The sequence below is a fragment of the Populus alba genome, chromosome 11 (assembly GCF_005239225.2).
Source record: "Populus alba chromosome 11, ASM523922v2, whole genome shotgun sequence".
Taxonomy (NCBI): Eukaryota; Viridiplantae; Streptophyta; class Magnoliopsida; order Malpighiales; family Salicaceae; genus Populus; species Populus alba.
The window spans coordinates 16,244,163-16,385,785 of NC_133294.1; the positions used below are offsets into that span (position 1 = coordinate 16,244,163).

The following is a 141,623-nucleotide window of genomic DNA, read 5'->3' on the forward strand; positions in this document are numbered from 1 at the left end:
TTGAAGGGCTGGTATGAATTTTTACATGGTCATCACACAATTCTATGAAGAAAGAGAAGAAAAAGAAAGAAAGAAAAGAAAAGCAATTTCGAATCAAACAACACCGAATCACCATGCATATGCCATTCTGAGAGAAAGAGGATATCCAGACGAATCAAATGTTGTTGTGGAATCACTGTTATAACTACCAAAACCAGCCGCACACACTGCTAGAAGATTGCAAAGTGACTGACGTGTGCAAGGGATGCGTAATAGCTTTTTCATTATTTTTTTTGGAAAAAAATAAAAAAAACCCTTAGGAGTAAACAATATTTTAAGAAAACAAATCATGTTGAAATTACAACCAAGCCAGTCAATACTAAAAAATTCAAATTGTAAAGGTAATTTAGTAATTCAATTGTTCTATAAAATATAAAAAATTAATACAAAAATATCCTTATGCAAAGATCACCTTACCCTCGAAGCAAAGGCTAAAGATAAAATAACAAAAAGGTAAAATAGTAATTATACTATTATAATAAATAGTAATACTGTCTGGGGCACAATAATATTACTAAGGGGATTATTTTTTGGATAATATTAACATCTCTGGATTAATTATTATTTTTTATCATAACTAGAGAGTTTTAATTTAATATCTTTTCTTTTACATTTTATCTATCTTTCTGTCAAATAATATGTGAGTTGTACATGCTTTTCTTTAAAACATCAAAATATTATTAATGGTAAAAATTAAAAATAAATTAGTAAACTTCATCAATATCATGATAAAAACATTATTTACAATGTGATAGAATTATCATCAATATATTAGCCCTCCCTCAACAGTTTGCTGACTTTTATTTAACGACTAATTAAATTAATATACAGGATGTATCATAATAGAAAAAGGGTATCAATTACAACACCTTATACTTCGAGGATTGTAATAATGACGATGAGTGTCAATGGAACCTATAAATCAGTGAACGTTTAAGCACTTTAGAGCATTTTTGTTCCTCTCTTTTTCTTCTTGAAATTTTCTTTAAGATCTTTAATTTTCTCTGAGGAAAAAAATCGATTCGAAGCATGAAATCTTGTGTGTAACAGTTGCCTGGCTAAGATTATATATCCTTAATTCTTCAAGTGTACTCTTGAGAAATTTTAATTAGATTGCTGGAGGCCCATGCATGAAATCTGATCTTATTTTGGGCGTAAATTCTACCATTAACGTCGATGGAAATTACGATATTGTTCTCTTAAACCTTTTCTCATGTGATTTATAAAAATTTGAAGTATTTTTGACGAAAATAAAACTCGAACTTGGACAGTACAAGTAAAAGAAAGGCACAAGCTCTTTTTTAACACAAAAAGAAACTCCTTGCATTACATTACATTACACCTGGGCTTACATCATACTCGCATACAAAACCTTTGCCTTACATGACAGTGCTCGCATGCTTCAAAGGAGAAAAACACCACACAGTGATGTGCTTTATTAGTACTACTTATTCATCTCAATCTCAAGCCAAAATAGCAGAGATCAGTGAACTCCATTTATTGTTCCGTACATTGTAACAAGTCCACCTTCAACATTTATCACATTCTGTAGGGCGAACCAAATTCACAACTGTCTTGTTCCACACCACAATCGCCGGGAAGGCTGCTGGCCACACTCGCAGCCTCGTCAAAATCCATTCGTCCGACACCCCTCTGCTTTGGCAAACTCTTAATTACAGCCTTCCTGAGGCCATAGCAGCGGCACGTGGATCTCACCTGTCTCAGCTGATCACAACACCTTTCAAGACGTTCCTCTTCTCTTCGGTTAATGTCAAGGCCGTCCCGTGAGCTCGCTTCTCGCATGATATATTCCTGGCAATGCTTGAGATCATGTGCCCTAATCAACTCGTCGCGGCAGCCTTCTTCTGATCGCCTGGGGTTTTCCTCATCGATGATCACTGTAGTACTGCGAATGGAGGCGTCAACTAGGAGGAGAAAGGCTGTCAAAGTGGCTGCGAAGATGATGAGCTTTGCCATTGTACGTAGATAGGGGCTAGCTAGAAAGGATATGATTTGTTGGGTGAGAGTTGATGTGGAGGTTGGGGGTTATTTATAGGCATTTACGGCAGGCCTGGCTTGTGAATGAAGCAGATGGGTTAAGGTACGATCGATAAGGAAACTTGAGGCTACACGTATATATTAGATAATATGCATGAGCTACACGTGCTGAGATTTATCTACAAGTGTTAACATGCATGAACTGATTTTGTTGGGTTTCCAAATGGGTTGCAATTTGATTTGGAAGATGGTGGGCTAAAGGCTACACGTACATGCTATGGTTCCAGGTAGAATACTACATTATATTGCATATTACATTATATATATAAAAAAACTAATCTCCTTGTGTCTCGAAACACATATTACTATTTATTATTATAATAGTGTAATTACTATTTTATTCCTTAGTTATTTTTTTTTTTATCTTTGCTTTGATGGCAAGGTGATTTTTTCACTATAATATAAATGTTTTTAGGATTGTGCAGGGTTATTTTGGTAATTATATTTTTTAACACACAATAAAATTACTAATGTAACCCTTTAATAAAATAATTCAATATCTTCTACAAGGATATTTTTATTTTTCATGTTTTATAGAATAGTTGAATTACTACATTACCCTTATAATTCAAAATTTTTAACATGGGTTTTAGAGGCTTGCATGGTTGTAATTACATCAAGGTTTGTTTATTAATATGTTTTAGTTTTGAGGGTATTTTTTATTTTTGCACAGATAAACAAAAAAGCTGCTGACAAGTGCCTAGCACATGTTAGTCACTCTGTTGCTTTCTGGTAGAGCTAGCGTGCAGCTATCTCTGGTGGTTGTAGTCATGATTGCACCACATCATTTGATTCGTCTCGACATCCTTTTCCTCTTTAGGTGGAGCATGTATGGTGATTCAATATGGTTTGGCCTGAAATTACTTTTCTGTTTTATCTTTCTTTTCCTTCTCTTTGTTCATTAGATTGCCTACTAGCCATATAAAAATTCACATTGGGCCTTTAATTTATCTTTTTTTATTCAATTCATCTCCTCTTATATATAATTCTTTTATTTATATTGATATTTGTTTCTAATTGTATTTTATTTCGTATTTTATAACTTTCAAAAGGTGACTATAATTTATGAATTGGATTGATTTATAGGAAAGGCAGGGCCATGCATGTTAAGTACGTGTTAGATGTATGGACTATACGTACACAAATGTTGCTATGGACTGTGTTTTTTCTATGGTAGGGTAAATGGCTTGTTTTGGAACATGGTGGGCTTAAGCTGCTTACACGTAGATTCTTACATGCAGCTGTTGTCAAGGTTTTGTCTGCTTTTCCAAATCACCTTGATATTTGTTAAGCTTGAATTAAGATTCCCTTGTGTTGTGGAGCAACGTTCGTTTGCTGCTGTTTGCAAGCTTATAGGTGAAACCCAGTTAAATTCCATTCACTGACCAATTAGAAAACTTCATCTAGTCGACTCGTAAGGAATTCTTTGTCAAAAGCTTTACCTTAAAAAATGAAAAACATTATCTAAACATTTGAAGCCATCGTCAGAGAAGTTTTCTCTGCCCAACTAAGACATTGATCTTTCCAACCCACTTTCGAAGGATTGGGCCTAGGGCTCTCATACTTAAGGCCAATCACTAAGACTTTCATGACTAAATGTAATGTTCCCAAATGATTAACCCTAATCTAGGGCAAGGGCTCCATTCCTTTTTTGCCTCCCTCTCCATGACAAAAAAAAAAAAAAGTAATATGAATACTATAAAAGAATCACCCTGAATCAAAAGTTTAAAATATTTAGGTAAGATTCTAAGATATAATTATATATTTTTTTAATATATTCTCTTAAATAAAATTTTTTAAACTTTAAACTTGCATAGACCCTATACTACATTGTGCTTAATTTTTATCAAAAAAATAAAGATGTTGAGATTCGAAATTATAAGTGTTTGGTCATCAAGGTTTTGATACCATGTTAAAGAACTATCTCAATCCAAAAACTTAAATTGTTTAGATAAGATTCCAAGATATGATTTATATTATTTTCTAACAACTACCATGTAACCACATGATCAGTCCAACATCCACGATAGGAAGGAAAAATGATTTTTCTTCTTTTCTGAAGTGATCGAATACCTTACTACACCTTTTAGTATAAAAGTGTGATAATAGTTATTTTTCAAAGTGTTTTTCTTATAAATATATTAAAATATTTTTTTATTATTTTTTAAAAAATTATTTTTGATATCAGTATATCAAAATGATCTGAAAACACTAAAAAATATTAATTTAAAATAAAAAAATAAAATAAAAATCAATTTTTTTTTTCAAAAACAAATAAGTTTTAAGGTTTCCGGATATTCTTGGATGTACATTCAATATATTCCTCCCTCGTAAATAGTTATTTACATAAACAGAGGAGGGTTTCATGTCCATGACTAAAAACTTGTTTTGTAGGTAAACGACAAGGATCATGTCTCGCCAGAGACCTCCTTTGGATTATTCAACTTTTTCTTTAACAATGACCAGCTTGATCCTTATATCTCCATGCCTTCCTTAAACTCAAACCCGATAACCTGTCAAGAATGAGCTCATCAATCTCTAAAAAAACGTGAGAGCATCATCAATTAGAAAGTCACTCATATTTGTGATTTCTGGTTTACATAATTAGGCTACAAGCTGCAAAGGTTTGGATAATTTGATAGAGCATTATGAATTGACTAAGAACAAGCTGATATATAAATATCCCCAAAGGCCAGTTCCTCATTAACTGAAATAATTGAATATATTTCATTGTGAATTGAATTACTGTAAATGACCCATGGGATTTAGTTTATTACTTAATTAGAGATGATAGCCGTTAAATTTGGTATTTATAAAATCGATTCAAAACAGTAATAATGAATTTGTTTCTTTCTCTAGGCAACTTTCAATAGATCAATTTAGGTTTGTTTTAGGATTTTTTTTCATCTAGCCATCAACGAATATATATTGAGACAATAGAAAAATAAAATTGTGTTGTTTGTGTTATATTATATATGAAAATAGCTTTATTTTTTATTAAAAATGAATTATATTGATCCTAGATATAAATTGTAATTTTTAAAAGAATAAAAATAAAATGAAAAAATGACTAACGTATAAATTCGAAATAGTAATTTTCCCTCTACTTTTTTATATACATTGTTTCAATTTTTTTTTTCTGTTGTTAATACTAATGCTTAAAGCAAAGTGATAGAAAATATATCAAAATCATCGTACCTAGGAGCATAAATTTCTATCTTTTTAAATTAATTTTAATATAATTAATAAATTAGTATAAGCATATAAAATAAAGGGTAAGTGGACTCAAGTTTTTCTCGATAAGATGGTGACATTATATGCACCCACAAAAAAGCCACAATAATAGATTTATAGTGTCACGAAACATCCAAAGAGTAGGAATCCAATAAACATATCTAATAATTTCTCTTTCTGTTTGTAGAAAATTATTTTTTTTTCTATTCATAACTTAATACAATTTTTTTTTTCTAAATATATTCATATTAATTAAAACAACTATTTTTATATTTTTATTTTTTTTTAATCTCGATAAAAAAAAAAGCCAAAAACCATTAATTTAATGTTGTTAGTGTGTGTTTGGTAATTATAATTACTTTTATGGTTGCAATGTTTTTTTAAAAAATAAGTTTTGAAAAAATATTTTTTAATTGTGATCTTTAAAATTAAAATTTTAAAATATATATGTTTGATTAAAATTATTAAGAATAGATTTTTACATTTAAAAAATAAAAAAATAACTCTTTATAAGTAAAAAAAAAAAACCAGGTTATTTTAAATTATAAAAAACTAAGATTTAAAACACAATTATGTATTAAGTATTATTTAAGATAATCAAATAAATTTTTATGAGCAAAAAAAACAAAAACTAGCAATTAATCTCTTAATATCAACAACATCTTTTTTAAAAAATCATCAATTTAGATTTTTTTTTTATGTATATTAAAATAATACTTTCAAGTTTGACTATATTATATTCAAAATTTAGGAACACAATATCGTTGGTAAAAATTAAGAGCATTTTTAATGGCAAAAACTATTTCGAGTAGATAAATTATTGATATAGTTTTTATGTATATTGAATACTATAAATATAATTTTTTATGTGCATTTCAATAAAAAATTATTTTAACAATGTATTTTTATTTAAATATTTTTAATATTAATACTTTATATATATATATTATGTTTTTACAGTAAAAACAAATTGCACTTTATTTGATTTTTTAAGAGGATGTTTGGCACTATGTTTTAAAAGTATTTTAAAAAAAAAATTAATTTTTTTTTAAATTAAAATATTTTTGATGTTTTTAAATTATTTTAATGTGTTGATCTTAAAAATAATTTTTAAAAATTTAAAATAATATTATTAATATATTTTTTGAGTAAAAAACAAGAAAAATAATTATATTTCCAAACACATTGTTGTTTAAATTAAAAAAGGCACTAGAAAGTTAAGTTTTTTTTTGTTTTAGGCCTTTCCTGAAAAATAGTTTCCGGAAAATCATTTTCCAAACTTTCCTATATTTGTTTGTCATTAGAAAAGTTGTTCGGAAAACATTTTCCGGTCAACAAAAAAACACTTTTCAGTCAAAGAAAAATTTGGCTTGATTTTCAAAAAGTATTTTCCATTTAGCTGTGTTTGTTTTCCGGAAAGTGGTTTCCGGGAAAAGCACTTTTCCAAACTATTTTGTGTTTGTTTGCCATTAGAAAAGTTAGCAATGGAAAATACTTTCTAGTAAAAGAAAAAATTTGGCTTGGTTTTTAAGAAAGTGTTTTCCTAAAAAATTTGGGGGGCAAACACTTTCTGGAAGTTGTGAAAAATTTAAAAATGTCATTATTTGCTGATTATATCAAATTTGATCTTCAAATTTTTGATTGCTATATATATTTTGTTTTGAATATTTATTTTTCAATTCTCATAACTTAAAAATTTATTTTTATATTAATTTTTATTCTTATTTTTATAATTGCTATTTGCTTTTTCCTTATCATTTTTTTATTGAAATTTTTTATTTATCAAATTTGATCCTCATTCTTTTGATTGTTACTTATTTTATTTGAAATAATTTATGAAATGTTGATTATTATTATTTTAATTTCTTCATCTTTCATTTTTTTAATTTTTTAGATTTGATCTCCATTATTTTGATTATTATTTATTTTATTTGAGATAATTTATGAAATTATATATTTTTTTTTAATTTCATTCTCATTCAACTTTTTAATTTGTAAGATTTGTTCCTCATTATTTTTAATAAACTTGAAAAATATAAAATATTAATAAATTATTTTCCAATTTATTTTTATGATATAACTAAACACTAAAAAATAGTTTTTAATTTATTTTTTATTACACTACCAAATATTAAAAAATATTTTTTAAAATTTAATTTTAAAAAAATTTATTTTTTCAGGAAACAAAACAGGAAGTTCTGCGTGCGATTCTCCCATAAAGTACAACGTTTTTCTCGATGTTCTCAAACACATTTTATATAGACAGCTTCGCCCTTCTATCAAATGACTTCTCCTGCTCTCCCTCTACTACGAATCTTCTCTAATCGCATTCTCCACCTGCCACGTGTTCGATCTAATCAAATCACAGCCAGGACAACGCTCATCGCAGCGCGTAGTTACACACTCGAACTCTTGAGAGTAGCATTCACTCTTAACCGCCCCAACCCCAAAATGTAATTTCAATCCAACACCCGCTGGCTTGTTCTCCTTATCTAGTTTCTAGAGATCTCTTCAACTTTCTCCGACAGCAAACAGACTCTCATCAGAAAAGCTTGGACTCATCCGATTTAGGGTTTCGCTTCATATCAATCAAATAATCTCACGCGTCGAAACCCTAATCACCGGATAAGGTAATTTATTTTCTTCCAGTTAGTCGATTTGATCATCTTCTTATACAAATTATTAGCTTAATTGTTAATTTCGTACGTTAATTATGTGGATCTTGTTTAAAAAGAGCATATCCTTGTGAGTTAATTGCAAGTTTTAATCTTTCTCTTGAAAGGTTGCTTTTCTGATGTTTTGTTTGTGTTTTTTTTTCATCTACTGTGGGTGTTCTTGTGTCTGTGATCTGACTAGCTTTTGGGCTTATGGGTGTAATTATTTCTCTTTGATTAATCAGATAGTTGAGATATTTGATCTTTATTTAGTGGGATTTTGATGAATAAAGCAAGGTTACTTGTTATGGATTACATGGATATCCGTGTTTCCTTATTCGTATTAGTTTGCGATTTGATATATTGTGAATTTATTAGCTTGTATTTGCACTGATTTATGACACGTGAGCAACATATATTAATCTAGGATGTTGATTTGATGTTTTGGTTTTTAACTTTGTCATGTGAATTTTTTGTGGCATGTTCTATTGTAGAAATAGAGCAACTTGGTCTTGCTTCCTAAGAAATATGTTGTTGTGTCAGAAAGGATGAAGTGATGATACCTTTGATTAAGTTAGTTATCCGTAGTTTTCATTTGTGTTCTAGTCCCTGTGAAATATAGGATGAAGGGACATCAACTGTCCTAACTTTGACAAAGTTAGTTATCCTTAGTTTTCAATTGTGTTTTAGTCCCTGTTAATGTGAGTTATTGCTGTTTAGGTCTGAGCTTTCAGGTTGTTGGACTTGAACAGTTAAGTTTTCATGTCTGATTTCGACGCCCAAACTCCTGCAGCTTATGGTAAGCTTGCTTTTTTATACTTATATTAGATTTCCTTGCTAGTGTTGTACTGACACTAGAATTTTTCTGAGAAGTGACAAAACCTTCTACTCCATATGTCTTAACAATTATGTAGTTTTTTTATGGTAGATCCTTTTGCTGATGCAAATGCCGAGGACTCTGGTGCTGGGACAAAAGATTATGTGCACATTCGTATACAGCAACGCAATGGTAGGAAAAGCTTGACAACTGTGCAAGGTTTGAAAAAAGAATTCAGCTATAACAAGATACTAAAGGACCTCAAGAAAGAGTTCTGCTGTAATGGTACAGTGGTGCAGGACCCTGAACTAGGCCAGGTGTGTGTTTCACCGTAGCATGTAAACTAGCATCGAATATTTCTCTCCTCATTGCAAATCCGTTTTTTGTGTATAGGTTATTCAACTTCAAGGTGACCAGCGCAAGAATGTCTCTACCTTCCTTGTTCAGGTAATCTTCACTCCTTGTGCCAGTCGATGAGTCTTTGAAAATCAATTCTTTCTCCTTTGGGTCATCACCTGATGTTCATAGTTAAGTGAATTCCAAATTTGTATTTTGCTTTGTTTGGTCAGGCTGGCATTGTGAAGAAGGAAAGCATTAAAATTCATGGTTTCTAAGCTACTGCTGCAAATTAAAACTCAGCACAGTGCTCTTCCTGCATGTGTCAAGAAATTAAGTAATATCGAAACTGTTACCTATCTTCCCTATGTTTGGTTTGATATGACATGCATCTTATGTTTCTGATGTTATCTGGTTTCTGTATTGTGAGATGATAATGGAATGTTCGACCGTTTTCTCTCCTGTTTCAAGTGATTATGCCTATCTGGGGTCAAACGTTGAATTGTTGAGAATCTATTGGTTTTCTCGGTTAGGGTTCAGTTGATTGGCAGGAAATTTAGTGGTGGTTCATTGCCTTTCCCCACACAACTGCTGTCAATTTAACTGTCAGGAAGCTCAGTAGATGGTTGAAGCTTCTGAGTCCTTACGGACGGGTTTAGGACTTCTCATGTTGGTGAGCGACTGGCAAGTTATACTAAAATTAATATGCAAAGAAAAAGGATCAAACTCCGGATTATATGCTCTGCATTTTTTTCGTTATTTACTTGAGAGCAGCTTCGGGAAATATCCACCTGAATTTGTTTCAATGATTATCAAATTTGGTGGATTAGTTAAATCAACAAAAGAAACGAAATTCTTGAGATGGTTTCTTGGATGTAATTCGCAAGTGTCTTGTAGGCCTGAGTAAATTGGAAAGGATGGTAATTTGAAAAGGAACGCAAAAAAAAAGAAGAACCCTGACCTTCCTAAGGTCGTAATAAGAGCTCTTTAGGTATCTGCTAATTAAACCAAGCCCAGCCCGTTGAAATATCAGATTGTAATTAATACAAAGTATATTCCATTAGAATAATTATTAAAAAAAAATTATGTTGGACGGTAAAATGTATTTCTTTGTAAACATGATTCAAATTATACATTATACAATTAAAAACAAGCAAAAAAGAGAAGTATATTCACTTTTTTTTTCACTCAAATTCCAAATGAAATCTTCTGAATTTACTTTCTATTCTTCTCCGAATAAAAAAAATATACTATCACGGATAAAGATCCACTCACTCATTTTTTTTCTTCCACAATTTATTTATCCCCATTAAGCCCTTTATTTACTATCACAGTCACTGTCAAGCCCGTGTACAGAAGTTTCACTTTTTATCTCCATGGAAATCAAACTTTTGATCACAAAACAGAGAAGCCGACAAAAAAAAATAGATATATGGCTTCTGATTCACGGGTTTCTCGCTTCTCAACTTCTTCAAGAAGATATCAGACTCGATCTGGTTTGTTTAAAATCTTTCCATTCTTTTATAATGTTTTTTTTTTAAAAAATAATTTATATGGATCTTCGAGCTATCTCATGTATATCTTCATTATTTTAGCAGGTTCTGAAATTAATGACTGTAAAAACCTTTAATAATCTTGAGATTTGTAGAATTTAAACCAATAATTTTTTCAAAAACAAATCTAGAATATAATCAATTGAGTTATATCTTTTAGAGTTAATATTCTTTGTTTTATAAGAAATGGTGTGTGAAAGTATTTTTATTTGAATACTAATCATATGCTGGAACATTTTCTTAGAATCACAAAATTTTTATAAAAAAATTAAATAAATTATAAACATCAATTTAAATTTTTTTAAAAAATTAAGAAATAAAATTCAAAGTGAAAAAAGAAAGAGAGAGAGAGAGATGCTTCGTCATTTGAATAGAAAAACACCATTAGCAAGGGTCAGTTCTTTTGTTTTTTAGGTAGTTTTGGAGCTACCACGTGTATTTAACGAAATGAATTGATGGGTACAATTGATGAAGGGTAAAATTGATGACAATCCTATGGATAAGGGGTATATTTGCAATTAACTCGGGTTTCCTTAATTAATGTAACCCCACCAATAAAGCAAACACTATATCCCTTTTCTCTTCAAAACTCATATGTATAATAAAACTGCCTCCTATAGTGTAGTCATTTTTCTATTCTTTAAATGAAAATTTATTTGTCTTTGAATCAAGGTATTTTTATCTTTTCACATAATTTATTAGGTATTATGAATTTATTTAAAGGTATTTTGATAAATTTAATATGTTTATCAGCAATAAAATAACCAAAATACCCCTAGTTGTAAAAAAAATAAAGGGTTGTGGGTGGGTATTTTTATATTTTTTTTATAAACAATAGAATTACACATGTACAATTGGATCCAAGAAATTTTAGGATCAGGAGTATTATGATCTTTTAGCCATGATGTGTTTTTGCTGATTGTTAGTTTGGTCTATAATAGTTACGTAATTGACTATTAAAATTATATTTTTAATTTGAAAAAGTTGTTGGCGCATGTACAATTCACGTGTCAGCGTTGGAGCTGCCTGCAAACATTTTGGGCGTGCACGTACAATTACTTACAGGTACTCAAAATGAGTTTTTTTCATCTAATATTATTACTCATTGTCTCTTTTCCCATATGGAGTGATACATGGTGTCCAGAAGTTATCAGTCTATCACCAGTTATCTTTTCAATTTAATTATTGCTTTTTAATTTATATATATAATATTTTTTTATTCGGCCCTTTTACTTTTACTTTTTTTATTTTTGTCATTTTCCCTATTTCAATTTTTTTTCCTTTATAGTTTTTGTTTTTACAATGATAATAATGATTTTAATTTGATTATTTTTCTTTTGATTTTTTATTTTTTTTTGGTTATTTTGTCAAAGTTTTTATAGTTTTCAATTCTATCATTCATATCAAGTACATGACTTTTATTTTTTCAATAATAATAATAATAATCAAATTAAAAATTATAATATTAATGATGATAGTGATAATGATATTATTAATAATAGTAGCAAATATAATAACAACAACAACAACAACAATAATAATAAAAATAACGATGATAATAAGAATAATAGTAGTTGTAGCTAGTGATAATGATAATGATACTAATAGTGATAGTGATAGTCATAATAACAATAATAGTGATAATAATAATTATGATATTAATAGTTGTGATAATAATAATTGTGGTAATAATAATAACAATAGTGATAATACTATTACTAGTGATAGTAACAATAATAATAATGATGATGATATTAATAGTTGTTATAGTAATATCGATGATGATAATAATGATAATAATGGTCATAATAATAGTTTGTTTATGAATAAGTTGTGGTGGTAATGATAATAATAATAATAATAATGATATTAATAGTTATAATAATAGTATCAATAATGATGATGGTGATAATAATAATAATGATAATAATAATAGTATTAACAGTAGCATATTATTTATTATTATTATGTGAGGAGGAAGAAGAATAAAAATAGCGATGATAAAAAAAAAACATTAATAATAGTCATGATGATAACAATAATAATGATTATAGTAATAACAATAACAACAATAATAATGATAATAATATTAATTGTTGTTAAAAAAAAATACAAATAAAACTCCTATTATTATTAATAATAATGATAATGTTAGCACAAGTAACAATAACAACAACAAACACAATTATTATTAATAGTAGTGATGGTAGTAATAGTAATAACAATAGTGGTGATTTTAATAATGATAGAAATAATAATAGTGTTGATAATGATATTGATGATGATATAAATTGTTAATATTAGCAGTAATAGTGATTTTAATTATCATTATTTGAATTGTTATTTTTAAAAAAATTCTTTTGCATGATTGATTTTTTTAATTTCTTTTAATATTTAATTTATTTTATCGGATTATTTAGTTCATATAATTTGAATTACAAGTTTGACATAATATCTTGTATTGGCTTAGCATTAATTAAGCATTGTTTATATAATTTGTCGTGACTGATTTGTAATGTTTTTTTTTTTTTTTTTTTTATTTTAACTCTATTTCAATGTTTAAAGTTTAAACATCTTGTACAAAAAAAATAGTTTGCTATGTGGCGAAGCGAGAGCACCCAGTCTAGTTCTTATCTATTTTGGTAAGTTTAAATTTTATTGATCATATACATTGTGTCCTTTCTCACCAAGTAGTCGATATGAATTTTAAAACAAACACAAAAATTTTAGACAATTAATATGCTTCTCTTTCTTTTCTTTTTAGATTTGTTAAATTTAAACTTATTCTTTTATATTTTTATATGCTCTTATTTTATGATAATTTCATCCGTTTAACACATATTTTTTTTTATAACTAATATATTTATCTCTTTATTTGCAGTTTTAAAATTTAAAATTTTTTATTTTATTTTTTATGTGCTTTTTGTTTGTGATTTTTTTAACACACACGAACATATCACAATTAGTAAAATGAGAATTCCTTAGAAGGGTTGTGATGCAATCCATATTTCATGATTTTTTTGAATTTTTTTTAAAAGTTATTTTATGTTTTTAAATTATTTTAATAGGCTAATGTATAAAAAAAATAAAAAAATATTATTTTAAAGTATTTTTAAATATATTTTTTTTAATAACTATTATCATACTAGTAAATACCCTCTTCATCGTTAATCTGCATCCTACTTTAATATTTTAATTGAAAGGTTAATCGATTTCAATTGAAAATTACTTTTGCTTTATCTACATTATATAGGTACACTCTCCCTATATATATATATTAATTTTTATTTTATGTCAGATAATAAACCGTGAGAGAGAGAGAGAGAGAGAGAGTCCTGGAGTTCACGTTATGGACTGTAGCATGAAAGCCACCTGGCAAAAAGACACTTAAAGGGCAGAGGCACACCTGCCCCTGCAAATAGTCAAATCACAGTGTAATCGTTCTAGACCCTTCAAATTCTATCCAATCTCCACTTGTCCTTTGATGTTCTTACCTCTGCTATATCGTATCCTCATCTTGCATTCTAATGGCTCTCTAGCCGTTGGATACAAAGCCATCTCTTCAGATCCGTCCAAACTTCTAACGTCCGTTAGGTCCATGGTTCATGATATTATGATGTAAAAAAAATATTTTTTGTTAAAAAAAAAATCAAATATGAAGAAAGACTAAAATAATTCAAGACAGGTTGAATTGATTTTCAATGTATATTCATTCATTTATTGATATTGTTACTGCAAATCATTCTGTTTATAATTATTGTACTTATTATAATTTAATTAATTATTTCATCATTTAATTTTGTCATATAATAACTTTCTATATCTGGATTTTACAACTAAATTATTAAAAAAAACTAAAATAATTCTAAAAATAGTATGTTTCTGAAAAGAATTGGCGTGAACTTTTCTAGATGCATTGTAGAAAATGCTTCTAATTAGTTTCCAAAATAGTCATAAAACAGTACTAACATTTTCTTGGAAAATAAAAAACGAGCACAAAATGTGGAATATATATATAAAACTAACACTGCCTTGGGAACTAACGCCGTGAGTTAAAAGAAATCAAATGTATCAAACGGCTAATATTCATCTCCACACCCGAACACTGCCTTTCTTCACCTCTCTATCCCAATAAATTCTCGCCATCTTCTTCACTCCGCTGCGCTCCGTAGCTCTAAACCTCAACACACAACCAAACGCGCTGTCGTTCATCATGGCAACCATGGCTACATCTCTCACTTCTCTCTCAACAAAATCCCAAAAAGTCTCTCCTTTTGACACCTCCTCTTCCTTCCATGGCACTCCCATCTCAAAACCAACACTTCGTATGCAGCCGACAAAATCATCATCGTCACCAAACGTTTCCATCTCCATGTCATCTCCACCGTATGATTTGAATGCTTTCAAGTTTGAACCGATCAAAGAGTCTATAGTGTCAAGAGAAATGACAAGAAGGTACATGATGGACATGATAACTCATGCAGACACTGATGTTGTTATTGTTGGTGCTGGCTCTGCTGGATTATCTTGTGCTTATGAGCTTAGCAAGAACCCTTCTGTCAAAATTGCCATTGTTGAACAATCTGTTAGCCCTGGTGGTGGTGCTTGGCTTGGTGGTCAGCTCTTCTCCGCCATGGTATGATCAAAACTAGTTCTTTCCTTTTCCTTCATGTTTTTAAGCAGGCAATGCTAATTAAACCGGCCGGCCTGGTGGGTATGTGACTCGGTCACCACCTGGCCCTGGCCTCTGCATGCTTTAAAGAAAAGTAAAATCTGAGTTCACCAGATCGATCTAGTGAGTCAATCCTAGATAACCTGTTATAGTCTAGTCTAATTGATTTAAATTTTATTTTTTCCCTAAATATATATATATATATATATATTTTTTTTTTTTGTTTTTTTTTTGTTTTTTAAATATCAAAATAATCATCACTTGATTAACCTGTTGAATCCGTATAACTGGGATTCTAGGTGATCATGTTTAATAAAAATTTTCAACACGATTTGTTTTGCTCGTTTTTGTTCTTATTCAGAATTATTTTTTGGCCATAGTTGTATCTTAAATGATAAGGATTGATTTATTTTTTATTTTTAATTTATTGAAGATGACAATAATTGATAAAATCATAAAAAATTCACTCTTTTTTTTTTTTAATAGAGAAAGGTACACTTAAAGTTTTAAACTTTATGATAAAGTTGAGAACTGTGACATGAAGTTATGTCCCCTTGTTCTTTTGGACCTTATGTCTTGCGCTCATAAAGAAAAAAAAATAATATCAAAGTACTGCTTAGTGAATGTAAATTTCAGTCCTGATTATATTATATATTAAGTTTGATTTTTTAAAATGTTTTTATTCAGAAATATATTAAAATAATATTTTATTTTATTTTTTTAAAATTTATTTTATACATACTTTTATTGAAGCTTGTTTTCTTTTGTTAAATTAATCTGTAAGCCATATATTATTGTCCATGGCGTGGATCCCTTGAGATGTTTTCAATTCATCTAGAAACCTGGCCGTTAGTATTGGCCTTGCTGTTGCCTAGACTTATGAGTTTTGTGGGCACGTGATCATTTTCCTTGTAATTTAAGTAGAAAATTAAGATGTTTTCCATGCTTCATTTGTAGAAGTGCTAGTAAAAAAGAAGGGACCGGCTGTTATAAGGTTCTTGATTTGCTAGTTATAATTAATGAATAAGATATATCCTTGCAATACACGTTTTATGAATTAAGATTTGAAATTGATTTCAAATATTCTGTGTCTTGACCAGGTTGTACGCAAACCAGCTCATCTCTTCCTTGATGAGCTCGGTATTGAGTATGATGAGCAAGAAGACTATGTAGTAATCAAGCATGCAGCCCTTTTCACCTCCACAATCATGAGCAAACTCCTTGCCCGTCCAAATGTTAAGCTTTTCAATGCTGTGGCTGCAGAGGACTTGATAGTGAAAGAAGGAAGAGTGGGTGGAGTGGTCACTAACTGGGCTCTTGTGTCAATGAACCATGACACACAATCTTGTATGGACCCTAATGTCATGGAGGCCAAGGTGGTTGTGAGTTCTTGTGGCCATGATGGACCATTTGGTGCCACCGGGGTCAAGAGGCTTAAGAGCATTGGCATGATTGATAGCGTTCCAGGAATGAAGGCTCTTGACATGAACGCTGCTGAAGATGCCATTGTGAAGCTTACTAGGGAAGTTGTGCCTGGAATGATTGTTACTGGCATGGAAGTTGCTGAGATTGATGGCTCTCCGAGGATGGTAACTTTTCAATTTCCCTTTTCTTTAAATATCGTGGTTGGGATTTTTTGCCTCGAGATTGCTCCCACTTTCCTCTCATCTTTTGCGCTACATATTCAATTTCTGCAACAAAAAATGTTGATAGTCTTGGATTATGCTATATAAACTTGGTGCTGTCAATTAATACAAGGTCTAATCTAACTATTTATTAGTGGATAGATTGGACCCGTCATAGTATGGTCCCGGCAATGGGTCCTGAAATATCATGTCTTCAAGGACCACTGTGTCTTCTTCCTGATATGATTCAGGGACCGGGAAATGCTAAAGTGAAATGGTCACGGCCGGTCCTCCATCAAGTTTTGTCCTGTAACGTTAGCAAACAAAGAGGGAATTGAGATTGACAAAAACATCTAGTTTATGATTAGCACTTAGTGCTCAAAATCGAAAGCATATGCTTACGATACCGACGTATGTGGTTCTTGGTGATGCAGGGACCAACATTTGGGGCAATGATGATATCAGGGCAGAAGGCAGCTCACCTCGCCTTGAAGTCACTTGGGATGCCCAATGCGGTGGATGGAACATTTGTGGGAGGCCTTCATCCAGAGCTGATCCTGGCTGCTGTTGAATCTGCAGATATTGCAGAGACTTGAGTGGTAGCAGTAGACTCAAACATGTCAGATAAATAAAAAGGCAGTAGAAATGAGCTCGACGGGTTTCCCAGTTGATGTGGTCATGGTAGGTTTTAGTTAATGATCTTGGTGTCTTTTCCTCTTGTTTAAGACTCTGTTGGCACATGGCAGTTGAAAGAATCTAGTTGCTGCTCTGCTTTAGGACCTTGTTGGCACGCATATCTGTCAATCCTCTTGTCTGAATATAGAGGGTTTGATTTGCATATGATTCAGAAAACATTTTCTTGATTTTCTCTACGGGGGCAAGCCATTTTAGTGGAAGAGTCAGGACTTTTTTCACCACACCTCCATTTGTGCTGAGATGGCGTCGCCGTCTTTCTCATAAAATATTCAAATGACATCACTGAACCATCGAACCAAGGATCTTTTTTGAAAACCACCGAGGGTGGCCTCATTTTCCGAAGCAACCACATAGCAAAATATTGTTTTTTGGGCTTTTATTCAACGAAAGAAAGCAGGAAATTTCATTGATTCTTAAAGGCCTGGATCCCCCAATATCCTAATGTGAAGATAACAAGTAGTCCATGCCAGGGACTAAAATAGACCAGCTTGAATATTGATCGACTAGCCCGCTCCATCCTGGTGGTCATCTGAGAGTTGCTTCACCATGGCCTCGCGCTCAGAAAGAGAGCGACAATTATGAGAGTAACTTTATATTTGTTTTTTTATTAGTTATGAGTTTGAGTGTTTTTAGAGTCTTCTAATATATGATTATTAATTTTAAAATTTATAAAATTAATTAAAAAATATATAAACTGTTTTGAACATTCAGGCTAATAATAATAAAGAGTGAGCGGCTAGACTACTTAATCACAGTTCACAAGGCTTCTTACAGGGGCAATAACAATTTGTCCACGCATCAGGATAGTTGCCTCTTTCAAGAAATCTTCGGAAGCCGTATAGCATTCTTATAACATATCGAGTGAGAATTGCATGATTAGGCATATGTAACTCATCATTCTCATTCTGCTATGGTTTGTTATGGTCTTTGCCATAATCTAAGTTACCTGTTTGGAACACGGTGTAAATCGTGTATTTAAAAAAATTTAAATTTTGTTTTTTTATTAAAATTTAATATAATTTGTATGTTTTGGATCATTTTGATGTGCTGATATTAAAAATAATTTTTTTTTTAAAAAAAATTATTAGCATCCATTTCGATACAAAAAAATTATTTAAAAAGCAACCGTTGTTCATATTACCAAACATACTCTTAACACTTTAAAAGTAAGTATACTTCTCTAATTTGATTTAGAATAGACTACAAAGAATACAAATAACATATCATGAAATCTTAGTTACAAGTAACTTAAAGTATAAAATCTGAAGGTAACTCAAGAATGTTTGGGAACATGGTTTAAATCATATTCTTTAAAAATTTAATTTAAATTTTTCTAAAAGTTAAATTTTTTTTTTATGTATTTTGAATCGTTTTGATACACTGATCTTAAAAATAACTTTTAAAAAATAAAAAAAATATATCATTTTAATGCATTTTAACACAAAAAATATTTTAAAAAACAATCATAATCACACTTCCATAAAGTTTAAATTATTATTCCATAGTCATCATCAGTGTGTTTGGTATTGCGGTAGCTGTTGTAGTTTGTAGTTTGAAAAAAGTTGTTCTTATAAAATGTGCTTTTAATTGAGGTTGTTTGAAAAAATAGTGTTTGGTTAAAACTGTGGTTGAAATTGAGGTTGAATAAAAAAGTTTAATGTGTTTGGTTAAGAATGCTTTTGAAATTGAGGTTATAAAATAATTTTAAAAATATATATATTAATATTGATGATTTTTAATTTAAATATTGTGGATTTAACTATTGCTATTACATCATGAAATAAATCATACTTAATATAAAATATTTTTTATTATTCTATAAAACCATCTACAATTCCATTACGTACAAAATATATCCAACAAGAACTATAGTTTTCATAATTTTTTTAACGTATAATAAAATTAGATAAAATATTATTCAAGTATAAAATTAACTCTAAATTAATTTTTTTTTTAAAAAACACCGCAGTGCAAGAGAATTGCACTGTTCAGAACAATGCAATTCTCTTGCACTGTTCACATGAACAATGTGCTGATGCACACTGTTTATTTTTGTGCAATTACATGAACAGTGCAAGAAAAGCAGCTTTTAGCTGCTTCATTCAACCCTGCGTTCCAAACACAGAAATTAATAAAGCTCATAAATAGTAATTAGTGGTTTTTTCTTTACCAAACACTTGCCTCCTGCCTTTTACATTAAACATGATTTTTAACGCGTAAACAAACGGACTCTAAATCATCTTCAACCGCATGATTAAATGTTCGAAGGTTTTATGCTTTTCATCAAAGTATGGCCCTACCACAACATCTGGTTTTCAACAACTTCATGATGCTGCACTAAATCTTTCAAACAATGTGTTGTCCCACGGTAATGATCTCGCAACCAGGCTGGTATCTAAAACGTTCCTTCTTGAACTGTGGGGCTTCCAACGCTTCTCAAGAAACAAAATAGTGCGCTTTGCGTCTAAAAAGACGCAATATTCCTTCCATTCATGGCTACACCAGTTTGGATTAGTTCTGGCTCTTAGAAGAGGTTGCTGGTGTGGTTGGCGATGTTAAATGTTGCTGTTGTGGTTTTAACTTTGATTATAACGATGTTTCGTAATGCTTTCTTACAATGTTTTTGTATAAAAAATTAGTTTAAAACCCAATTTTAGTTTAGTTTTTTTTTTTTTTTTTAAGGGATGGCTATGACGAACGTTTTAACCATTGATTGTATTGAGAAGTTCCACTGCCTTAGAGAATTATGTGTACTTTTGACTTCAAAATGCTAATCCATTTATTTAAAGCTTATTTGCGTAAAAAATTAAAATCTTATAAAATATTTATTCTATTTATCTTATAGAAAAAGTGGCTAAAGTTCTTAAAAAAAAAAAATCCAAAAACCATCTAAATTCAAATTAACAATAACAACAAACTCACTGAAAGCTGGATATATAGCTACTATATCATGAGTTTGTCATTTTCCATATAACTAAGTTTAAAGGTTTTTTTTTAATTAAATTTTGTTTTCAATTTCATCTTTTAATATTAAATTGATTGAAAATTAAATTTTAAATTTTTTTTTTATTTGCTTTTTTTGGAGTTATTTTAGTCTCGACACCTGTTTGACAAGTTAACTAAAATTGACTTGAGTTATTGTTTTAATAATTTTTTTATTTAATTTTACCCTTAATATTGGATTGATTGAAAATTATATTAAATAAATTTTTTGATTTGTTTTCATAGAAAGTTATTAGGATCTTATAACATGCATAACAAATTTGTTAAATTAACTTCAAGTTGATTCAAGTCGATCTAATATGTTATCGTTTCAAGTATTTTAAAATATCTTAATTTTTTTAGTTAAATTATATTTTTTTCGGTAATTCATGTTACCTTTGAACCTATCAATTCCAATATAATTTTAATTTTTTTTTATTAAAAAATATATATTAACAACACTTGATTATTTTTTTATATCTAGGAAAAACTTTAATCCGACCCCGTCACGAGGCAATTATCTGGTGCTGTAGCTACACGTTCTGTTCTTTTTCCTCTTTTTTTTTTTTCTTAATAAGGAAAACAACAAAGCATGTCGGTGCAATACAATTTCCAAGTACGTTGAACTGGAATACATGGCGTTGTAAAAAAAAATTATAATAATAAAGGAAAGAAAATGAAAATTAGCCCATTGGATGTGACATGATTGGCATTATATACGGCGAATGTTAACCTTGAAGGGTCCTCCACCATTATAAAGCACATGAGATCAACACAAGCAGAGAACCAAACGCACATACCTCATCATGGCTTCTTCTACCCATCAGCCACTTCTAAACTCTACCAATAACACTAAATCCCACGTCAAGATCCTTATCTTTGCCATTTCTCTGTTTGCAGTCATATTCTCTGGTGTTTTTCTTGCATCCCGTTTAATCAAAGTTAGTCAATCTACTCCATCAACTCCACAAATATGTAACCAAGCCCATGATCCCCAAGAATGTTTATCAATGCTATCTGAAGCTGTCTCCATTGATGGAGTTCAAGAATCTAATGGCGTTGGTCTCCTAAAAACTTTCTTGGTAAAATCTCTCTCGCAAATGAGAATGGCAAAGGCAGCTGCCAAAGCTGTAAATAGCAAGATCAATGGCCATAAACATCAAGCAGCTCTAGCTGATTGTGTGGAGCTTATGGATATGTCCGTTGACCGTGTTACTGATACATTATCAGCTCTGGCCAGCTGGGGCAGCCAGTCCGATGCCAGTGATGTAAATACTTGGCTAAGTGGTGTTCTCACTAACCATGTTACATGCTTGGATGGCATCGACACAATAGACCAACCATCAATGAAAAAATTACTCCAAGATTTGATCTCAAGGATGAGAACCTCTCTGGTTGCTGTTTCTAGTCTTTCAGCCTCTGATACTGACCTCGTTCAGCCATTAAACGGTGGTTTTCCGTCATGGATCTTGGGAAGGGACCGCAAACTATTGGAAAGTTCAGTAAGCAATGTTGAGGCCAATGTGATCGTAGCTCAAGATGGGAGCGGGGACTATACCACAATTCAAGAAGCTGTGAACTCAGTCCCGGATAAAAGTAAAAGCCGGCATGTGATATATGTGAAGAGTGGGATTTATAAAGAGAATGTTGAAGTTGGGAAGAAGAAGAAAAATGTTATGATTGTTGGTGATGGTATGGATTCCACCATCTTAACTGGTAACCTCAATGTTGTGGATGGATCTACAACCTTCAGATCTGCCACACTTGGTAACAATTCTCTACTTTTTTTTGCTTTTCTTTTTGTTTTTTAAGCTTTTGATTAAGAACCACTATAGTTAAGCATTAAGCATTACCAAGATTCCAAAAAACATTTCTTTAATTAAGCAACTATACTGCACATGGTCCAGGTAGAAGCTACCTCTCCTTTTTATGCTTTCAGCTGAGAAAATGTTGATAATCGCTGCAATTTCTTCTTCTTTTTTTTGGTATAAGCTAGACATTATTTGAAATTGTTTTTCCACATTTCAGCTGTTGCAGGTGATGGATTCATATTGCAGGACATCTGGATCCAAAACACAGCAGGACCAGAGAAGCACCAAGCTGTGGCTCTCCGAGTCAGTGCTGATCAATCTGTCATCAACCGTTGCCGCATCGATGCATACCAAGACACCCTCTATACACATAACTACAGACAGTTCTACAGAGATTGCTCCATAATTGGAACCATTGATTTCATCTTCGGTAATGGAGCTGTTGTACTCCAGAATTGCCAAATTATCTCAAGGAAGCCTATGGCAAACCAAAAGAACATGGTCACAGCACAAGGAAGGATTGACCCCAATCAAAATACTGGGATTTCAATCCAGAACTGTGACATTGTTGCAAGCTCTGATCTTGAATCGGAGCAGAATAAATTCCCTACATATCTTGGAAGGCCATGGAAAGAGTACTCAAGGACTGTCGTTATGCAATCTAATATTGGTGGACATATTGATCCTACTGGCTGGGCAAAATGGGATAAGGAATTTGCATTAACAACATTGTATTATGGCGAGTACGCAAATAGAGGGCTAGGTGCAGGTGTTAGCATGAGAGTGAATTGGCCTGGATATCATGTCATTACAGATCCAAATGAGGCCAAGCAATTTACTGTGGCGGAGCTGATACAAGGAGGAGCATGGCTTGGATCCACCGGAGTTTCTTTTACTGAAGGGCTGTAATCTAGGACGACAAGCATGCATTCCCTTCATGGATTTACTTCTATATAATTGACGCAGCCTGTCGTGTTATTTCATGCTCTGCTTTCTGAAGTTTATAATTTGGGATGCAGCTACAACACCAACCTCTTTAATTGATAGCTGTCTGCTGTACTATTTTCTTCAGTTCTATGGTGACCTTTTCTAGTCTCTTCCAACTCAACCAAGTGACCAACTCAATCCCAAACAAATAACGGGTAATCACATTAATATCATTTCTTCCTGTCCAGCTCTGATTTGGACTCCTGGGCATGGTGTTTGAGTATACGATGGAAGAATTGAAGGAAACTAAACTGAGATAGCCAAATGTAGCAAAAAAATTCAATTTACTCAAACATCTTGCAATCAATCAAGATTCAAAAATGGAGCTCAGCTGTTTAAGACATCATTTGCATGAGTTCTAACCTTTCCATAATATACAAGTTGAATAAATAAAACCGGTGGATCAACCAACCTACACTTGGACCATCTGGTGTTAGTAGTTCTGGTTTGCTCCTAAGAATTTACCTCCAGCATCTCCTTCAACAGCCTTTTGAAATTATCATCCATGCTGCCTCTATAAGGAGTGATTTGCAATTCTGAGCAGAGAGTGCCATAACTTTACGAGGACTCATGCCTGAGAATCTCAGGGTCTCGATAGTAATCCTGATAATTCAATGGAGAATTTGACAACGTAAACTTCATAGCTCTAAACTCACTAACATTTCTTCTTTAATTATTTACCTATCTAGGGATGGAGGAGGTTAAGCTAACCACAACTTAGCAAATAAAACTCTACACACACTACTAGCCAAGCTCATGTTTCATATATAATTTACATTGCCAATTATAATAAAATAACAACTTAAAATATTCAAAACAAATATTGATATTTAATAGTTCATAAAACAGGTCATCAATATATGCTTTTACTTAGCATCTAATTATATAAACATGACTTTACTCTCAGATTATATTGCTAAGACTACGTTATACTTATGACCAAGTTATTAGTTAACTATTCCTGGCCAACTATTGTAATCTCATGGCAAGAGCGATGCTAATTATTAATAACCTAGTTTTAATGTCAACAACCTCATTTATTATATATATATATATATATATATATATATATATATATATATATATATATCACATTAGGCTTGGAAGATGATGCTCGAGCCAATTTCAATATTTTTCTTTTTATTTTTAGTATTTTAGTTTAATTTTGAATTTTATGTTGACTTTTGTATTTGACTTAGGTTTTTTATTTTTCTACCTTATAAAAGGTCATTTTCTTAGCCTTTTTAAAGAATTATAAATCTTATAGATCATGTTACAGAAAAAAATTTACTAACAAAGTGTGTAATGGAGCCAATTCTGTTTTTCTTAAGGCTTATTTATTTCTGTATTTTAAAAATGCTATTGAAAAAATTTGAAATTTTTTTTATTAACTTTAAATTAATATATTTTTAGTATTTTTAAATTATTTTGATGTACTGATGTCAAAAATAATTTTTAAAAATTAAAAAAATATCATTAGCATAATTTGGTAAAAAACATTATTTGAAAAGTAACCATTATCACACTACCAAATAAGCTCTTGTTTGTTGTATTGTTTTTTTTATGCGTCAGTATATAAGAATCTAAATCAGACAGAAAGAAAGCAATTCTAAATTTGGTGGTTCTTGAACAATGATAGAACTGAGCTTTCTTAGCTGACAATCTTCATGCACTGGTTGTTGCATGTGCTGTGTGCTGTTCATGTAATTAGGAATTTAATCGTGTAAAACTTGTTGTATCGCTGCCTAACTTTGCACTCCACCGTTAGTTAATGCCGGAATGTATCAACCGGCCGGATCGCCTCCCTGGAACGTACGGGTATGTGTTTTTGCATCTCTCTAATTCATTGCACACATCTTTTGAGCAGTTCTTAGTGCCCTCTGCAACTTTTAAATGTGCTTCAATTTCTTCTGTGCTCGTGTACTTTTCTTCTTTTGAGCAGTTCTTGGTGCCCTAATCTAGGCCGGGTCCCTAATTTTAGCTCATATAGTCTCAACGGCACTAGTGAAAATCTTCTCTTCTCTTAGGATTATAAATGTACTATGCAAAAGTTATTTGAGAGTAATTTATATTTAATTAGTTTTTAAAAATATGTTAATATTTGATGTTAAAATACACATATTAAATTACAAAACCTAACATAACCCTTTTAAAAAAAAAAAAATGGATGTAGTATTGAAGTTCATGTGTCATTAAGTACTAAATGGCAACGTAAAAAGGGTATGTATTACAGAGTTAGATTCAGTTATTACCCTCTAAAAATAGTAATAACTGAGTAGCAAACCAAAAATATATTTGTTATATATTAGTACAAATTACTTTCTGTCTCCACCTAAGAACTGCTGACATCCTCCTCCACCTCCGAATGGTTCGTGGAAACTAGAGGAAGAGAATTGATACAAGACTCAGTCTTGTCCTTCTCTCTTCCAATTTATAAGCTTCTCATCTCACTCTAACATGGGTTTCCCTTCTCAGTGTCCCCATTTCTCACTCATAGCCGCGTTCTGAATTGAACGCGGCAAAATCATCATCAGCTCAGCCGCAACCGCATAGGTTTTTTCTTCTTCTCTTGTTGAAAAGAAAAAATATTTCTTGCTCTGCAAGAAATTAGGAAATGAAAGCAAGATTAAGGTTAGGGGTTCCATGGCATCTGGTAACGCTAATGCTCCTTTCACTACCATCTATCAATTTTAATGTTTGCCATGGCCAAACGGATGACTATGAGAGTCCTGCAGCCCCACCACCTGGACTGGATGAATGTAACGGCATCTTTCTTACCTATTCTTTCACATCTCGTGAGAAAGAATATCCAAAGGTCAAGAATGCATCCGCGCAGGCATGGGCGTTCAAATCTTTGGCAACGATAACTAATACAGGCGAGCATGAACTGAAGGGTTGGCAGATGTTTGTAGGTTTTCAGCACAAGGAAGTTTTAGTGTCTGCTTCCGGGGCAATCGTCGTCGACGGCGATGACTTCCCTGTGGCAGTTGGCAATGGGACAATCTTCGCAGGAAATCCACAGGTTGACCTCAAGACTGCAATTGAAACAGCTGGAGATTTCACCCAGATTGCAGCACAGATTGAGATTGCAGGTTCGGTGTTTGGAATTAAGCCACCAGGAGTGCCTATGCCAAAGAATATCAAGCTTGTGAATGATGGATACAAATGCCCTAAATCGACTCTGCGAGGTAACAATCCTCATGTTTTGATGGTATAAGTTTTCTCTTAAATCTTTCGTTTTTTTAGTAATTATATATGCTTAAACATTACACATCTAAGCTAATTTTCTTATCTAGTGCTTATTGCCACATTCTTTTTTTTTTTTTTTTTGTTAATAGTCGAAATTATTGCCACATTCTTCTTCATAGTTGTTTAGCCATATCTATTTTTCTTCTTTTTTAAGAAGACCTCTCTCTCCGATTCTTCATTGGGCAACTCTTACTGTACCACACCATCTCTTATGAAAAAAAATATTAATTGTAAGCTTGCACATAGCCTTTCTCCGCTTCTTTCTATCATTCTCAAACGCCCCATTAAATCAAACTATTTCTGATATTATGAGAGAAGATAGGAAGGGACGCCTGGTAGAAACATATCTCTTTCATATCATATTACTAGCTCTTCTAGAAGAGAAAGTTGGATTTTGACTTGATCAATTACAATGATCTTTAACACACACACACACACACATATATAAAGAGACTCAAAGAATAACGATATTTATCATTAATAACCTATGACCTAGAATAAATAGATAAAAAACACTTGAATGTAATTTCAAAATTAACTCCAGCAAGGTTTTCTTGCTCGAATCTGTGAAATGTTCCCGACCAGCCCAAAAGGCAGGGACTTAAGCATTTTGCCCTCATTTTGCTGCTTGCCCACGATCACACTGAAGCAACATTGTCTCAGATAAAATTTATATGTTTCTCCATGTAAATGTTAATGAAAAGTTTCGATCAACATCGTTACAATTTTCAGCTGTCTACAACTTTTTAGTCTTTTCTATTTAAAAAAAAAAAAAACCATCATTGATATCTTGCCACAAATTGCAACAGAAGTTTCCATAAATTCAATATTCATTTTTGTTCCTTGTAGGGAAAAGCTATATGCGTGTTTGCTGTAAGAAGGATCCCAAAGCCAAGGAAGAAAAGAAAAGGCTCAAGTTCTTGCCTCGTAGATATGGGGATCTTTCTCTCACTTATGATGTGCTTCAAGCCTACGGTAACAACTACCAGGCCCAAGTTACTATGGATAACATCCATCCATTAGGCCGGCTTGATCACTGGAACTTAACCTGGGAATGGATGAATGGAGAGTTCATTTCCACAATGAGAGGAGCCTACACTCACAAAAGGGACTTTTCCGAGTGTATTTACGGTACTGCAGGAAAATATTACAAAGATTTCGACTTCTCCACTATTATTAACTGTGAAAAAAAGCCGGTCATCTCAGATCTTCCTCCAGATAGAAAAAATGATTCACAAGTTGGGAAGTTGCCATACTGTTGTAGAAATGGTACCCTTTTGCCATCTATAATGGATGAGAGCAAGGCAAGGTCCATATTCCAGTTGCAAGTCTACAAGATGCCTCCTTTCTTGAACAGGACTGCCCTTGTACCACCCGAGAAATGGAAGATTGATGGGGTTGTCAATCCTCAATACAAGTGTGGCCCTCCAATCAGAGTAGATCCAACAGAATTTCCTGACCCGAGTGGACTTGATTCAAAAACTTACGCTGTTGCAAGTTGGCAAGTAACTTGCAACATAACACGTCCGAAGGAGAAGCTGTCGCGATGCTGTGTTTCTTTCTCTGCTTATTACAATAGATCTGCCATTCCCTGCAATACGTGTGCCTGTGGCTGTGATAACAATAAAGGTTGCAGCCAGAATGCAAAAGCAATGCTTCTCCCGCCAGAGAGTCTTCTCGTACCTTCTGATAACAGGACAGAAAAGGCATTAGCATGGGCTGCACTAAACAAATTCAAAGTTCCAAATCCCAGACCTTGTCCTGATAACTGTCCAGTTAGCATCAATTGGCATATTGACTCTGATTTCAAGACTGGATGGACTGCTAGTGTCACTCTTTTCAACTGGGATGATTCTCCTTTCGAGGATTGGTTTGCTGCAATCAAATTAGACAAAGCCTACAAGGGCCTTGAAGGTGTGTATTCCTTAAATGGAACAAAGTTTGACAACCTCAACAACACTATATTACTCCAAGGCCTACCAGGTTTGAATTTCTTGATGGGAGAGGTAAATGGCACCAGACCAGGAGACCCGAGGGTTCCTGGAAAGCAACAAACTAAGATATCATTTATCAAAAAACGTACTCCAGGCATCAATATACCACGGGGAGATGGGTTTCCTACAAGAATACTTTTCAACGGAGAAGAGTGTGCACTGCCTACGCAAATTCCCCGGTCGAGTGCACAGCAAAAATCCCATTTTAAGTTCCTCATAGTCATAATCATGGCAATCGTGACTTTCATTTTGATGTCAGATCACCTCCATTGATCGTCGTTCGAGGTTAATATTCTGGTTTTTCTGGTTTGGAATTATCTTGGGGGAGTATTTGCTTTGCCTTTATTAATTTCACCGAAAGGCTTGTAGCACTTCATAAAGACCTGGACTGGACAGTAGCCATTTTCTTTCTCATGACAACTTTTCTGCCTCAGCAGCGGAGCCGGAAGAAATGAATGCGCATTTCAGTGGACTAGATATGAACAATGAGTTCAGGGCCTGCATCTGCTAAAGTTGATTGTCAAGGGGAGATGGGAGGGGTTGTAACAAAGTTCAAAACTGAAAAATGTCAACACTTATTACAAAACTCTAACCACCAGTAATTTGCAAAACAGTGATGAATTTTCTTTTATGACCGAACGCAAACACAAATAAAACACAATAAGCAGATTTATATAATTTTCTAAAATTGGGTATGTCCACGAAAGCAATAAATTATATATTATTGTGGAATGATACAAACACTCAACTCAACCTAGTATAATCCCTTAAAACCCAGTGTTTCACTCATACACTATGTGTTTCTATCAAATATGCTCTTTTACACTCTCATAGTTGCACTTACACTCAATGTACACTTCCTCTACACACTTTTCACTTGCACTCTCTTTGCCTCCATTTAGAGGAGAAATGAAAGCCTAGGTAACAACTCATGTGCAATCTAATAAATGCCAACCACCTACTAACTACTACAACAAAAAAGTCATGGTGGTTGGAAAAAAGTTGACAAATTTGCTACAAATCTCCACCTTGGCAAGATTTTTTTATCCAATCCTCGTGATCAATCAATGCTGCCTATAATACGTCATATGACGATGCGCCCTGAAGGTGTTCAATACCGAGAGATGTTGATCAAGTCCAAACAATGTTGTAACTTAATCCTTGAGATATATTTTGTTAGCATGTTAGCTGGATTATCCGCAATATCAATTTTTTATAACAGAATATCCCTTTCATCTATAATTTCTCGAACAAAATAAAGTTTAATATTGATATGCTTGGTGCGGGAATGATGAACTTAATTTGAACTTAATTTGCAAAACAGTGATGAATTTTCCAAATGTATGCTGATTACTTAGCTGTCTTTTCGTTCATGTAGTATGCCCGATGAGGTTTTGATGGAATATAGAATAACTTTCAGTTCATTTGATCTAGGATTCTTGACTTTAGCACCAAATTAAACCATAGTAAATATATAATTAATTTTGCGATTCTATCCTGAAATAAGATTTTGGTTCCTCATGCATGCCAGCAAGGTTTGTCTTAGCTTTATGAATCTCGACAAATAATGTTTCTTAAACAAAGAAATATTTCAGCGCAGTCCATACTCTTACAATGAATTCTTACAAGCAACTGATTTATGAAGCACTGAGCTTCTGACATTAACTGTTCTGAAATAATGTAACCACATTTTTATTGGTCAGCAACACATGAATTCTGAAGTTCAACTTGTTGGAAAAGAAAGGATGTAAAAAGGGAAGAATGATGGAAGACTATTGTTGAATCACTCTTTTAGAAGAGAAAGTCCCATGAAGTTGGATTTAAATTACAATACTTTCATAATTCTTAGTCGATATTGATTTTTTAAACAAATATTACAATTAATCTTTTATTAGTAAAGGGTTTAATTGAAATATAACAAGGGTGTAAATGTCATATAATTTAGCTTTTGTACTCTCATCAATTTTTAAATAATTAAAGGAACCTTTGATAAGAGTTGATAATTAGAAAACTTTTTTATTTTCTTAGGTGTTAAAAAAATATATACAGTATTAAATTAAAGCTTATGATTTAAACTTTTCATGGGCTGAAGTAAAAAAATAGTTTTTATTTTATTTTGTTTGGCATAAAACTTTTTTGAGTTTTTTCCTAGAGTACAAGAAATATTTTTCAAACTATCACAACTAAAAAAGCGATTTTTAAATTAGCATAATAACCAATATATGCGGGTGTTACCTGCACAGCTAGCAAATTTCATAATTTCGTTTTTCTTCTTGCACATCCATGCTTTTTCCAAGAAATTTATATATACAAAGTCAATAATCATGTTTTATAAGGATTTAATTGTCAGTAAAGAAACAAAAATGATTTAATGACTAGAAAAAAGAAAGATGATATGGCATAAAAAGACAAGAAAGGAAAGAAGGGAAAAAAAATGAATGAATGAATGGAACGTGAAAGATATGTTGGAGTTCTAATGATGACATTTTTAATACTATAAAGATTTGAACAAAATAAAAAAAAGTTTATAAATACCATGAAATTTATAAACAAATTTATAGTTTTAAAGTTGATATTATATGGTGTTTATAAATTTGTTTCATCGAATTTTTTTAGTATTAATATTATCATCGGATCTCTTGTGTCTCCAACATCTCTTTTTTACTATTATTATCTTTTCTCTCTCCTATATTATCTTTTTGTTTAATGGCCATTGAATCTATATTAAACACGTGTGTTGACTTTTATAAATGAATTCCTGGGAAAGAATAAATCTGCAAGAAAAAGTTAATGACTATTTTGTGCAAGAATAGTTGTGCATATTAATGACTATCTTGTGGCATGTTAAAGTTAATTAGCTCTTCTGTATCTTGTAAACATGGCTAGTCCACATGTCAATACCATATAAATCATTGGAAAATGCCTTTTTCATATAAATAGAATATTGAAGATAGATGGAAAAGGAAAAGGAAAAAAATTATAGAGAACTTGAGCTCGAATCCTATGCACGCAGATGATTTTCTTTGTATTTCATTGATGATTAAATCTGAACGTATATTACACAACATGGATGGATACATGCATGGTTCTGTTTATACATAGATTTTCTTGAGGAAGGGGATGGTTTACATACAACAATTTGCTTTCTGTGTGACCATTTTGCAGGTTGGAGCAATCTTTACAGTTTTGTGATCTCCAAGCAAAAAATTTGTGTGCAAGTATACTGTCATCACTTGAAAAATTAAAATACAAAACGAAAGCTTCCCAATACTTGTTGACTGGGGAAAAAAAACTCGTGTGTTTCATTGTAGGCTATGCCTTCTTCGCCTGCAGGAGGAATTAATGAACAGTAAGTTAAAAGGAATAACCAAACAGTAAACAAGCAGCTGAGAGGATCCCCAGGAAAAACTTTTGACAACAAGGACTCATAAACAAGCAATTGGAATTAAGATCATGTGCTGTTATAACCCCTTTGGATGTAGCTAGGTTTCAAATTTTTTTCTCAATTTCCTTCAGGAAGAGAAAACTGTAAACACAAGTATAATGGAAACAGTATTTCTCCCAGCCCTTTTAATAATTTGATTTAGAAACAAATGCTAAGGGGAACTAAAAACAACAAATGCTTCAAACAAGGTTTTGGCTCTAATTTTATTTTTTTTAACTGCTCGCTTTCTTTAATTCTTTTCAACTAATTGAACATTTCAAATGCATCATCGGGATTTATCCAAGGCAAGAAAAGCACCTTTTTTAAATACTTTCTGTGAAGTTTCATTGCACCGCTGCATGCTTTTTTGGCATCTAAATTTCCAGTCATGTCATTCAATATCTGAAAAGCATTGCAAAAGAAGAAAATTAATAAGAAAATAAACACGAAAAAAATCATATTCATATACACAGAGATTCACAGCACATAAGGAATAGGGAGCTCGAGGAATATTATCTAGGTAGCTATTCACCAACCAAACATTTCACAAGTTTTATGTCATCTTTCTCGCTACAGTTCTACAATAGATGCAGGCATAAGCAAATGTTAGAACCTACAAGCATAGCACATGACAGGTGTAGGACACATTCAACTATTCCACACCACCAGACAAACTCTGGCCATGTTTTCAGTTTCAGACTCCAAATAACAATGTCATGAGTGGGGTTTGAGACTGCTCCTCAACAAGCAACGCACAACCATGGCAACTAGAGAGGGAAATGGAGGCTGCTTGGAATTTAAGTTTGAATCTTTCTCGTGACACATGCACACAGAAAGGGTGATGCTCAAGCTGCAGCAACTCACCAGTCATCCCCTGCATGCAAACAAATGGGGTTTGTGGGTAGTCTTCACTAATCCACGCTTCCACTCTTATTTAATTTCTCCTACATGCTTCTGTTTGGTGGTACATTGCCCTCTCTAAACTATATGGCATTTTACAGGTGTCTAAAGCAGAAGCACAATTCTAATTATCAAGCTTACCTTGACAACATCATCCAGGCCCCGAGCTTCGTGCAAAAGCATTGAGCTCTTATCTTTCAATACACTTGCAACAAGAAAAACAGACATGGGGAGGGGGCCTTCAGAATTTGCTGCCCCATTTTTCATATTTTCCCTTTCGAACTTCCCATAGTGCCGTATTGACTTTGCTCTTCCCTTAGATCCTTCACGTTTCTCACCATTCAGTTCCAGCTCTTCATATACAGAGAACAAATCAGGGTCGTATTCAAGGGCCCACATCATCTGTGGAGCATAATGAAAAGAAATCACATATAAGAAGTTCAGATTTTATGTCCAGCAAACAAAAAAGTGAGTAACAGTAACTAAGACACATAGTTTACGAAGAGACAGAAACTTTGCACTTTTTTCTATTCAAAGATGCACATACATGACAGAAAAAACAAGATAAAAGAAAAGAAAAGGACAAAATTTAGGTACCAAAGACTTGTCAGAAAACATAGCACCAGATAAGTGGAGACTCATCTGATTACAGTTTATCCAGAATCCTTTTCTACCCACCCAAGAAAATAAATGTATGTCTAACCCCATAAGAGAAAGGCTTTTGGTTTTGGCAATTGAGTAGCAATTGTTCTCACATGTGTGAATGGGAGATCTAGAATCAAGCAGGAGGAGATTGGGTTGGGTTTGCCTATTAATAGGCCTTGAGTCCATTGAGATGGCTCAGCAGATTTTTTTGAAGGATCTAAGATTCGTCCTTAACTGTCTTGCTTACAGAAACTATGAATAAATTCCACAGCTTGGTGATGAACTGCAGGATAGGGTGAGGAAATGGGCACTATGCATGCACATTATCAGTTTTAGAACAAGTTTTCTGAACTTCTGACAAGACCAATTCCATAGAAAAACAATTCTAACATTTTTAAAAAATTAAAAGGAAAAAAATGAGGAGAGAAGGGATTTTAGTAATTAGAATTTCATATTTGCCTTCATTACAGGCAATCCACATAATACTCGAAACATGCATATTTTCAATAAACCAAACTAAAATAATAAGCAAACTTGAACCATACCTCCCAAAGGTAGAGTGAATCACAAAATGAAAATTCTCGGCGGAACAAAACCATGAGCATGCGGAAAGCAAATAAATAGTCACCTCCGCCAAGTGCATCTGTGTTTAAATATCAAAACACATCTTTACTTTCTTTTTTCAGCACAAATCAAGAAAGTTGAGAAAACGAGTACGGGACTATCACAAGACAGAAACTCAAAGACTTTAATTGCAGGATAACACAGTTATTATTGCTAAAGAGTCACAGCTGAAAACTGCAATCTGAAAGGCAGGTCATGGACATAAGTTGTTTTCCACATCATGGCTGATACTTCACTAAGGCAAACACTCACATATAATCAAGCTTTCATACTCCTATAACCTTGTTCCTGAAGCATCTATACATTCAAAATAGGGTATTTAAAGGGGTTAAGAAGAAATTTTATTTCTTTTAATGAGCTTCTTCCACTTTTTTAAAAATTTTGACAGAGGTGAAACTCACTCTCAGACCTCACCCCTCTCACTTATGCAAGAGTAACATTGAGCTACAAGCTCATTGGTAAGAGATTATAAGATAATAAATACTGCAGTTTCAAATTGGAGGCCAAAACTACCATCTTACAGAATTGCATCATCATTTCTTTCTTAAACCTAGAATATTTTCATCAAATATATGACAATACCCAAACAAGCAGAGCAGAACTAGGAAATTAACTTCAAGGGGACCAAAACTATTATGAAATGAACAGCATGATTGGATGTTAACTAAAATATTAAAGATAGAGTTGGATGTAATTGTTTTTTTTCTTTTTTGGTTGGGATAAAGGCATTAATCATGATATTTAAGCCTTATATCTTTGGGGGTTCCACAGCCATTTAAAGGTATGCATAAGTCCACTCCTTTCAAAAGCACAGAGGAGCAAAAGCACAGAGAAATGTTTCCATCACAGACAAGTCAATTAAGGAATTATCCAGGTGTTGTCTCTTTTCTCCGTGCAAAAAGCCAACAAAAAGTGAAATTAAGGCTTTTGTCCCTTTCTTATGCTCAAAATTTCAAAGCAAACAATATTATTTTCTTTTCCTTTCTCACTAACCTATATCTTCTTTTAGTAAGTATAATAGAAAGAATAAAAAAGGAAAGGATAATAAACTAGTTAGTATAGCTGAGTGACTCAAACTGACTGGGTTTAAGAATTAACAATCAGTATATTGCATAACATACACAATGACTTAAAACACATAAGAGAAAGCATAAATTTAAGAAAATACCTAAATGCTGATGAAGTTTTGGATCAATGACTTGAGTAATTTCAGCCAAATTACTAAGTTGTGTCTCCACCCCAACAGTTCTCCCAGTGCATCTGAAATTTCCTCGCTTTAAAATTTCAAAAAACAACAATTCATGAGAATGTGGAAATCAAAAGGAAAAAAATAAAATAATGAAGCTAAGAGCCATGTAAACTCCCAAAAAGCATTAATCAAAGAAAAACTCCTGAAAAGCATTAACCATAGAAAAAAAATATTAAATAATTGACAACGTCTGAGAAGCAGTCATTAGTGCAACAGAGGCAAGGAACCAATTTATGAAAATAAGCAATATCATTAATCCCCATGAGGACATTAAAAAGATAATTAACTCACAAGATACAAGTAAATAATGTTTCAATCAAGGTAAGAAAATTGAAACCATCACGAGATCCATTTAAAACAAGAGTAGTGAAAATTCAAATAATCTAAAGAAAATTAACCTTACCATCCACTTCATTGCAATCAAAATGTACTACAAGAATATTAAGCAATAGCTATATACTTTATCCAAGAGCAACATCACACAGTAAAGTATCGTGTGCAAAAAATTGAGAGAAACAAAGAAAAATAAGAGAATGTACCAATCTGCGCATCAATCGTTCAAAACACCAAAATGCATCCGCTTCATCCTCAAGAAGCATTATCATGGGTGAGCAAAGATCACTCATTCCTGTCAGCATTTCATGCATTTGGGACTTTAGAATTTTCACTTCATTACACCAATGTAGACATAACTAGAAGCATCGTAAAGGAAAGTATAATCATTATGACCTTCAGCAACTCAGAGAAGGTCATATTTATGGAGCCACTTCTAGATAGCTCATTCTATTAGAAACCAGTAAGTATCCAGATCTTTTCAAATCTCATGTGTAATATCAGGGTTATATTTAGGATATGACCATGTACATGCATACCAAAATTAATTTTCTGATCAATTGAATTTCAAATGGAAAAGAAAAAAAAAAATAGTTGTGCAACTATCATTGCTTATTCTACTAGAAATTAAGTGCTAGAATTAATGGTTAATCATTGAAGGAATAGAGTATCTCTGGCTCTCAAGGTTACTGGGGAATGGGGATAATGCAAGATACTTGATTTCTAAGAGTACATAACTTTCATTACAAAGAACTTATAACTCTATAAATTAGCAGCGAAAATGCATAATAAGAAGAGCCCAGAAATGGAGGGGGGAAAGGAAATGAGTAATGAACTAAGAGTTTTTAAGCAACCATCTAGTATGTACTTGGAATTGCTGAGCAGCACATGGTCAACATGGAATAGCAAAAAATCTGGTAGTGGAACTACTTTACTCAACCTCAGTGATTTATCTCAGAAAATGAGGGGGGAAAGGAAATGAATAATGAACTAAGAGTTTTTAAGCAACCATCTAGTATGTACTTGGAATTGCTGAGCAGCACATGGTCGACATGGAATAGCAAAAAATCTGGTAGCGGAACTACTTTACTCAACCTCAGTGATTTATCTCACAAAAGCAACAGTTTGAAAAGGCAGAGAACAGCTACTTATTCTCAATGGACCTTTCACCAACTTCAGAGCAACCGACAACAATCCCAACAGATTCCCTTGTACAATTTATCATAAATAAGGAGAATGGTCTTTTATTCTATCTGTCTACAGACTGATCTCCAAATGTCAAGCACTTATATTTCAAGCATTAGCACTTCTCTATAAATGCCAGGTATTAGTTTTTGAAACTTTGTTGAATTCACAAGTGTCTGTTATATAGATCAAGTCAACACAAAGCACAATAATGTACATGCTCGGGTCCTATACCAACCACATCAGAAGCTGAGTGGCAATGATTTAACATATCAATATAATACTTTCACGAATAAGACAATCATTTATTCATCTACCTTGACAATAGCCGACATCTGTATCGATCCAGGCATAAACAGCTAAAATATCCCAAAGTTTTGACAAGTTCTCCTGCTTCTCATAAAACACCAATGTCCTGTCAGTGCGATGCACATCAAGACCTAGCACCCATATTAGTCCAATCAGAAAGAGATTCAATAAAAAAAACACAAAAAATCCTTGATTACAATAATTAAATTATGACTATTGAGTTCTTGAGGTTCAAATTAACAGCATGCACATGCATGACAGTATGCATTGACAGGAGAACAGGAACTAACTTTGCACCAGGGAAGAGAGAAATGTGCATTTATGTATGAACATCACCAACCTATTTGATGTAAGGTAAGCATCCACTGGATCACTTTCTGGTCCAAAGGGCCATGGCTCGTAAGCTCTCTCACCATTTCTGAACAGGAAGCATTTGTTCTTGATTGATTTGTGGCATAGGCATGTGAACTGCCAATTTCAGCAGAATTACCATCTTGAGAGGGGCCTCTGTCTTGATTTGTTTCTAAAATTACTAATGGTTCCTGAATGGGCTGACCATCTTCAGTGATTACAGGCGCTGTAATAAATTTGCCACTTCCGACAATAGGAAATATTTGGCGGCACTCTTCTTTCCACCTAACATATTGTACCCTGAAGGTGCAACATAAGAACGAATCTTAGTCTTCTTAAGTGGGGAATAAGGCACAGCCTAACTTCAAACTTTTATGCACAAAAAACAAGGCAATTACAGTATTTAGCTTCAAAATAGTTTACCTACATTTCTATGGGGGAAATCAAGGTCAGCAGTTTCTGATTTGACTAGATTGTATTTATATACACGCAAGAGGATGAAGTCCCCAATATAATCTAGTGTAGGAGATCTCCAGAGTCAGATTAAAAAGACTAAAGACCATAGTCTTATGCTTAGTATATTCACCTACATGATCCATAGGTTATCAAATTTTCTGAGTCCAAAGAAAGAGTCCAGCATTTTGATGGTGAAGAATGCCAATTATTGGAATTGTCAAGTTTTGTCACATTATTGTAATGCCCATTGTCATGATAAAGACAATTAATAAGATGATGTTGCTGTCAGTAACTTTGATTGGACTAAGACCCTAAATAAGTATGACCTTATCCTTTTCTATGGTTTCTTGACCATGAGTTACACGAGTAAAAACAGACTACCTTCTACGCTGTCGAATCTGATCTCGTTCATCAAATGTACTCTTAGGATCATAACAACCGAGTAGAAATTCCCAAACTTCTCCTCTAATTGATGGATGGATCCCCTAAAAGTAGAGAAAAGAGTGATCGTGAAAATAAAATCTCACAGATTGATTATAAGATCTCTTAAAAGAATAGTTACCCCACGGTAGATTCGACCAAGGGTCTTGCTTATATCCAGGTATCCTTCTGGAGTAAATGCAGCCTGCCATTTCCTTGAACTTAAAGTTTTACCTGCCTGCAAAAGTGGATCCAAAGGAAGCTTCAGTTACTTCCATGACAAGTAATGTGTTTTATGTTCTATTGGCAACACCAATTAATATGAACTGTTGGAGCTGATCAGTACAACCTTATTGCTTATTTATTTTTTGTTTTATGTATACACATAGAATTGTTGTTAGAATGCAAGAAATTGTTAAAATTAGCAGTTTGACAGCCAGCTCGTAAGATCATTATAGTTGCATAGTCTGGTGATCGCTTCTGAAATTGTTTGCTTTTTCATTGAAACTTCAAAACTTGATTAAACAAATCTAAAGAACCTAATTCCATAAATTATTTAATCCAGCTTTAAACTGTAATGAAAAATTAAGCCCTTTTTAGTACATTAATCACACAACCATTTCCTATCTGACTCAGGAATTACATCTTTGCTCAAACTCTTAATCATATCCAATGATAATAAAAACGTTACTGCAATATGGTACACCACATATATATGACATTGATCCACATCAACTTAACAAATATCATAGAAATCCAAATTAAAAAAATGATCTGTGCACAAGAAATATCAAGATAGAGCCACAGTGAAGCAAATTAATCTAATTAAAACCCCAAAAATATAGAAAAGAACCAAATTTACAAACTTAATTCAAAATCAACCAAATGGGCACATCATAAACATCAGAACAAAGCCATAAAGGACCAAAATTACGAAATTTTGATCTAAACAAACAACTCGAAATGCCTCGACCTTTTTAGAGAAGGTCCGAGTCAAATAGCAATGATTCGAAGCACTTTTTTTTACATTGGGTTCAATCGTATGGATATGAAAAATACAGGATTTCCAATCCTAGCAGGAAAAGGAGGGAAACGGATACGTGAGTAAACAGAATTCCATACTCAATCTCTGAATCAATGGGCACTTCACAAATATATATAAAAAATAAAAACAAAGGAAGGCCAGAAATAACAAAAAAAAAAAAAAAAACTTGATCAAAATACACAAATGGGTATTCGAAAAACCTAACAAAATAAAAAATTTCACACAAACCTTGATTTTGAATTTAGATTTTGGAACATCAGTGCATTCAGGCCGGACCTGATAGTACGAATCAGCAGGTTGTCCAGGATCTCTCCACATTTAACAATAGCAAAAGAAAAGAACTCACAAAGCAGAAACCAGGAGCTTGACCCCCTTAAAATGGAGAGATTTACAAGAAGATGAAGGGTTCAAAGAGAGGAACCCAGCTCCCTCCCAATAACAACAACTACTACAACGACCAGTTCAAAACAGGAAAAAATACGGGAAGATTCAAAGAAAGCGTTCGTTTTATTCTTTTTCTTTTTTTAACGTTTTATTGGCCACCTTTTTGTGTTTTTAATAATAAATTAAGGAGTGATGATGATAATTAATTAGAGGTTGTGTTTTGTATAGTTGTTAGTTATTAATGATGTTGGCATACAGGGTGTTCGGTGTATGAAGTGTAAGATTGATTTTGTGTTTTTTTTAATATATTAAAATAAAAAAATTTTATTTTTGAATTTTTTTTCCTAATATTAGAATATTAAAAAAATTCAAAAACATTAAAAATATTAATTTAAAATCAAAAAATTCAAACTTTAATAAAATAAACATACTTATTTATATTTATAGTGTGTTTAGGAATATGACTGAACCTATTTTTTAAAAAAATTAATATTTTTTATTTTAAATTAATAATTTTAAATCATTTTAATATATCATTTAAAAATAAATTTTAAGCAATGTATATAGAAGCCCTTAATTATCTTCAAGCTTCTGCTCTTCCTATTTTACTCTGTCAAAGCTCTCTCCTCAACTCACACCATCAAAAAAAAAAATCATGTTTTCCTTTACTATTTTTTCCTCTCTTTTTTTTACCCTTTTAGAGATTTCCCCTATTTTCAATTTATCTAATTATTAAAAATAGATCAAAATTACTTCTTAATGATAAAAATGGAACCGCCTAAAGTTTAAAATTTATCTAAAATAATACTAATTTTACCAAAAGAATTCTTCTTGAAATCTTTTTTTTTTTTTGGAAAATCACATACATTGAATAATGAATAAATGGATTCTAAAAATCCAATAATTGTGGTTTTCAAATAATTAATTTGCTGTTAATTTTTTTTATAAAGTTGGTATTACTCAATTATCTAATATGAAAATTTTAGGATTTAAAGATTAGAAATTCTATTACTTATTATCTAGTAATTTATTTTTCATTTGACTAGAATTTTTAATGTTTACTTGGTTTTGACTGGTTGTCCTAATTCCCTTGCACTTCTCTTCCCCTTGTTTTGGGTTATTGGTTTCGATTGGGTGATCAAAGAAAATAAGAGTGGGGAATAGCGCGTCAAACCAATTTCCTCTCGCCACTGGTCCTGATTAGAGGGATTAGCAAAAATTCTGAAATTATATATATAAAAAGAAATAATTAAAATTTTAAAAAAATTAATTGGTTTGATTTTTATTTCATAAACTTGAAATCGAAAAAATTGAACCGAATCCAAATCGAAAAAAAACCCAAGCCAGACTGGTTTGAATCGGTTTTTATCCTAAAACTCAAATCAAAATCAATCAGTTTGAACCAATTTTGATTTTTTTTTTAAAATTTAATTTAATTATTTTTTTTATATAAAAACTGAACCAAATAAAATGATCAATAAAGTATCGCATTTTACATTATTTGTCTTAAGACTTGGATTGGTTTAATTTGACCGATTTAACAAAACTAAAGTTGATGTTAATAAAAAAAAATAATCTAAATCTAGTTTTTAATTTGTTAATTTAAAAACTAAAAAAACAAAATTTGGTAAAAATAACATTATTTTTTTTTTTAAGATTCACTAACCAAAGTTAGCCCTCCTAGCTGCCCTGGATCATGGTTGTAGAATTAGGAGTTGTCCCACACGAGCCTGTGGAGAGTGAAGAAAACGCGCCGTGCGTTTTGGAAGAGTGGTGGAGCCCATGTTGATTGAAGTATGGGCTGGAATTTGGTCACTCCAGTGTTATAACTTACAAGTGGGCCTAAGAGGGAAGAGAAAAACAGGGGGGGGGGGAGTAAAAAACGAGTAATGGTTGACTTTGACCTGATGAGGAAGCATGGTATTTGGATTATTAGTACCAAAGTTGAATGGGTGTGTGCCCAATGTTGGATCCATTCAATCCTAATCTTAAAGTGACACTATGGGTTAATAAAAAATATTTTTTTCATTCAATTCTAATCTTAAAATGACATTATAGGTTAAAAAATATATATTTTTTGTTCAATCTTAATCTTAAAGTAAACAATATTATATACTAAGAGAAAATATTTTTTTCATTCAATCCTAATCTTAAAGCAAGTGACACTATATGCTAAGAGAAAATATTTTTTCATTCAATCCTAATCTTAAAGTAAGTGACACTATATGCTAAGAGAAAATATTTTTTCATTCATTTTTAATCTTAAAACGATACTATGGATTAAGAGAAAATATATTTTTAGAAAAAAAAAATAATTCAAAAGATGTCTATACATAGTTATTTATTTTTTAAAAATAATGTGGTGGATTTCAACCAAAAGTTTGAGACTTAAAGAGTCATAGTACCGAGAAGTTATTTTATGGTTTCATTTTTTTTATGAAAAAATAAATAAATTCATGAAGATAAAAAATAATAAGAATAAGAATATTTCTATATGGGTTGAGAGATATTCTTTTATTTCTCTTTTTTTTTTTTGTTATTTATCTATTTTAAAAATAAATATAAATAGTAATAAAAATTAAGTTATTTTCCTCGAGAGGCCTTGTCCAGAATTACATACCATCAATGCTTGGATAGGTTTGCCAGCTCAAGTTGAAAGACAAGGCACCAACCACTGGACCCAAGTTAACGTGCTGCTTGGATAATGTTCGAAGTTGAAGAAAATTCAATACGTTGGAATCATAATGGGATGCCATTAATACTTCACCAACCCTTCTATTCTTACATCCTTCTTTGGGATAATCCAATTGCAAGCAATTACAGGATTAAGAGGGTGTCTTGATCATTATCCCGTTATATACTATGGATCGAATCAAGTATTTTTAAATGCAAAAAATATATATATATATATATATATATATATAAAGTTGCTAACTCTTTCCTAATTGAAATTATTATTTTTTAATCATGAGGGAATTAATCTGATATAACTCCATTAACTTTAAAACAATCTAAACACTAGAACAAAAAATAAGTTTGATTCAAAAAGAAATTCAATATAATGTTTTTTTAATAAATATTGAAACGACAACATATATGATCAATTTAGATTTAACATATCAAATCCACAATCTCAGTCATGAGATCATGATAACTTCATATAAAACAAATTATGAAATTTAATTCTTAATCAATTCAATATTAAATAAAAAAAAATAAAAAAAAATCTAAAATATGATCTTAGATCAACTCGGGTTAAACAATTAAGCCCACAACCTGGATCATAAGATCATGATAACCTTATAAAAAGCAAATCAAAATAAATTATGAAATTCAATTTTCATTCTAACCAATGTTGAAAGATAAAATTAAAAAAAAATTAAAAAATAACACAAAAAATAACCCAATTCAACTTGAGTAACCTGTCAAACTTGTGACATGAGTCATAAGACCGAAATAACCTCCTAAAAAGCAAACAAAAAAATAACATGAGTTAACCTAGGTTAACTTACTAAACCCACGACTCAGGTCATAAAACTGAAATAACTCTATAAAAAAATACAAATTGAGACAAATTATGAGACATAATTCTCAAGTACTCCAATATTAAATAATAAAATTGAAAAAAATCAATTTAATAAAATGATTAAAACATAGTTTGACTCAAAGACAATCCAAATGACCAGTAAAAATACAGTTTGACTAAAAAAACTCAAGACAACATCATATTTTTTAAATAAAACGACAATATATTGGATTGACTTAGGTTTGACCTATCAAATCTATAATCCTGATCATGAGACCATAATAACCCCACAGAAAGCAAACTAAAAAAAATTATGAAGTCTAATCTTTAATCAATCTAATATTGAAAAAAAATTGAAAAAAAAATCAATTAAAAAAAATATAAAAAATGGCATAGGTCTACCCGAGTTAATCAGCCAAACCCTAGACTGCATTGGAAAGATGAGAGATTTAAGATCAATCATTGGTGAATTGGTGAGAGGCCCTTTAGCATCACCTAGAAAATGTGTTGGTCTAAGACTACATTGGAGAATGAGGGTTTCGAGATTAACCCTTAGAAAATTGATGAGAAGCTTTAAGGCATCAATTGAAAAATATATCATTCCAAGACTGCACTGGAGAATGGAGGATCCAAAATCAGCCCTAGCAAGTTAGTGAGATGCTTGTAAGACATCACCTAGAGAATGTGTCAGTCCGAGACTATAATGGAGAATGGGGGATCTAAGGCCATGTTTGTTTCCCAGAAAGTAGTTTTCGGGAAATTATTTTCCAAACTTTCCTGTGTTTGTTTGCCATTATAAAAATTGGTCAACGGAAAACACTTTCCAGTCAATGAAAAACACTTTTTAGTCAAAAAAAAAAAAATTTGACTTGGTTTTCAGGAAAATATTTTCCTTTTTAGTTGTGTTTGTTTTCCAGAAAGTGGTTTCCGGAAAATCATTTTCCAAACTTTCTTGTGTTTGTTTGCCATTAGGAAAGTTGGTCAACGGAAAACACTTTTCAGTAAAAGAAAAATTTAGCTTGGTTTTCAGGAAAGTGTTTTCTAGAAAAATTTGGGCGAAAAACACTTTCCAGAAGTTATGAAAAATTTAGAAATGTCATTATTTACTGATTATATCAAATTTGATCCTCAAACTTTTGATTACTATATATATTTTGTTTTGAATATTTATTTTTCAATTTTATCTCTTAAAATTTTATTTTTATATTAACCTTGGTTCGTATTTTTATAATTGCTATTTGCTTTTTCCTTATCATTTTTTTATTGAAATTTTTTATTTATTAAATTTGATCCTCATTCTTTTGATTGTTACTTATTTTATTTGAGATAATTTATGAAATGTTGATTATTATTATTTTAATTTCTTCATCTTTTTTTTTAATTTTTTAGATTTGATCTCTATTATTTTTATTATTATTTATTGTATTTGAGATAATTTATGAAATTATATTTTTTTTCAATTTTATTCTCATTCAACTTTTTAATTTGTAAGATTCGTTCCTCATTATTTTAATAAACTTGAGAAAAATAAAATATTAATAAGTTATTTTTCAGCTCATTTTCCATGACATAACCAAACACTGGAAAGTGTTTTCCAATTTATTTTTCATTACATTACCAAACATCGAAAAATACTTTCTCAAAATTCACTTTCCCCATAATTCACTTTCTAAAAGCAAACTACTTTCCAGCAAATAAACGGACCCTAAGATCAACCCTTATTAAATTTGAGAAAGGCTTTTAGGCAACACTTTGAGAATGTGTTTGTATAAGACTAAATTAGAGAATGAGAAATCTGAGATCAACCTCTGGTAAATTGGTGAGAGGTCCTAAGGCATCATGTAGAGAATATGTCAGTATGAGATTACATTGGAGAATAAAGGATCTGAGATCAACCCTTAGCGAATTAGTAAGATACCTTTTAAGCATCACTTGAAGAATGTGTCATTCCAAGACTACATTAGAGAATAAGGGATTTAAAATCAACCCCTAGTGAATTGGTGAAAGACCTTGAGGTATTACTTAGAGAATATGCTAGTTTGAAACTACATTGGAGAATAGGGGATTTGAAATCAACCCCTGATGAATTGGTGAAAGACTCTTAAGCATCACTTGAAAAATATATCAGTTCTAGACTACACTAGAGAATGAAGGATCCAAAATCAACCCCTGATTAATTGGTGAGAGGTCTTTAGGCATCATCTATAAATTATGTCAATCAGGGACTACATTGGAGAATAGGGGATTTGAGATCAGCCTTGGCAAATTGATGAGATACCCTTTAGGCATCACCTAGAGAATGTGTTAATTTGAAACTACAGTGGAGAATCGGATATCCAAGATCAACCCCTATCAAATTGGAGAAAGGTTTTTAGGCAACACCTAGAGAATGTGTGTTGTCTGAGACTGTATTGGAAAATAAAGGATCTGAGATCAACTCCTAATAAATTGGTGAGAGGTCCTGAGGCATTGCCTAAAGAATATGTCAATCTGGGACTGCACTAGAGAATAGAGAATCCAAAATTAACCTTTAACGAATTGGTAAGATACCATTTCGGCATCACTTGGAAAATATGTCATTCCAAGATTGCACTAGAGAATAAGGATCTAAAATCAACCCCTTGTGAATTGGTGAGAGACCATTCGGCATCACTTGAAGAATATGTCAGTCTAAGATTGCAATAGAGAATAAGGGATCTGAGATCAACACCTTGTAAATTGGTGATAAGCCTTTAGGCATCACCTGGAAAATATGTTAATCTAAGACTACATTAGAGAATGAGAGATAATGGAGGATCTAAGATCATTCTTTGACGAATTGGTGAGAGGCCTTTTAACATCACCTGGAGAATGTGTTAGTCCAATACTAAATTAGAGATATTTAAATATGAAATGTATGTCAGAAATACACTAATTTTTATTTCATGAATAACCTTGCATTCCTATTAAATATTGTACATCCTGAGGTGACTTGAGTGGTAGGTGTAAGAGAGGTTCTAATGAGGAATATGTCTTGGAGGTGATAGGTGTTTACCTTGATTGCCTTGATAAATTTGAATAGGTGATTCCATTTTGATTCAAGGGAGTAATAAATATTTAGGATATAGTAAGCGCTTATAGTTTTTCCTCGAGCTTTCATTTTTGCTAGGAGAATGATTTTACTTGAAAAATCTTTTATACTGGTTATCTTTATATAAATGAAAAGGCCCGTGTCATAGCATATTGGTCTCTTCCACCAGTATATAATTTATCATGACTTGTTTCATCTTGAGCAAGTTTCTATCTGGTAAGGCATAAAATTTTCTCTAAAAATTTTATTCATCATTTGAAAAACACACAACTTAATAATAACGTCATCTACTATGTTAAAGGTAATTAATTTTCTATTTCTGTAATGCCGAACAATATTTCCTTGCATTATTTAGGTTCTGTGTCCTTTTAACGAAGGAATTATGCAGAAACTTATAAAGCAGCTCAAAGAAAAACTGCATGATATTTAAATCTCCAAGTGAAATGAAGCCATCAAAGGCTCGTTTGTGTTTAAGAAGAAGAAAGTAATCGGCATGTTAGAACTGCTTAAGAAAGCAACTTAATGGCTGAAAATGGACCCAATGAAAGTGTCTTCTTCTGGTGTTAACAGACTTGTGTGATTAGTGTGTCAGATGTCATTGGTTTAGCTAGCCCAAACCAGAAGACATGAATATTCTTGATCATGGTCAAAGAAAAGCATTAACCTACAGGCCAAGTTACCTGATATACTAAAAAATGCCAAGCAATTAATCCAGTTCTTAGGCTTGAACATATGCTTTGCACTGGTAGCCAAGAAACCAAAAGAAATGAGAATATGAAAAAGCCAAAAAAGAAAGAAGCAAAGCTTCACTTCCACAGCTTGTAAAGCTCGTGCAAATTGGCCTACAAAAACCCCTGACCATAACACCATCCTTGTCACATCTAAAACTGGGATTTCAGATTCTGGGTGAAAGACACATCACTTGCTCTAAATCTCTTTCATCATTTTTCAATGGCTTACACCACTTGCAAAGGCAATTTCTTCCATACTCTGGGGCTCTTGTGTTTCCTGCTCTTGATACAGAAGAACAATGCATATCCATTCCCGGTTGGAGGTCCGAAAGGTTGGACCGTGCCTGATAATACCAGCTCAACGAGCTACTTCAACGACTGGGCTGAACGTCACCGATTTCAGAGAGGAGACTCCATCTGTAAGTTGATTCTTCTTTTGTCCCAATCATTCATCCTGGATGATGACTGAATTGATTTCTTATCGGTTATTGCAGTGTTTGTTTATGATCCTAGCCAAGACTCGGTTGTTCAAGTAACCGAGGAGGGTTACAAGAATTGCACTGCAGAGAACCCTCTGGCAACATTCAAAGACGGCCACACTGTCTTCAAATTCAACCAGTCTGGAGCTCACTACTTCATCAGTGGAAACAGAGATCACTGTCAAAAGAATGAGAAGTTGGTGGTCGTTGTTTTAGCAGACAGATCAACAAACGCCACAGCTTCTCCTCCATCTCCAGGTTCCTCTGACATGGTCCCAGCTCCTACACCTAGCAGCGAGGAGTCTCCCCCTGCAGGAACAGTGGACATCAACCCAACTCCACCTCCTACCGGCACGCCCCCAAACTCAGCTTCTTCCATGTTCGTGAGTTTCTTTGGTTCCATGGGAGCGTTCTTTGCTTCATCACTTATTTTAGCAATCTAGGTGGAGAATTACTCGAATGATTGTTTGATTTCCTTTTTTTCTTTTTGGCTGCTTTCCATTTTTTTTTTCCCTGGCTTTCTCAATGATTTTCCTGCCTTCGAGCTCAGTGATTTCAACTGGGAGTTTCGAAGGTGTATTGGTATTCGGATATTCGTTTGTCCTGGATGGTAAATAAGCTGGCAATTTATGGTGTGCTTATTGCTTCATGTATAAGGTTATTGTATAGAAGGAAATGAATAAATAAAATAAAATAAAATAAATTTGTTACTTCTGTTTACTTCTTTTCTCCCATCATACATCGGTGGTGAATCGAGCACTTCCAAGTCTAGAGCAACAGCAAATAGCAAACGCAATATCACAGTTCTCACACTGGAAAAAGAGTCCTTCCCTCTACAACAAAGTCACACGATTCCCCTTCTTTTCCTCGATACAGCAAGGAGGAGAAAAGGGGGGAGGAGGGCATTGAAACGCTGTAGTTTCAAGGGGGCAAGAAAAAGGAATGCACAGGCAGTCAAACATTCTAGGTTGGAGTTGCATAGGGCCATGGAAAATTTCTTGTGTTAGCGATTTGAGTAGCTAATAAAAATTTCATTACCAGGTAAGAATTGTAATTGCTAAATGGAAGTTTGTCCAGGACGGAATTTTTACGTCATATTTCATCTTCCAATCAAAAATTCTTGCCAAGTTCTACTTTTTTCATCATTCTAACTGTGTTGTGCAAAATTGAATCCAATATCCCAGCCACCTGAAACCCAAAGTGAAAAGCTGTCAGCAACTGCATCTGCTTCAGTCTGCAGATAAAAGACCAAAAATAGCACAATTTAAATATACGAACCGTGAAGACACCTCCAATTATGGCACAGACATTGGTGATAAAATGCGAAAAAGACTTGGGATTTTCAGTGATCAGAACCTGATATCAGAAGTAGAAATAAAATGTAACGGGAACAGATGGAAGATCAAAATCAGACAAACAGTACGAATAATCCTCCAGCCCAATAATAATAAAACAAGAGGAAGAATCGTTTTTGTAAAAAAAGTTATTACTGAACCTGCATAGGAGAGAGCTCAAAATGGAATTTAGCAGTCGGCATGTAAACAGTCTGTGACAAACTGCTATGGGCTGTATATTCATACTCCTCGATTAATTTACGTTCACTTGAAGATCTTCTTGTAACCACCTCAGTTTTAACTACCTGGAGATAATGCTCTATCTGCAATTACCAATTTATCATATTATTGGTAACTGAATGTTACAATATTCTTAAATTGCAAAGATTATACGTTGTCTAGAATCATATCCATTCACATCTTGTTCCCATGCATGTAAAATTGTCGGTGTTGTTGGGGAATCAACTTACATCACATTGAAAAATGCTGATGGGTTGACCAAAGATGCAGTAAGCAGTACAGAATTCCACAAAACAATGAATTTAGAGGACCACTTGCAAGTGACAACTTACAGTGACATTAGCCCCTACATCACGGTGATTGATAAATGATCGTCCATTCAACTTGTCATGACTTCGACCAATGTAAGGTAACAAGCGCTTCACATCACTCATTACCCTGGGCAAAACCTTCATACCAAATGAGAAATGGGATATGACATGTGACAGGTTCATTTGTTTAGAATCGAAGGAATGGGCTCCTGAAAGAGCTGAGATCATGAGGTTTCCTGGAACCTGCAGAGTACAGGACAGCTCAAATTTAAAACCCAAGAACTAACCAAAAGTAATGCAGAATCCTATTAGGAACAATTTACAGATCCACAAAACAACCACAATATCTTGAGAATACAACGATGGCTGAATGATTATATTGATCTGTCTTTTTTATACTACTTTTGATCTTTCCCATCATGAATTACAATGCAACATAACTACAGCAACCATAGAGTTTATCCCATTGATTTCCATGTGGCATGGGAGGTTTACCTTCTTTACACGCACATATCCTTCAATTCTGCATCCTCCTGCTGAAGGCGCTGGTCTTTTAACATGCTGTGTTGCATTTTCAGGTTTATGCTCCAAAGCTTGCCTTTGAGATTCCATTGCAATAGGTGCAACCAAAGCTTCCATTGTCTGAAAGGAACAATAAAAAGCAGGCAAAGACCGCATCAATTATCATGAATAAGCCCAAGTTTTCATCCATGAGTAATGTAGCCATGGCACAAGTTAAATAGGAAAGAGAAGTGTTCATACCTTAACTAAGCTTTCTGTATCTCGATCTCCATAATAAGATTCATGGTCATGGCGTCCATGGTCTTCCCTGAGACAGTTGAAGATGCCAGATGACTAAGTTGGCCAACAAAGCAGTAATAAAAAGCCAAATACACAAGAAACTATGTGATCGCAAAAGACATTAAAGAAAGAAAAAGTATAGGACACAAAAGTGTTGTATTCAGTTAAAACTGAAGTTGACATCTGTTGTTGTGAGCAGTCTTTTTCTTAGGTGTTTAAATATGGTATAAACATTGAAATTGTTAGGGAGATCTGAAACTACAGAAAAAGAGCACATTCCTTCAACCCTCCATTTTTGTACTAATTGTCCATCTCTTTGTTTATTCATGATAATCTTTATGTATTTAGATGGCATGTGCTTCAATTTTTAGTTTCTACATGGTGTTCCATTTTGAAAAAGCAGAATCTTGATCGTGAAATTTCAACCTGACTGAATTCAAAGAGGAAGTTTACATTTTACAAGGAATTGGTGTTGCCTAACAATTTGAAATTGAGGGAAGGCTTCGAAACAGGAAACCAGAAACTTAATCAAGGCCTTTAAACTGACATGTACCAATGTTGTGCCCAAAAACCCAAAAAAAAATAAAAAAGTTAATTCAAATGTAAGACACGTCACGTCAAGGCACAGTCTACCTAGTATATTATTTCCAACTTACATTCACTTTGATACTGAAGACCAAACAAATTAAACAATCTCTTAATGAATATAAGTCAAGCTCATACCTACAACTGTATTAAAGCATCTCAAGATATGTATATGGTCACTAATGACATAGGTCATCGTCATTTCTTGTCTTGTGTACGTTTTGGTTTTCAATTCTTATTTCTTTCCTTGGTTTTATCAATGTTAATGGGTTTTAATTTGGATCTTAATTTTAGGAGCTTCTTGCATATACTAGGAAGAAGCCCTGCCTTCCTTCTTTCAGCATTTTTTATCCATTTTTTTAATGAAAAAAGAAAGTATCCTGATTAAACAGAAGATAACAGAATAAGGGAGTTTACAAAAATAGATTCACCTCAAATGGTAAATTTAAAGAGCAAATATGCATTGCAATTGACTTAAGTAAAAGCACGCCAAGAAAGTATACAACATAAAGGAAAGAGAATCTCATAGCCAACTGTCAACAGCATATGAATGGTATAGATGAAAATATATTACCGAAGATTACTTCCTTTACGGAAAATACGAATGGATGGATACCCTTGTATGTGATTCCTGAAAAATTCATGAAAAAAATACTTACAATTAAGAAACAATGAATGCTAGGGGAACTAACCAGCAAGGATAAATGCAAAGGGGGAAATAATTAATAAACTACAATGAAGCTTAAAGAAAGTAATCAATAATGAATTGGAAGAAGTATTTGAACACATTATCAGCAATTGTGTTACTCACATGCACCAGACCAGAGGTGCTTGATGAATTTCAAAATCTATTAGCTACACTATCAGAATAGTGATGCAATCCGACCACGTTGGACTACCACCAGAAATCTACTAACAAGTGATGAAACATTAATCTAGAAAATACCTCCTGCACAGATCACCTTCTTCAGTGCAGTCGACCTTAGCCAAGAGAATCCGCCCATCCATTTCTGGATCATACCTGATAAAATGTATGGACATGTGGGAGTTGAATATCATGATGTCAAATTAAATGAAATTAAATTTACTTCAAATGAAGGTTCCATTTGCATGTTTGGGGAAAAAATAGCATAAGAAGCTGGAAAGAAAAATACCTCTCTCTTATTATTTTAGCTGCCTTTTCCCATGAAGGTTTCTGAAACAAGAGAAACAGTCAGGCAAGAAGGGAGTGAAACAGCGAGTTCATCCATTATTGTATTTGGAAAGGGTGGATTTAAAATGAATTTATCCAGTGTAATCAGTAGTTACTCAACAACAAAACACAACAAAACAAAAGACCAGAAAATCAAAACCTTTAAATGACTTAATCAAGACATTTGCAGTCACAAAACTGTGCAGAGTATTATGAGCTTATTATTATCATGATTCTGTCAGTTCTGTTTCTCAGTAATATCAAAGAGAAGTGTCCTGATACAAAAATCACATGACATTGTTCATTGGCCAGTTTCCAATAGACCTAAACATAAATATGCAGCGCATTGCTTGTAAAAATTAGGCCCAGCAGCTATACCTTTTCAAACATCATAAAATATGAGCAATCTATTAATCTGAAGAGCCAAATAGTCTTTTATCCCAACATTCAAGCTAACTTTTAAGCAATAAATGGACATGGTAAAATTACCAGGCGATTACTCCAGTAGCACCAAGGAGCAAAAAAATTAACAACTAAAATGGGATACCTGAGAAAAAAAGTAGTACAAGTAAGTCAAACAAAGGTATCTCAGCAACCAATACAAGATAATCTTCCAAATTCAAAACCCCGCAAATCTCTACACATAGGAATTCAGCAACTTACTGATGTGAGTATTGATCAAAATTATGAGCTTTGAGTGATACGGATCCTTCACCGCCTTCTTCGTCAACTTCATCTCCATGCTTGATTTGATGCAAAACTGGTCCAGAGTGAAATTCAGATCCAGTCGGCTTCAAATCATGATCTATTGAGAATTTGCGGATTGTTTTCGTTATATTCAACCTGTTCTGGAAAAGAGAATGTAAAAGATTTAGGCCAGTTCAGATCAATGTGTTGAGAAAATAAATCAGTAGGAAGGATCATAAACCACAAGAATGCATATCAAGCTGGATAATTTCAACGAGAGGGCACGCCAGATTATACAACACACCTAGGAGTATCAGCAACACATGCAATGAAGATCAAACTTCATAAGAAATATGGAAAAAAAATATTGAGAAAATCGCACCCTGCATAGAAGAAAAGGAGCAAAGGCAATATAACAAAAGCATTCTAATTCATCTTGGAGCACCAGAGCAATTACAATTATTATCTCTAGAAATTCCCATGATTCCACTAACATGTAAAGATAGCTTTGTGGACATCCTAGTCCATTTAGTTTACATTTTTATTGAGTTCCTCCTAAACCAAAAGGCACCAACTTTTGCTTTATTCTGTTTTTCTTTTTCCAGCTTATCGCTATCTAAAATCTAAGAGAACCATAATCTGTCAGGTTTCAGGCAGCTATCGCCTATCTACACCCAAGTAATGGAAAATAGTTTACAAAGAAGCCTCAAAAATTTATCCAATCATTTCATAAAACTAAATAGATAAAACACAGAAATAGAAAGAAAAAACTTACAGTTCCTAACACATCACTCACGTCAACCGATGCAAATTCACATGAGAGTGAAGGAAAGCTACAATTAAAAAGAAAATCTGTCAGTCAAGTTCAACTAGATTAATACAAGCTTAACAAATGTTTATGTAAAATCAAGAAAAAACATCGGGAAAGCATTACAGCATCATTAGAGGCAACGTAGAAAAAATAAGCCACAAACCTAGAAACTTTGAAGAGGGGGGAAACTAGATTTGACAATTGAAACTAGATTTAAACCTTTTGGTCATCATGTTCAAAGTTAAACACATGAGGAGCAATACAAAACCGGACCTCTTTGATGAAACAAAAACAAAAGAAGCTGAAAAGAAAAAAATTGCTAATTGAACAGCAAATGCAGCCTAACATCATAAATCCTGAGAAAACAAGAAACCTAAGCCTAGGCATCTCCTTGTTAATACTTTTACTCCTGACACTGTAATCACTAATAAAACAAAAAAAAAAACATTATCAACATAGGTCAAGGGAATTGATACTAGAGATCTCAAGTTCAACTGGCATGACTATTCCCCTGCCCAAAAAGGTCCAGAGTTCGAACCTTTCCTTTCCAAAAAAATGAAATTGAAACTATTCCCTGCATAACCACAACAACAAACCTCATCCTGCTGACTATCCTCTGCACCTGAATTGACACAAATTCCGCAATGCAACCACTTGTATGCATATAAACAAAAGAGAAAATAATACTCTTCTTGATAAAGCAAGATTTTATATTCTTTTTTTTCCTACCTGATATTGAAATCGATACGTAAGAACTCCCCGTCAGAACTATTGTCAACAATTACAGTTGTAGAGGTGTTGACAGTTAAATAATTATTAAGTTCCTGCACATCAAAATCATCATTTAAACGCAGCAATCTGCGTATTTACTCCTTGAAAAGTAGAGGAGAAGCTACCTACCATTCCAAACAAAAACATCATAACTAGAGCAGCTACTATCGATAGTCCTGCACCTGATAACGATGCCTCAGTCAAATCTCTAGGAATTTTCCTGAAAAAATCAACACATACATATGCTAAAAAAATTAACAAGTCTCCTTAGGTAATTAATGAAGACTAAAATGGATATAACAGGTGTCTAACGCTTCGAGAATCATGTTATAATGCGAAGTCTTTAAGAGTATCTGAAGAAATATCGATCGATCGAACCTGTAAAAATCGACGGATTTGAGCTTGTTCGTCGAAACCATGGCCGCTGATTTCAATCACTGGCAGACAAATAGAGAAGACCAGGGGGGCAATTAGCACTCAAATCACGCTTAACAGATAGATCTGTTTTTTTCTTGTATTTATTGGCAACCGAATTGCGAATGGACTCGCATTTGCTTATATATGGAAAGAAACACTGTCAGGACTCCTGTTTCCCATAAAAATTTCCCCAGTACCTTGCCTCTGACTTTTTTTTTTTTTCAAAGTGGGGGTGGCTGGGTGCGGTTACAGTGGGAGCGTGATTAGACATATTAAAATGATATTTTTTTTAATTTTTTAAAATTGATATTTAATATTAATAAATCAAAATAATAAAATAATTAATTTTATTTTTTTTTAATTTTTTCACAAATAATATTTCAAAATACAATGCCAAACATGCTGTAATAAAACACTGTGCACCTAAACCCTACTTCAGGTGAGGATTGAGGAGGATATCGTTCTATTATGATATATAATATTATAATTAACTTGTGGGGAATATATTTAAATAATGAAATTTTTATCATTTTATTTTTGGTTTTAAATTTAAAACCTTATGGGGAAAATAATCTTTTTATCACCTTCCTTTTCTTCTCACTTCCAAACTATGTGAAATAAAAGTTAGTGAGGTCTAGGATGCGAAATGTTTTAGCATGATTTGCTTTTGAAACTCGAAGGACCATGTATATGATGGGTAGGGGAGGGTGGAATGGTGACGTGTAGACTAAAATTGAAAGAAACTGTCCTCCTTTTTCTTTATTTATTTTGGTCATGTGGTCACGTACATTTGACGCTGATGTTGATCACGGAGGCTACAAAGCAGCCATTCTGCACCCGGATTGGGAATGTAAGAGCAGACCCAGGAATTGAGACCTTGACTGGTCTATCGTGAAAATTTGAGTTTGATTAAGATATATATGAAATTATTATTGTGGTTGTATTTTAAGGTATTTTTTTTATTTTAAAAAAATATTTTTTAATATTTGTATATAAAATGATTTAAAATATTAAAAAATATTAATTTAAAATAAAATAAAATAATTTTTTTTTCAAAAACACTTTTAAAACGCAAAAATAAACAAGGGTTAAAGGGTGTTTAGTGTTGTGTTGTGCCATGTTTTTTTAAAAAATTTTAAAATTAATTTTTTAAAAAAATAATTATTTTTTATAAAAATAATTTTAAAAAAAATAAATTTTTTTTTTTATTTTTAAATAAAAAATACTTTAAAAAACAACAATTATCATTGTTTCAAACACTTCTATAAATGTTGTTTAGGCACCATTTGTTATTGTGGTCCAACTATGTTTTTGAATTTTTTTTATTCAAATTAAGTTTTTTATTTTTATTTTTGAATTGTTGTGATGTGCCGATGTTAAAAAATAAATTTTTTTTAAAAAAAATATTATTTTGATATATTTCAAAGCGAAAAATATTTTAAAAAGTAACTTAAACCACACTCCCAAATAGTTATATAGTATTGTGATGAAAAAAAAAACAAGTTGGATTAAAAATAGATATTTGATAACATTCTTAAAATTATAATTTAAAAAATTGAGATTTAATGTCTTTTTCAAAACCATAATTTTAGATATAAACCATGGTTTTGAAAACATAATCTCAAAAAAAGATTTTCACATTTACTTTATTTTCTAGTTTAATTAAATAAGAGGGACCTGAGTTTTCAAGTTGGATGGATAATGAGAGATGCAAAATTCAGAATACGATGCACATGAAATCTTTCTAGTTGGGCAATTTGATGATCTGTGTTTTAGGCATATGCTTATTTTGGTAATCAAGATAGTTTAGGCAGGATTCCTGAAACCCATTAACATATTACCATTTTGATTGCACAACAATCATTTGACTACCATGAATGTATATATATATATATATATATACATTGCATCATATCTAAAATTCAAATTAGGAGGGAGTAAAAAAACTAAAACATTGATTAAACTGAGAAAATTAAAAAAAAATTATTAAAAAAATCAAACCATGAAAAAAATTAACCGATTCGGTTTCGGTTTTATAAACCTGAAACTAAAAAAACTGAACCTAAACCGAAAAAAAAAAAAAAAACTCAGTCAAATCAGAAAAGCCAAATTAAACCGGAAAAAATCCAAGCCAAAACCGAAAAAACTAAGTTAAACCGGAAAAAACCGAACTAAATCAGTTCGAATAAGTTTTGGTTCGATTTTGATTTTTTTAAAAAGTAATTTTGACTTGATTGTTTTTTTTATAAAATCTAAATCGAATAAAAAAATAATTAACTCTTATTCGAAAGTACAAACAATTTTTTAATAACCGCATGAAACTTTATCTTTATCTTTATCTCTTTAAATTAATTTTTAATAACTCTCAATTTTTTTAAAAAAATAGCATAGCTTGATGGATTGCAACGTTGGTAAGAATGCTATCTCTATGTTATTATTATTATTTTTTTTTAATATATAGATTAAACTGTTCCCAACAACAGAACTTTTATAATTTCTTGAATAAAATAATCTTCACATGACAAAATGTCTAAATTTATTTCAACGTATCGCAGACAATTGTACCGAGAGAGTTTCTTTCTCGTCAATGAGATGGATAATATAGACAAGTGACATGGAACATGTAGAAATTTATTTTAAAAACGAAATATTAAAAAAATTATTAACAAGAAATAATCTTAAAATTTCCATTTCTTATTTATTTTGAAAAAAATCGCTCATGAAAAGCTATCATACCATGTTTACTGGAAACAATTTTATTTCTTCTTTTTTAAAATAGAAAACAGGTAACTTGTTCGGATACTAAGCCGACGTCGTCTCCCCGCTTGGCCAACCTTGAGCCAGAGCCGTGCTTCCTACGACTAGTCTTCTATTTTTCTTCTCCATTTCACAATCCAGAGATAGACACTAACCAGAGAAAATGCTTAGAGCAATCAAAACCACACCTCTCCATCGATTTTCCTCCCTAACCTCCATCTCCAGATCTGTAAGCTCAAGTTATTTTCCTCTTTAATCATTTTTGTTTGTTATGAATTAAACACGATATAATCAGTTATTTTACTTAATTTTCTTAATCTATTTGACAAGCAGATCAGTACCTTAATCCTAGCCGAACACGATGGAGGCGCAATAAAATCACAATCAATAAGTGCAGTAGAAGCTGCCAAATCTTTAGACAAACAAACTTCAATTTCTTTACTATTAGCTGGCTCCGGTCCTTCTCTTCAACAAGCTGCTGCTCATGCCGCCTCCTGCCACCCATCGATTTCTCAGGTCTTTTTTTTTAATTGGTTTTTTGTTACTTGTAAAATATTTATTTATCAATTAGGTACTGATAAAATATTTATTTATCAATTAGGTTCTTGTAGCTGATTCGGATAAATTTACATATCCTTTAGCAGAAACATGGTCTAGGTTAGTCCAATTGGTTCAGAAAAAAGGCGAATACTCGCATATAATTACTGCTTCGAATTCGTTTGGGAAAAATATTTTGCCGCGTGCTGCTGCATTGCTAGATGTTTCTCCAATCACAGATGTTATTGCTATTTCTGCTTCCAATCAATTTATCAGGTAATTAATTCTTAATCACTGTTTCAATTATGCTTACTTGGCTTTTGGTAATTGTGATTAAGTGATGATAGTTTCCATGACGATAAGGTGTTGTTTTTTATGTGCCAGGCCAATATATGCTGGAAATGCACTTTGTACTGTAAGATATAGTGGCAGCAATCCTTGTATGTTGAGTGTAAGATCGACATCATTTGCTGTCTCCGTGGATTCGTCAAAATGTAACGAAGCTCCTATTTCTCAGGTTGATCTCTCAACCTTTGATGAAGGTTTGTTAAGCTTTTCCTGTTCATCTAAGTTTTTGTTGGCTAGTCTTGGCTATTTCTGGTTTTGCTTGTGACCTTGTTTCATGTTCTTGTTGGATATCTTTGTGATGTGGAATTAATGTTTTAAGTAGGTGATTTTTTTTATTGGAATGAGAAAGCATGTGTCTCATGATTGCTAACTATTTCAACGCAGATTCTGTTGGTAAGTCTAGATACGTAAATCATACAGCTCAGGATACAGAGCGTCCCGATCTTGGAAATGCACAAGTTGTGATCACCGGAGGCCGGGCATTGAAAAGTGCAGAGAACTTCAAAATGATTGAAAAGCTTGCAGAAAAACTTGGTGCAGCTGGTAGGTCCCTAAAAATACTATTCAAACTTAAAACAATATCAAGTTGATCGGCATGTTTGTTACGGGTTGGAATTATTTTATCAACTGAATCATGATGGTGGTGGTAAACAATTTTTTTTTAAGCTTCCTGAGTCTTTCTGTTTCTTATAGTTGGTGCTACCCGTGCTGCTGTTGATGCGGGATTTGTTCCAAATGATCTCCAGGTAAAATCTCCATTACTACAGTGCTTCTTTCCAACCTCCAAATGATCTCCAGTTTGATATATATGTATTTGTGTTGTTTTGGCCCCAAAATTGTTCATTACCTGAAAACCTTGTAATACCTCTGAAAGATGTTTAAGCATATCACGGGTCCACTTGAGTATCCCCTATCATAACTATCCAATTCCGTTGTCCCATGGACACCTTTTTTTGTTAGTCCTTGGTCTTTGATCACCTTTTTTTGTTAGTCCTTAGTCTTTGATCATGACTGCTTTGTTTTTCAGGTTGGCCAGACTGGAAAAATTGTTGCCCCAGAATTGTACATGGCTTTTGGTGTCTCTGGAGCAATTCAACACCTGGCTGGCATGAGAGATTCCAAAGTCATTGTTGCTGTAAATAAAGACGCAGACGCGCCTATTTTCCAGGTGACATTTGAAACCCAGCAGCAGCCCCTCTCTCTATAACATCTCTCTCTCTCTCTCTCTACACACACACACACACACACACACACACACACACACTCCTTAAGTTGCAGAACTGTTAGTTGGATAGATAAACAGTTAATTGATTCCTTTAGATGAGCTAATAATGTGGTTCTAAGTCGCCCTTTTTTTTTTTTAATCCTGGTCAGTTTTCATAGTTTGCACCATCTTGTATCGGTATTCAAGTCAACATTCCATAAGATATCACGGTAACTGTTATGGCTGTCAATTCCATATTCAATGCTCAACATTATGTGCAGTCCTGTGATCTTTCTGCATTTTGGGCTCTGTTCTTGGGATTCCAGATAGGCTTGACCTTGAAAAGGAATAACTTAAATATTTTTCGATGCTGCTTTCAAAAGCAAGAAACAGGCAGTGAATTCAAAAACTTAAGTTGCAATTTGAATAAATTCCTTGCAGAATGACTGTTTGATACTTGGTATTAGTCTTTTTCCTAAATGAACGTGCTCTTTGAGTGCAGGTAGCTGATTATGGGCTTGTTGGTGATCTTTTTGAGGTAATTCCGGAGTTGTTAGAGAAGCTTCCTGAGAAAAAGTAAACCTGGCAAATGGGCACTTCAACCCTTAAAATGCTAACAGTCCTGTTCTTCACATTGTTCAAATTAAAGAAATTAAACATTAATAATACGAAAGTGAACTTTGATTTCACTCAGACTTGTTGACTAGTAGTGTTTTCTGATGTGGGCGAAATGGAAAGTCAGTGCTGTACTGGCTGGTCAATATAAGAAAATAAGCTGCAATAATAGATGCCTCCCCGGTCTAGCCTCGAGCACTGTGGCTCTGCATACGGATAAAAATCCTGCAATGCTCATCAAAATTCCTCGGGTGAAAAAACTGCAGAGTGGTGCTCCTTTTTTCTCTTTTAACAGTTTTAACTTGAAACTTCAGAGCGGTGAGACTAATATTTGGGCCAAAATTTCTGGGATTATAATGGATTTCACTAGAGTTTCTTTTAAAGTTTTGTAGTTGGGCCTTCATTATTCATCATCATGCTCGAAGACGATATATATAGAGTAAATATTTAATTTTATTATATGATAGGTAATGGATAGAATATAAATATAGATGAAACTCGTAAATACCAACCACTAGATAACAAAATATTTCGTTCTTTTATCACCAGTCTTATCACCCGTCCCGCAAACAGACAATACTCCATGCTAGGACCCACGTTATCTATTTTTCTTTCATTCCAGAATCAAAATGATTTCTGTGACTGGGTTAAAAAAAAAAAAAAAAAAAGAGCAAAGATCACATGTCAAATTATGAAGTGCGTGTTTTCCATAAACTAAACGGATACTGAAACGATATAATATAGTTCTCAGAAACCTAAGCTCGCAAGCGCATCTAGTGTAGTGGTATCATAGTACCCTCCCACGGTACTGACCGGGGTTCGATTCCCCGGATGCGCAGCTTTTTTTCTTTTAGCAATTGGATTTTAATCATTTTATCATCCACCATCAACAAATATTTGATAAAATGCCTTAGATTCTACTAAAGTTACAATTTAATTTACCAGTTTGGATTGAAGAGTGATAATGTTTAGATGTTACTAGTTCTTCGACCGAATAATCTCTTTTAGGAAACAAATGCAAACTTTTTAAATGTGTTTTTATTTTTTTTTTACAATAAAAATCTGAATTATAAATTAAAAGAATTATGCATGCATTTAATTAAATAAAATAAATAACTATTTGTATGAATAAATATAAAAAAATATTAATGTATTTATTCGACTCTAGCATATTAAATAATTCGTTTTTCTAATGCAAATGAATTAATATGTTTTCATTATTAACATATTTTTTGATAACAAGTAAAAAATATAACTGTGAATTAAAAAGTCAATACTTATATATGATAAAATATTATAGAAATTATATAGGTTAATAAATAAATGTAATATCTAAAACTTATTTTAAAACATAGTAGTTGCAATTATTATATTAAATACTATTTACTTAGTTTATGCATGAGAGTTTTTTTGAAAAAACAAAAACTGTACAGAAAAAAAAAAGTATAAATAGACTAAAACAAAAGGTGTAGTATAGAAAAGAAAAGGAAAAACTAAAAAAATATAAAAAAATAATAAAGATAAGAAAAAAAAAAAAGAGTTACAAATAATTCTAGTGTAGAATAATAAGAATATCAAGTATAAACAGAAAAAAAAATATAAGAAAAACTTATTCTTTAAAACAAAAAAAAATTCCTAGAAAATTAAAGGCGCAATTAAGAAAAACTTATTCACCACGGGTAAAATCTCAATTACATATAAAAATTGAAAACAATTAAGAATAAAATCTACTATGGAATGCTTTTTTCAAACTAAAGGCGCAATTTGGAAAAAGAAAAGAAATCAGATTACCGACCATATGTTGAATCCACTGGTCAGATTCATGGAGTGCAATCAATTACGGTTGTCATGTCTGAGGAGCAAGAAGGATGCAGACAAAAGAGGTAAGAAAAGGGCTATGAAAGGATGGACATTTGAGGATTTTTGGACGGCAAGCAACGCCAAGTAAAGTGGGGAAATGGGTGATTGGATGACTTCTCCGGGAGGGATAATCGAAATGACTTTGATTGGACTCCTTTTCTGCTGGTACCCACCCACTCCACGATACGTCTTTCGGTCTTTGTATGTTTTGCTTCCTTCCTTTTTTTTTTTTTTTTTTTTTTTTTAATTTACGTTACTGTTCAGGTCAGCTTGCGCGCACCACGACTAATTTCACGGCTCACTGAATATCCTGCAAACCCAGTAAGCATATAAGGCACCGCAAAAGTAACAGACATGCACGGTAAGGTTTGAACCCAGGATGCAGAGGAAGGGAACAAGTTCCTTCAACCGCTGGGCCAAGACCTCAAGGGCGTTTTGCTTCCTTCCTTCCTTGGTCAGTACCTGGTAGTGTGTAACATTACCGTTCCTACATTTATTATTTAAAATTATATTTTTTTATTTTTAAAATTTATTTTTGATAGTGGTATACTAAAATTATAAAATAAAAAATTAATTTAAAGTTAAAACAAATCCTTTTGAAAACACGTTAGATAGCCATGCGAATACAAATAAAGTCAAGATTATATGTCTAAACCTTTTCAGATCATGTTAGGTGCTCTTCTTTCTCATTTTTAAATTTGAGATATATGGTTGTTAATATAATAATAATTTAAAATTTATATAATTATTAATTTTAAAATTCATAAAATTAATTGACATAAATACAAGTTAATCTAAATATTTATATTAATAATAATAAAAAAAACCTATTACGAGCTTCATTTGCATATATATATATATATAATAGTTTTGATATAATGTTTTTTGAATTATTTTTTGAACTTCTTTATTTTTATCTTTTCTTTTTTCTGTCTTGAGATAGTAATTAAAATACTATTTATATACTATAATTCTCTTCATTATTTATCGGCAACCATAATAATTAATTTTTATTTTTTAAATTTAATCATATTATATTATCTAACTTGATTTGAAAAACTAAACTGGAAAAATAAAAAAGAGGGTTAACGTTATTATGTCACAAGTCAATACGTAGGATACCAAATCAAAATTTTGTTATTAAAACAATATTATTATTATTATTATTATTATTATTATTATTATTCATTAGATTTGAAGTTAGTTGAGTTTGACTAGATAAATAAATCCATTGAAAAACTCCTGAAATTAATTAAGTTTTTATCATTTTAAGATTTTATTTGATTCAACTAAATATTTTACCTTACCCTAATCAAGTTTTAAATTCTGAAATTTTCCATCAGACTAGCTGAGTTTAACAATCATGAACTGTACTAAAACATGATGGGTCTCGAATGAATGATCATAGGACTTTGAAATACTCAATCTTCGAATTCAAAATAGCTCGATAATCTAAAAGATAGTGGAGAGGAACCATGGTTACTAGCCGTTAAAGACCACCCACTCCACTAATCGTTAAAAATTATTTTATATATATATTTTTTATTTTAAATTAATATTTTTTAAATATTTTTTTTATTGTTTTGATATATTAATGTAAAAAATAATTTTTAAAAAATAAAAAAATATTTTTAATTAAAGTAAAATTACACTTTAAAAAACAATCAATAATAAAAAGACACAAATGCACCTCATCCCCCCTTTCAAAATAATTATTTTATTGTTCATATTTTAAAAAATCTGTCTGGTATTGCAATTTAAATAGAAATTTAGCAAGTTTTGATTATTTTAATTTAAAATTAATTTTTTATGTTTTTAGATTATTTTGATATATTGATATAAAAAATAAAAAAATATATATTATTTTAATATATTTATAAGCAAAAACATTTTAAAAACAATCTCTATCATACTCTCAAGCACAAAATATCCTCTAATAACTTTCCTTTAGAGCACTTATTTTTTTAACCTTAGTTCTTCTCATGCATGGTTGAAACAACTTCAAAAATCTTGATGCAAGACAACAGAAAATTATTTTGCATTTTTATATCTAGCCTCTTTCTTTAGTGACAACAAATGTTCTTTCTTATTTTTATGTTCTAGAGCCTTTTTTTTTTTTATTTCATGGTGCTATTTTTTACTCAATGGGTTATTATTCCCACTCCATTTTTATTATAAGTATGGAGTATATTTTATATATAATCAAAATATTATTAGAATGTTTTCTAGTTATTAAAAATTAAAAATCAATTAAGAAAACATGAAGTAAATAAAATTTGAAGTTCTTGAAATGTTAATTATTCTATTAAATTTTTTTAAAATAAATATTTTAGTAGTGGATAATATCTAAGAGGAAAAAATGTACTATAACCAAATAATTTTTTTAAGAAATTAAATTTCTTGAAAGGTGATATTAAAAAAAATAAAATTTAATTATTGTAAATACAAAATAGAGGAAGTACTTATATAAAGGTGACTTTTTATTTTAATTAAAAGGAGGATATTTTAACAAAAAATTAAAAGAGATAGTGTTTTAATTGTGCACCACTCATAAAATACTATTTTTTTTTTAATCATTTAAAAATTGATTTATTAGAAATTGAGTTTCATGATTTGTTACGGTTTATTTTTTATTTGGTTATTTCAATTTCATAACTTGTGTTGTGAGTTTAGCGGGTTAATCTTGTTGACTTAATGTTTTTTTTAATTGATATATTTTTTTTAATTTCATCATTTAATATGAGATCGATAAAGAATTAGGCTTGGTAAGTTTTTTTTTTGTTTTTTTTCTATTAAGTTCTCCTTATCTCATAACTTGGATCATGAGTTTTTACGAGTTAACTTGAGTTGATCCATGTCGTTTTATTGAGTCCTTTTTTAGATTGACTTTTTTTTTTCCTGATTTTATTCTTCGACAATAGGTTAATTGAGAATTATACTTCATAATTTATTATGATTTCCTTTATATGAAGTTATCTTAGTCTTATTACGCAAGTCACGGGTTTAACAGGGTAACTCAGATTGGCCCGACTCAGTTTGATTTCTATGAAGTTATCTTAGTCTCTCGACACAGATCATATGTTTAGTGGGTTAACTCAAGTTTTTTTTTTTCATTGATTATTTTTTCAATTTTATTTTTTTAACAATGGATTAATTGAGAATTAAGTTTCATAATTTGTTTAAATTAATTTTTTTATAAGGCTATCATGGTCTCATGACTCAGGTCATGAATTTGGCTGGTAATTTTAGTCATTTTTTTAATTATTTTTTTATTTTATTCTTTAAAATTGGGTTGATTAAAAATTATATATATATTTTTTACATGTTTTATATGGAGTTATCATGGTCTCGTGATCCAGGTTGTAAATTTAACAAGTTAACCTAAGTTGACATGGGTTAATCAATATGTTGTCATTTCAATATTTTTTAAAAAATATCATCTTGAATTTTTTTAAATCAAATTATATTTTTATTGATCATCCAGGTTATTTTTAAACTCATCAAATTAACGAGATCACTTCAAGTTAACCCATATATAGTTTTAAAAATTTTCACTAGATAAAATATTAACAACACTTAAATAATTTTCTTACATTAATAAAAATTTAATCTGACAATTTGTAGAACACATGTCAGTAATCTAGTTAAGTCCTAAAAGGATTACATACGGGAAACTCGGGATAAACAAATCCCACAGCTATCCTCTGGAGCAACATAAAAGCAACCTCAAGGAATAGATGCAAAGTGATGAATGATAGAGGTAATGAAAAAAAATGATGAGCAAGTCAGTCAGCACAGTGATTGGATTCTCTACGAACATGAACCATTTAACATTGCCAGGATTTCTGAATCAACTGACAGACTCACTGTAACTGTTATCGGGAAAAAGTAGAACTACAGTCTTTGAATCTGACTCAAGAACATCTGTATAACCTTTATCCCCAGCCATGGACAAACCCATGTCATCAGAGCCCACAATTCTGTCCGAAGAGAAAACTATGCAGCTTGAGTTGTGTAAAGTAGGAAAGAAAGGAAAATCATGAAGAGATTGAATGAAAAGAGCTTGAAAAATACTCTAAAAGCCACAGATAATCTTCAACAGAAGAAAAAGAGAACAATCTCTTTATTATATTTTCAGAATATCAAAGCTTACTGAAAAACAAGCTAGACAACTTACCTAAACTTTGATTCTTAAGAAAAACAATTCTTATAAATAATTAAGAGTTAATATAAAATTCAATTGAGATATTAGATTTGTTTTTTTTAAAAAAAATTAAAGAACAAACACCAATATATATTGTCGTCAAAACCATGAAGACAAGCACCAGTATAATCTCGAAAAACTCCACCTGCAATAGCTATATTAAAGACCCTCTCATTGTCCCCATAAGTATTAATCTTCATCCCCTCAAACTTGAGAGGAATCCCACCAATCAACCACTCCTCTACCTTGAATCTGACCCTAAAATTGAATCTCAACACCTTTTTCAATCTTTTACAAAAGATTGTGGATTTGTTTTTTTGAAAAACAACACAGCTAGAAGAAAGTTTCAGGGAAATGATATAGTTTAAAGAAAATATCTATTTACATCGTGTTTTTAATATATATCATGATTCAAAATCATAGTTTTAATACAATCATCACAATCAGAAAATTAACAAATACAAACAGAAATACTGGTAGAATATTTTCGTCAGTAAATTATAGTGAATTTTACCAAAGAAAATATTTTCTCGGTATATACCGAGGAAATTACAATGAAAAAAACAAGGAATTAAAACAAAGCCAAAAAGTATGACAACGTGTCATTTATACTAACGGTATTAATATCATTGGTAAAATCCGTCTATAAACTCGTTCGTAAACTATTCACTTCTCCCTAACACTATTCATCATGTCAATTACAAAGGGTATTAGAGAGAGATTAATTTTGTCGGTATTTTCTAGAGAGCTCTAGAATTGTTCACTTGTTAATTGCATTGATAATTACTGTTTTTTACATATAAATTACCGACGTATTGAAAAGTCATTGGTGATATTTGAGGGGTTTCTCAAATTTTTTGATTAAATTTAAATTAAATATTACAGATAAAATCATTGACGGATTGAAAAAGCATTGGTGATATTTAGGGGTTTCTGAAAATTCTTGATCAAATTAAAAATTTAAATTAAATATTACAAATAAAATCACTGATGAAATGATTAAAAATATTAATATTTAATTATCCATTAGTAAAATACTCAAATTAAAAAAACTAGAATTTCTCATTTCACAAAAGACATGTCTCCTCCTCCTCCTCTTCTCTCTTCCTCTAATATAAAAAACACCAACATTCTTTTTTTTTTTTTTTCATCTTCTCTTCTTGACTCCTTCACGCTAAAGTATGTCTTTTTCTCTTTTCTTTTTTTTTTCTTTTTAGTTTTTTAAATTAATATACTTTATGAATTTGTTTTTTTTTTCTCTTCTCAGCTTCACTTGCAACTACATTAAGGTAAATTTTTTCTTTTTTCTTCTTTGTTTTGTTTTTGTTTTTGCATTATATTTGTTATTTTATTTTATTTTTAATTTTTTTGCTCTTAATAATTGTATGAATGTTGTTGTAGGATTTTGTTTCATATGAGATTAATTTTTTTTTTTCAATTTTGTTGTTCAATTTCAATTAAATTATTTTATTTGTTGCTAGATTATGTGTTCTGAAATAGGTTTTTAGTTGATTTATTTATTTGTTATTGTTGTTATTTATTTTTTTTGTATTCTTTATTTATTGCAAATTTGTTTGAGTTGATTTTCTTCTTCTTCTTTTTCCAAGCAAAATCAGTTCCTGAGTATCATGGAATGTTGATTTATATTAATTTAATTATTTTTTAGTTCTATTAAAATGATTTTTTTAAAAACATATTTTTAAATAATCATCAATGAAATTGCATATGTTATTTATGTAGGGTATGACAAGCTTCCCGGGGGAAATACCAACATAATGAAGCAGGTAAAAAAAAAAAAATTAGCATGTTTTTCTTGTCAATAAATCTATCGGTAACAATTTTTTTTTTTACTGACATAAATATCAATCCTATTTATAAAACAATAATATGAATGATAAATATATAAAAACTATGAATAATATTAATAATCACTGCTTCACTTGCTCAAATGAGAATGTTTTAAGCTTGCAATGTGTAGAAAACCCACAACCACCTCATGTTTAATTGAATTCGAATTACTACACACGTAAATAAAAAAAATCAAAAACAAATGTTGATGTCAAGTCTAAATCACCTAATGAATCTAAAAAGATTAATGATAAAAGAGAAAGAGTCATAAATAAATAAATAAAAATAATAAATAAATATTTGAAGTAATCAAAATTCAAACCCAAATATCAGATTTAATATATATAAAAAATTAAAACCTTAAAACAAAACTAGGCTATACCTAACATAGTAAATGTGCCTAGACCAAAGGTGTGTGTCATGCATATTGCCAAAAATATTAATAATGTCAACATAACCAAAGTTTGAAATTAGAGAATCACATGCAAAAGATAAATCTTTTATAATTAACACTCCGGAATTTAGGAGTTCGGTGGTCATATGTCCTCTTTAATGATGGTAAATTAAACCAACTTGTTTTAATTTCAAAGCGAAGAAACGTTATTGTCCTTAGCGATTGTTTATAAATGCTCATAATAATAATAATTAACTAATAATAACTAATTTTATTAGCGATTTTTAATAAAATTATGGTTTTTTTTATTAGCAATTGAGTAAAAATTTCCTACTTTTTATAGGAGTAATCATTTTCAGTTCGATTTGGTTTTTATAAAAAAAATAATCAAACTGAAATATTGTTTTAAAAAAAATCAAAACCAGTTCAAACCAATCAGTTTCGATTCGATTTTTTAAGACAAAAACCGATATGGCTTGGTTTTTTTGGTTTTGCTTAATTTTTTTCGGTTTAACTTGGTTTTTTTTCGGTTTGGGTTCGGTTTGGTTTTTTCAGTTTCAGGTTTAAAAAACCTTTTTAGTTGATTTATTTATTTGTTGTTGGTGTTATTTTTTTGTGCTCTTTATTTATTGCAAATTTGTATGAGTTAATTTTTTTCTTCTTCTTTTTCCAAGCAACTCACTTCCTGAGTATCATGGAGTGTTGATTTTATATTAATTTAATTATTTTATAGTTCTGTTAAAATGATTTTTACAAAAAATGTATTTTTAAATAATCATTAACGAAATTGTATATGTTATTTATGTCGGTTATGACAAGCTTCTCGAGAAAAATACAGACATAATGAAGCAGGTAAAAAAAAAATTGGCATGTTTTTTCTTATCAACAAATCATTGGTGACAATTTTTTTTTATTACCGACAAACTTGCTAACAAACCAAAAATTACCGATAAATTTTTTATCAATGAAGCATTTCCATTGGTAATCCAATTAGTAAATTTATTGTTAATAAAATAATAATATAAATACTAACAGAAATTCCGTCGATAAATATAAAAAACTGTGGCAGTGCACAATTCAAAATCACTGTTTTAATGTATGGCTTTCTATTGTTGTGACTAGGGTACGAGAGACAAGTACTCCTGCAATTTTTTCAAGGGAGCCGAACATATATAACATCTCATATTTCCATGTTTCTCATTTTTTTTTCTATACTCGAATTTGAGTTGTTTTTATTATATAAAAAAGAATTATGCATGTGCATGGATTGAGAAAGAATGTTTTATTACTTTTTTCAAGTATCCAACCTATGTATCAAAGTAAAAGACATCATTAGGTAGAGGATGAGTATTTACTTTCTCTTATCACATAAAAATAATAATATATTAATGATAAATATATAAAAACTATGAATAATATTCTATTTACTTTCTATTTATAAAACAAACTGTGATGATAATATTCTATTCCTTTAGAATTTCAATTGAATTTTTAAACAATGATTTCAATTATTGTGAAACAAACAAGAGTTATCATACTTCAATAATATATAAAAATACATAAACACAATAATATTAATGATAAATATATAAAAACTATGAATAATATTAATAATCACTGCTTCACTTGCTCAAATGAGAATATTTTAAGCTTGCAATGTGTATAAAACCCACAACCACCTCATGTTTATCTGGAAAAAAAGACATTAGAGTAATTGAATTTGAATTACTACGCATGTAATAAAAAAAAATCAAAAACAAATGTTGATGTCAAGTCTAAATCTCCTAATTAATGAATCTAAGAAGATTAATGATAAAAGATAAAGAGTCATAAATAAATAAAAATAATAAATAAATATTTGAAATAATCAAAATTCAAACTCAAATATCAAATTTAATAATAATAAAAAAAAACCTTAAAACAAAACTAGGCTCTACCTAACATAGTAAATGTGCCTAGAGCAAAGGTATGTGTCATGCATATTGCCAAAAATACTAATAATGTCAACATAACCAAAGTTTGAAATTAGAGAATCACATGCAAAAGATAAATATTTATAATTATAAATGTTATTGTCAACTTGTTTTAATTTCAAAGCGAAGAAATATTATTGTTCGTTATTGTCCTTAGCGGTTATATATTTATAAATGCTAATAATAATAATAATTAACTAATAATAACTAATTTTATTAGCGATTTTTAATAAAATTATGGTTTTTATTAGCAGTTGAGTAAAAATTTCTTATTTTTTTTAGAGGTAATCATTTTCAGTTTGGTTTTTATAAAAAAAAATAACCAAACCAAAATATTTTTTTTAAAAAAATCAAAATCAAATCGAAACCAGTTTAAACCAACCGGTTTTGACTTGATTTTTTTCAGGACAAAACCTGGTTTAATTTAGTTTTTTTTATTTTGCTTGGTTTTTTCAGTTTGGCTCGGTTTTTTTATGATTTGGATTCGATTCGATTTTTTTAGTTTTAGATTTAAAAATCCAAACCGGTTAATTTTTTTTAAAATTTTAATCAATTTAATTAATTTTTTTTTTTCACGATTCAATTTTTTCAGTTTTTTTTCCCGATTTTCCCAAATCTGAGGAATGTGAATGGGAACGAGAATTTTTGAATTGAACTAAAGGGTATATATATATATATATATATACACATACGAGAATAATGAGAATATAATAATGACGTGTCGGGATCGTCGGCACACATATATATGGTGCTATAATTGTTCCAATTTGGCTGCATTGCCACATTTTTAAATTATTGTTTTTTTAATGGATTATATTCAATTTCATCCTCACAATAATGGAGGAATCAAACTAAAATTGTTCCTCTCCATATATTGGAGATTCAAGTCATATAAAATTAAAAGTCTCACTTCCAAAGCAAGATCGAGGAAATTAAAAACCTTAGAAATAAATAATTTTTTTTTCATCATTAATTCTGAAACAAAATTAATATATATATCATTGGTGTGAGATTTTTCCTTGTGGTGCACGCTTCAACTGCAAGTGAGTATTTTTTATTTTTTTTGGAAGGAGGATGAATCATAGAATTAATTAATATACAAGAAGAAATCCTCCTCCTCCTCCTCCTCCTCCTCTTCTTCCCTGAAAAATCCCTCAAATTTTATATTTTGGTCTTCTAGAATAACTAAATTAGATATTGAGATGTCTAGGTGAATGATTAAGGGCAACTTGAGGAGTATGATTGTTAGGTTGTTTGGTGGACTAACTCATCAAAACCATAAGGAAGGTTCCATTGCAGACCTGAATTATCTTAGCAAATTAAAGACAAAAAAACTTTTTTTTTAAAAAAAATCTCATTATACTTAATTATTCATTTATTTCCCGTTAATACAACTCTATGATGTGCTAATTAAGCAATACAATTCGAAGACAATAGAAAGAAACATTGTTCATTGTAAAACCTTGTTTAATTATGCCAATTGCTTAATACTCCATCATGATGGCATATAGGAGAGAAAATTTACATAAAAATTGCAGCACTTCCGTCAGCTTTTGTTCCACATCACCTCTAATCCAAAAAAAAAAAAAAAAAAATGCTTCCTCCTCCTCTATGTCTCTAGGTTTAAATTGCGTTTTCGCATATCCCTTTGTGTTTAGTGCACAAAAGAATGATGAGAAGCAATTTTGCATGAAATTAATACTATCATATATATTAAAATGCCACACAGATGATGGTGGATCTTAACCCCATCATATGCAACGAAACATACTTTTCGTTCTTTCAATCCCATGGCCACAGGGTACCAGCTAGAGTGGAGAGAGAGAGAGAGAGAGAGAGAGAGAGCGGCTGAGGAAATGTGGATTTAACCAAGATAATTTACTGCCATAGACAAAGGAACCAAGCAAAGACCCCTTTTCTGCAGTTCCGTGCTGTCACTTTCCCTTAAAATAAAACCCAAATCACTTCTCATGTCTATCTGGCCGGAAGCACTTCCTTTGTCCTATATTACAAGAAGATCCACAAGATCCTGCTGTTAGACAGGATGACATGAAACCCACCAAAAAGACAATCATAGAATGATAAAATTACTATCATGCATGAAAAATAAATTAAAACCTCGGAAATGGTTATTACCTGTGAAATTTCCGTTTTATCTTTCTGTTTTGTGTTCCTTTTGTATTGGCTTATCATCGTATCATCATTTACCTGGGAAAAAAGAAGAAGATGGTTGACTTAAGAACATACATGGAGAGTATAAGGTAATTGACATATACAGAGATAATCTGAAGAAACTAACAAAATCCCAGAATATAGCTGACTATAGATTGATAATTAAGGCAGGAAAACGGACCAAAAGAAACGAAAAGGGAAGAAGAAGGGATTACTATTTCTAACCTTAGGACTATTAACAGGAGAACTAGCAGTATCCTCCAAAGCATCGTCAAGCAAAGCACCTTTGGTTCTTCTTTTCTTGAAACTTTTGTTATCAATAGGTAACCCAACAACTCTTTCACCGTGATGATCACCAGCAGACTTCATCACAGCCAAAGAAGCAGCATCAGAGACCATCGGAGAACTTCCATCATGATCAAATGAGAAAGAACTATGCTCATTGAAATCATGATCACAGTCCTCTCTATTGTTTTGGGCAAAGAAATCCTCGAAGTACATAGTCCAACCACTCTCTTCAAAACTGTCATCAGTTGTCTTCTCATTAGAAGAAGAAGAGAATGGTTTGCAGCTCATTGAGTTTTCCATTTCTATAAATGAAGTTTCTTGGCTTTTTCTTGGGAGGAACTATATGGTATGTATGTGTATATATAGCTGAATAGAAGCAATTGAAAAAAAAAATCGATGAGGATTACTGGTTATGTACTTGGAATCTTGGTATAATATCAGTCGGCCAAAGGGTGTTGGAGAAGTTAAATTTCAGAGGGTTTGACATTAATTTGGCAGCAAATCATTAGATATATAGTAGATATGCAACATATGAGACTACATTTGCCACTTTTTTTTTTCTTTTTTTTATGGCGGGCTTATATTTCAGCCAAGTGCAATATTGAACAAGTCTTTTTTTTTTTTTTTTAGATTTGAGAAAACTACATCCTCTAAAAAACATATTTTATAAGTTTAGGTAATTAAATAAAACCCTGACTATTCGATATTGAAGTGACTAGAGAGTTAGACTTGGTCATTTTGTTTGTATCAGGAGAAATTGTTCATTCGTTAAAAAAAAAAAAAAAAAATAGCTTGAAATTTTGGATTGATGCTTACCATGTGTAACATATAATTTGAAAATTGCATTGTATGCGCTGGGTTTATACAAGTGCATTCGGTGTCCTGTGTTTCCATGTCTTTCTTGTTTAAAAAAATTAAAAATTTACATCATTGTTTTTTATATCCTTGTTTTTATCTCTCAAATTAAACATGTTTATATATATATATATATCATGTGATATTAACTAAATACAATTTCATCTATTATGTGATATTAATCATCAGGATTAATTGTTATAGTTGGTCTTAATTTGTTTAATTGGGTTGATTCATATACGGACATATCATATTTGTTTGTTTGTGAGTAAATCAATTTTTCTTTTCTGAAAAAGATAATGTAGAAAGTTACAAAAGGCTACAAATAGATTAGACTAGATAGGTAGCACGCATTACAAGTTGAATTAATTTTTTTAAAATAAATATTATGGTATTGATAATATTTTTCTAGTTAAAAAAGAATATAAATTGTGTAGAGTTTGACTCGATGTGACTTAATCAACTTGATGGGTCCAAATACAACCCGAACAACAAATAAAAACATATATAGTTTATCTTACAAAAAAATCAAGACAATATGTTATTTTTTAAATAATATTGAAAAGACAACATATTGAATTGATCCGGGCTAACCTACTAAATATGTGATCTGGATCATGAGACCATGATAAAGTAAATCAAAACAAATCATGAAGCTCAATTCCCAATTAATTTAATAATGAAGAATGAAATAGAAAAAAATTAATTAAAAAATAGCACAAAAATTGACCTGAGTTACCTTTTAAACTCGTGACCTAGGTCATGAGATCAGGATAAACTCAAAGAAAATAAACAAAAAAATAACATAATTTAACCTGGGTTAATCTGCTAAACCTGGGACCAAGGTCATGAAACTGTGATAAATCTATAGAAAGTAAAACAAAACAAAGTATGAAGTTCAATTTTTAATAAACTCATTGTACAGGTTGAAATTGAATAAAATTCAATTTAAAAACATGACACAATAAAATGACATGAGTCTCCCCGTATTAACCCACAAAACATCTGACCTGAGTCATAAAACTAGGATAATCTCATAGAAAGCAACCATAGCAAAATAGATTATAAAGCCTAATTCATAATTAATTTCATGCTGAAGGATGAAATTAAAAAAATATCAATTAAAAAAAGACAAAAAAACTTGAGTCAACTAAATTAATTAACTCGTCAAATTTGAAGCCCGAGTTATGAGACTGAGATAACCTCATAGAAAGCAAACCAAAATAAATAATGAAGTATAATTCTCAATTAACCCAATGTTTAAAAATGATATTGAAAAAAAATATCAATTAAAAAAGAAAAAAAAACTCTAGTCAACCGAGTTAACCCACTAAACTAATAATACGAGTTATGAGACTAGATTAACTATATATAAAGTAAACCACAATAAATTATGAATCTCAATATCAAATAAATAAAATCTTGAAATATGAAATTATAAAGAGAAATATAGATTAAAAATAACAAAAAATAAAGAAATAAAAAAAAACACTATTAAACCACAACCTCTTCTAGTTATGGAATCAACAGATGAGCTAATTGTCATACATCTCATTTGGTTAATTAATTAAGTGTGGTAGTGTGTCTAAAACTAATTAATATTCTTATCTATGGATGTTTGGAAGTGCTTTTCAAAAGTGTTTCTGAAAAAATTTGAATTTTTTTTTTGCTTTGAATTAATATGTTTTTAATGTTTTCAAATCATTTTGTGTGTTGATCTCAAAAATAATTTTTAAAAAATAAAAAAAACATTATTGACATGCTTTTCTGAATGAAAAATATTTTGAAAAGTAACAGCAACCACATTCTCAAACACACTTTAGCCTATAGATTCAAAGGTAATGTAAAGTGGTGTGTTTTTTCTTGCTTATATATACCCATGCAATATATGGCGTGTTCAAAGTGGTGTGGTTTTTCTTGATTTTGATGATATATCGCAAGAAAGAAAGAAATAAAGAAAGATTTATGTTATTAATTTTTAACTTGTTGCAATTTCAAATTAGATCGGAACTCGATCATCTCCTTTTCTTAAAGTCATTCGTTGAAATGCAACGTTCATATGCACCCGTGGGAATGATGTGTCCAAACTATAGACTTGAGAGGGAAAAAAGCATAAAAAAAATGGGTTAAGCAGACATTATTTTTTGAAAGATAAAATGACCTCTAAGTATGACTTTGTTGCTTTCAGTTACCAATTTTTTTATTGGCTTTGTTTGGCATAGGCTGACGTCCATTCAATATTCTTTTTTCCCCGAAAATGGTTATTAATAATAAGGGATCGTATGCTATAAGAGTATTTGCATTAATTATTTTTTTCTGAAATATTTATGGCCTTGTCAAGATTGTCTAGCTCCTCAAGTGTATTCCTCACAAGTCCACGGCCTCATGCCCTCCTCAACAATATTTTAAAATATATATTTTATAGCTAATAATACATTCTGTTTCTACATTTTAAAAAATATTTTTGTAAAAATTTAAAATTTTTATTTTTTTATTTGTTTCGAATTAATATTTTTTTTATTTTTAAATCATTTTGATGTGCTGATTTTAAAAAATAATTTTTTAAAAAAAATAATAAAATATTATTTTGATATATTTCTAAGTAAAAATTAATTTGAAAAGCAACCACAACTACATTCCTAAACATATTATTAATTGAATTTATACAGATAATTAATTACCTTCTACTGCAAGGCTTACAATTATTAAAAATATTAATTTGAATGATGGGCTATCGTTTTCCTACCATAATTTAGCATAAGCCTAACCCAGTTAAAATGAAGAAAGTTAGCCAATTTATCATCATTCTTTCTACGGTTGATTCTTTTACGTAAACTATCGCTTCCCTACTCAATTGTTTTTGGTACAATCTTCCTAACTTAATTTATTGAGTTAAGTATATATAAAAAAAAACTTCGCCAATTTATTGCACTTTCTATGCCCAATTAGCCATGAAATCAACACATGCAATGAAGGATTAATTACCTTCATAAGTTTTTCTATGATATCCAAATAATTTACTGATCACTAGAGTAATAGTGTGGTTGTTTTTCAAATAACTTTTCATATAAAAATATATGTTAACAATGTTTTTTTATTTTTTAAAAAATTATTTTTAATATCAGCACATCAAAATGATTTGAAAACACTAAAAACATATTAATTTGAAGTTAATAAAAAAATAAAAAAAATTATTTTTTTTCAAAAACGCTTTTAAAACGCAGAAATAAACAAGAAAATCTAGTGTTGTTATATCATGCATGGACATTGAACTTTAAATTATTTTATATGAATGATCAGATTAAACAGAAACCATGGATCTAAATTCTCCTTTCATGAATTATCATAAAATATGCAGGGCTTAATCCTTTAATTGGGTTTCTTTTTTACATATCATTCATGGAAACAAGACTAAGAGTTTGTAATGCGCTTGATAAAGGGCAGATGCATGGCCTTTTAACTCCTAAAAAATATTTTGTTGGATTGAAATAATATAAATTATATTATCTGATAGTTTAAGATTTTAGGTTGAATTGATTTTTTGGCTTCGTATTAAAATCTTGATAATTAAATGATCATGAATTCAATTATTACTGTTTTTATTTATTTAATAAAAATTAAGCATAAAATAATGTAAATTATATAAATTTTAATTTAAAGAACTTTCACTTTACAATAAAACATGTTAGAAAACAACATATATTATAAAAAGTCTTTTGTTAAGAAAACTATTTATTATTTGTTCTGAAATTTATTTTGTCGGTGTTGATGTAGTTGAACTAGAGTAATGAATCCCAAAAGTGAATGGTTAAGATCACAAGAAGGCACAATAATGCTGGCTAGGTACATTTCAATAATATTGTCTCTAATGTGGGAGCCCTTCGCACAGGACATTTTGTGTCTAGTCATGTCTAGCTATCGGGTGTGCTTCCATAAGCTTTTTCCATGTCTAGAAAACAATACACAGTAGCTTTTTTTTTTTAATCTAGTTTTTCATCAGAAATAAGCTCATCAAACCAAAATTATCAATTTCATTTTGTTTTATTTGAAATGGTCAAAATATTACATACCAATTCAAAAAAATAAAAAATAAAACAGAACAATTTTCATCTCATTTTAAATCTTGGTTCATTCCAGATTTTTCGGTTAAATTTTGACCGGAACGTTTCGATTTTATTCCCACATGTTTCGTTTCTCTCTTAAAAGCTATTGAATCAAATTGAACCTTATTCAATTTAATTAATTAAACCATCCAAGTATAAAAAGCTTTTTTTCATTACTATTTTCAATAACAATGATATTAATAATAATATTGAAAATTATTATTACTATTTTCATTAATAATTATATTAATTTTTTTAAAATTAGATTTATCACTAGTATATATGATTTATATTAATTTTTTTTTCTCATGTTTATACTTTGTAGGAATTTGAGCAAAATAAGGAATGCTTTAGATTCCATTAGCCTTAATAACATTGACCTAACTTTATATTTAAAATATTTGTGTTACAAAATTTTACTTTCATAATATTTTGATATTTTGTTTAAGTTGAATTACTTTAAATTAAAAATCTATTTAATCTTGACTATTTAGAAATATTTTAAAATTTAAAATTATATTTGTTTGGTATTGTGATATATATAAAACCTCAAAATAGCAAGCTGAAACACTCCGAAACTGAAACATTCTATTTCATTTGAAAAAACAAATCACTTATAGAAACAGAGTCGACAACCTTACATCAAACTAACATAAATAAGTATATCTAGAACTCCATTTTTCTTTTTCTTTTTCTTTTTTTTCATGACAAAGGAGGTTTATGTTTTAGTCACCAATCAATGACAGTTGACTTTGCATCTACCTTATGACATTCCTAAGATTGAAGATTTTGTAAGATCTCATTTTGATTAAACAAAACATTTTCTAACTTCCAAGTGGCTTAAACCTACTCCCGCCCTCTTATATATTAGTTGCTGGGGAAACGACCAAGTACCCGTTCGGGACCTAATCATGCTTAAACAATGGCTCTCTTTTTTCCACATGGATAGTGACGAAGTCTGAAAAATACTTCACAGATGATATTGGTTTTTCATGGTTGTGAAACTGGAAGAAGATGTGCGGGCTCGATTATAGAATTGTGTCCAGGTTTTGCGGGTTGACTGATTATTAAAAATATACCTGATTATTAGGTTTTTTTGTTTTTGTGTTTTAAAAATATTTTAAAAAAAATTAAAAAATTTTAATTTTTTTATTAACTTTAAATTAATATGTTTTTTTATGTTTTCAAATCATTTTGATGTACTAATGTCAAAAATAATTTTAAAAAAAATAAAAAAAAATCATTGACATGTATTTTGGTATGAAAAATTATTTAAAAAAATAATCACAATTACATTTCTTTTTAGAATGAAGTTTTTTCAATAATTAAATAAGTAATTTGTACATGAAAGAATTGAGAAAAATGTATATGTAGTGAAATGTTGAGTATGAAAAGCCTATTTATTTACTTGGTAACCTAATATATTTATAGATGTTGATTACACTTGCTTATCTAAAACGTGAAAAGTAGTGTTATGTTTGTTTGGTGAAAATGTTGGTGTTCATTATTAATTGCGACATTGAAGAAAATAACTATTGGTAGAGAAATAGATGTCTATGTTGCATAGAGATTGGTGCATTGTCACCATTGGCTAGAAAAAAAGGGTGCCCTACATGTATAAAAGTGTCTATTTACAGAGAATATATCATTTAATTATGAGAAATATTGTGTGCGTGAGGTGCGTAACGTTATATCCTGACTTCTCAAGATTGGAAAAAGGTAAGTGTGGTAGGACAAGACAATTAATTAATTAATCTTTTTTTAAAAAAAAAACTTTTATATATATACACAAGAGCTTTGTGATGCTTGCAATTTTTTTATATACATGATATTCATAATTTTATTGTCATTGTACGTAAGCATATAACTATCACTATTTATTAGAGTCGAATCAAAACTGGACACACTTGGGAGAATACACTTTCTTTTACAACTATGCTGCCAGGGCCTAGAGAGTTAAATTCAAAAGCTCTTTGTAATAGAAAATTAACAAAAATATTGCAATAGGTGGTGTTTTTATTTTATATATTTTGTATTTTTTTTTTTTAATTTTATTAATGATTTGTTTATTATAAATTAAGTTTCATGATTTGTTTTGATTTTTTTTTGTTTAACGTAGTCTCGTGACCTGCATCACAAATTTGATGAGCTAACAAAGTTTACTAAAGTTTTTTTTTGTTTTTTTTAATTGATTTTTTTAATGTTATTATTTCAATATTTTATTTATTGAAAATTAGACATCTTGATTTGTTTTAATTTACTTTTTTATGAGATTATTTCCGTCTTATAACTCAAATCACGAGTTTGACGAATTAATCAATCTGAGTTAGCTTGGGTATTTTTTTATTCATTTTCTTAAATTGAATTTTTCTTCTCTCTCTTCTCTATTTCTCTTTTTTTATATATATATTTATTATATTTTAAAATTTGTGCTTATATATTTTTTAATTTTCAAATCTGATGGTGAAGATCAAGTTAATCAAAATCAATTGTCTATGTCTTCATATAATAATAGAGATTAAAATTATGAAATATTTAAAGAGACATTTATGAAAAATAAATTTACTTACTTAGATCTATCTTCTCTATCCTTTTTATAAAAGAAGAAGAATCGGTAAAGTCTTTTGAAAAAAAGATAAAAGCTTTTGTTTTTATTTTCACAATTAAAGACATTCTTGTTTTTTGAATCTCCATCTTTTTTGAATTCCAAAATAATAATCAAACACTATCTAAGAGTTTGTGGACTCTGTTTTGAATGCATAATCACCTCAGTTTTCACGTGGAGGAGGTGGAATTGAGGCCAAGTTTCTACAGAAAAGAATTGTTACTAACTTTTATTATATATATATATATATGTTTTGTATGTTTCCTTAATAAAGGTGGAATCTATTGAATGATTTATATTTTTTGAATTTCGGTGCATAGTTAGATGAATGGATCTTTCAATCACTATCGTCATCGTCCTAGCTTAGACTTGGAAAGAAAAACGTTGAAACGACGATTAAAAGGTTGAGAAAGCTCCACATGCATGGTTTTGGAACAACACCAAGTTGCCTACCTTTTCTTTTTTGTTAAGTGGAACGTTCATCTGAATATGGACCGTGAATGAAGCATAATTACCTCAAATTTCTAAATCCGCACCTTGATGACTATAGAATTATGCCGCACCTTACTGGAACCTTTTCAACTTGCAAGCATGTTGTGCTAGCTAAAAAGAACGAGAATTAAAGACAATAAAATGTACTAAATTCATGCTTTGCTTCGAAGGAATTTGTGCCCTTCAATTTAATTTCATAGCTAATGTTTAGTACCAAAACAAATTGATAGATTAGAACTTGTAAGGTGGAATCCTCGAAGACACAGCTAATGACAAAAGTTCCTTGCTGGAAAAACAACTTCCCAGAGAAAGCAACACAGCCTTGAATGCTGATTAAGGTTGGTCTCCTTCTTTGCTGCCTTCTTGCAAGAAAAATCTTGATTCACATAATAAACTATATTCCAAATTATCATATTAATGGAAGCCCCACGAGGCCAACAATCCGGAAAAGATTTTACCAAGACAATTACATGAAAAGACTGTTGGTCCTTTCTAGAACCAGGTTTTGGCTGGCTCCACATCCCTTGCTTCTCAATTCACATGTACACCATCTCCATCGACAGTTACTTGAAACAGGCATGGCGTTAAGACATGAATTACTATAAGAAATGATGCATGTTGCTGATTTGTAATGAAATTGGACCGATTCATCGGCAGTGTCTCAACAAAGTACACATGCGTTCACCTTCTATTCCAGTGAATGATCTATGAAAGAGCTTGTGATAGATCACGATGGATCTGTATTATGAGTCCTATATATTACAGGTTTTGGAACTGGCAAAAGTTTACATGTACAAACTTGGGTCGTTGCTTAATAAGCTCGAAAATTGAATGCATGGACACCAAGTGGTCCAGTTTTACTCAGTTGTTTCACGATAGAAACGACAGGTGGTTCTATAAGTTTTTACTATTAACTTCTGCCTTGTTATTCATGCAGCTCATGGTGTAATATAATTGAGGGGTTCTTTTAGGCTATGATTGTCAGGATGCATATAGACAAGGACGAGGAGGAGAAAAGGGTGAATGGGTTATCATTTATTTAGCTACTATTATTGGACCGATATTTGCATGGCTAGGGTTTTTTTCTGGATGACTCCGTTATATATGATACATCCACACGAAAACGGCTTCCCCTGTTGTAAATGGTCCCATAATATCTTGGAAGATGGTAGAAGTAATTCCTGGAGAGAATATTTGTGATATTCTATAATTAATGAAATCATTTTCTCCAACTATTGCTAATTTCGTAACTATTTGAAATTAATTAAGAACATGATTTTGTCGAGGTATCTGATGACATATGAAACCTAAAGAAAATGGCATGAGAAATAGCAAGATTCCATGCCTTCGGGAGACCTGCATATACAGATGTGCAGCTTTATGTCCCTGTTTTTGGTGCCTAAAAGTGTTTTTATGAGAAAAGAAGAAAAAGGGCTCCTTTATATCCCTCCTATGGACCTAACAAATGATAGCTAGGGTTGGTGTTAGGATCATGACTCCTGAGCTCCATTAATTCCATTCAGAGCTGATGAAAAATATTGAGCGTCTGCAGTGGTCTTGATCCAGCAAAAAGCTGACATTCATCCTTTACAAAAGCGCGCACACACACACACATATATATATATCAAACGTTGCTCTATGAGATTAGATGTTTATGGCTTGAACACCTGGTATATACTAAAAATGATAGCAGAAGCCAGCCATGAGAGAAACAACCAATAAAAATGACAGTACAGAAGATGCTTTGAGAACAGTCCTGGATATATTAACAATAATGACTGCACGAATCAATGACCCTGTTCAGAGCAGTGTTGAGATCACAATTGATAAGCCACCACGTAGATCTGAGAGAGCAACAAAACCGAACCCCAAGTATAGTAAAGTGCAGTGAAAGGCAAGCACAAAACCAGGAGTGAGAGTCATGCAGGATTAATGACAGCAACTTAAGACGTGAGGTCTTCACCACGTCAGATAAATTATGAAGCAGTGCTAAGCATCAGTTTTTATTCAGTTTCATTCAGTATTTATTCTGTTTTAATAATTTAAATAGTGTAACCGTTATAACGGGTCTTTATATTTCGGCTGCATAACTCAAATATTGATTAGTTTTCATTCAGTATTTATTCTGTTTTATTGTTGCAGTAATTTAAATATTGTAACCGTTCTACTGGAGCCTTATAATAAGGATGTGAAAGAAAAGGAAGATATACAATATTTTTCTATCAAAGTTATCTTGTGGTACGTTCTCACCCGAAGAGAATCAGTGTGAATTCTACTATTACAAATTAGCTCCTGACTGAGACCATATCAATTGGTATCAGAGCTGGTTTAAATGACGACTAACAAAGAACGAATTGAAATGCTGGAGGCGGGGCTCGGTGGAGTGCAAGAAGGAGTACAGAGAATGGAGATGAGCATGATGGGAAAAATGCATCAGCTAGAAGAAACGATCAATAAACTGTCAGAGGCGTTGATATCCAGCAAGGCGTTGTTATCAAACAAGGGAGAATCAAGCCATAGCAACACAAACCGAGAGAGCAATTCTCGTCCAATGCATGAGGAGAACGAAAGTAACAGACAAGTTTTTTCTTCTAAAATGGCCAAGCTGGAATTTCCATGATTTTCTGGACAAGATCCGATAGAATGGTTTAATCGAGTGGACCAGTTCTTTGAATTTCAAAATACTCCAGCCAACCAAAAGATATCACTGGCTTCTTTCCATCTGGAAGGAGAAGCAAATCAGTGGTGGCAGTGGGCTCGTCGGACATATAGAGAGGAAAGACGAACGATGACATGGGAGGCCTTTGAAGAGGAGTTATGGACGAGATTCGGACCTACTGACTGTGAGGATTTTGATGAAGCTTTATCACATATAAAGCAGGTGGGATCTTTACATGATTATCAGAGTGAGTTTGAGAAGTTGGGGAACAGAGTTCATGGATGGACCCAAAAAGCTTTGGTTGGGACGTTTATGGGAGGACTTAAACCGGAAATTGCAGAAGGAATTCGTATGTTCAAGCCACAGTCACTAAAGGAAGCTATTAGCCTAGCCCGCATGAAGGATGAATAGATGAAAAGACATCGCCAATTCCTACGACCAACTCAAGTCAATCGAACGCCACTGATGCTACCTCCAATGACACGTGCAGCACCAAATGCACCCTTTCGTAGATTACCATGGGAAGAGATGCAGAAACGTAGAGCCCAAGGACTCTGCTTTAATTGTAATGAGAGGTTCACTGCCGGCCATAAATGCCAAGGAATGCAACTCTTGCTTCTGGAGAGCCCAACCGATTTCAATGAAATCACGTATGAAGAGGTCACTGAAGAAGCTGACGCAGAAGAGGTGACAAAGGAAAATGATGAACCAGAGATTACTCTGCATGCTTTAACTGGGTGGTCTGCACTTAGAACCATGCGTGTAGATGCCAAAGTGGGGTTCGTCAATGCAGTGGTGCTAATTGATAGTGGTTTTACTCACAATTTTATAAGCACTCGCATGGCTGATCGGCTACGGCTTCCAGTAGTTCCAACAGAGACATTTACGGTTCGGGTGGCTAATGGGGCACGGTTACAGTGTCAAGGAAAATTCGAAAAGGTGCAGGTCCTTCTTCAGGAAATTCATTTTTCCCTTACCCTTTATTCACTTCCTCTAGCAGATTTAGACATTGTTCTGGGTGTCTAATGGTTGGAAATGTTAGGGTCTGTTATATGTAATTGGCGAACTCTCACCATGAAATTCTATTGGAAGAATGTGGCCAGACAGCTGCAAGGGTTTTGTGATCAACCTATTCAAGCCGCGTCCCTGAAGGAGATTTCCAAAGACTTTCGTCAAGGCCATTCAGTATTTGTAATTTGTCCACAGTCCACCATGCAGGACACATAAGGGATCCAGTCACCGAGTATGTGTCAGGTCTTAGCTAAATATCCAGAGATTTTCGATGAACCCACATAGTTACCACCCAAACGTGAGATTGATCACACTATTTCTCTCAAGGAAGGAATTGAGCCAGTCAACGTCCGACCCTATCGTTATGCTTATTTCCAGAAGGCAGAGATGGAAAAACAAGTCCAGGAAATGCTGAATTTTGGACTCATCAGACCTAGCACCAGCCCCTTCTCCTCTCCGGTGTTGCTAGTTAAAAAAAAGGATGGTAGTTGTCGTTTTTGCACCGACTATCGATCTCTTAATGCAGTCACTATCAAAGATCGGTTTCCAATCCCTACAGTGGAAGATATGTTGGATGAACTGCATGGGGCAGCATATTTCACCAAGCTCGATTTACGAGCCGGCTACCATCAAGTACGAGTGCAACCTTCAGATATTCATAAGACTGATTTTCGTACACACAACGGTCATTATGAATATCTTGTTATGCCCTTTTGTTTGAGTAACGCGCCGTCTACATTCCAAGCTATTATGAATGCAATTTTTCGGCCCCATTTACGAAAATTCATATTGGTATTTTTTGATGACATCTTGATTTATAGCCCTACTTGGGAAATGCATTTACATCATGTCACTCAAACCTTGGACATTTTAAGGCAACAATAGTTTTATCTCAAGGCTAGTAAATGTGCTTTCGGTAAGCAAGAGCTGGAATATTTGGGTCATATTGTCTCTCATCAAGGGGTGAAGGTCGATAACAACAAAATTGAAGCCATGGTGGCATGGCCACGACCTGCTAATATTTCTGAGCTACGTGGATTTTTGGGGTTGACAGGTTATTACCGCAAGTTTGTTCGAAATTATGGTCTAATTGCTCGGGCTCTCACAAATCTTCTCAAAAAGGGGCAATTTGGCTGGAATACAAAGGCAGAAGAAGCTTTTCAGACACTTAAGAAGGCCATGACAACAACGCCTATCTTAGCCATGCCCAATTTTAATGACACTTTCATAGTGGAAACCGATGCTTCAGGTAATGGAATTGGGGCAGTTCTGCAACAACAAGGCAAGCCTATTGCCTTTATGAGTCGAGCTCTTGGTGTCTCAAAATGTTCATGGTCTACTTATGCAAAGGAAATGCTCTCAGTGGTGGAAGCCATTCGCATGTGGCGCCCATACTTGCTAGGACAACATTTCATCATTTAAACCGATCAGCACAGTCTCAAATATCTTCTGGAACAACGAATCACTACGCCAGAACAGCAGAAATGGGTTGCTAAATTATTGGGGTATGACTATGAGATTCAGTATCGGCCAGGACGTGAAAACTCTGCTGCGAATGCACTTTCTCGTAGACCGGCCAGTCCTACACTACACAATTTGTTCATGCCACAGCTTGCGATATGGGAGGAAATTAAAAACACAGCCACTACAGACGACTATATGGCTGTTATTCGCAACCTGGTTCAAACTCAACCCGAAGGACCCTTTACTGCACGCAATGGATTATTCTTTTTTAAAGGCCGAATTGTGGTTCCTTCTGATGTCACTCTACGCAACAAATTAATTTATGAAGCCCATTATACCAAAATAGGGGGTCATTTAGGCATCTTACGCACCTTTAAAAAGGTGGCCACCCAGTTCTACTGGCCTTCCATGCACAAATCAGTTCAGGAGTACGTGAAGAGCTGCGACACATGCCAAAGAACTAAATCAGAAACTTTACCACCTGCAGGTCTACTCCAACCTTTGTCTATTCCATGTCAGGTATGGGATGATATTACTATCGATTTTATTACAGGTCTGCCACTTTCACAAGGTAAAGATACAATCTTTGTGGTGGTGGATAGACTGAGTAAATATGCTCACTTTATGACATTATCTCATCCTTTCACGGCTAAAGTAGTGGCCAACAAATTTGTTGAAGGCGTGGTCAAATTGCATGGCATGCCAAGATCTATCATCAGTAACCGTGACCCCATTTTTATTAGCAGATTTTGGCAAAAAAAAATTTTAATGTCGGGCACAAAGCTGAAAATGAGCTCCGCATACCACCCTCAAACCGATGGCCAAACAGAGGTAGTCAATCGATGTCTAGAACAGTATTTGCGCAGCTTTGTCCATCAGTGGCCACTTAAATGGCATTCCTTCTTGCCTTGGGCGGAGCTATGGTACAATACTACTTTTCATGCATCCACGGGTATGACTCCATCTCAGGCACTTTATGGGCGTCCACCACCGACTCTTCCAGACTATTTTGAGGGTTCCACACCAGTTCACGAAGTGGACCAAACACTTCTCCACCGTGATGAGCTTCTGTTGCAGCTCAAACAAAACTTGACCACTGCCATCAATCACATGAAACAAACTGCAGATAAAAATCGGAGGGATTTGTCTTTTGCTGAAGGTGATATGGTTTTCCTCCGATTACAGCCTTATCGTCAAAGCTCAGCATTCAAACGGGCACACCAGAAATTGGCCAGCAAGTTTTTTGGTCCTTATCCTATTCTCCAACAGGTGGGTAAGGTGGCTTATAAACTCCAATTACCTGAGGGTGTCCGTATTCATCCTGTTTTTCATGTATCCTTATTAAAGAAATATGTGGGAGATGCTTCCAACACTCAAACCAATCTTCCACCAGTATCAGATGACAGTGCAATTATTTTGGAACCTGCGGCTGTGCTTGATCACCGTTGGGCGAAGCAAGGTGGTAAATTCATCACTGAAAGTCTTGTCCAATGGAAGCACTTACCAACAGAGGACGCTATGTGGGAACCGACTGAGTTTCTATGTCAACAATTTCCTAATTTGAACCTTAAGGACAAGGTTCCACTTTCTAGGGGGGGTATTGATAAGCCACCACGTAGATCTGAGAGAGCAACAAAACCGAACCCCAAGTATAGTAAAGTGCAATGAAAGGCAAGCACAAAACCAGGAGTGAGTCATGCAGGATTAATGACAGCAACTTAAGGCGTGAGGTCTTCACCACGTCAGATAAATTATGAAGCAGTGCTAAGCATCAGTTTTTATTCAGTTTCATTCAGTATTTATTTTGTTCTAATAATTTAAATAGTGTAACCGTTATAACGGGTCTTTATATTTCGGCTACATAACCGAAATATTGATTAGTTTCCATTCAGTATTTATTCTGTTTTATTGTTGCAGTAATTTAAATATTGTAACCGTTCTACCGGAGCCTTATAATAAGGCTGGGAAAGAAAAGGAAGATATACAATATTTTTCTATCAAAGTTATCTTGTGGTACGTTCTCACCCGAAGAGAATTAGTGTGAATTCTGCTATTACAAATTAGCTCCTGACTGGACCATATCAACAATCCTGGAAAAAAACATATGATCACGCCTGTCTACTGCATAAATGTTTCAACAAACAAATCTTTTGTTGTCTTCTTCTTGCTCAAATGTCCTCTAATGCCTTAACAAGGATTGATTCATCATCAAAATTCAAAACTTCCAACTTAATTTGATCGATACCTTGTCATATTAGTTAGCTGTAATTCTATTGAGTCACGACTTTTGTTCCAGTTGGTTGGGGCCTCAGTCGACCCCTGTCGCCTAGCTCCACAGTGATTTAGTAGCTGGAACTTATCGTGAACTGCATTGACTAGATGATGCTTCCATGTCCCGATTTATCTCACCAAGACCGTCTTCTTCCTTCGCAGGCCTTTGTTCACAAATGATATCATAATTCCCGGATTGCACAGTATAAGTTCAAATGCACAAGAATAGACAATTAACTACGTATAAAAAGTTGCTTCAATAAATTCACCGCAAAGAGACACATTTGATTACTTTTCGCAGCTAGTGCTGTACTGAGAGTAAATATTTCACTTTTCAGTACACTACAGGATCATTTCGAATATTAAAAGGATTCATGCTATTGTGAATTATAATAATATTTCAATTTTAAATTTTTAGGGTGGTCCAAAATGACAAATTATACGTCCTACAAGCAGTATCGAGTGCAAAATCTTACACGATCTTTGCGAGTAAACAATGAACAATGTGGAACATAACGAGGAACACTTAAAGTACAATAGTGCTATAATGAGACTAAATATTTCACTTTTCAGTACACTACCATATATCATTTCAAATCCAGAGATGACTTAAGGACTGGTACAGCCATTTTTTTTTAAAATTTTAAAAATCAAATTAGTTTTAAATTAATATTTTTTGTTTTTTTTTTTGTTTTCAGTAATATAAAAAATTAAAAAATTATATTATTTTAATATACTTTTTAAAAAATAACATTTCTCATTTCCAAACAAATTCTTAATAAAAACGTGTTTCCAAACAAATTCAAGCTATACAAATTCTATAGCTTGCTTTTCAGAATAATGATATAATATAAAAAATATTAAATGTGCAAGAAAAAAGAGAGAGGAAAAAAAAAATTAGAGATACATTAAAACTCTAATTATTATATAACAAATATTATCAAAAAAATCTCAACGAGATAAATTCAATGAGAACAAGAAATGTCACCAACAATGACCTGATTAAGTCACATTTGTCGTCCAAAGATGGAGAGTGATCCATTTATTTTTTACGGCACATATGACTCATTTGATGTTATTATTAATGATTTTTTTTAGTATTTTAGATTTATATAGTCAAGATTTTTTTATGATATTAATAGAATTGTACTTGGAGCTTTGGTACGTGTCTATGGTCTTTTCTTTCTTTTTTTTCTTTCATCTCTTCTCTCTCCTCGTGAAAATTATTCCATCCACAGCATAGCTTATTACTTGTAAAGTTGCTTCAAACAATTCACTCTTATTGCCTCAAAACAGCAGAATTTGATTATTGTCGACAGCTAGTGATCCATACTGAGAGTAAATATTTAACTTTTGAATATCGTTTCCATAGAGAACTTCATCAGAAGGGTGTTGGTGAGGAGGTGGCCAATGACGAACAGCCAGCTTAGGCTATGTGTCTTCAGCTGGTATTTAATAAACCTCCTTCCTACATGATTTTCACGATCTTGGCAAGAAAAATGTGATGATGAGGTGGAACACTTGAAGAGTTCTGAGATTGCTCAGGCAATAAAACAATCGAATTTGTAGCTTATCAACTGATCGTGGGACCAAACTTGTCTTCAATCAAGATAGTTCTAGCTCTTCTGTTCACAAGCTTAGGCGATGCTCAAATGGGGAAATGGAAACCCTAAGGGAAAACCAATAATGCAAGCTCTCTATGATTTAAACATCGCTATCAATTAAGATCATTATGGCTTATTAGTACAGAGGAAAAAAAACTATAAATACATATATTTATACTTTTGGTTACTGTTCTCTCACTCTCACAAAGCAGCAGTATGGATACAACTATTTATTGAACAATATCTTTTTTTTTTATTTTTTTTTTTGCAATTGAATCTTCTTTTTTTAATTTTATCATTCTCATTTGGGATATTTTATATGACTTGATATTTGTGTTCTCTTTATATATTCTTGAGAATTCAAGGTGTTTTACAAAATTCTAGAATTGAATTAGATACCCAATTTGATAAATATATTTTAAAATTGTAGTATAAAACAATTAAAAAAAAGGACCTTAATAATAACAAAAACATGGGTTTTTTTCCATTTTCACTTGAAAAATATCATTCCCATCCCAAAAATCTTCATTTATGTAACTTTGGTCCTTTTAATTTTAGACTTTTATATTTAAATCCTGAACTTTTTATTTTTTTTACTTCTCATTCCTCAAGTTTTGAAAAAAAAAATGAGAAAGTTGTCAAAAAATAGAGAATTAGAGATAAGGTGGGCAATTGTCTATATTCTGACAACAATAAAAAATTAATCCTGATATCAATAGGTTTCTCTTGGTAAGATAAATGTCATTGTCATGTTATTAAACTTTCATCTCATTAGATAACATAGATCAGGACTTTGGAATTTTTTTAATCAATTTAATTTACAGTTTTTTTTTTTACTAATTTAAAGGTGTTTTGGGGTTGTAATTGATTTATTGAGATATTTAGGATGTTTTTTTATGTTTTAAAATGAAAGGAATGGTTGAAAAAACAATTGGAGTTCAAAAACACGGACCCTGAATGGTCAACAACTAGAAGTGGTCACCAAATTTACTAGTAAATGACATGTCATTTTCCACCGTCAATGACTTGTCATTTGTTTATTTTAAAAAAAAACATAGAAGGAATGACGTGTCATCAAGTCATCTACCTTATTAAAATAAAAGCCGGGGTATTGCCTTTATCCACTCTCATATTCAATCATCACACGAAATTATTCTCATATTTTTGGAATAATTCAAACCATCACATAAACATCTCTTTATATTTTAATCATCTCGTATATTTCTTCCCTTTTAGCTCATCGAAATGGGAATAACCAAGAGCAAAGAGATGACCTAAAAATCAAGCTTAGAGTACATATAACATGACTCAATACATGTTATAATCATATGTAGTCATTTTGAATAAACAATCTAACCATTTCTAAAAAGATTGATGACTGTTTTGAAAAACAATCGATGTTTTTTTTTAGAATTTCCAGAAATTCCAACAACACTCAAGGCAGCTTTTAGCACTTCCGAGACATATACATATCATAATTGACATTAGAAACCTATGAATGCCTTAAATAATATATTCATAACATCATGTGTATAATATGTTAATAACATTATATCAACGTTATAACATAACATGTAAATAAATAAAAAAAACATAAACATTATAAAGTAAGCACATTTTAGCAAATAGTAATAGGACCACAAAAAATACTTCTACGTATGCCCTTGAATGCTTTAATTTTTTAAAGAATCTTCAAGTAACTCATGCATTGATTGTATGTGATATGTTGCATTGCATATTATATGTGTTGGTATTTGTGTGACAAAAGTTTTTTTTTTTTTTCATTTTCATCAAACACGGGTGTGAATAATTGATTTCATAAGATACTCTTAATTGAATTCTTTTCAGATGAAGGCAGAATTTCATGTCTGCATCACTTGCTTGTGGATATATCAGTTTGGAAATTACTATAAATAGTTAAGTAACGTTTAGTTATTATTTTGCGCAAAAAAAAAAGATAGAGATTGTTGAAACAGATGATACATATCCTCTATTTTTTTTATTTTTTTTTTGAAATGATATATATTCAATCTAAAATTGTCTTAAAGAGATTTATTTTTATATCTATTTTTATCTCTTCAACAAAACACCTTTTCTTAATAAAAAAAAAAAAAACTTGTGCTAATTGAAAAAAATCCCATACTATAGTTTACTTGAATTAGTCTCAAACTATATTTAGAACAATGCGTTGCGTTGCCACCATAGTCCGACATGCGAACCAGTTGGAAATAGAACCCTCGACTGGCTTTGATAGTGCTAAGAACATTACCTTTCTTGCTTTGCTTGAAGACGATTGAATTGAAAGAACAGATGTGAGACTTGAATTTCCTATGACTTTAAGCAACATTTATAGTTTGTTGAGGTTGGCTGGTAGAATGATGAGAAGCTTTTATCAAGACACTATTCATTCTATTGACAATTTCTGGATCCGAGCATCTCTAAATTGACATCATTTCAGGTATTTTTATATAAAAATGATGCTGTTTCAAACAATTTTTTCAAACAAAAAGAACAAAATGATATCATTTTTTAAAAAACAAATAAATAAAGTTCACCGGATTTAATATCTATGTTACAGATGACTTTTACAGGCATTGCATTGATCTTCAGTTGAATTGATGCATAAGGTCTTGATGGTGCTAAAAAGTTGAAAATCATTCATGCCATGGTGGATGATGATCTGATTCATATTTTCCTTTTGCCAGTTCCAACTTTTGAAAACATAGAAAACTTTCGTATTTAATTTCTAGGAGTCGTACTAATTGTCATGTTCATGTTGTTGCAGCGCACAAGAACAGGAGATAATTGTAGTATAAGAAAAACACAGAAACTAATAGGCAGCATTTTTTTTATGGAAGTATAGTAAACAGGATGAGCTTTGATGCTTACTCCTGACCCTTTGAAGTTTGTATTTTGTTGACCTTAATTTTGAATTGCCCATTGTAGCTCCTGTTTTCCCAATCTAGGGTTTTGGGGCAAGCTTTTTGCTCGGACGCAGTTTGCTTTAAACATGTCTGAAAATGATGTACAAAACCAAAAACCACTCAATTGCTTTAAACATGTCTAGCCAATGAGGATGATGGTCGTCTACACTATGAATTGCTTCACTAAAATGATGAACAAATGGAGCACTGAAGCAAAGGGAAGATGAAGTTACTAACAGTTGATAGTGTTAGCTATTATGGCACAAAAGGAATCCATGTTGATATTGAAAAAGGAAAAACCAATCAAATTCTGAACAGGATTCGTATGAAATCAAAACTAGAGATGCATTCCGTTTTGAACAAGCGGCCATCATCTTCTAGGAAAGATATCTGAAAAGGAAAAATCATGGAAAGGCGGACCTGCAACACAAAGCAATGCTCAGTTTAATGGCGGAAAAACAAGATGAATCATAGCTAGATCTAATCCGATCTAATCCAATCTAATCGGGTTGTAATTGAATATTATTTGAATCCATCAGGCGAATGCAGGGATGTTCAACACTGCACTGAGCAGGCTATGAAATGTACTCAGGCTCATGGATTGGAAAAAAAAATTAGTTCCTCAGTTGAGAGCAAGGCATAAAAACCCTTCGTTTCTTCTTCCTTTGTTATTCCCCGATCTTTGACCCATCTAAAGAAAAAATGCAGAGAAGATTTCTTACCTTCTTGTTCACCAAGAATGTAAAACGGAATATGTGCAATCATCTTTGTGCCACCTTCACTCCAGTTGACAGTTCCTGGCTTTTGCATGTTTCCATCTGAGGGTCTTGAAGGCCCCAAAACAGACAAACAAATTGCAGGCTCATTCATTAAACCCAAATAATCACGTGCACGCCTCCAAACCCTAACGTCTGAGATCCGAGATCGGGCTACCTGAAATACAATTAAGATATTTGATTATGGAAAACAGCTAATACATTCATATATAGAGGATTGCACTTCATTTCATTCTCACACGTGCAATTTCAGCCAATATCAAGACCAATCCAAAAAAAGTTCTAAACAGACCTTGCCCAAGGATACGCGTGCCCTCGGTAATAATTCCCGGTGATATGAGGCAAGCTTTGCAATGGCTGTTACAACAAAACAAAGCAACCTTGATTGTGATGACTTTCTTGAGCTTTCACCACCAGATCTCAAAGCTGACTCTCTTAAACCAAGACGACTTACCAATTGAACAAAAGAAAATGAAATCAGTAAACTAACAGCCAACATTAGAAAGAAAATATCTAGATGACAGAAAGGATAATTAAAAATCATACCTAGTGGATAGGTTTTCATATAAAAGCAGTTCTAAACTCTCAAAAAGCTCACGAGCAGCATCCTTGTGAGATCCACCTCCCCCACCATGCTCTCCAATGGCCCAGCACAGCTGTAAAGCCAATTCTGTCTATAGAAAAAGGCATGCAATGAGAAGAATACAATAAATACTCTACACAATTGTACATTTGCAATCAGCTAACCTTTGCAGGGCTGTCATAGGCTTCTCCAAGCCTATCCATGATAGGTTTCTGTAACAGAGTTTAAAAGGCTGTAAGAATCCTATGAAAAGATGCATACAATACAGGTTCTCGAAACAATGATTTCCATGAAAAATTCAAAAGCATGTGGAGATATCCAATAGTTATCAAAAGAGTCTGGTCATTGGCCAATAAAACTGTAGCATGTATAGAACTGCAACACTCAATAAATACTCCCAAAGAAAAAATCTGACCACAATATTTTAGCACGTCAAAAAATGTATAACAATTCCATTTCTCTTCAACAGCTTGTGGTGGGGGTTGGGGTGGGGGAATGGTGCCTACAACTTAAACCTTTTGCCAGTACCAACAAATCCATCTCCCTTTGCCACTTGAGCATCAAAATTGTAATTTCAAACTTTGCATTTTAAAAACACCAAGAGACCACTTTCTACATTGGTCCCATTACCATAAACTTTTGAATACATATCGAATGGCCATTTTGACACATCTCCCATCAGCAATTTATAGCTCACCCCAAATATGTCTAGGAAAATTACATGTGTAACTAATATAACATCTTCCTTGCAGCAAAACATTTCAAGGATTTACCTTCAGGAGAGCAATGAAGTTTGGAGATCGCTGAAATGCAGCAAGCATGAACTCTAAGAGCCTCTTACGAACCTGCATGCATAATGTTTTTATTCTTCCTTTAATTGGTCATCAATTAATATTTCATCAATCCAAGGTCTAAACTACAAATGCATTTCCAGAGGATACCAGCATCATGTTTGTCTTGTAAAATTAACAGTTCCAGGCTTAATCAAAGAACAAATAATGTATAACCGTGTTTCCCTCTTTTCCAAAAAAAAAAGCGTCTTTTTTGTTTCTGGTTTTTCCCAAAGTTAATATGAAATAGATGAGATGGCACAACAACTATAACTATTCTTAATTTACACGCATAGCCACCCCTTCTTCCCAAAGAAAAACACCCCCAAACTAGCACAGTCTATTCCATTAAGCTTTAATACACAGTTCCTATTAAGTTCTAGTATAAGAGAGAAATTTATTCCATCTATTTATCAATCTAGCATTGTTCATTCACCAATCAAGGTGCAGATCAATACTGTAGACACCTAAAGCAAAACATTCCAATTACTTTCAAATATGAACATACCTCATAAGAAAATATTTTGTCAGGAAACATTGTGTCATTTCTTGACATAAGCAGGGGAATCAATGCGCAGATTAAAGCTGCAAAGCAAGGGAACAATCTTAGAGAGCATGAGCTTAGATGTAAAGCTATAACCTCCTTTCCAAAAGCTGAAAGTCAATCCACTGAAAAACAAAGTATTAACATACAATCATTAACATCACGCAACGATATAGCGAAATACACATCGAGAAGTCGAGGTGTCATTTTGAGCATTTGCTTTAACCGATCAGACTGAGGGGTGTTGATTGTAGCCTGTAAAGTGGCAACCATTGCAGGAGAAGTCCAATGCCGTTCCTGAAATTCAGCATTTATGCAACAACCAATTAGAAATGTTAGAAAGAAAAAAATTCTCAAGCAATGACTTTAAAATATCAATCAAGCATCAATCAATTATAAGTATTTTAATAATGCATCTGCATCTCAACTTTGACTCTAAACTTATTTATCCTCCAATACAAGAGCAAGTAATACTATATAGAGAGGTTAACAACTGGAAAAATTAAATGAGTTAAGGTTAGAAAAATCAAGCCATCAAGGGATTTGGAACATAAGGAAACTGAAAAATAGCTAATTCTGATTAAACTAGAACAACAAAAAATTTGAAACGGAGGGAGAAAAGGTAATATATGAAGTGAAAATAGAAAAGCAACATCACTGCAGGAATCATTTGAAAGAAAATGAGAATTGGATAGAAATCAATAGTGATCCTTAAAAAACAAAAAACTAGAAAGAACTGCATATCCCTAAACTTTTTTGCAAGTTTAAACAGTAAAAAAAATTATATGTGTCCACTAGCAAGAAGAAAATGAGACACGGAAGGAACCGTACGGGAAGCCCATCATTTTCATCCTTGAGAAATTCAAGAAAAAAAGGATCAGCTGCATCTATTGCACTGCTATCCTCAGATTCAGAGTCGGCCCCACCATCTGCTATTGTTGAGCCAGTATAAGCTTCATCCATGAGAGCAAGTAGCATCTGCATCCAGATACAATGAGTATCCATGGTTGTGTCACATGCTCTTAAAAAAGTAAATTACATAGTCCCAAAAACAACCTCAGGAGCCGTACTCTTCTGGATGGAGGCTATGCTGCTTCCAATAAGTGAACCTGAGCTCCTTTCTACCTTTTGTAATGCCACTACCAAAACTAGAACAGACAGTAAAGAAAAAGTCACAACTTGCTTTACCTAATTGCAAACAAAATGGACAAAGGAAAACACCATAATGACAGAGTTGAAGAACATTTCAAATATTCAAGTCTAATTCCAAAATCTCATTTAACAAATTTTTCCTTTTTAGAGAAAAGAGAGATTCAGTAATTGCTAGAAGAGAACGTGCATCATAAGCATTTGAAACTTTGCCAAACAAAAACTTACTCCTACAAGTGCAGGTAAAAGCAGAGGTTTTTAAAACAAAGCACAACAAAAAATAAGCAACGTAATATGCAGTAATAAATTAAAAAATTATGAACTACAAATGTATACATATTATCTAGCAACAATGACATATAACTAAGAAAATCACTTGAACAAATAAGAATAAATAAATCTTCAGAAACTAAAATGAAATCACAAGAAGTATTAAAGAGAAGCAAACAGTTAACAAAATAGCCAAACATATATACTTACTTGGCAAATCCACTAAAGATGGAAATAGAGGAAGAAACGATCCAGGTGACATCATCAACCCTGGAAAAATCTTCATAAATGATTTTTCTAATCTGCAGGACAAACAGATAATAACAATCAGTCGGCTTCCTTTGTTACATCCAGTTAACGCATTAAAGGAAATTCCTCCCTAGTACTTCCCTTGGATGCTGATATACAAGTACCCTGTCAGAAGTAAATACTGAAAAAAATGATTGCACCCCAATAAAACTTGACAGTTAAGACCTCCAGAAATCTCCATAATTCACAATAACAATCTCCATGTTAGTATTTTGTTTTTTGTTTTTTCATTAATAATTTATTGCTAGTAAAGTTGGTGAACAGACTTACTTTTCTCCATTCCATGCAATCAGCTTCAGCAACAATGGAAAAAACTGCAAACAAATGATCACCATAAGATTGAGATATAGATGGAAATCATGTTGCTCATCATCTCCATCTCTTTCTTCAACACGGGAATTTCAAATGAATGTTTAAAAGCTACTGCTTAGACTTTCTGTTGTTGATTCCAAGGCTCAAATGTTCTAATTTTCATTTGACTATCTTTGCTGTGATCTGTAGCTCAACTAAAGGGATTGCAACTAACATAGAGGTTGGAATGCATTTGACTAAATTTCACATGAAGTCAGAGAGTTAATGATAATGTACAAACCATCAGAAGCATGCAGAAAGCTCCAGCACAAGCAAAACAAACCCCATAGTTCACAAGCTATTGCAATTTTTCGCAGTTATATATTCTAAACCCATACCATTGTGCAATCTAGCTGACATAAAGTTATGTACATCATTAGTCATACCTGAGGTAGTAAGGTGGGGAAAGAAGTTAAAATCTTTTTCTTGTTCACATTTAGAAAGTCAAGAGTTGCTTCTGCAACAACTGGGTCTGCAAATTCACTGCAACCAAATTAGAATAAGATATGTTTGCAGTGAGCATTCAACCATTACTGGATTTTATTCATAGAAAACAAAAGCATATTAAACTCAAAGGTATAAGCATCCCATTCAAAACACTTAAATAACATAAAAGCAATATACCAAAAAAATTAACCATCATCCAAGATGACTCAAATTGCTTTTTATATACCATTAAAAAAAAAACATGACGTTTATTTAAAATTTTGAAAGTATAGCACATGCTTAAATACTGTCAACAAAAACCTTACCGGCTCAAACATGAACGAAGAAATGTCCGCAAACTAGGGTCCGCATCATGCAGAACCACCTCTCCAAAATCAAGGAAAAATTGAAGAATAGCCTGATTAATAAACATGAGAGAGTATAAGCCACAATTTAATTCACCGTCCCTATCACAATACTAACCTAAAATGCAATTTCATTACAAAAACTTCACCATTCTTTTAGTTTAAAGTTCAATTTCTACAATGTTTTTCAACGACCAAACAAGCAAACATTGAGATAATAGTAAACTTAATAAGCTAAGCTAAAATTACTCCTAAAACGCAATTTGACCGCTACTAAAAATTTCAAAATTCAACTCCTGCAATTTTCCAGCATTTTCTCGGAAAACAAACACAAGAAAAAAAAACACTGAATGCAAATCTAATAATAAAATGAAATTATCACACCTATAAATCACTCATAAAATATTTTTAAAAAATTGCGCAAATTATAAAAATCCAAAAAAGTGTTCAATTTCCGCCATTAAAAGCAAGTCTTAAATAACAACAACAACAACAACAACAACAAAAATAAAAGACGAAAAGAAGAGACCAGCAAGAGAAGTCCATAGGAGTTTGTAGATTGAGAAAGCAAAGAAACAGAGCGTTGAAAGAGTTTGTTGATCTGCGGATAAACCCTGGCTATCAAATCCTCTGAATTCTCTTCTTTACACAATTCATGAAGCCTCTTCACCTAATCATCAAGTCCAAAAAACACGACGCCGTTATTATAAACATGTAGATGTAAGCACGGAGAGAGAGGGAGGGAGGGAGTTACGGAATGGAGAAGAGAGGGATCGGACGCAGGGTTGTTTGCTAAATTAGAGTCTCTAGTGCTGTTTGATAATGTCCGGAGATGGAAATCCCAGTTTCTGTCTCCATCACCATCTTCACCTCCCATTTCTTTTGATTTTCTAATGGAAAGAACAAGCTGTGGTTTCTTTTGGTGTTTTCGTTATTAGCGAATGAGAACGCTGTCGTTTCACATGGCTTAATAACTAAACCAATTTTTTTTTCTTTTTTGTTTGTTAGAATAAGTTAGATATAAATTAATGTCTATGGTTTTTAAAATCGAATTATTTAATCCCTTTATTATAAAAAAATAATTTAAATAATTCTTACAGCCAATCCCTTCATCAATTAATCATCTATATAAATTTAATTTAATCCAAATTGAGTTCAAATTTTAGATTATAGTTGGATAGATTGACTTGTATTAATTAAAATTATTTTATTTACCCGCGTTTTATTGTAGACTAAATCATTTTAAAAAAAAAAGTGTAAAAAAAACATTAAAAGCACAAGAAGTGTTTTATTAATCCATTGTAAGATGATAAATATTTTAATTTGGACAAGCGTTATTTTTCATTTAAATTATATAAAAGCTATCTTAATATGAATTGGTTTATTTAATAAGAAAACTTAAATAATTATTTTTTATTTTAAAAAATCAATGTTAAATAATAAAATCAATGAAAAACAATAAAAGAAATAATAAAATAAAATATTGAGCCATGTAAACTTTTTAAATTTATAATTCAAGTTATTAGATCTATAATATCATACATGAAAAAACGGTGAAAACTCAATTTTCAGCAAATCTAACATCAAATAATAAATTATCACTATTATTATCATAACTATTAATATTTTTATCATTAGTATTATCTTGTTGTTACTATCATTATCATTACACCTATCACCATTACTACTATTATTAAATTATTAAGTAATATCTCACTATTGTTATTAGTGTTATCACTGTGATCACCATTATTATTATTATTATTATTATTATTATTATTATTATTATTATTATGGTTTTTTGATTTAATAATTACATGAGTAAAAAAATTACAAAACTCAGAACTTGTAAAATTAATTAAAATATATATAAATTAATTAAATAATAATAATAATAAATAAATAAATAACATTATAAAGATTCCAATGAAATGTCCGATGAACAAGAATAATCCGTCTATCATTTCCTCGGTACAGAATGTTGGCAAACATTAAATCCCCAACAAAACAAAACTTTGACCGGCAACATGTTTTCATTGGTGGCAATCTACATCATTAATGGAATAGTGTTTATGTGCCGACATAATATTTCGTTAATATTTTAGTAGTGATTGTTTGTATTTTGTTCATTTGAAAAATAGTAAAAAACTTGTATTGAAAAACCATAGGAACCTTTAAAATATGTTTTTCAAACTCATTACAAATTTAAAAAACTAGAAATACTAGTTTTTTTTTTATGGATGAAAAAATATTGCATTTGGACAATAAATATTATTTTTCCTTTTCCTGACTCTGATTTTTTTTTTTTTTTTGTATTATTCTGTTCCTAAATAGCCTCTTAACTATTATACATAATTTAATGGTTTATTTTACTCATCCACTACCGGTGTTGTGGTAAAATAATTTATAAATTATCAATTTAATTCATTATATATCTTTAAACCTTTATCTATTGGAAAAATTAAGTATTGCCGTTAAATTTAATTGCTAAAACTAAGTATTAAGCTTTGATACTCATGGTATATATATCTTATTGCTATAGAAAGTCTATTGCGTTAGTGCTTACAAACTTTCATTGAGTATGTTTGACTGTGTGGTAGTGGTTATTTTTTAAATAACTTTTCATACCAAAATACATGCTAATGATGTTTTTTTTATTTTTTAAAAAATTATTTTTTATATCAACACATCAAAACATACAAACCGTATTAAATTTTAACAAAAAAAAATAATTTTGGGAATGCAGTGTTAAATAATCTCGTACTCAACTCTAAAAACACTAACTCGTTTGAGTATATAAAATACGTGAAATTTATAAAATGTTTAAAAATATTATAATTTGTGTAAATAACACCTTTAAAACACATAACATATTGCTATACAAAATCTATATTTTTTTTTTTACAAAAACATCTTTTAATTAAAAGTGTTTTTCAAAATATTTTTTATTTGTAAGTGTAAAATACATACATGGTTTAAGTTGATTAGCCTCCGTAAGTGTTTTGAAAAGTGATTTCTTGTAAATTATTTTCTAAACTTTTTAATATTTATTTATTATTAGAAAAGTTGGTCAATAAGCCTGTTTTTTAGTTTTAGAAATGTTGTTGAAAAAAAATTTTATTTTATATTTTTCTTGGCTTAAAATTAATTTTTTTGGTGATTTGAGATCGTTTTGACATGCTAATGTTGAAAATATATTTTTTTTAATTATTTTAATATATTTTTAAAATAAAAAAATATTTTGAAAATAATCACTACCATAAAATTAAACAGGGCTTGAAAAACACTTTTCAATCATAGAAAAAATAGGTTTAGTTTATATAAAAGTGTTTTCCTTAAATTTTTAACAAAATACACTTTTCAGAAGTTATAAAAATATAAAAATATCATATTATTTATTAATTATATCAAATTTAGTTCTTAATTTTTGATGGCTATATATTTCATTTTGAAATTTATTTTTCAATTTTGTCTCTTAGAATTTCATTTAATCTTATCTTTATATTATTGCTCTTATTTTTTTCATTGTTATTTTTTTCTCTTATTATTTTCTTAATTGAAATTTCTTCATCTATCACATTTGATCTACATTGTTTTAATTGTTATTTATTTTATTTAAAGTGATGTATGAAATTGATTTTTTTTAATTTCATTCTCTTTCAACTTTTTTATCTCTTAAATTTGGTCTTTATTTTTTATTTCTATTTGTTTTATTTGAAATAATTTATGAAACTATATATTTTTTTTTTAATTTCATCCTCTAACAATTTTTTCATCTATTAGTTTTGGTCTTTATTATCTTAATAAACTTTAAAAAATAAATTAATTATTTTCTAACTTATTTTTTATGTCAAAATCAAACACTGAAAAATATTTCCCAACTTATTTTTTTTATATACTATCAAATATAAAAAAATAATTTATTTTTTTAGAAATTTACTTTTCATGAAAAATCACTTTTTATATCTACATAAAAATTTAAGAAATTGTGGAGAAATTGATTCCAAATTAGAGTAGGTATGTTCTCAATCTAGTAAATACCATATTATGTAGATTAGAAAATGTTAGAGAAACTATCTTTTTCTCACCTTTGACAAAGATTTTAAACCCATGTCATGCCATGGAAAACTCATCAATTCTTGGCTTTAAAAGTTAAAACTCATTTTGGTATTTTTAAGGGAAGAGCTAAAATAAATAAATAAATAAAAGGAAAAGACAAAAAATTTCTGGCTTTCATCCCTTATTTTTATAGATCAAAGAGAGAACTATATTAAAGAGGCAAAATAGTATTTTATTTGAAAAGTTATTTCTATATTGATAAAAAAGCTAAGAATTTATTTAATATATTTTTATATAAAAGAATAATTTTGATTGAAAATGTGTTAATTAGTTGCAATTAATAAATAGTTATATCAATATCAAATATATTAAAATACAATTATTTTTTTTAAAATAATTTATTTTTGAAATGCATATATATATATATATATATATATATTTCGCTCTTGGATTAGCACAAAACCAAAGCACAAAGTTATCGTTGCCGCCGATGGCCCCAAACTTTTCATTTTTCCTCCAACCTCTTCGAAGAGGAAAGTAGTTGAAAAGAAGGAAAATTCATTAAAAACGTATAAAAAAGATCCCCACACAGTCACAGTGTCCCATGACTGTGAGTCTTAAATTTCTAATTGGACTGAGATTCCAGAGAAAGAAGTATAGTAAAAGGCCAACTCCTTCTCTTGTCCTCTCTTAGTACCCAATAGCCAACCAAAGCCCCTTCTAAAAGAGTATACAACCCTTCAAGATCTTCGTTTTTCAGTTAATTTTTAGATTGATACAAGTATATACCCCGGAGGATCCTCTTTATATTTTCATGCCTTTTTGCCCATTGGTTGATGTTTTAAGAGAGAGTGTTCGATAAAGACACTAGCTTTCTATAGTTTGTATTGCTCTGTAAGCTTTCCTATATATCTTTGATCTTGAGGGGTTTGTTTTTTTTTTATTTTGAGCTAGACTTTTGAGATTTTGAGATAAACCCATTAGATTGGATTTCGAGTCAGAAGATCAAATTTTTACACCATGATTTGCAGTATCAAGCAATCTACTATAACCCCAACAATCAACGGATCTGACACTATTTTTCGCAGAAAAAACATGTCGGCAATACAAAGATCTTTGATTCTGCCTTCACTCAATGCCAACAAGTCAAAACCAGTTCTTTCAATGTCAAAGCCTTTGCATGTGTCGAAGGTTGAGTCTTTTGAGTTGTCAAAGCCTCAAAAGAGGACCTTGATCACATGCAAGGCTTATGAGGCCGATCGATCAGAGCCAATTGAAGCATCTGAGGTGAAGTCAGAGGCTGCAAAAAGGGTTAAAATTGGGATTTATTTTGCTACGTGGTGGGCTTTGAATGTTGTTTTCAACATATACAACAAGAAGGTCTTGAATGCTTTTCCATATCCATGGTTGACCTCTACTCTTTCTCTTGCTTGCGGATCTCTTATGATGATGATCTCGTGGGCTACAAGGATTGCTGAGGCACCAAACACTGATTTTGAGTTTTGGAAGACTTTATTTCCTGTAAGTTTTGATTTCTGGATTTTGTTTGGTTTGATAGAAAAGGGAAAGTGAGGTTTTTGTTTGGTTTCTCAGATAAATAAAAGAGGGAAATCATTGGGAAGTGATGTTTTTGGTTTGGCTTGGGTTGTTAAGAAAATCACCCTTTGTTTGATTGCTGAGGAAAGCTGAGAAAGTGAAGTCTCAATTCGCCTGTTTTAACTTTACTCGCTCAAATGGATACAAAGCAATATTTGAATGTGGTTCAATTATGGTGACTTTTGATGCTAGAATTCAAATTAGGGAAATTTTCATGTTTTGGAATTCTTTGGATATATATATATATATATATATTGCTACTCTGTGTTTACTAATAATCATCTCTTTAGGTTGCGGTGGCACATACAATTGGACATGTAGCAGCAACGGTGAGCATGTCGAAGGTTGCAGTTTCCTTCACCCATATTATTAAGAGTGGTGAGCCTGCTTTCAGCGTACTGGTTTCAAGGTTCCTATTGGGTGAGACTTTCCCTCCATCAGTTTACATGTCCCTTGTTCCAATCATTGGTGGCTGTGCACTGGCTGCTGTTACTGAGCTCAACTTCAACATGATTGGTAAGAATACAAGCTTTCATTTACTGAAATTTGATTTGATTCTTGCAAGGTGCACTGTTGTTTTATCGATTCAATAAGGTATTTCATTATTCTGGAATTTTTTATATTTTTTCTAAGTAGAGGTTCAAAGAGACACCGAACAGCAGTATTGATCTCAGATCTTTTTTACCTGGAATCTGAGATAGCAAAACCAACGATTAATAGGTTATATCTCAGTTGGTAAAAAAAACAAGGCCATGGTGGCACGATGCGCACTGCCCACTTCACTTTTGCTTTCTTCATGATAATCAAACAAAAATTATGATCTGAGTTCCTATTAATCATTTTGATTCTGTTGCATGGTTTCTGACTACAACTGGAGTCATGGAGCCAGCATGGTTTCTTCTTAAAGCTATTGGTTTCTTGCAGGTCATGGGGATTTGACATTTTATGATATTGCAGTCCTTAAAGTAAATTATTTGGGCTTGGAACGTGATTTCAATAATTTTGCTCTTTTGGGTTGCTTGCAGAATTATGAACTTAATTGTTGGCTTTCTATTTCAGGTTTTATGGGGGCCATGATCTCCAACTTGGCTTTTGTTTTCCGCAACATATTTTCGAAGAGAGGCATGAAGGGGAAGTCCGTTAGTGGGATGAACTACTATGCTTGTCTCTCAATCTTGTCTCTCTTCATCCTCACACCTTTTGCTATCGCTGTAGAGGGACCACAGATGTGGGCTGCAGGTTGGCAAACAGCCCTATCCCAGATTGGACCAAATTTCATATGGTAATTGCTGAATACTACAAACTCAGTTTTCCTTGTATGTCTTTTTACATGGTAGAAATGTCTAAAAATCATAATGTAAATTTAATTTGAAAGATTTTGTTTGATTGACTGATATTAAGATTTCTTAGATGTCTTTCCCCTTGTTATTTAGAAAGTTGAGCTCTAGGTATTTATCTGAACTAATAATAAAGATTTATATTGTAAGATTGTTTAGTCCTGCTAATAGGATTGCATGTGAGGGCTCACCGTTAGATTTCTATATGATCTTACTTTTAATTGAATAGCCTTTATTGTATGTGCATGTCATGAGATATATTGTGTGGATTTGTCTGATGAACAATATACTGAATCAACTAGGTGCTAGACATCAAACACAATCTGAAGACTTTAGTTGCTAATTCAGTAGCATTTAAGTTATACTTAGATGAGTGTGAAATGAATTTTAGTCTCTTTATTCCAATTGATGGCCCTGCATTTCATTGACAGGAGTGGCAATGCATTTAACTGAATTTTCTTTTGAATTTAGTACTTTTTTTAATAAGATTTCACTACAGGTTTCTGCAAACTTCTTTCGATTTTCTGGTCCAATAACCCGAAACATGTATTTTTCTTTTCTTTTCTTTGGAATTTGAATTACTAGACGAACAGATTTCTGCATGTGATTGTGTGAGTGATATTTAGTCCTTTCTCCCCTTGCTTTTTGCTAAACGAATGCATATGTGGCTCTTATTTTACCTTACAGGTGGCTAGCAGCACAAAGTGTGTTCTATCATCTTTACAATCAAGTGTCTTACATGTCCCTCAATGAGATTTCTCCCTTGACATTTAGCATTGGAAATACCATGAAGCGTATATCTGTCATAGTTTCATCCATTATCATTTTCCACACACCCGTTCAACCTATCAATGCTCTTGGTGCTGCCATCGCTATCCTTGGAACCTTCTTGTATTCCCAGGTAATTTGCCCACTTCTCTCTATCAATTTACTATTATGCTTCATGGTTTTCCCATGCCATTAGATCTTCTAAAAAGACATGCATGCCCTTGAGACAATTCTTTGTGTAACATACAGACAATTTATTTGCATGCATTCTTCCCCTGTTGATTGTTTATTTGTATGTCAACAACGACAAAGGAAAATGCTGAAAATGCTTTCAGTTGGAATATAAGATGATGTATCAGCTATCACGGGTTCATCAGAGTATACATGTCGCATCCTGAGCATGAAAAGTTGTTTACTGTATAAGTTTCAGAAATACCAATCGCCTGCTTAAGACAAATACCATATAACCAGACCACGCTACAGAATTCATCTCAACTTGTCTGTGGCCGACACTGGTTTTGATTGCGAAAGAAAGTTGAATATCATATACAAGGTTAGCTGAACCCGTAATCCAAGACTTAGGGAAATATGCCACGTGCACCTCCTCTGATAAATACAGATACGGGAGATCTTTTACCTGCACCATGTGCCCAATGTGATGTTCAGCCATAGGTTAAGGGAAATTCTACCACAGCTTGGAATCGCCATTTTATGGTGACGCTGAGATTTCTGTGAATTGTGCTTAACTGTTAGATGTCAAGTGGTAGAAAATATGATTCTCCCTTTCTCTTTCGTAATCTAGTCTGTAATCTAGTAGGCGCTCGTGTTAGGGCTTGCAAGCACATAAACAAGCTGATCTTTGGTGGTGTTGATGGGGTTAGGTGTCACCTACCCAACCTGATAGCTGATCACCTAGGTATCGTAATATTTTTGGAGGTAGTTGACTTGAACATCATCTCCTAGTTAGGGTGGGGACCGTACAGAATTTGTACCTAACGTTAAGATTTAGACAAGACCTGTTTTGTTTATTGCACATGGTGAAGACCTACCGTTTTCAAGATGTTGGAAAGTTGACAGGTTTTTTTTTTTGTTTTTTTATCTGGGAATATTCTTGGTTTCTTCCTTCGCAGGACGAGCTCTGTGCTAAACATTCTAAACTTCTGTTAATACCGTGATAAACATAATCTGTTCATGTAATTTAATCATCTGTCTTGTCTTTTGCAGGCAAAGCAGTAAATGCACCAGACAGGGCAATTTTAAGACTTTTCGTGTAATATATAAGGAGAGAGAGAGCATGTCGACAATCAGAGGCCTTCAGCTTAGGGTAGGGGAGAGAGTCAATAACTATTTGTGTATTTCGTGGAATCATTTCCAGATCCAAAACTTTGTTAAAAGAAGTTTATTAAAATAATAATAATAATAATAATGGAGGTCATTATATATTTAGTATTCGAATTCTGTATATTTTAAAATATTATTATAAAGTGAGAATAATTCTAATAAAAATATTAATAATACTTGATTGGATGTAAAAGTTTACTCTCAGGCAAGAAGGGTAAAACTTACCATGCAAAAAACCAATTTAGGGTTCCGCAGTGCTCTTATAAATTAACCTTTCAACAAAAATTGAACCACATTCCTAACACTATATCCAATATAACTTAATATTATGCACCCATTTGGTAAATGATATTGTATGGAAGGGTACAAAAATCCAAAGATACTAAACCCAAGTTTTTGAATTACAAATACTCTAAAAAAACATAGGAGATTCATGAACGCTATGATTTTATTATGCTCAAGAGTTTTTTTTTTTGTTTTTTTGTTCGCTTTCTTTTTTTTAATATAGTCTTTTGAGGGCTTAATTGGAGGCTAATTTAACCAAAATTATTGACAAAGAGCGAATTTGAAAGGCATGGGACTACAATGAACCACGTGAGGAAGATGGGTGGTGTTTTAGAAAGTTTTTGTAAAATATTCACGTGTCTTCTATCTTAACATGCATCTGATTTTTCTTTAAAAAAAAAAAAAAATAGGGCCACTTCATTTGCCAACAAAAAAATATAAGGGCCTAAGCGTGTTAGCTACCTCCGGCAGGCCCAATAGATGGACCTGGCTTAGCATTGTCTGGCTTTTTAAAAAAAAAAAAATAATTTAATTATGCTTTTATTTGTCTTTCTTCAAAATAAATTTTTAATTTACATTTAAATTAATACATCTTTTCTTTTTTATTTTGTTTATTTAAACACTTTTAAATAATGGTTATTTTTTTATTTTTTAATTATTTTTTTAACTAATTATTCTAATTCATCTATAAATTTTTTCTTTTTATGTTTTATATAAATGGAGAATATGTATTTTTTTTTATAATATTTCTAATATATGTAACTTTACATTATATTTTTTTACCTTTTATTTTATTTAATTAACTTTATGTGTTTCTATTTCTATTATCATTTGGTTAAATAAAAAATTTATTTTGATAAACAAGGTCATTAAATAAAGTTGGGTCAAAAATCTATGTTGCATGATCAAATAACTTTATTTATACATGTTTCTTTATTTTTTTTATTTTTATCTTTATTATCATTAATAACTTTTTCTTCTTATTTATTAACTCACATAATTCTTAATTTATTTAATTATATATATAAATTTTTCTAATTACACTTATATTTTTTAATACAATAATGTGTCGGAAGAGCCTATATATACAATTTTTTTGGTAAAAAAAATATCTTACATGCAATGTAACATGTGTCGAATAGCCAGAATCTTGATTTCATCACTGAACAATTTTTTAAGTGCAAAAACCGACAAGTTTTGGATCTCATCAACATTGAGATCTGGAGACGATCTGACTCTCCATGTGCCTGTGTATGGAGAACCGCTCATGTCTCAAAGCTTTTGTCTCTTTCAAATGGCATCAGCTAGTATTGTCGGCTACCTGCATATTTTACTCCCTCGTTGATTCGGGAATGAGCAAAGTGGGTGGTGGTTCCTCTAAGCATGCGGTGCAGATTGACTCTCCTGGCAACAACAGCCGCCGTCGAGAGGGGACGTCAGCTGTCTCTCCATGACGCTGAAAGGCCATGTCATATCTTCCAGCGTTTCTAGGGTTAATATTTCAGTGGCTATCACTTGAGAGAGAATAGACCCATCGGCCATGGTGGATTGAATATTTTGTGACCTTGATTGAAATGCCTCCCTGCTTTGTGGGCTCCTCCTCCTCTCCGAGATTTTTCACAGATATGGAAATCATTATATTATGTAAAGAAAGGGTTCTTGATGTTCATGTGCAGACAAAAACACATCTCCATTCTTTGCTAGAACAGTGTTATATTGTCGTTGCCCTTCGAACCAAAAAAAATATTGAATTATTGGAGGTCTTAAAAAGTATTTTTTAATTAGTCATTTTATCATATTTGATTTGGAATAAATTATTAAATTAATTTATAATAAATAAATATTTTTTTTATTTAAAAAATACTGTGAAACAACAAAAAAATACTTAAAAACAAGAATTTTAAAATTTGTATCCAAGAGCTTTTTAATATTTTGACAATGATTATTTTAATATTATCAAAACAAAGGGGAAAAAGTTATTATTAAGAAAAAAATACCATAAAAAACAAAAAATATAACGAAACATCAAAATATCATTAAAAAAAAAAAAAGTTAAATTTTACCTTGATAGGCCTTTTCTATTTTCACAATGGTTTTTACATTGTTATTAAGTCAATTGAGGGACAATTTAATATTTATATAAATATAAAAAATAATAAAAACAAAAGTGGTTGGCAAGTGTTGCCTTCTAGTTGCCCAAATACCCTTTTTTCCATGTTATTAAAAATATCATTGTGTTATCTTTCTTTCAGAATGACATGTGTGATTGGTAATGACATAGTTTGTTGTCAGTAATGCTTTTTTTCTCTTTTCTCCCATCAAAATTCAAGATGGTCATGCATAATTTCAATATTATCTTATGATTTTATGGGATTTCTATTTCGATACTTATTTCTTTTATCTCTAATTTTTGTTCTTGACCTGAATCATGAGTTTGTCAGGTTAATTCACGTTGATTCAGGTCTTTTTTTTAATTGATATATTTTTTTTTTTAATTTTATCTTTCAATATTGAATTAATTGGAAATCAAGTTTTATAAATTATTTCGATTTGTTTTTTATAGACTTATCTTAGTCACATGACTTGAGTTGTAACTTTGATATATTAACTTGAGTTAACTCGAATTGTTTGTTTTTTTTACTCTTTTTTTTAATTTCATCATTCAACTCGAGTTTTACGGGTTAGTCAGTCAACTTAGATTTTTTTTTAATTGATTTTTTTTTAAAATTTCACCCTTCAACATTGATTGATTGAAAATTAGACTTTATATTTTTTTTATTTGTTTTCTATGGAGTTATCATTGTCTCCTCACTCGGTTTGACGGGTTAATTCCGGGTTGACTTGGGTCATTGTTTTTATCCTTTTTATTAGATTTTATTTTCAATTTAATCCTTCAATGTGAAATTGATTGAGAATTGAGTTTCATAATATATATATATGGTTATCACAAGTTTATAATCCGGATCGCGGGTTAAGCTGGTCAACTTGGTTTTTTCTTTTTTAGTTGATTTTTTTTTTATCAATCTCACCCTTTAATATTGGATTGATCAGGGATTAAGCTTTATAATGTATTTTCAATTTGCATTCTATGAGATTATCATCATGGTCTTATGACCTAGGTTATGAGTTTATTTGGTTGATTTGAGTAGTTTTTTATTTTTTTTTTAATATCATCATTCAATATTGAGTTAATTATGAATTAATTTTCATAATTTATTTTAATTTTTTATGGTGTTATCCCGGTCTCATGACCAATATTTGAAAGATTAACCTTGGTTGATTCAACTTATTTTTTTAGTTTATTTTTTTTTTTTCAATTTTATTCTTTAATATTGGGTTGGATAATATTTTTTTTATATGCTTTTTATAGGGTTATCAAGGTCTCTGACCCAAATAACAAATATTACAGGTTAACTTGAATTGATTCTAATATATTATCGTTTTAATACTTAAAAAAAATAACATCGTTTTAATTTTTATTTTAATTAAACTATATTTTTATGAGTTATCCTAGTTATTTTTTAACCTACTACATCAATTAGATTACTTCAAGTCAATTCCTATATATTTTTAATTTTTTTTTACTAAAAAACACATTAACAACTTTGAAATAAATTTTCATGTTAAAAAAGTAATTTAACTTATAACACACGAAAATTAAAGAAAAAAAAAGAATTTTTTTAAAAGGCTGTACCACTTCCTGGGATTGGTGCTATAAAAAAATCCAGGAAAACGGAAGAAAAACACCATAGGGTTAGAATATCTGAAAAGAAATACTTGAGGGCGTGACCCATTTCACCACCTGATAAGATCCCTTCTGATTACCATCATCTCATTAATCCATCGAGGTTTGAACATCAGAATAAGCTGATAGGAATTGAACTGCATATCAAAGGGTTAGCACTGCACTTAAAGAACCACTGGCATTTGATGATGGCTCCGGGAAAGAGAACCATGGTTCTCGGTGTTTATATCAACTACTTCCATAAAGCAAGGCGCTTGCTTTCACTCGTTTAAAAACAAAATAGTATCAGAATAGTACTTTTCTAATACTCAAATTTACCCATCAGAATAACATCACCTAAATTATCTTTGCAATGCCAAGCATGCATTCTTTACTCCAGTTTTAGTGGTTTGATACATGTTAAAAGCACATCCACACACATTAAGATGCATCAACTTTCCTGATAAATTTATGAAGATGATGCGCATGCATGTGTGTATTTCAAGTAAATGAAAACAAAAATGCATAACTTGGTTTAGCAACGGAGTTCGGTCCTACACATTTGACAACAACAAAACTCTTCATACAGGGGAAAAAAAAAGAAAAAAAAATTGTAAGATTTCCATAACCAAGATAGCATTAACCTATTATTCCTCTGTATCAAGTAAAGAAACAGAACAACGAACACGATTAAACCTCCAAATACTTGATGGCAGTTTGAACATCTTTATCCCCTCTGCCGCTGCAGTTAAGAACAACCTTTGTTCCATCTGGGAGAGTGGGGCAGAGCTTCTCCAAATAAGCCAGCGCATGTGATGTCTCCAAAGCAGGAATTATGCCCTCTAATCGTGATAATCTCTTGAATGCTGCACATGAAGGTTAAAAAACTAATTAACAAGAGAGCAAGGATGTTACAATTGAGTTGCGTCTCAATGACAAGAAATCCAATCATATCAGGAAATTTGTGTTTACACAGAATTAGAAAGCAGTAATAAAGATCAAAGATGTAAAATCTTGAAAGACTGAAGATGGAGCAAACAAAAAATCTTAATAGGATCTCCGTACCATCCAATGCTTCTTGATCTGTGACACTATAGTATTCAGCACGTCCTTTATCTTTCAGGAAACTGTGCTCAGGTCCAACTCCAGGGTAGTCCAACCTATGCAAAACAATAATATTTTAAAAGTAAAGGAAAGAAAGTGATAATATGAGCCACATTAAACCAATAAAAATATGTCAACTAGAAGTCTTACCCTGCACTAATTGAATGAGGCTCAATTATTTGCCCATCTTCATCTTGTAACAAATAGCTCATAGCTCCATGCAACACCCCTACTTCTCCTTTGGTCAGAGTGGCAGCATGCTTGCCGCTATCTATGCCTAAACCTGCAGCCTCCACACCGATCAACCTCACATCCTTGTCCTTAATAAATTCATCAAAGAGTCCCATTGCATTTGAACCGCCACCAACACACGCAACCAGCACATCCGGCTTCCCACCCCATTTTTCCAATGCTTGTTTTCTTGTTTCTATACCAATAACCCTATGGAACTCTCGCACCATCATAGGAAAGGGATGTGGCCCAGCAACAGATCCCAAAATATAATGGGTTGTCTCCACATTAGTCACCCAATCTCGTATAGCTTCTGATGTAGCATCTTTCAATGTTGCAGTACCAGAATGAACTCCTCTCACCTCAGCCCCGAGAAGACGCATCCTGAAAACATTTAGTGCTTGTCTTTCCATATCTTGTGCGCCCATATAAACAACACATGGCAAACCAAACCGCGCACAAACTGTAGCAGTTGCAACTCCATGCTGACCAGCTCCAGTTTCGGCAATTATGCGCTGTTTTCCCAAACGCTTTGCAAGTAAGACTTGGCCAACAGCATTGTTAATCTTATGAGCACCTGTGTGGTTAAGATCTTCCCTCTTGAGATAAATATGTGGCCCTTCACCACTGGGGCGTTTATAATGCTCTGTAAGCCGCTCAGCAAAATAAAGAGGATTTTCCCTTCCAACATAATCTTTCAAAATTCCATTTATTTCTTTCTGCGATATAAAAACATTTGTATCATAAATTTCATTCAAATTAATAGAAATAATGGGACTAAAAATACCTTTTCTTGCACGCACACAACCTTTCTCACTATGTGAGATCCGTTTATACTAACTACTCAATGGAAAAAAAATCCAGTGATACCATTGCACCGAAAATGGAAAAAAATAAATTCAAATACAAATAAATTTCACAAGAAAAAAAACTTATAAACCGACCGGCAAACAATGTATGGTGATACCACTTGCCATACAAGTGCGGTTGTGTCGTTATGGCACCATTGCATTATATCCTTAATCAACCAACATTTTCCAATACATCTTCCATCCAAATTTCAATATTTTAAGAACTCAAAATCGTATTTCATTTCAGGAATCCTGTCTACTTAAAGTCTGCACAGGCAATATACTATACGCAAGAGAAACCACTGAAAATCTTGCAATGTTTATTCATCAGAAACGCTAAGTAATTGCTTCAAATTTGCAAATTCTTTACCCTTTCTATATATTATAGGCAGCGAAAAACGAAAATGAAATAAACATTCTTTTTCAGCAAAATCAAATAAGCCCAGAAACGCAATATATATACAGAGACCAATGTATGTATAGATAGGAAGAGATACCTTAAATTCAGGATCATCCTTGAAGGAATAGAAAGCAGATTCAAGCTCAGTGAGAGCATACATAAGCGTCTCAGGTACATATTTCCCGCCATATTTACCAAACCGACCAAAAGAATCAGGTCGTTGCCATAGGGCCGGGTCAGAATCCGCCACTTCCTCCATTTTAACTTCAGCCTCTCGGGCCAAAGTGCAAGAAATTGCAAATCTTGAAGGTGCGCGAGACGTTGAAAATTTGGAGAATTTAATGGGTAATTGGGAAGAAGAGTAGGGCTTGAGGAGAGAAGAAGAAGAGGACTGAGGTTTGGTGGCTGCTGCTGCTGCGGTGGTTATGGAAGCGGTGGCTGCCATTAGGGATTTGATTGATTGTGGTTTGATGGGTTTTATTGCATTTGGAGTTGGAGAATTCGGGGAATCTTTATAGTTAGGGCACACGTACACGTGGCGGGGTAGTTTAGTTGGTGGATGAGACAGCAGATTGCAATGATTCTGTCTTGGTGATGATGTGTACTATTATGGATACTGTATCACTTTTAAAACTTTCCCTATTGGTGACTGAGATTAATGCCTTTTATGGAATGTAATTTTTTGAAAATGATTTTTTAACTTTTCTATGTTTTTTCATTATTAATCAAGTTTTTTAGTTTTTAAAAAAATTAGTTTGGCTTTTAAAGAAGTATTTTCTTTTTATTTTTAACAGAAAATATTTTTTAATAATTATAAAAAATTTAAAAATATCATGTTATTTGTTGATTATATTAAATTTGATCTTTAAACTTTTGATTGATATATATTTTGTTTTAAATATTTTTTTCTTCAATTTTATCTATTAGAATTTGATTTTTATATCAATTTTGGTTTTTATTTTTATTTTTATGATTATTATTTGTTTTTTTATTAATTTTTTTTATCTATAAGATTTAATCCCTATTTTTTAATGTTGTTTATTTTATTTGAAATAATTTATAAAAATATAATTGTTTTTAACTTTTTATCTATTAGATTTGATCTTTATTATTTTGATTGTTATTTATTTTTTGAGATAATTTAGGAAATTAGATTATTTTTTTTAATTTCATTTTCATTCAACTTTTTAATTTGTAAAATTTATTCTTCATTATTTTAATAATTTTTTTAAAATAAAACATTAATAAGTTATTTTTCAGCTCATTTTTCATTACATAATCAAACATTGAAAAATATTTTCTAACTTATTTATATGTCATTACCAAATATCAAAAAATAATGCACTTTTTAAAAATCTATTTTTGAAGGAAATAAATTTGCAAAAATAAATAATTTTCCAGCAAACAAATAAGACATTACTCTACAAGTCCCGTAGTATGGCATTATCAAGATTAATCTTTTAATTTTTTAAATTAATTAATTAAAGTAATATTTTTAAAAAATAAAAATAAAAATCAAACTGGTTAATTAACTGAGTTTTGTATGGATTTTTTTATTAGGTAATTTGATTTTTTTTCTATTTTTTTCAACTTAAATCAATTTAGATTCCTAATCAACTAGATCTTTAGTTAACTCATTATATCAAGTTTTACAACAATGCTAATTATAGTCATTAATGTAATTGTTGATTTAATTGACATAACTATACTCAAATTATTATATATTAATTTGAGCTCAAGTACTTTAAGATTTCATGTTAATGATATTGGATTCAAAAGATGCAGGGGAGTTTATTTGCTGTAAAAAAATTTATTAAATCTGAGGAGTTGATAAAGAATTAATATGTTTACAAGGTGTTAAAGATGTGAGGATTTCTTATTTAATTTTGGTAAATATTAGTAATTATGATGATATTGTGTATATTAATTGCGTAATTCTATTTGTTTTATACTTATTTTTTCTTGAAAGACTCAATCTTAAATAGAGTGTTACCACAAAATATTTTATATTAGATAGAAATTTGTAATGTCTGATACAAATTTATAAATAAATTTTAATGTATATAATCAAGAAGTGTTGTAACTTTATGAATTGTTTTTGTATATTATAATGTGTATCAATGTAATTATGGATAAAATTAATGAGTGGTGAACTTAAGAATGATAAAAAAAAAAAATTATCCCTAAATTTTACATACAAGACAATTAAAAAAAATAATTGCACAAAAAATCCAAGTTGTTAGAGTTCTATTGTGTAATGAAAATTGGTATGAGAATATCTTTATTTAAAAAAACACAATAGGATGCTCTCGTTAATAATAATAATATTTTCTACACTATACATATCAATATTGGTTATTGTTTTTATGTATTATGATTTATCATAAAATAACTTATAGATTTTATTTTTATATTAATAAAAAATATTTTTATGCAACAAAAAAATAATTTTTAAATTAAATGTAAAATAATCAAGATTGTAGATATAATTTAATTTTATAAATATTCTAAACAACATAATTAAATTAATTGTACAATTTAATATTATAATATATGAAATTGAAATCAATAATACACATAATTTGGTTTCAACCATTAGATAATATTTAAAAATATGATAGTGGTTGTTTATAAAAATGTTTTTTTACTTAAAAATTTATTAAAATAATATTTTTTATATTTTTAAAATTTATTTTTAACATAGCACATCAAAATAATTTAAAATTATAAAAAAATTAATTTAAAGAAAATAATTGCAAAACATTTCAAAAACATTTTTAAAATGTAAAAACAAATACATTCTTAGAAAGTATTTTAGAGTATGAAAGATATTGTTTTGTTTTTTATATGTAAATATATTAAAATAATATTTTTTTATATTTTAAAATTTATTTTTAATATTAACAAATAAAACGAATTAAAAATATTTAAATAAGTTTTTATAAAAAATATATACAGTGCCTTGGTGCTTCAGTCCACTGCAATTGAATAATAATAATAATCAGGCATCGACACAGAAGCTCTCATAGAGATGAGATGGAGACGCTTTTCTAGTGAGTGAGAGAAACGACGGTAATGCCGAAATAATAAATCTCCGAAGAAGGAAACGGTAGATGTCTCATTCTCCATCTCTTCCTGCTCCGGCGAGAGACAGGAGCTCACTAAAAGACATGTCCCTAGTAGAGAAAGAGAGAAATTCAACTCGAACGAGGTCTCCTTCGTCAAGAATGAAAATATTAAGGAGAGCCCATGCTGAGAAAGAGGGTGAAAAAACGAGGGAAAGAGAGATCGAGAGGAACTATGTGAAAAAGGGAAGCGAGAAGGGTGAGAGAAGAATATGAAAGGAATCACAGAGAAAGGCGAGAGAGGGAATTTAGGAAGGAGAGAAGGTCAGAGGTTGAAGGAAAGTCTTCTTCTAGAGGAAGACATGGGGGGCGGTCTGCTTCTCCATTGGGATCAAACCGTCGGAGCAGGAGCAAGCATAGGTCCCGCTCACCACCGCCTCTATCAGAGAGAGACCGCAATGAGGTATCTGTTTATATCTACTCCTAAAAACACTTTGGTCTTAACATTAATTTTTTATTAAATTGTATTATTATTGTGTTGTTTGTGGTTAAAAATTATTTTCTTTACAATGTTGCTGATAAATGCAGGCTAATTAGTGGTGTTTCACTCTGAGCTACTGCCAATTTGATAAATTGGAAACTAAATGTGATTTGTATATTGGGTTTCGATATATTATTTTGCTTTTTGATCAGGGGCTTGTTGTTTATAAGGGTTTCAAGCTTGGTTTTGTTTGATTAGAAATTATGTGGTGTTTTTTTTTTTTTTTAAAGTGCTATTGGATTTCAATCAATTTAGTGTGCATAGTGTTTGAAGTTTCGATAAATTACTCAGCTTGAGCTTGTTTATAAGTGTTTTAAGGTTTTTTCTTTTTTATTATTCCAAAGTTTCTATGATGATTTTATGAAGTTGTTGGATAATTGGTAGTATTCTAATCTGTTTGCTAACTAACTGTTTGCATATGAGTCTTCAAATTATTAACTTTAACATCAATCCCATCAAAAAGCCTACAAAACTCCGTAATCTCGCATTATATATTGTAAAATATCCTATCTTTTCCCTTAACTTATCTGCATTCACGCTGTAATGTTAATCCATGTCAAAAACCAAAACAGTAGCCACTAGCCAGAAACATCTAATTGAAAAATCCTGACCTTACAGCATATTAGAGAACAAAGAATCCCAATAAAAACACAGAATGTTTTGATAGAAAATTAAGGCCATCAATCCTCCTGGCCAGAAGTTCCTAACAAATCCATAATTTGGATGTTATTTTGTCTTATTTATTTTAACCAAAGATATCTTGTGGATCATGTATCTTTTAAGATTTAAATCTTTTGATGAATGTTTGGAATTTCTTCTCCTTCAAAGATATTTTAATGAAATGCTGACAAAAATATTATTTCAGGGGAAAAACTCTTGGGGAGCTGAATGAAGGTAGGCTTCTTCTTAAACTTTTCTTCTTATTATTTTTGTATGGAACATTGGTTACATGCCTCTACTGTGAAAATGCTATTTAGAAAAGCTTGTAATAAGAAGCCAAAATTGTCCAAGTTAAATTTATTAAGAAAGAGCACCAGGTTGAGGAAGCATTAGTTTCAGATATTCTTGGGATTAAAAGCCTAGCAAAACTGGTCATCTGATGATATTTGATTCCACCAACATAACAGAGCAGACCTTTCTATTTGACGTGAGACATAACTTTACCATAAAAAAGAACCAAAAGAAAAAAAAAAGCCAAAGTATTTTATTGAAGAAATGAGTTTTTTCTTTTGAGTTCTGCAAAATATTTGCAGTTGATAAATGTGTCAGAAGGGGCACATACACAATGCCATGCTGAGTGTTATTGACTCTGTAGTCATTCATGATTCTTGAATTAAGTAAGGCTATGACATGATGATAAAAGCACACTGTTGCATATTCCCTTGCCCTGGCCTAGTTTTTCTTCCTTTTTTATCTGGTCATCGGATCCTTTGCTTCTAATATGTTAAGCTTTTATGTAGCTTCTACTTAGATGTTCATTACTTGCTTTGGCAGGAGCAGTGATGATGACAATTATGATGATTCTGTGTCTAAGATGAAGGCTGCTGAGGAGGCTTTGGAAGCAAGCAAAAGGTATGAACAACTTGTGTGGTTCCTTTACTTCCTTATGCTCAATGTTGCATGCTAAGTTAGTACACATACTTTTGTTTGGCTAAGAAGCAGATTATATGGTGTCTAGCTAATGACCTTAATCATGATCATTATCATCACAACTTGCAGAAGCAATCTTCTTTTGAGCTATCTGGAAAACTTGCTGCTGAAACCAATAGAGTCATAGGTGGGTGAAATGTGCATTGCTTTTAGTTTCTCTGAAGCAAATAATATTTTCTTTTATTACTTGATAGTTCTGTTGAACCTCTCTCTCTCACCTCTTTTATACAATTATGGTGGCAAGTTATAAGTTTTTTGACATCTTTGGCTAGTTAATCTCGGTGTAGACCCTTTTGTCATGCAACTGCTTTACTCACATTATGACATAAATGCATCTTTTCTGGTCAATTTAGTTGAATTGATGTAGATTTACTCAGTTATTTTGTCATTTGAAAAATAGTTAGGGAAGTTTCACTGCATTTGTGAGGGGAGGAAAAAACAGTAGGTTCCCTTAAGCAACATGTAGGTGATACATATTCAAATTACATTCTTATGAGGTAGAATTAGGCATGAGCACTTAAGGCTTCTTGATTGATGGTGTATTTAATCTCTATAAGCAGTTTTACAAATTGCGCCAAAACATGCTCTTTTTTCTTCTTGTTTCTTGCTTACTTTGGTTTGTGCATGATTTGAAAAGTTTACTAACACATGTTTTGCATAGTTTTCCTTTCATTTTCACTTATGCCATTTTTTTTTTGCCATTTGCCAGGCATTACATTGCTGTTCACCAAGCCCCCATATGCTAAGAAACCTGATATAAGATGGAGACTTTATGTTTTTAAGGGTGGTGAGGCTCTGAATGGTAAGTTCTGGGGATTCTTCTTCATCTGAGATGTATGTTTCTGTGAGAAATGGAAAATTCATAAATTCTTTAATTTAAGGTTTATTTCATAAGAGTACAAGTTTAACATCCCCAAACAATTATGTATTATCTGTACGGATTTTTTTCATATAATTTTCAAGTTTACCCAAATATTTTTTTCCATAATGCCCCACCCACTCCCTCATTCAAAAGTTCTAGTTCTGACCGTGCTAGTTTTTCAATTTTCAAAAACAACTCTGTTTATTGAGTAGACAACCTTTAGTCCTCAGCAGAAAGGAGTCTAGCCAATCAATTTCTTTTTGTTCTGACGGGATCCTTTCTGTACTTGGTGGTGTTGACACTAACTGTGTATTTATTTCTTTTATGGTCAACCCTTGTGAAGAATGGAATCTCTGATTACAGAAGAAAGTTGATAGTTTACCCTCTGGGTGATGTTTATGTTTCTCACAAGCATATTGGTAAACAGAACCCTTTATATACACTGTCAAAGCTGTTACCTTTTTGGGTGAGAAAGGAGGGTGGTAGATATTCCTACAGACCATCCATCTCGTAGCAAGAAACATGCTGTTATTTAATTCCAGTAGATTTAAAATTAGCAGTTTAATTTTTCTTCTTTGTTGTTTCAGGGCATTTCTGTGATTTCTTGTTTCTGGTTTGTTTGGCAAGTAGAAAAGGAGCAGCATGAAGGTATGTTAAAAAATCAAGTAAGGTAAGAATCGGCTGTGTCATGACCCTTGTCATAGATTGATGAGAATTTGCTATATCTCCATGTCTAACTTTGTCTTCTCCACATTCATTGACAAGCCTTACATAATGGATCTTGGAAGCACCAATAAAACTTTCATTAATGCGAGCAATATCTCATAATATCCAGTTACCATAAAATGAGCTTTTCTCGTATTTATTGCTATAATTGAATGTAACATTTCTTCTGCATTCCAGGATAATCCCATTGAACCTCAGCGCTATTATGAACTATTTGAAAAGGATACAATCAAATTTGGTAATAGCTGGCAGGCCACCAATCAAAATGCAACTTCTATTTGTTATTGTGTGAATCATGACTAAAGTTTCTTTGCCTCTTCACTGTTATTATACTGGCTAAAGTAGTCTCCTTTTATTTGGTATTCGAATAATGTATGTTTTGGCTGTGATTTCATCATGTTCATCTCTTTGGGCATTTGGGTCAGCCTTTTTGTGTACTGCAAAAGCTCTTGGGAAGTTAAGCTGCATACCATTTTCCCTGATTCTAAAAGTTGAGGATGTGATTTTTTCATCCCTTGAAGCTTATAGTTTAAATAGCTTCAATGGAGTCTATACTCTATTGAAACCTTTGTTCGAGTATGCAGGTCTCTTAGTCCAATTAATCCTGGCCATTTTTCTCCTATGTAAGTATAATTTTCCTTTTGTCCTTGCATGCTGAGCATAAAGCATCACACTCATTTCCTCATATCACTGTAAGCAAACCTCAGAAACTTCTGTTTTGAACCATTTATATACACCAAAACTCTCTTTGTTTGTTTGAAGTCAAACTTTGAATTATCTGAATGTCATGTATGTAGGCAAGCTTCTGTTTTGAACCATTTACACGCATCAAACTTTGTTTGTTTCCTGCTGCAGAAAACAAAGTGGGAAGCGAATACATGCTATGCATTACCAAGTTGCATTTTGATGCTAGAAACACTATTTCATTATTCAGAATTGTTTGGAGCACTTAGTGCCATTTTCATGCAGATGCTTGTACCTTTGACATGGATGAGTTATGTTTTTTTCTAGATAGTATGTGGCATATATGCGCCAGGGGAATAAATTTCACTCTAGAAACTAATTCCAATGGCAAAGTTGACATTTTGTTTTGTCTGTTCTATTCTTGACACCACTGCAGAAAAGGCTTCACATTGACATGAATAATTGAAGAATCCTGAATGATTTTTCCTTGCTGGTCTTGTCCTGCTCATTGTAAATAATTTACGTGTCCTTTTTTTTTCAGCCGTGAATATGTACAATTGCACGAGAACTCTGCATAGAGATGTTCATTAAGTGGCTTCTCCAGTATGATTTTCTGACATCCGCATGCCAGAGAATCAACAACATTTTGTTTATCAATGGAACGTTTATTCTGAGGAGGAAGCCTCTTAAATAGTGCTTATTTCTCCCCATCCAGGGATTATCAAATACGAGAACTCGATTGGTTTGAACTGGTTTGTTTATGGTTGTTTTTATGCTCTACGAGGTCTGTGACCATTCCAGTCATATGTGTTGCATAGCTGGCCGTTGTATTCGATCCTTGTATGGCTAATTAATCTCATTGAATGGTTATTCGCTCTCGTGGTTTATTTATTTGTCAAAAATACCAGTGATGATTGTATCTGAAAGTTGTGAGAGTAGCGTGCTGTTTAGTGTTCTAAAATAAGAGGAAAAAAAAAATATGGGAGACAAAAACTTGTTTGGTGGAAGAGATAAAGACACAGATATTAAATAAATCTGTCTCTCGGATAATTTAGAGAATTTCTTACTTTCAGAATAGAAAGTGTTGATTTACATCTAACGCTTCATTCTATCACAACAACTGAGAATCAATGAGCAAAATATATGGAAGGTTGGGGACGTATGTTGCCAGTGCTGCGTGGGCGTCGTGATAGATAGCTATTAGCCCAATGACTGCTTTGAATGCATACAAGAAAACGGGCCAAGGCTAGGAAGTCATGGAGGGTCAGGCACGTTATTCGTTTGCCATTATGAACTTCCATATTCAATAATCTTAATTTTTTAATCATGCTGTGTTTTCGTATAGAACTTGATGCAGAAGTAAATAAATTTATATCAACTGAAATAATGCTCTCTAATTCTACTCAATCAAGAATTCCAGAACTTGGAATGTAGCCAGCATTAGCCGCTACAACACTGATGATGATGTAACGAGTAGCAATTACTCTGCCAATGAGGCTACAATTAGTTTCTTGCAGCCATTACAAAAGATTACAGCAAGGTGATGAGAATTGTGGTGTATAGCCAAGTGTAACTCTTAAATTCTCCTACAGGGGTTTTCTACACCTATTTCTTACTTTCTTCAGTAGTCCTTACCATCCAACTCAGCATACAAGAGGCTCCGATGAGGCGCCAAGAAATGCCGATGAGGCGCCGATGATAGCCGTCTGTTCTTTCTTTTTTTATTTGGTAATATATTGAATTTTTTTAGTAATTTTTGAAAGCTACCATTTATGAGAGATTGAATCACTAGAAAATGTAGGTACATTAGTATTTTGTTTTTTGAGAACTAGGTCCATATAAGTTATTAGATCTTTTCCCTTTTTTTCTTGATTCAACACAATACTTAGTTCTTGGTTGTATGTTCTCCCATTTAGCCAATCCTTTTCTTTAATCTCATTATCCCTGCTTAATTTTCCAGTTAAAGAGTGGTTTTCCCTGTCTGTTTTTGCTTTCTGAACAGACAGACAACCTTTCTCAGGAATCCAACAGTCTGCAAAATAGCTGCATTTCTTCACTATAAAAAACCACAGCAACTGCCTCTTGAAATTCACAGACAACACCCTTCATGACCATGGACAGAAACATAGACATGATCTCAAACCTGCCAAGCTCTCTGCTCATAATCATTGCAGGTTTTCTGTCATTCAAAGAGGCTGCTAGGACATCTGTTTTGTCTAAACAATGGCTTAACATCTGGCGTGATGCGATGCATATACAGTTTAACGAGAACTTCTTTGTTAAATCTGACGAACCTGAAGAGAATCAAAAAGTTCAGAGAGAAGTTTTCATCAACTTTGCAAGGCAGTTTATTGCAAACTATTCAAAACAGGATATTAAAACACTTGGACTCAAATGTTCAAAGCCAGGGGATTTTCTTGCTGATATGCAAAATATTGTCATGTTCGCGTCGTCACGTCACGTGAGAGAATTAGGACTAGATTTCTCTGACCCGACATGGAGAGAACATGCACTTGAGAATCATCAAGCAGCATTTGAATTGCCTTCGCCTGTTTATGAACATGGCCGGGCTCTCAAGTCCTTGAAGTTGTTTTCGTGCAGTTTTGATGCATCCAACTTCTCTAATTTCTGTGCGCTTAAGACTCTTTCTCTAGGGTGGATTAAAATAAACATGGGATCTATTATGGCTATATTGGAGAGTTGTCCATTGCTAGAGAGTTTGAGTCTAAAGAGGTGTTGGGACATAGTGAGCTTTGAGATATCTAAGCCAGGTTTGAGGCTAAAAAGCTTGGTCATTGATGAGTGTGATATTGCCGAAGATTTCGTATTAGTTGAGGGACCAAGACTTCAATTCTTTAAGTTCTCAGGAAACGTGGGTGAATTTCTTTTGGTGGATCAAAGCGATTTGGTAAAGGCTGAACTTGATTTTGAGACGGAGACTGCATTTGATGAAATTGGTTTATTCCTTTGTGAACTCTTAGAAGATCTTCTTGCTGCTCAAGTTTTGACAGTTTGCAGCGTCTTCTTACAGGTACAGAACCTTGTTTGATTTCCTTTGCTTTTATGTTGCCTCATGAGGAGACAGATTTTGTCAGTTTCATATATTCTTAGTCTTTAAATTGATTTTCCCCATGTCTTAATGAACTTGTAGATCTGATATAACCTCATGTCATATGTTAAGCTGCTTCATTTACATGTTGTGACAAAATTCTTAATTTAAGGATGCACACTGCCGTATCCAATTCTGGGGATCGTCGCGATATGTCACCTGATGCTGCCAATCCTGGGTTTTAGATTTTTATAGGCAATGTACATTGTCGCCAAAAGCTGTTGGTGGCAATTTGTTTTCACTCCATAACTCAGTTTCTTGTAGTTTTCAAAGGCAACCATTCCACTTATCAGAAATCGCCATATGTTTATTTTGTCTCGTTCTTGCAATTTTTCTGATTTATTCTTAGGGAATCCTAGGTTTTAGCCCCTAACATTTTACTCCATCATCAATTAAGTTCCAAGCCTTCTGATTTTATAAAATTTTCTTCAAACATAATTGACATAAGATAATGTGATTCCTCCATCTATTTGTTGTTAATGATAGTAAAAAAAAACTTGGTCGAATTAGCACTTTCTTGTTAAGTACTTCAATTAAAGGCATTAAATTAAACCCTAATTTTCCATAAAGAAAAATTTTTACCGATAAATTTCGACCTACTTCACCAACTTATATAGAAGGAGAAGTGGAGGAAATTTAATATGATTTTGTGCTAAAATTGTCCTTTAGATTAGATTAAAGCTTATTCTCACACATTTTTATTTATGCTGTCACTAAATCTTAACTTCAGTGATTGACAATGAAGTTGCCAAAAACTACTGCAAATTGTGACCTAATATTTTTATTAGGTGACGCCATTTGTCGCCAAATCCTGGGCTGTACAGATCCAAAGGCAACATATATTGTTGCCAAAAGTTTTTGGCCACTATGTATCTCACCCTTCAAGTCAATTCACCATGGCCTCTCGAATTACAGCAAATAATATAGCATTTTAATTGGCTTGTAGGCCTCTTTAACATCTGGTGTCGAGTGTATGAAATCTGGGATTAACATCGTTTTATTTTATGTTGATGGTCACTCACAGATTGTTCCCAGTGGAAACGAACCATTGGGTTTGGAAGCTCCAATCGATGTCCGCTATCTGATCCTCAAAACAGCACTGCACATTAATGAATTTTGTGGTATCAGGTTCATGCTTAGGAGCTGTCCTCGTCTAGAGATTCTTACCATAGACATTGGTCCTGCAAATATTTTCCTTGTAAGTGCTGTTGCATAAATCTGGTTAAAATCTCTCTGCTGCGCAATAATGTTTTACCAAGTAGCTTGAACTCCAACCATTATCATTTTGTCCGAACTATATTTCTCTTTGTTTCAGGAATACGGAGCTCCCTATCCATTTAACCCTCATGAATTTTGGTCTGAGAACTTGCTAGTGGAAGAGTGTGTCACTACTACTCTTAAGGCGGTGAACGTGAAGGGATTTAAAGGCATGATGAATGAACTACAAGTGCTGAAATACTTGCTCCACTTCGGCCATGCAATGGAGGAACTCAATCTTTGTGTCTCCAATGAAGCTGGAAGTAACGGTGAAACTAGGGAGTTCTATATGGAAAGAGCACAGCAAGTTTTGCAATTCAACAAGGCATCGAGGAATTTAAGCATAGCGATCTTATAAACCAGTCTTTCCAACATTATTGCATTTTGGAAACTACATGGAAATAAATTAGCAACTTTGTGATGATTCCCTGAACTTTGTTCTGAAGATGAAGGGACCTTGCATTTTCATCCGTACTTTTCATGGAATATTGCTTTTTATTGAATAAACTATGTGTTGATGGTTTGGTGAGTACTTTTTAGTGATGGTTTATTTGCATTTGACAGATTCTTTAAATTACTCAGAGCAGGTTTTTGAACATGAATTATTTGTTTGCATAGAAAATTTGCTCTGAAAACTTAGAATATATAGCCTCAAGAGTCTTAATAGTAGGACTTCATACATTATACTGTGGAAATATTATGGCCTTGTTTCTGTTAACAAATGGAAGGCTTTGTTGACCTTGTTAGGAGGAGGCTAAGGCTTCATCCTAGTGATGGAGGTCTTATCTAATTGTCATGGTGAAATTTCTATTGTTTACTTGATGTGTAAGAATATGAATATGGGCTTCAAAATGCTCTTAATAAATTATGATTCAGCCAATCTGGTCCTGAGGGGGAGAGAACATGTAGAGTTATTTGGCAGGGAAATGCAGACATTAGTTTGAAATAGAGTAGAAAGAAAATATTATCTTTGTATTTCTAGTTTTTTTTTTCTTTTGCTTGGAGAAAAACTCATTACTGCCATCCTTTAGGGCCATCAGTATTTGTTAGACATTGAGGTTCAATTACCTTTCACGTCAGTTTATTGAAAGGAAAAGAGAAAGAATGTTAAGAATACTGAGCTTGCTGATAGCTTTATAGACTCTAGATTGCAGAGAACTCTGTCCTCAGACGATGGTTGGTTCTGATCTTGGTATAATGTAATCATCGTGTGAGTTTCTGTCTTGAATTTGTGCATATTGCGTGCAAGAATTGAGAAACCATTTTTCTGTGCATCAATATGGTCCTTACCTCACTGCTTTAGCAAATGGCAGACAGAATATTGCAACGATTTGCTTGCAGAAAGGATGTTGCTGTTGACAAATCAGTGAATAGTTTTTTAGAGTCCAGTGATGCTGTTCGTCCACACTTCATCTCACCCTCATTTCCATGAACAGAAATCTAGTAAGATAATAGTTGGTTCCAGAAAGCATGAATTTCTTGGAGGCCATGGGCTAGGTATGGGGGAGGGCTGACAATGAATGGTGTTTTGAAGCAGAATTGGAATAAATGTTCAAAAATTGTAAAACGACATGAAGCAGTATGGCAGGTTGCTTGAAGAAACCAAATTGAATTATATTAATTTAAGCAGCATTGATTCCTTCTCTAACCTGAAGGAAGAACATATGAGGAAAAAACATCATTTTGACTACGGGACAGAGAAGAAGATATTTCCACCTCTTTTCAATCTTTTGCGTCAAGAAAACCCACTGCTCTACTCTAAGGGCTGTTTTTGGCCAACCGCGTTTCAAACTGCAGTTGACCGCTCAAAAAGCATCATATACATCGGTTAAAACGTGGTTGGCCACGCACTTGGTAACATCTGCTATCTCCAATCCAGTGTGAAGTTAGGAAAAAAAGAAAGAAAGAAAGAAAGAACAAGGAGAACCATACAATAAAAAGAAGTCTCTAGAATCAATCTGCTGGGCTTGAATTATTACATCTTGTTTCAGCCCTTTTCCCTCTTTCGGCTATGTACAGGAGGATCAGTATCGAAGGGACACCTTTAGAAGTCAATAATGGGTTCTCCAATTGTCAAGTTTCTCTCCACAGTCCATGGCAAGTTAAAGAGTTTAGCCATGATAAATTTGAAGATCTTGTTCACATTTATGTTATGTGTAGCACTTGAAAAGAAAAGGGTTGCCTTCATTGCCTTTGCATATGCCCTTGCCTGTAGTGCAGTACACACCGTGTTAAATTTGACAAGCATAATGCAGATATAAATACTCTTTAAACAAAGTTCTTCCCAATCTTAATTAAAATTCAACTTCAATGAAACATGTGGCCCCTTGTGCTTATTTTTCAACACGGAAAGACAGGGAAATGTCAATTCCTCCAGAATTTCTTCTTTTTTTCCCCAGAATTTGACAAACTAGGACTCAAGTGTCTTTTTAGTCATCCCCACATCATCATTCCTCGAATTCACAATCTCATCAATGGGATGTCACATTCATGAAAATGCATGAACAAGCTTATGCTGCAGAAATGATACATGAATTTTACAGTTTTTGGTAGCATGACTAGTCCATTTAGTACTCCTACTTCTTGGAGAAGAACATTTATCATAAAATAACCTTCAAGCTTCAAAAGTAAAAGTACTCCCAGAATTTGATTTAGATGGTGCATGGAAGCAAAAAAAATGCCAAAATTTTCTGGTATGATCCACATGAGCTTCATTAATTTGAACAGATCAATCAAATAGTTTAAGATTGCAAGTTAATTACCTGAGTCACTATTGTCCACTGCAAATTCGGTGGAAGTTGGACAAAATCATCAAATTTGGTCCCTATTAGTATAGGAATTGCTGTCTGCAAACAGAAACACAAAAAGAAGCTTTGAGATATAAGACCATCACATTAAAACAGTTTGGTCTATTATTAAATCTAGGGCTCCACTCTTTATTAAGAAAAAGTGTCATACTGTGTGATTCAGCGATGCAGACCCCATTAAATCAAACCAATAAAGCAAACACAAGATGTTATGAAGCTCATGCACAATGAAATCATCATTAATCTTGGGGCTCCACTCTTTAGTCGGTTTTGGTAAAATCATACACTGTTACAGATCATTCTTTGAACGAACTGCAGCTTTATGGTTCAGGAATTCAATTGACATCAATGATCCTTTTCCGGGCTAATTACAAACTGAATTAACATCAGTATATATGATGATTGATCACTGGTTAAGATTAATTAAGGTCACAATACTGTTGCTGAACTTAATCCTCTAAATTTCAATTATCGTTTATAATGAGGCACTTAATGACTATCATTTCAAAAAGATTAATAGAATCAATTGCTAGCATAGAAAGGAGCTAGTTACTGGAAGAGGAACTGTTCAATTGGTACCTGATTCCATTTTCTTGCCTTACCATACCATTCAACCACACTGCAAATTAAGCCATGACAAATTAATTAATTATAAGCTTAACAAAGTCTGACAAAGCCTAATTTTTATTTTTCGCATTAAAGGGAAGGGACATGTTCCTAACCTGTTAAGAGTACAGCGACTGGTAAGATCAAACATGAACAATATTGCCACTGCGTCTTTGCATGCAATTGGAACATGATCAATTGACCTGCTATCACCTACATACAAGTAACAAAGAAATAAAACATAAATAAATAAACTAATTAACAAAAACCCATTTCTTAAGCCTGATTAACATCACCTTAAAAAAATTGTTTAAATGATTATAAGATACCTGCTACATCCCATATACTAAATGAAATCCTTGCTCCTTGAACAAATAAGGTTTTGTCCATCAAATTCAATCCTGTCATCTCCAAGCATTTCTTCTCCTGCTCATCTCCCACATACTTGATCTTCATATTTAAAAAACAAAACCAAAAAAAAGAAGAAGAAAGAAATAATCAACACAAAAGCATTACTAGTCAAGCTAAATAGCTATCCATGACTCAAAAAAGGAAAAGGAAGGAAAAGAAAAGGTCATATAAGCTTACCATAAAGCTTGTTTTACCAATTTGGCAATCACCCAACAAACTAATCTTCAAACGGACTAAATCCGAATCCGCGTTGAACCCACTACAACTTGCAGCATCTAACGACTCTACACCGACTTCCATGGCCTCCGGTGGTGGAGAATACGGCTGGCGAGCTAACCTCCGGTACCTCACAGGCTTGCCTATAGAGCAAGCAAGAATCCTGTCCCAAATGAATTGAAAAAACTGCTTAAACACTGTTACTCGTTCAAGAATGTTCCACTTGATGTTGTTTACATGGACAACCTCTCGACAAAGCTGTGTCATCTTTTCATGAACGATCTAGGCCATAAAAATGGAACTTTGCTTCAGGCTTTTTCATAGTACTTGCTGATGTTAATGTTGTATGGCATGTCTTTTTCTTTTTAACTAACCAAAGCCGTAGAAGCTTGTCTTTGTAGCATGGGAGAGACAGTTGACCGGTATTTTGTGGATGCCAAAACAGTCCAAAATGCCGGCCTCTTGGGTTTTACGTGGTAGAAGGGGGAGCTGTGAGCATCAGGGTCAAAACTGCTGTCTTTGGTTCTGGGGCTAGAAGGGTGTTTTGGTCATTTAGGGAAAAGGTTATTTTGGGGAACTTCGGGAATATGGGTGGAGGGATAAAATAAAGTTTGGAGGGATATAAAACTTTTGTCAGTATAGACAGAGCACCGATATATATTCAAGGATGCGATGCTTCAAGTTATAGTAATTTAGGAGGTGTCATGGGGTATAATGCTGATACATTTAGGAATGGTGTGAGACAATTTTTGGGGAACTTCTAAGTTTAATTTTCTATCAAGGATTTATTTTTTTGATTAATTATAGTTGTTAAATTTGGTTGGATATGATATATTAAATTAAAAACCAACTAGGATAGGGTTTTTTTTTTCGAGCTATTTTAGTTATTGATTTATTTAAATTTGGTTGAGATATGACGAAGTTAACTTTTATTTAAAAATAAATATGAAAAGTTATTATCTTAGATAAGATAATTGATTGAATTGTTCCGTCAACCAAATTAGTTTGAATATAACAATTATGATTTTAATTTGCGAGATAAGAGTGCTATATTAAGAGGGAGGTTTTCTATTTTTAATGGATATTTCTAAAATTGTTCATTTTCAATGCTTCAAACCATTACTATTTTCATCTGACCTAGTGGATTATTTTTTGGATTAAATTTTGGAAATCCCATGAATGATGAACTAATGAACAAAAATGATGCAGGAGGTTTTAAAAAAAAATATTATTTTTTATTTAGTTTTAAAATATAAATAATACTTGCCCCTTGATCGGTGGATTAGATCATGGGGCTTTAAGCCTTTCGGAATAGAGCAAAAGGTGATTGGACCATCATGCTCAATGTTTCACAAAAACACCCTTTTCTCTCCCACCAAAACCACAGGGATATAGTTAAAGAAAAAAACAAAAACAAATACTTCTCCTGAGGTTCATTTGTTTAGATTAATGTCCTTCGTATAAAAGTATTTTTCAGATTTTTTTATATTTGTTTTCTGAAAAATATTTTTAATAAAACATGCATTTATATTTGCTTCCCGTAAAATATAATTTCAATTAATAAAGTTTCATAAAATATTTTATAAATAATAATTTAATTATAATATTATTTAATTATATCAACCACCACCATAACTATCTCATTTATCGTCATAAACATGTTACCACTCCTCTTCTTAACCACTATCATCTTATTATTATTATAATTACCACCATGTTACTGTCGCGTTTGTTATTATTAAAAAATATTTTACAATAAAAATATTTTGCATCCATAAAATATTTTACATGGACCACCCCTAGAGAGGTTGTTGGTGGTGGCCGTCAATGGCTGAACCTCCGTAACCTCATACAAAAAGTTTTTTGATGTGTGTACTCTACGCATCACCACAGCTTCGGCAATTGTCAAGAAAGACCGAGTGCTTATAGTTTTGATTAATTTCCAAAGATACCCCCACACGATCCAAGTGAATATAAAATTCACTTTTCTCATCCTTCTTGATAAGAACAATGAAACGGCAACGCACCAAAAAGCGATCCATCTCTCTCACGCCTTCGACAATTTCAATGGAGTCTCATTTCGATTTCGAAACCACAACCTAGAGCACACAAATCAACGGCATGGTTCTACAATAATCTTCATGTTGATATTGTCGATTTTACATTATTTATTATTAGTATATATGATTAGCGGGTTGCGAGAGAGAAATTTTTATATGTTTTGAAAGGATAAAAGTTTATTTTAAACATGTTATAAAAATTAATTTATTTTATATTTATGTTTTTTCAATCAAACATGTTTTTATCTTATTTATTTTTATTCTTTTTATTCCAAGATGCTAACAAAATACAACCTTAAATATTATAGAATTACACAATAAACTATTTTTTTTTGCATGGACGGTGAGAGAGATATATACAACTCTAAAATATCTTTATGAGCATATTACATTAATAATTATCTTTGTACATATACATACATTTTGTTAATAATTAATAAAACTGTGTGCGTTGTAGCCATGAATTAAAATATTGTGATCTCGGTGGTTGAGAGAGGTCCACCTTGACTAAAACCACCTAACTACTACTTCATATACTATTTATTATGTAAATTAGCTACGTATATAGGCCATTGGTGGTGCTGGTTAGGATATAAAAACGCACCACCAAACTTCAATTATTAAAGAATGTATTGTGTTTTTATCGAGCTATTTCATAGATATAATAATTATCAAAGAATCATCTTAATATAATAATTTAAGCTGTTAAGTTAGATTTGAAGATATAATTAATATTATTTTTTAAAACATTCTTTCTTGTATAGATTATACTTAATTTTTATTAGAAATGTATTTAAACTCGTAACCACTTGGTCCTTAACGTTGTGATACTATATCAAAAAAATTATCTCAAACTAATAATTTAAATTATTAGATAAGATCCTATGATATTATTTATATTATCTTCTAATAATAATATCGAGGCGCTCATGCATGGATGGTTAATTAGGTGTATTTTTCAACAAATTTATGAACCACATCAAACCAAGTATATATAATTGGTGTATGGTTGCTCGATTCCCTGTTGATTGAATACGTTTTCAGGTTTGTGCTGCCAAACTTTCATGTGTTGAACACACGTTTTTGGGTTTTTTGCCAAACTTTCATGGGAATTAGGGTTTAGTAGGAAAAGAGCTTGCTACATCTCAAAATCAACCTTGCTTTTGGCTATTCTGGAGAGCGAGTTAGCTATTGCCAAGTGGGGGCCAAATTTATGTAATTTGTGAACAAAAATCTATATGTTAAGTTAGATTCTCATCATCTCTTTAAAACTCAAGCCAAATACAATGAATTTTGGTGGTAGAGAGGACATTAATAATTGTAGCAACCTCGTTAGAAAAGCTAATGCTGCAATGTCATTTCCTTAAATAAACTCGTGGATCATGTCCTAAGATCGTGTTCAAGAAGAAAGAGAGGCCGGTGGTAAGTCAAGAAGAGAGAGCAAAGCTTTCTCCATAGCTTTCAAGGTTTGTTAGAGCTTGACAATGACCGTACAGGCAATATCTCTTTGCCTTGGGAACGATGACGACCAACCCTAGACACTACCTCGTGAAAGCTTGACAAGGTATCTTAATCAAGTTGAGAAGAAAAGGAAAGAAAGAATAAGTAGATAGTATTATCTAAAATATCTCTTAATTAATAACTTGTTTTATATTATAGTTGTGGTTGTTTTTTAAATAATTTTTTGTATTAAAATACATGTCAATAATATTTTTTATTTTTAAAAAATTATTTTTAATATCAGCACATTAAAATGATTTGAAAACACTACAAATATATTAATTTAAAATTAATAAAAATTTTTAATTTTTTTTAAAAAATATTTTTAAAACGCAAAACCAAATATATATTAATAAATCTAACTATCAATCTTGATGATCAAGAGAATCTAACACTATCCAACAAGCATATTATGTGTGTGTGTCATGGAGGCTTAGGAGAAAAGTCATTTTGTTAACTTGGATTTTATTTTCAGTATTAAAAGAGGATAATTATCTTCTCTCACGACTTGAGAGGGCATTGATATTTGAAAACTAATAGTCGAGGTCCAACTCCATAGGCTAGGATAATATATAGAATGTTTCCGTGTACATCATGATCATGAAGGAGATATTTTAATTTACAATGTATGGATTAATTAAATGCTTCACAATATTATGTTTTGGTGGGTATTTAATATTGTAGTTTGTGTATAATATTTTTTAAAAGTATTTTTTGTTTAAAAATATATTAAGATAATTTTATTTTATTTTTAATATCAACATATTAATACTAGAAAAATTAATTGCATTAATGCTAAAATTCATAGCTTGTTACATCAAATTGTTAGACTAATTTGCGAAATTCAGTGAATCGAGTTTTAAAATTAGTTTGTTACATTAATTTAATTTTGTTAGATTAATTTAGTTGATTGTTGATTCATAATTTAATTAATTAAGTTAAATCAACTTAATTTTTTTTTAAAAATAAAATAGCATTATTTTAATAAAAATAATTAAGTTAATAATCATGGATTGACTTGGCAACCTAATTAACAAGGCATTTTTCTCTACGTAGATTAGATCAGTTAAGACAGCTATGCTCAAAATGTTCAAATTTTATGATGCAAAATTGCAAATTACAAAGCGGATGTTAAATGGGCTCTGGTCTGGGTCATGAACCAGCTAATTAAGAGCCCAATTAAGCTTTCCCAAGATTATTTTACAACGTCTCCAATCCTTATTACCAAACTGAACTAACTAAGGTAATGTGTCGCACTAGTTTTCAAAATGTTTTTTTTTTTATTTAAAAATATATTAAAATAATAAATAAATAAATAAAACTAAAATAAAATTTATAAAAAAAACACGGTTCAAATAAATATTTGCACTTAGCAGTACTAAAATAACTGCACCTCATATTTGCCCACCTTGTAAAACCCTGGAACCCTAAAACCCACGTAATTTACAGAAACTCTGAAATAACAATTTATGGATAAATTTATGACGAAATAGAAAAATCTAAAATATGGGTTCTGAAATTGAAACCCTGGAGGAGAGATTGAACTCGTTTCTGGTGCAGCTTCAAGCAGAATGTAGGGTTTTTGAGAGAATAGTGTACAAAAATAAGAACCAGCATAGAAGATGCTCTTATTTTCAGTATCTACTAAAGGTAAATAATTGCTAGACTTGTTGAGGTTTAAGTGTTCTTCTGTTGATTAGGTTTCTGGGTTTTGTTTCGTTTCTGAGAAAACTGAGAAAGAAAGGTGAAAGCTTTGTACTTTTTTGTTCTTTATTGCTTTTACTTGGAAAGAAACAAGCTTGTTTCGGTTGAGCTTATTAGGGTCTTTGAATTTTCAGTCTCTATTTGAATTTTCTTTCATTTATGAGGCTAGCGATGGATAGAAGAATAAGAAAATTTTGGGTTTCTTGCCTCTTTTTGGACATCAAATTTGAAGAGAAGTGGAGCTCCTTTGGGGTCTAGTAGCCATCACTGTCAAGTTTTGTGGTGTTTCATTTGCATATTTATATTTAGAATCTGTAGTATACTGTATTTTTCTGGCAATTCTCAGTTTTTTTTAAAAAGATTATGAGCTCACATTGTTTATATGTCTATTTATTTGCTTGAGATACTAGGTGAGGAGGGATTTGAGACTTTTGCAATCTAGCAAGTTGGAGGAGATAGTGGGTTCTTCCTTCCATGTTATTACTGGAAGGAAACCTAGACAAAAGGTTAATCTGTTAGAAAGGTACAATGTTTTACTTTTTCAAATATTCAGTTCTTTATGGATTCAATTGTGCAAACTTACACTTTGTCAAGATGTGAATCACACGATACACAGAGAGTAAAATTATTACAAAGCACTACAGAAAGAGGATGGAGATTTATGTTATGCTTTTCTTTATTGTAGGTAGTGTTTTGTTCAGGAAAGCAAAATCTTGATGATTAAGTTTGTTATGCTCTTCTGGATACAATTTGTATATGATATCGAGACATGTCTCATTCTGGCTACCTTTGAAATAATAACTGTTCTTTAATTCATAATTGTTATGATATTCCTAATATTAACTAGGGGAGTAGCGAGTGTTAAATTAACTGCTATCTTTACCCATTCACAAGGAACAATGAGCATCCTTAGGCCTCTGTGAAATCATGTTGAATATAAAACTAGTAGCAAGGACGGTAGCTCCCTCACATTCAATCTAAGGGAGGTTAGTATTGTAACACAAATATATCTATCATTTGCAGAACCTGGACATTGCATTGTTGGTTGAATTGGATTAGAGTTATTGTCTTACAAAAAGATTATCTTTAGGTTGTTGCTGGTGGGTAATATTTTTAGGATTTGTTGTTATTTCATTTGTTACAGTTTGAAGTGGAGAAAATGTGACTTTGGAACACCCAATTTTATGGAGCGACTTCTAGGAGCTGCGCGCTTACTGTCACAGGTACAGAACTATGGTTTTTGTTTTGTTTTGTTCTGATCTCACGTACTTTCTTCCAGATATCCTGCAGTTAATATTATTTTCATCTGTCTGTAAAAGCAAGGGTGTTTTGATCTATCTCCAACACATCTCTTTTGCATCTTGGGTATTACTTTTTAATCATGACCATTTGGAGACGACAAAAATCTGCCTAATAGACTAGAAAGTATTATTGAGGATTTTCACAATTACACGTGGATACAGTGCAGAGCTAAAACATATATTCTCAATGTTTGTTGCAGATAGTGGAGCCAATGCTGAAAGCAGCTACGTATCCTTTTTTTCCTGTTGGTTGATGTATAGCTAATTTTATTGTCCTAATCAGTGGTTTTTTTATCTCTGCTTTATCTCCTTGGTCTGATTAATTTGGTATTTCAAGCATGCAGTAATTAGAAAAATTACCATGCCGTCCTATATGTGTTCCTGATTCAAGTAATAACAATGAGTATCTTTACATATTTGCTTGTTACCTATTATTGTAGTCTTTATAGACTTATTTCACATGAAAAAATATGTACTCAAGCCACATGATTAGAACAGGTTTTAGTGGTATAAAATTGATTATTAACTGCTCGTCATTTGCTGCAAAAGTTTTTTCCGCGTATCATGCTGAATGATATGTGGCTGTATACACACATACTCTCATGCACTCTTTGGTGCACTTGCAATGAACAAACATGAACATGCCCAAACATATAATTCATATTGGCATATCCATAGGTGTTTTTTGTCATATTCGTTGAAATAGTTTCATTTGCAATCCTATGAGTTTCATTATCTGTTTGCATTTTTGTAAATAGGAATCTTCTTTGAAGCTCGTACTCTACCTTGCCTGCTCATCACCACTCTTTTATTTGTTCTCCAAGCTTTTTCTCTGTAATTTCACGTTTTAACATTTATTTTTCTATTTCTAGATTTCTAAGAAACCATGAGTTTCCCTTTCTAGTTTTACTACCTTTAATGTATCACTATTGTTTGGGTCTTTGATTTCTTGAGACTACTATGTAAAAGGCAGGCTGCCTGGTTTGTTCTTTGTTTTTTTTTTGTTGGATCATTCCCTTGACTATGGTGCAGTGATATATCTACTCTATTGGCACGTTCGTTTTTTATGGGATTTTCTCTGACAATTTTGGCTTTGCTTGCACGTCTTCGAGTTTTGGTTCAGCAAGTAAGTTGCCTATCTGTTTCCAGAAATTGCTTGAAGTTCAAAATATTGTAGTGTGAGCCAAGTGTGTTAGTTTACAGCATAAAAAAGCTATGATGTCACATATATGGATATTCTTGAAAATTCCCATGAATATGCATAGTATGCCATTCTGATATTTGGAAACTGATACCCAGTAGAAAATGGACTGGCTTTCATTAGAAACAGAAGCGCGTTACAAATGAGTTTTTTTAGGATTGTTATATTGAAAGTGATGATTAGATAACCTAAAGAACAAAGAAAGGATCTCTATGTGTTTAACGGGAGCATGAAGTTTATGCCGCTGCTTATGAAAATCTTTGCGGTTTGCTTCAACAGATATTGCTTGATGTTGTTTCAGTATTCAACATGGTCTCCTCTCTATCCCAAGAGAAGCAATCTGTAAAAATAACTCAGGAAGGACTTGAGGTTGGTCAAATTCTTATTTTCTCTGCACATTCTTTGGGAAAAAACATTTTCCTTGGTGTACCTTCTCTTATATTTTAGTTTCTTCACAAATTGATGCAGGTATTTAGGGAATACTATCCAACAAATAAGGAGTTTGTCACTCTGGAGTGTGTGTGGAAGACAGATAAGTTTGTTTTGGTTGAGAAAACACACAAAATAGATGTACAAGGTCAAGATGGAGGTCTTGGAGATGGTTCTATTGAAAAGCCAGTTCCACTTTATCGGACTATTGAGTCTTTTCTAGGAGGTAACAATATTGAGGGCAAGTTCTTGTTTCGGTTTCTTTCCATTTCTGTTGCCCTACACTTTCCAACATATTCCCATCCCCCTCTCCAATGGCCACCCTGTGGTCAATTTTCTTTATGTATCTTTTTGGCCACTCATTCCACACAATTTAATAACATCCCTGTTTGTGAATGATGGATTTATAATTATGCTCCTGCACATAGGCATCAATCAATCTTCATATAACCGAATCTAAGAACTGGTGGTCCATATAAGATAATATAAGTCTTTGGATTCGTTACCGTCCTGGCCAATTTTAACTCTGGTAAATAGTTGTTCGGGTGTGTTGGGCCATGTTGACTCACTAATGTCATAAAGGTCTGTTGCAGACAGTGATTCTGATATCGAGAAGGCTGATGAAGATCACACCGCCAAAGAAGATTCCTATGAAGATAAGCAGCACTTGTTTCCAGGCCCTTCTGTTGAGAGTAGTGAGCAAGGGAATCAAGTTGAAGGTGATGTTGAATTGGGAGATAATCCAATCATTTCAGAATCTCCTGGCAAGCAACTCCCTCCAGAAGATAGCCTTGCTGCAAAATCAAGCTCCCCTCCAAGCTCAAAAGTTTTGACACCACAATATGGAGCAAGGCAAGTGGCTTTTGTCTCAGTAAAAAGACCTGCACCCTCAACAACAGCCTTCGTCTCTGTCAAAAAACCTACAACTCCAACTTCACATATAGAAGATCCTCATTTCAAGGAAATTGAAGACACCAGTATCAAGGATGACTCCATTTCTAATTTGCTCGCTGGTGGTAATCCCAAACAGATTCTATTTTGATGATAAAAACGAATCGAATAGATAATTGTCTAGATTGCAAGATGTCTCTTACACTGTCTTGCTTATTGCTAAGATTTTTTGGAAAATATTTCCTGCACTATATCCATGGAATATAACTCAAAAAAAGAATACAAGAGGCGAGATAAATTCTGTCACGGATTCCACGAGAAATTTTTTTTCTTAATGGAAATTAGCTCACCAACGCAAGATGTAATTTTTCGTCGATATTTTCATATCAGTGATCTCATTTCCATCGAGATTTCTTATTGTTATTAACGGAATTTTACTTGGGTAATATTCAATTTTGTGATGTCATGACACAACAATTTATAATTTAACCATTTTTATGATATTATTAACAATGATGAAATTTAATATTCGCATATTGTAAACTTGAAGAAATTTGGATGGATCAGTATAATTGAAAGCTTGTTAAAGTGATTCCATAAAACAAATGATGATATCATATAATACAATTTCATGCATCAAGGTTTTATGTTCCTATTATTTTACAGAAAATGGGATCAAAATAGTTTTGGATCATCCATCCAATTCACTGATAGGCACGCGTAAAACTAGTCTTGTTCCAATCACTAACCATTCCTGCAAATTTAATTTTACTTTGCGTGATCAATAAGAGGTTATAATTGCGTGGTCAAAATAGTTCAAGGGTTTTGTGCAACTAGTTTAGATTTATTAGTTTTCAATTTTTAAATTGATCATTTTTCATCTTAGTTTTAAAATTTGACCCGGTTTGGTGGGTTGATCCGGGATACAGCCGACTCGGGCTGGAACTGAGCCAGGTTGAAGGAAAAATCTGACAGGTTGACCCAGCGACCCGGTCAAAAACCCGGATACAATTTATTAACTTTTTTTTTTTTACTAAAACAATATCGTTTATTTAAAAAAAAAAATTAACTCGGATGACCTAGTAAAAACTCAAAATACAAGCCTTAAACTGGACTGGCCACCGGACAGGTCTAAAAACTATGCTTTTCATGGCACTTTCTATAATTATGCCTACGTTTATTAATTTTGAAAGTTTGTATCTATATTACAAATTAATAGTAGCTCATTTTAAACTATTTTGATTGAAAGTAGAACCAAATTCAATGATAATTACAAATCAATTAATATTTATTTTTTTAAAAAAATTACAATTATTTTCTTTAAATCACTAATTGAAATTCATTAAAATTCCTTAAATAATATACAAATCAATTAAAATAGTTTACTAAAATAACTTTTAAAACATTTGTGGTTGATGAAAAACACATAGCTTCTTCAAAATTGTTGGATCAAATAATCATTCATATGTTAATTAAAAGAATATGAGACAATGACACCTTTGAAATCTAAGAATTAACTGGATTCTTGGTCAATATGTTACCCGTAGGTTAAATTATTTTTTTGAACTTTAAAAAAAGTTGTGAAAAGTTTAGGAATTAAATTCAATGCATGCTAGGTTAAATATTAAAATTAAGATAGTGATATATTAAACAAATTTTTTTTTTTTTTTTTTAAATATGACATGATGACACATTAGCTCTTCACAAACCACTTATGTTTAACTTACAATCCAGGACATTAGACTGTTATAATGGAACCTAAATCAAAACAAAATAAAAACCTCAATTCTAATCAATTAATTATTGAAAGCTAAAAAAAAAAAAAAAATATTTAACTAAAACAAATAAATAAAAAATTATCTTGAGTAGAACTAGATTGATAGCCCATGCTATGTTACGGGCCAAACCAAATTATTCTTAGTAAATAAAAAAAGAAAAGAAAAGAAATGATAGTGTTTTTAAAAAAGTAAAAAACAATTTGAGATTCAGATTATTAACATGACTGAATCCAATAAGTTCAATAAATTTAATAATCAAGCAAAAAAATTGTTCATGATCAACCATAAAAAATAAGTTACTTAGGGCCTGTTTTCGTAACATTATCCTTTATATAGTTAATTAATTTGCAT

At 31.9% G+C, this 141,623-nt stretch overlaps 16 protein-coding genes, 1 non-coding gene and 1 pseudogene across 18 annotated transcripts; 11 read left to right on the top strand and 7 right to left on the bottom strand.

Annotated features, from left to right (window-relative positions):
• Positions 1-1,578: 1,578 nt before the first annotated feature.
• On the bottom strand, positions 1,579-2,016 carry LOC118047447 (2S seed storage albumin protein). The gene has a single exon (XM_035056743.2). It carries the CDS (start codon positions 2,014-2,016, stop codon positions 1,579-1,581), a length of 438 nt encoding a protein of 145 aa, XP_034912634.1.
• Positions 2,017-7,803: 5,787 nt separating this feature from the next.
• Positions 7,804-9,600, top strand: LOC118047446 (protein translation factor SUI1 homolog). The gene is made up of 5 exons (XM_035056742.2): positions 7,804-7,961; positions 8,706-8,784; positions 8,914-9,119; positions 9,196-9,249; positions 9,372-9,600. The coding sequence occupies exons 2-5, from the start codon at positions 8,748-8,750 to the stop codon at positions 9,414-9,416; spliced, it is 342 nt and encodes a 113-aa protein (XP_034912633.1). The 5' UTR covers positions 7,804-7,961; positions 8,706-8,747; the 3' UTR covers positions 9,417-9,600.
• A 5,211-nt stretch (positions 9,601-14,811) lies between these two features.
• Positions 14,812-17,860, top strand: LOC118047445 (thiamine thiazole synthase, chloroplastic). The gene is made up of 3 exons (XM_035056741.2): positions 14,812-15,327; positions 16,464-16,952; positions 17,423-17,860. Exons 1-3 carry the CDS (start codon positions 14,905-14,907, stop codon positions 17,582-17,584), a joined length of 1,074 nt encoding a protein of 357 aa, XP_034912632.1. The 5' UTR covers positions 14,812-14,904; the 3' UTR covers positions 17,585-17,860.
• A 3,567-nt stretch (positions 17,861-21,427) lies between these two features.
• Positions 21,428-23,572, top strand: LOC118047443 (pectinesterase). The gene is made up of 2 exons (XM_035056740.2): positions 21,428-22,433; positions 22,695-23,572. Exons 1-2 carry the CDS (start codon positions 21,473-21,475, stop codon positions 23,384-23,386), a joined length of 1,653 nt encoding a protein of 550 aa, XP_034912631.1. The 5' UTR covers positions 21,428-21,472; the 3' UTR covers positions 23,387-23,572.
• Positions 23,573-26,078: 2,506 nt separating this feature from the next.
• Positions 26,079-28,980, top strand: LOC118047442 (COBRA-like protein 10). Its single transcript, XM_035056739.2, has 2 exons — positions 26,079-26,652; positions 27,563-28,980. Exons 1-2 carry the CDS (start codon positions 26,079-26,081, stop codon positions 28,978-28,980), a joined length of 1,992 nt encoding a protein of 663 aa, XP_034912630.1.
• A 2,715-nt stretch (positions 28,981-31,695) lies between these two features.
• LOC118047441 (rab GTPase-activating protein 22) lies at positions 31,696-40,205 on the bottom strand. The gene is made up of 11 exons (XM_035056738.2): positions 39,877-40,205; positions 38,746-38,841; positions 38,565-38,668; positions 37,717-38,027; positions 37,385-37,507; positions 36,089-36,177; positions 35,469-35,574; positions 34,222-34,319; positions 33,173-33,433; positions 32,450-32,533; positions 31,696-32,034 (listed from the first exon to the last, which is right to left on the bottom strand). Exons 1-11 carry the CDS (start codon positions 39,964-39,966, stop codon positions 32,020-32,022), a joined length of 1,377 nt encoding a protein of 458 aa, XP_034912629.1. The 5' UTR covers positions 39,967-40,205; the 3' UTR covers positions 31,696-32,019.
• Positions 40,206-47,411: 7,206 nt separating this feature from the next.
• Positions 47,412-48,558, top strand: LOC118047440 (early nodulin-like protein 9). Its single transcript, XM_035056737.2, has 2 exons — positions 47,412-47,778; positions 47,854-48,558. Exons 1-2 carry the CDS (start codon positions 47,580-47,582, stop codon positions 48,279-48,281), a joined length of 627 nt encoding a protein of 208 aa, XP_034912628.1. The 5' UTR covers positions 47,412-47,579; the 3' UTR covers positions 48,282-48,558.
• Positions 48,559-48,781: 223 nt separating this feature from the next.
• LOC118047439 (protein disulfide-isomerase 5-4) lies at positions 48,782-55,228 on the bottom strand. The gene is made up of 15 exons (XM_035056736.2): positions 54,949-55,228; positions 54,700-54,790; positions 54,529-54,623; positions 53,764-53,821; positions 52,965-53,149; positions 52,791-52,848; positions 52,264-52,304; positions 52,056-52,130; positions 51,684-51,740; positions 50,486-50,552; positions 50,219-50,365; positions 49,745-49,966; positions 49,334-49,495; positions 49,117-49,194; positions 48,782-49,026 (listed from the first exon to the last, which is right to left on the bottom strand). Exons 1-15 carry the CDS (start codon positions 54,987-54,989, stop codon positions 48,949-48,951), a joined length of 1,455 nt encoding a protein of 484 aa, XP_034912627.1. The 5' UTR covers positions 54,990-55,228; the 3' UTR covers positions 48,782-48,948.
• A 2,531-nt stretch (positions 55,229-57,759) lies between these two features.
• On the top strand, positions 57,760-60,522 carry LOC118047438 (electron transfer flavoprotein subunit alpha, mitochondrial). Its single transcript, XM_035056735.2, has 8 exons — positions 57,760-57,973; positions 58,078-58,260; positions 58,346-58,557; positions 58,666-58,823; positions 59,014-59,172; positions 59,323-59,375; positions 59,657-59,797; positions 60,336-60,522. Exons 1-8 carry the CDS (start codon positions 57,908-57,910, stop codon positions 60,411-60,413), a joined length of 1,050 nt encoding a protein of 349 aa, XP_034912626.1. The 5' UTR covers positions 57,760-57,907; the 3' UTR covers positions 60,414-60,522.
• Positions 60,523-61,215: 693 nt separating this feature from the next.
• On the top strand, positions 61,216-61,286 carry TRNAG-CCC (transfer RNA glycine (anticodon CCC)). The gene has a single exon. It is a non-coding gene; the product is annotated as a tRNA-Gly (tRNA).
• A 10,864-nt stretch (positions 61,287-72,150) lies between these two features.
• On the bottom strand, positions 72,151-73,771 carry LOC118047437 (vascular-related unknown protein 4). Of its 2 annotated transcripts, none has more exons than XM_073412769.1 (3): positions 73,125-73,771; positions 72,864-72,935; positions 72,151-72,759 (listed from the first exon to the last, which is right to left on the bottom strand). In XM_073412769.1, the coding sequence occupies exons 1-3, from the start codon at positions 73,485-73,487 to the stop codon at positions 72,730-72,732; spliced, it is 465 nt and encodes a 154-aa protein (XP_073268870.1). In that variant the 5' UTR covers positions 73,488-73,771; the 3' UTR covers positions 72,151-72,729. The 2 variants fall into 2 exon arrangements, with proteins under 2 accessions (XP_073268870.1, XP_034912625.1); XM_035056734.2 differs by having other exon boundaries at positions 72,151-72,729; positions 73,125-73,759.
• A 19,506-nt stretch (positions 73,772-93,277) lies between these two features.
• On the bottom strand, positions 93,278-99,692 carry LOC118047435 (uncharacterized). Its single transcript, XM_035056733.2, has 16 exons — positions 99,533-99,692; positions 99,308-99,448; positions 98,740-98,831; positions 98,374-98,470; positions 97,907-97,950; positions 97,538-97,629; positions 96,965-97,056; positions 96,740-96,886; positions 96,058-96,205; positions 95,873-95,949; positions 95,308-95,379; positions 94,699-94,746; positions 94,498-94,625; positions 94,244-94,400; positions 93,898-94,108; positions 93,278-93,595 (listed from the first exon to the last, which is right to left on the bottom strand). The coding sequence occupies exons 1-16, from the start codon at positions 99,653-99,655 to the stop codon at positions 93,546-93,548; spliced, it is 1,719 nt and encodes a 572-aa protein (XP_034912624.1). The 5' UTR covers positions 99,656-99,692; the 3' UTR covers positions 93,278-93,545.
• A 3,639-nt stretch (positions 99,693-103,331) lies between these two features.
• LOC118047434 (glucose-6-phosphate/phosphate translocator 1, chloroplastic) lies at positions 103,332-107,984 on the top strand. Its single transcript, XM_035056732.2, has 5 exons — positions 103,332-104,358; positions 104,724-104,949; positions 105,493-105,715; positions 106,458-106,671; positions 107,763-107,984. Exons 1-5 carry the CDS (start codon positions 103,858-103,860, stop codon positions 107,772-107,774), a joined length of 1,176 nt encoding a protein of 391 aa, XP_034912623.1. The 5' UTR covers positions 103,332-103,857; the 3' UTR covers positions 107,775-107,984.
• Positions 107,985-112,394: 4,410 nt separating this feature from the next.
• LOC118047433 (tryptophan synthase beta chain 1) lies at positions 112,395-114,996 on the bottom strand. Its single transcript, XM_035056731.2, has 4 exons — positions 114,572-114,996; positions 113,143-113,942; positions 112,954-113,048; positions 112,395-112,754 (listed from the first exon to the last, which is right to left on the bottom strand). The coding sequence occupies exons 1-4, from the start codon at positions 114,917-114,919 to the stop codon at positions 112,579-112,581; spliced, it is 1,419 nt and encodes a 472-aa protein (XP_034912622.1). The 5' UTR covers positions 114,920-114,996; the 3' UTR covers positions 112,395-112,578.
• Positions 114,997-117,467: 2,471 nt separating this feature from the next.
• On the top strand, positions 117,468-122,880 carry LOC118047432 (uncharacterized; annotated as a pseudogene).
• Positions 122,881-124,115: 1,235 nt separating this feature from the next.
• On the top strand, positions 124,116-126,895 carry LOC118047430 (putative F-box/LRR-repeat protein At1g56400). Its single transcript, XM_035056729.1, has 3 exons — positions 124,116-125,033; positions 126,136-126,309; positions 126,427-126,895. The coding sequence occupies exons 1-3, from the start codon at positions 124,116-124,118 to the stop codon at positions 126,724-126,726; spliced, it is 1,392 nt and encodes a 463-aa protein (XP_034912620.1). The 3' UTR covers positions 126,727-126,895.
• Positions 126,896-127,961: 1,066 nt separating this feature from the next.
• Positions 127,962-130,927, bottom strand: LOC118047431 (septum-promoting GTP-binding protein 1). The gene is made up of 6 exons (XM_035056730.2): positions 130,370-130,927; positions 130,111-130,231; positions 129,898-129,994; positions 129,755-129,794; positions 129,131-129,214; positions 127,962-128,577 (listed from the first exon to the last, which is right to left on the bottom strand). The coding sequence occupies exons 1-6, from the start codon at positions 130,673-130,675 to the stop codon at positions 128,413-128,415; spliced, it is 813 nt and encodes a 270-aa protein (XP_034912621.1). The 5' UTR covers positions 130,676-130,927; the 3' UTR covers positions 127,962-128,412.
• Positions 130,928-135,335: 4,408 nt separating this feature from the next.
• LOC118047429 (uncharacterized) lies at positions 135,336-139,916 on the top strand. Its single transcript, XM_035056728.2, has 8 exons — positions 135,336-135,618; positions 136,083-136,195; positions 136,817-136,895; positions 137,174-137,202; positions 138,006-138,099; positions 138,454-138,543; positions 138,643-138,829; positions 139,197-139,916. The coding sequence occupies exons 1-8, from the start codon at positions 135,475-135,477 to the stop codon at positions 139,643-139,645; spliced, it is 1,185 nt and encodes a 394-aa protein (XP_034912619.1). The 5' UTR covers positions 135,336-135,474; the 3' UTR covers positions 139,646-139,916.
• The last annotated feature ends 1,707 nt before the right edge of the window (positions 139,917-141,623 follow it).

What these genes read in the sequence shown, in the direction of transcription:
- LOC118047433 (XM_035056731.2), bottom strand. Translation starts at nt 114,919, where the DNA reads ATGGCAGCCACCGCTTCCATAACCACCGCAGCAGCAGCAGCCACCAAA. An exon ending in CCTCATTCAATTAGTGCAGG is followed by an intron (nt 113,049 to 113,142) that starts GTAAGACTTCTA and finishes TGTTTTGCATAG; the next exon opens with GTTGGACTACCCTGGAGTTG. An exon ending in AGATCAAGAAGCATTGGATG is followed by an intron (nt 112,755 to 112,953) that starts GTACGGAGATCC and finishes CTTCATGTGCAG; the next exon opens with CATTCAAGAGATTATCACGA.
- LOC118047434 (XM_035056732.2), top strand. Translation starts at nt 103,858, where the DNA reads ATGATTTGCAGTATCAAGCAATCTACTATAACCCCAACAATCAACGGA. An exon ending in TTTGGAAGACTTTATTTCCT is followed by an intron (nt 104,359 to 104,723) that starts GTAAGTTTTGAT and finishes TCATCTCTTTAG; the next exon opens with GTTGCGGTGGCACATACAAT. An exon ending in GCTCAACTTCAACATGATTG is followed by an intron (nt 104,950 to 105,492) that starts GTAAGAATACAA and finishes TTTCTATTTCAG; the next exon opens with GTTTTATGGGGGCCATGATC.
- LOC118047445 (XM_035056741.2), top strand. Translation starts at nt 14,905, where the DNA reads ATGGCAACCATGGCTACATCTCTCACTTCTCTCTCAACAAAATCCCAA. An exon ending in GTCAGCTCTTCTCCGCCATG is followed by an intron (nt 15,328 to 16,463) that starts GTATGATCAAAA and finishes TGTCTTGACCAG; the next exon opens with GTTGTACGCAAACCAGCTCA. An exon ending in TTGATGGCTCTCCGAGGATG is followed by an intron (nt 16,953 to 17,422) that starts GTAACTTTTCAA and finishes TTGGTGATGCAG; the next exon opens with GGACCAACATTTGGGGCAAT.
- LOC118047440 (XM_035056737.2), top strand. Translation starts at nt 47,580, where the DNA reads ATGGCTTACACCACTTGCAAAGGCAATTTCTTCCATACTCTGGGGCTC. An exon ending in TCAGAGAGGAGACTCCATCT is followed by an intron (nt 47,779 to 47,853) that starts GTAAGTTGATTC and finishes CGGTTATTGCAG; the next exon opens with TGTTTGTTTATGATCCTAGC.
- LOC118047429 (XM_035056728.2), top strand. Translation starts at nt 135,475, where the DNA reads ATGGGTTCTGAAATTGAAACCCTGGAGGAGAGATTGAACTCGTTTCTG. An exon ending in ATTTTCAGTATCTACTAAAG is followed by an intron (nt 135,619 to 136,082) that starts GTAAATAATTGC and finishes TTGAGATACTAG; the next exon opens with GTGAGGAGGGATTTGAGACT. An exon ending in CCAATGCTGAAAGCAGCTAC is followed by an intron (nt 137,203 to 138,005) that starts GTATCCTTTTTT and finishes ACTATGGTGCAG; the next exon opens with TGATATATCTACTCTATTGG.
- LOC118047435 (XM_035056733.2), bottom strand. Translation starts at nt 99,655, where the DNA reads ATGGGAGGTGAAGATGGTGATGGAGACAGAAACTGGGATTTCCATCTC. An exon ending in ATCCCTCTCTTCTCCATTCC is followed by an intron (nt 99,449 to 99,532) that starts GTAACTCCCTCC and finishes CTTGATGATTAG; the next exon opens with GTGAAGAGGCTTCATGAATT. An exon ending in ATGAAAATGATGGGCTTCCC is followed by an intron (nt 96,206 to 96,739) that starts GTACGGTTCCTT and finishes GCTGAATTTCAG; the next exon opens with GAACGGCATTGGACTTCTCC.
- LOC118047430 (XM_035056729.1), top strand. Translation starts at nt 124,116, where the DNA reads ATGGACAGAAACATAGACATGATCTCAAACCTGCCAAGCTCTCTGCTC. An exon ending in TTTGCAGCGTCTTCTTACAG is followed by an intron (nt 125,034 to 126,135) that starts GTACAGAACCTT and finishes GGTCACTCACAG; the next exon opens with ATTGTTCCCAGTGGAAACGA. An exon ending in GTCCTGCAAATATTTTCCTT is followed by an intron (nt 126,310 to 126,426) that starts GTAAGTGCTGTT and finishes TCTTTGTTTCAG; the next exon opens with GAATACGGAGCTCCCTATCC.
- LOC118047431 (XM_035056730.2), bottom strand. Translation starts at nt 130,675, where the DNA reads ATGACACAGCTTTGTCGAGAGGTTGTCCATGTAAACAACATCAAGTGG. An exon ending in TTGGTAAAACAAGCTTTATG is followed by an intron (nt 130,232 to 130,369) that starts GTAAGCTTATAT and finishes TTAAATATGAAG; the next exon opens with ATCAAGTATGTGGGAGATGA. An exon ending in AGTGGACAATAGTGACTCAG is followed by an intron (nt 128,578 to 129,130) that starts GTAATTAACTTG and finishes ACTGCACTACAG; the next exon opens with GCAAGGGCATATGCAAAGGC.
- LOC118047447 (XM_035056743.2), bottom strand. Translation starts at nt 2,016, where the DNA reads ATGGCAAAGCTCATCATCTTCGCAGCCACTTTGACAGCCTTTCTCCTC.
- LOC118047438 (XM_035056735.2), top strand. Translation starts at nt 57,908, where the DNA reads ATGCTTAGAGCAATCAAAACCACACCTCTCCATCGATTTTCCTCCCTA. An exon ending in GCTTCCAATCAATTTATCAG is followed by an intron (nt 58,558 to 58,665) that starts GTAATTAATTCT and finishes TTTATGTGCCAG; the next exon opens with GCCAATATATGCTGGAAATG. An exon ending in CAGACGCGCCTATTTTCCAG is followed by an intron (nt 59,798 to 60,335) that starts GTGACATTTGAA and finishes CTTTGAGTGCAG; the next exon opens with GTAGCTGATTATGGGCTTGT.
- LOC118047437 (XM_035056734.2), bottom strand. Translation starts at nt 73,487, where the DNA reads ATGGAAAACTCAATGAGCTGCAAACCATTCTCTTCTTCTTCTAATGAG. An exon ending in CTCCTGTTAATAGTCCTAAG is followed by an intron (nt 72,936 to 73,124) that starts GTTAGAAATAGT and finishes CTTTTTTCCCAG; the next exon opens with GTAAATGATGATACGATGAT. An exon ending in ATAAAACGGAAATTTCACAG is followed by an intron (nt 72,730 to 72,863) that starts GTAATAACCATT and finishes CTTGTAATATAG; the next exon opens with GACAAAGGAAGTGCTTCCGG.
- LOC118047441 (XM_035056738.2), bottom strand. Translation starts at nt 39,966, where the DNA reads ATGTGGAGAGATCCTGGACAACCTGCTGATTCGTACTATCAGGTCCGG. An exon ending in TTGGTCGAATCTACCGTGGG is followed by an intron (nt 38,669 to 38,745) that starts GTAACTATTCTT and finishes CTCTACTTTTAG; the next exon opens with GGGATCCATCCATCAATTAG. An exon ending in ATTCACTCTACCTTTGGGAG is followed by an intron (nt 33,434 to 34,221) that starts GTATGGTTCAAG and finishes TATGCTCCACAG; the next exon opens with ATGATGTGGGCCCTTGAATA.
- LOC118047446 (XM_035056742.2), top strand. Translation starts at nt 8,748, where the DNA reads ATGTCTGATTTCGACGCCCAAACTCCTGCAGCTTATG. An exon ending in CCAAACTCCTGCAGCTTATG is followed by an intron (nt 8,785 to 8,913) that starts GTAAGCTTGCTT and finishes TTTTTATGGTAG; the next exon opens with ATCCTTTTGCTGATGCAAAT. An exon ending in TCTCTACCTTCCTTGTTCAG is followed by an intron (nt 9,250 to 9,371) that starts GTAATCTTCACT and finishes TTGTTTGGTCAG; the next exon opens with GCTGGCATTGTGAAGAAGGA.
- LOC118047443 (XM_035056740.2), top strand. Translation starts at nt 21,473, where the DNA reads ATGGCTTCTTCTACCCATCAGCCACTTCTAAACTCTACCAATAACACT. An exon ending in CTTCAGATCTGCCACACTTG is followed by an intron (nt 22,434 to 22,694) that starts GTAACAATTCTC and finishes TCCACATTTCAG; the next exon opens with CTGTTGCAGGTGATGGATTC.
- LOC118047442 (XM_035056739.2), top strand. Translation starts at nt 26,079, where the DNA reads ATGAAAGCAAGATTAAGGTTAGGGGTTCCATGGCATCTGGTAACGCTA. An exon ending in CCCTAAATCGACTCTGCGAG is followed by an intron (nt 26,653 to 27,562) that starts GTAACAATCCTC and finishes TGTTCCTTGTAG; the next exon opens with GGAAAAGCTATATGCGTGTT.
- LOC118047439 (XM_035056736.2), bottom strand. Translation starts at nt 54,989, where the DNA reads ATGGTTTCGACGAACAAGCTCAAATCCGTCGATTTTTACAG. An exon ending in CGTATCGATTTCAATATCAG is followed by an intron (nt 53,822 to 54,528) that starts GTAGGAAAAAAA and finishes TTTTAATTGTAG; the next exon opens with CTTTCCTTCACTCTCATGTG. An exon ending in TAATTGGAGGTGTCTTCACG is followed by an intron (nt 49,027 to 49,116) that starts GTTCGTATATTT and finishes TTTGGGTTTCAG; the next exon opens with GTGGCTGGGATATTGGATTC.